The sequence below is a fragment of the Zonotrichia leucophrys genome, chromosome 3, assembly GCF_028769735.1.
Source record: "Zonotrichia leucophrys gambelii isolate GWCS_2022_RI chromosome 3, RI_Zleu_2.0, whole genome shotgun sequence".
NCBI lineage: Eukaryota > Metazoa > Chordata > Aves > Passeriformes > Passerellidae > Zonotrichia > Zonotrichia leucophrys.
Genome location: NC_088172.1, coordinates 2,597,209 through 2,741,387, shown reverse-complemented (window position 1 = coordinate 2,741,387; position 144,179 = coordinate 2,597,209). Strand labels below are relative to the sequence as shown.

General features: G+C 42.4%; 2 protein-coding genes and 1 long non-coding RNA gene across 8 annotated transcripts; 2 read left to right on the top strand and 1 right to left on the bottom strand.

Moving 5' to 3' along the window:
* Window positions 1-16,978: 16,978 nt before the first annotated feature.
* Window positions 16,979-18,842, top strand: POU3F2 (POU class 3 homeobox 2). The gene has a single exon (XM_064707251.1). It carries the CDS (start codon window positions 17,081-17,083, stop codon window positions 18,386-18,388), a length of 1,308 nt encoding a protein of 435 aa, XP_064563321.1. The 5' UTR covers window positions 16,979-17,080; the 3' UTR covers window positions 18,389-18,842.
* Window positions 18,843-34,463: 15,621 nt separating this feature from the next.
* Window positions 34,464-97,795, bottom strand: FBXL4 (F-box and leucine rich repeat protein 4). The gene is made up of 9 exons (XM_064707250.1): window positions 97,715-97,795; window positions 91,682-91,853; window positions 90,499-91,088; window positions 81,613-81,958; window positions 74,152-74,396; window positions 65,803-66,016; window positions 53,279-53,350; window positions 52,184-52,496; window positions 34,464-44,008 (listed from the first exon to the last, which is right to left on the bottom strand). Exons 3-9 carry the CDS (start codon window positions 91,005-91,007, stop codon window positions 43,845-43,847), a joined length of 1,863 nt encoding a protein of 620 aa, XP_064563320.1. The 5' UTR covers window positions 91,008-91,088; window positions 91,682-91,853; window positions 97,715-97,795; the 3' UTR covers window positions 34,464-43,844.
* A 9,348-nt stretch (window positions 97,796-107,143) lies between these two features.
* LOC135446313 (uncharacterized) lies at window positions 107,144-109,485 on the top strand. Of its 6 annotated transcripts, none has more exons than XR_010439726.1 (4): window positions 107,153-107,566; window positions 107,831-107,961; window positions 108,493-108,561; window positions 108,661-109,485. It is a non-coding gene; the product is annotated as an uncharacterized LOC135446313 (long non-coding RNA). The 6 variants fall into 6 exon arrangements; XR_010439727.1 differs by having other exon boundaries at window positions 107,154-107,566; window positions 108,507-108,561; XR_010439730.1 differs by having other exon boundaries at window positions 107,154-107,566; window positions 109,290-109,485.
* The last annotated feature ends 34,694 nt before the right edge of the window (window positions 109,486-144,179 follow it).

The following is a 144,179-nucleotide window of genomic DNA, read 5'->3' as shown; positions in this document are numbered from 1 at the left end:
TCCCACCATCTTTCCACACTTCTGGCAGTTCTCCCCCTCCCAGTACTCCTGCCTCCTCCCATAAGATCAAACACATAAGATCACAAGAGAGCAACCCTTACTGGCTATTCCCCTGCCCAGAAACACAGAAATATAAAGTCATCACAAGCAGGGGTTGCAGGGAAGACCTTCCCCAGCCCACTCACCTTGCTCCATCCAGAGCCTGGTCATGACCAGGGGAGGGACAAGCTGAAGTCTGTTAAAGGTACCTGGAGCCTGCGAGGACTGTGTCTGGCCCAGGATAAGCAGCCAGCTGTAAACTCACATTTTCAGAAATATCAGAGTTTGGTTAAAAGCAAAATTCTTCTCTTCTCTACCAAATATTGGTGTGCTAGACTTTCACAACGAAGTAATAGTGATAATTTTTTAGGATGTTCAAGTGTATCAGTTTTGCCTTAATTTCATTCTCTGAAACCATGGAACCATGAAAGTGTCGGCTTCCAGGACAGTTTGCCTTGAGTCAGAGACTAACCAGAAAAAGCTCTTTAATTTTTATAAGTTTGACAGAGCTATAAACAATACTGCCAGTGTTGTGCATTAAGAAAGTACAAATCAGGCCATGCACAAAAAGCTTTATAGATTAGCTGTAAAAAATGAGTTGTTTGGGGTTTTTTTAAATACCAGTAAAAACAGACACCTGTCATTGAGGTGCTTTAAGCCTTCTCATTGCATTTGCAAGGCTCCCCTTCCAAACTTTGCAACTTTGCAAAGTCAAGAATCTTTTCTTTTGAAATGAAAGATAGGCTGCTTATATTTTCACTTGTCTCCTGGATCTTGATCTGGATGAAAACATCAAGCACTGAAACACTCATATCAAGACAGATGGCACAACTATATAAGCAAGAGGAAGCAGAATTTCATGATGAAAAGCATCAAGGAACATATCTATAGGTGAAAGCACCAGTGTGTCTATCAAGCTCCTCATATCTCTTAGGATAAAACTCCAGCCAATGAATCTCAGCTCTGTGGTTAGTTATGTGCTCCTTTCCAGTGCTTTGGATAAAATTTCACTGCACGACAAAAAAGTGATTTAGGGCTACCAGTACTCTGAAAGCAAGAAGAGAGTTCAGCTTCTTGCCCTGATCTTCTCCTTTCTTTGCATCATGTCTATTTTCCTACCTAAAGCCATGATAAAAAAAAAGAGCTGTAACATTTCTAAACCAGCAACAACCCCAACAAGCCCCAGTGAAGTACAAAGGACCACAGCTGAGGCAGCAGCTTACATGAGCAATGCCTGAGAGGGGTCAGACCCTTTTGGGGCCAGGCTCCACAGAGGAATGTGCATCAGTGAGCACACCTGTGTGCAGCCCCAAGCACTCCAGGGGCTCCCTGGCATCACAGGCTACAGTGGGGAGAAGAAACCCACCCCTGTCTGCTACATTTACAAGAAAGGATGCTGGAGAGCTTGCTGAAAAAGCTGCTTCCAGAGATGCCACATTTGGCCGCCCTGGGAAGCAGGGTGAAACTCTGTGGAAGATGGAAGAAGGGATGTCTCCAGGGTATGCCCCTCTACAGCCCCACTCTCCATCCCACTGGCTGCTGTGGGCACTTCTGCCCCTGCTGACCCTTTTTCCAGAAAGTAAACCCATGCATAGCACTCCATGTGCTGACTTGATACCCCAGGCATTTGTTGAGAGAAAAAACAGATAGGAAAACAGCAAGTGGATGCTTGTTCCTGTACTTCTATATTCCAGTAGCTTCCAGAAAAGTTTCCTCAACATGTACCTAACCCCTTTTTAAATGGCACACTGACTTTGGCCACTGCAATGCAAGGATGATGCTAACATATCCAGAACTTCTCCTGGGACAAGTTTGTGTGGAACTGATAGCACTGTCAGCAAGATATGGGACAACGGTCCAGTAATAAACTGGGCTACATGGGCATAGAGATGGAAAAAAAAGATGCAAAAAGTAGAAGGCAAGAATCCCAAACCTTCTTATTTTTAAAGAGGGGAACATTTCAAAGTGAGTATCAGGCACCTGTTGTTATGTGCTAATGGGGAAATCTTTCCACCAGATCCACAGGGCAGGTCTGAGATAAGCAGCTGGAGAATGATAAGTTATCTCTGTTTCGATTCAGGAAATATAGATGCTTCAGATGCTAATGGTGTGTCAGCAGGGAGCCAGGCACACAGTGGACTGCGGGTAAGCAAGCCCAGGAAGGTGTTTATTCATGTACAACATCTGCAGAGAAGGTGACTCCCTGCCTCCCTGCTGGCTGCCCGAGGAGCTGCTTGTGACCAGAAATGTGCTCGGGGAAGTCAAGCAGAGAGGTCAGGCCGGGCGAGAGGTGAATCCCAGCCGTGACGGCGCTGCCGTGGGCACGGCCCGGCTCTGCTCTCCTCCTGGGCAGGGCGGGGAGTGCCCACCTGCCCCTGCCAGCCCCGGGCCTGGGCACAGCCCTGCCAGTGTCCTGCAGCACTGCCAGTGTCCCATAGCGCTGCCAGTGTCCCACAGCCCTCAGTGTCCCATAGCACTGCCAGTGTCCCTCAGCCCTGCCAGTGTCCCACAGTGTCCCGCAGCCCAGCCAGTGTCCCACAGTGTCCCACAGCCCTGTCAGTGTCCCACAGCCCAGCCAGTGTCCCACAGCCCTCAGTGTCCCACTGCCCAGCCAGCATCCCACAGTGTCCCACAGCCCTCAGTGTCCCACAGCCCAGCCAGTGTCCCACAGTGTCCCACAGCCCTCAGTGTCCCTCAGTGTCCCACAGCCCTGCCAGTGTCCCACAGCCTTCAGTGTCCCTCAGTGTCCCACAGCCCTGCCAATGTCCCACAGCCCAGCCAATGTCCCACTGCCCAGCCAGCATCCCACAGTGTCCCACAGCCCTCAGTGTCCCACTGCCCAGCCAATGTCCCACAGCCCTGCCAGTGCTCAGGGACCGAGCTCAGCCGGGCAGCAGCTTGGCAGAATTAGAGGTCACTTGAGCATCCTTTGGCACTGGGCTGGATCGACTGCAGCTAAACCATTCCCAGCAGACATTCGTCCAATCTATTTTCAAAATCCTCCCACTGTCACTCCAGGCAATCTATTCTTGTGCTGTGCAACTGAAAGTTAGAAAGCTGTTCTTAATGTCTCATCCAAACCATAAGTCAACTTTAAAAATGACAAGTATGGTTAAAAGTTTCGAGAATTTTTTCCTAATAATAAATGTGGTTTTCATTCTATTTCTCTGTTGGTTGCTGCACATTCAGGGTACTTTCAAATCACTTTTTAAAACATCCCTCTAGAATCATGATGTATAGAAACCATATTTATTATTTTTCACAAGAACTGAGATTGTAATTTAATTACATTAATCCAACAGTAGGAGATTTAAGGAGGAAAAAAAATTACAATAAAGTCCTGAGAGAGATGCCAACACTTAATTTAGCTGTAAAAGGTTTTCAGAGGTTTTTCTATCTGTAGACCTCACAGACCCATTGCCCAAAACTGTTCTGAAGTGGCAGCAGTGTCAAGCAGAAAAGACACCTCACCCATAACTAATAGAGAAAAATATCTCAGGTGTGGGAGACAAATATTACTGTGTATATGCATACATATTCCTTCATTTACCACTCATCAAAACCCCTTCTAACTGTCCCAATCATGTGAACACCGTCTTTCTGTGGATACTTTGCAAGAACCCATTCAAACCAGTTAACAGCAAGAGAGGTAGATTCCTCCTGCCTCACTGAAGATGAACCCCTAGAAAACTGCCATTTGCTCTGGTGCTTGAATTCAAAAACATTACTCAAAAAAAAACCTGGACTCACTTTATGATTCAAGCTTTTTGAAAGTGCAGCCTAAGTTTGCTACAAACCCTGATTCAAACACAGAAACACAATAAAAACACAAATAGGAGCTCTGATCCTTTACATCAACAGCACCAGATATGAAGGAAAACTACACTGGCTCAACTTTCTGGATACACATGGCTGGGCACTGATTCATCCCTGGAGACAAACATGCTCAAAATTTACATCCTCAAAGCTTGTTATTTATCACTGGAAATGCCTAGCTTTTTAACTAGGATGTCACATTAATTCTGCTTAACTTTAGCATCCGTGGCATCGTCAGCTGTATCTGAGTGGGTTACCCCAGGCACTGCCCTTGCTCCCAGAGCAGACACAGAGCACAGCAGATGAGCTGTGCCTCCCCTTGGCTGCCCTGCACTGCAGACAGCAGGAGTTAGGGGATATTGCCATCACCCTCCTGCCTGCATCCTTCTCTCCACAGCTACCCAGGGAGGAGCAGAGAGCAATTCCTGGTAAGAGATGAGCAGCTGTCTCTGCTTCCATTTCCTATCAGCAGGCTCAAGCATGCCCTGTTCAAGGTGCCTGCTTATCAGGATTGTAATTGGGAGAACCTGGAGTGCACTTCCAGGCTGAGAATTCCTTTGGAAAACCAGGTATATAAAAATTCGGTATTGCAACCCTGAGTTTCAGTCTCCCTCTAGGTATCTAGTCTGAAGTGCACTGCCAGTCTCGTTTCTGTACCTTCAGCAAACACAAGGGAGGGAAGAGGGCTTGTGGATGTCCTAAGCTGTTTAACTTTTGATTTTACCACATCACACTGGACCTCTATGTAGGATGTGCCTTTTTCTTTATGGATATAATACATTATCTACAAATTAATTCAAATCAAGAAGCAATGTCTATGGTCTTGGCTTTTGCAGACCAACCTAAGATGATAAATACAGTCCAACAAATGGCCCAGGACTGCACACCCCTAGAAAAGAGAAACAACCGTTCACAGTCATTGTGTCAACCATGCACTTAGAATGTCAAGGCGTGTAATTTCCAAATGGCCCCAGTTTCCACCTTCAGCATGCCCACAGGACATACAGCATCAAGCTGGGTGATCTCAGCCGTCTGGAAGAGCTAGCTCTGTTATGCTATTTACATGTATAAATACAAAGGTATGCTATCCACACAGCATAACATCTGAAGCCAGTCCCTTTCAATCCTTTCCCCACTCCCTAGACTTTTTTCTTTTCCCCATTGTAGATTAAAATCTATAAAATGAAAAATTTTTGTCCACATTCCTAAAGTGCTGTGTGGCAATAGAAAATCTGGACCTTGTTGATGATATCTCGCAACATTACAAAACCAAAAATGTTTAACTGGAAGTATCATACAACTATAGCAAGGGGTAAGTCTCCCATTCCCACCTGTAATGACCAAGATGCATTCAGACAGGAGGTGAAGAAAGGGTGAGGTCTTCCTCTCCTACCCTTAAAACCAAAGCAGGCAGCTTTTTTAATTAGTACATTTATTTTTTGTCAACAGCAATGAATATGGACCTCTTTCAAAATAATGCATGAGCAATGGATGTTGACCAAGCTTTTCTGGATAGTTACTGGATAAATATGTTTGTATAGTATAAAAAAGGACTATAAAAAATGAAAAAAAGGAAATAATGGGGGTGGAGTACAAGAAACCCTGCAAGACATTTGGGAGAGCTGGTAGAAGCCACTACACCACTGAACTGCCCTTGAGTAGTGCAGTCTAACCATTTTTCACCATCCCAAAAGGTTTGAACTAGCAATGCCAAAACTCTGGAGCAAAAGGACTAAATCAGAGACCCTTTTGGCTGCGTGAAGATCTTTTATTTTGAGCAGGGAACAAGTTGTTGTGAAGGCATGGCAGGGAAAACACACTGACACGGGGTCCCCCAGGATTACTGGTGCCAAACGCAGAAGCTACTGTCAGCTCACAAAATGCTTTACTGACATGCCAATGATAAAAATTCCATATTGCCAACCACCCTCACCACACATCCCAAAATGTTCCATATGGCCCAAAGTACGACAATGGATTTTGCCATTCCTCGGGTTTGGGTGTGAATTGACAATGAGTCTAACATATAAATTACATCATCTTTTAACTTTTTGTGATATATAGCATCAGACAGCTTTGTCTGGGACAATCCATCATGAACTAGTCTTGTTGACATTCTGGATTCTCTCTTCTGACCTTGTCCTTTCAGCACAGGCATAATTGTGCTTATGATAATTTTATTCCCAGTTAGGCAGTGATTTTGCACACCTTTGAGTTACAGAATAACTAAGAAGCCAGTTCTCAGTACGACTGCTGAAACAAGGCACCTTGAACCAATTTATGCTGAAGTGCAGGCCGGTGGTGTAGCAGTAAATAAAAGTGGATAAACTCACCTCTCTCGGTGAGCATAACTGGGTTAACTCTTTACTCCTGTTCACTGCTGACTCTACCACAGGTGCACTCTCAGCTGGGGGCTCCCCACTGAGGAAACACCAACCATATGTCTGCACAGCAGAAAGTGGAGGGGGGCAGATGTACGACCCTGTCTTCATGGTATGAAGGGTCTAGCAGGCAAAGGGAGGGGATGTAGGCTCATTTCTGCCGCCCAGCTCTTGTGCAGAGACTCCTGTTCCAGCCACAGAGCTGGAACTGAGCTCTAGGCTCAGTTATCACCACTAATTTTTACGTACTTGCATTTTATCATGGGGTTTAAGGATTTTTTTTAGAAATGTAACACTTCAGCAATCATCTGGGGTGATGGGCAAATCTTTTTCGTTGAAGGATCGACTGCTCAGTGTCACTTTAGTGGGAATGTACAATTATTATGGTACATGAATTATTTGAGCTGTTCCCTAGGAAGACTGATTGCCTTTCAGGGGCTGTGTGTGGGAGCAGCAGAGCAATCCCTGCTGCTCCAGCGGGTGTCAGCACCCCCAGACAGCCCAGCAGGGCTGTGCAAGTGCAGCTGTCACGTCACCTGTAGCAGCGCCTGAGCCACGGTCCCTGCCCACCCTGCACTCAGAGCAAGGGAGTGACTGAGCTGGCTTCTAACCACTGGATTCACACAAATGTGAGAAAACAAGTCAGACTGAAAGATACTTAAAATTAAACTTTGAGCTGTCACTCACCACAGCAGAGAGAAAGGGGCATCCCAGCACATCCACATCTCTGTTTTCAGGGAAGAACCTGTTATGTCAGCTGTAGCTTCCTCTCAATAAGAAACTTGTAGACCAGTTATTAGATTTTTATATCAAATAGGCTAGTGCACTCCCACTGTGATATCTTGGTAACCAGAGGAGTGCCAGTGTGTTTTAGCTGAAGACCACTCCACCCAGTCACCTCTGCCCTCTTCAACACCTTTCTCAGCTCTGCCACTGAGGCTGACTGGAGGATATGAAGGAACACACATCAGCTTGACCAGAGGCAGAAAGTAAGTTCCTATAGAGTTAGTGGTTCTAAAGCTGGAAACAGTGGCAAACAGTGGGAGCTCTGCAGGTTGCTACTTTTTTAGCTGATTGCCACAATATTCTTTCATGTGGTTTCTGGATCTGCTTCTGTTAAATGTGTTTTTCAGTTGTTTCTGGTGGAGACTCTCTTTACTGGAGTGTGGATGTGTTACTGAAGATGCTGTTAAAGCTTGCAGACTGCTTGTTGTTCCACAAGCTAACTTTTACTGCCCTCAGTGCCTCTGGTCCCCTGTCTATCCAACTTTGTTTGCCATCAAATTTAAGATAAAAGGTATTTGTTATTTATTGGAAAGATTAACTGCCTGAGGAATAATTACTTGTTTCTAGCATTGGTCTGACTGCATGGCCTAGCTTCAGACATGAAGGAGAGGTGCTTCTGGAGAGCAGGACCAAGGAACAAGACAATTTACCCTTATCTCTTCCACAGCCTCCTCACCTACTCAATTTCTTGAAGCTGTTACTTAACATAGCATTAAACATAAATGGTTATCAATCCAGTCCAGAAAGTGGGCAAGAGACATTAATAGACAAGAAATGGATGTTTTTGACAAATGCTGAAACCCATGGAGGAGCAGTAACACTGCAATAACAGAAACTGAGTTTCAATTGAGTTGGAAAAGCAATTATCTGGTACTATAGAATGAAGTGAGAACAAGGAAACATTTTATAATGTTATGATTCCTGTTACTAACAGTTTTTCGAGGTGGGTAGGGGGTTGCTATGACTTTTGCATTTAACCATGAAGCTACCAAAGGCCACCTCAGCTCTGCTGCACAGTTGCTCTCCCAAAACAGCCTCTGGGTAGTAACGTTTGTCTCAGTCTGGCTTCCTCGGACTTTTCTTCAGGAGCTTTCCGGGAGGCTCAGCACAAAGGCAGACACCAGGAAGGACAGCCAGTATCCCACCACCAGGCCGGGGATGCTGCCAGGAGGACGGAGCCGACAGAGTCGCCTTCCCCCGGCATCCTCCGCCCCGTGGGTGAGCACCCTGCCACACGCTCCCGCCTCTCTCCTTTTCCTCTTCTTTTTTTTCTTTTTTTTTTTTTCCCAATTTATTTTCCCCTGCAGAAGTCGAGGTTAAAGCCCTGAAACCCGAAGCCCTGAAACCGAGCCGCCTGGCCCCGCCGGTGGCCCGGCCCCGCCACGCCCGCCCGTGTCCGCTCCGCTCCCGGTCCGGGAGGAGGAGCGGGGAGGGGACGGGGCCAGCACAGGCTGCGGCTGCTGCTGGTGCTGCTGGGGTGACCGTGACCCGCGGGTGTGCGTGGGTGACCGCGGGGCCGGAGGGGTGAGGGAGCAGGGGAGAGACAGGGGGGTTCTCATGGGCAGGAAAGGCAGGATCCCGTGTGCCTGCGTGGAGGACGGAGGGAGGAAGAACCGCTGAGGTTTTATCCTTGAGAGAAGCAATTAAACTGAAATTAGTTGCACTCATGAGTTGGGAGGATAGCCCCGTCTGTCTGTCCTTACTCCTGGGGCGGCCGGCTGGGGCAGCCCATGGGGCCGTTCCTCAGAGCGTCCCCGGGCGCGGGCGAGGCGCTCCCGCATCCCCCCCGCACCCGCTCCCGCACCCGCATCCCTCAGCTCCAGCGTTCCCTCCGCTCCCGCATCCTCCCCGCACCCGCATCCCTTCAGCTCCAGCGTTCCCTCCGCTCCCGCATCCTCCCCGCACCCGCATCCCTTCAGCTCCAGCATCCCCCCCGCTCCCGCATCCCCTCCTGCATCCTCTCAGCTCCCGCATCCCTCAGCTCCCTCATCCCCTCCGCTCCCGCATCCGCTCCCGCATCCGCTCCCGCATCCCACCCGCTCCCGCATCCCCTCCGCTCCCGCATCCTCCCCGCTCCCGGCGCTGCCCGCCCCGCCCGGCCTCGCCACCACATCCGGGGCGGTGGGTGAGGGAAATTCAAGTTGCAGAAGGGCTGACCCAGAGCTGCTCCCGATGCCAGCCCGCGGGGAGCCCCCGGGGTTCGGGAGGAGCGGGACGGGCCGGGAGCTCGCTGCGAGGCCGCCCGCTGCCGGCCACCGAACAAGTCCGGTGTCCCCAGCCTGCATTTTAATCCTGAAATCTGGAAATGGAAATTGTTTGATGTATGAGGAGACGTTATCTAATTAGGGCGTAAGAAATTTAATCTTTCCAGCAGGCAGGTCATATAATTAATGTTAATTTAACGCTCAAATTCTCAGTCATTAATTTTTATTCTCTTAAATGTAGTTTGGCAGGGCCCCCTGATCCATGGCAATGGATTTTACTGAATGTAAGAGCACACTTGGTCTTCGGAGTGAATTACTGCAGCCCTTCCTATCCCAATAACAAGATCACATCATGTATGCATTATTAAGCCATGTAATTGAATGGTCCATAGTTTGCATATCAGACTATTAAAGTAATGTGTTTTGCTTTTCTTCCAACACGTAATGTTAAAGCCTTTGCGAATATTTGGTGATTCTGATAATTATCACCAAATTACTACAAATGTTCTCTTCATTAACGTGATTTGTCTCAAGCATTTTTTTTTTAAATGTCAATAATGCATTAAGTGGTATCTTGTAAAGTGTTTTTAAATAAAACTTGTCAACTACAATTCGAAAATAATAAGAAGAAAAAAGAAAAGAAAAGAAAAGAAAAGAAAAGAAAAGAAAAGAAAAGAAAAGAAAAGAAAAGAAAAGAAAAGAAAAGAAAAGAAAAGAAAAGAAAAGAAAAGAAAAGAAAAGAAAAGAAAAGAAAAGAAAAAGAAAAGAAAAGAAAAGAAAAAAAAAGAAAAAAAGAAAGAAAAAAAAAAAGAAAGAAAGAAAGAAAGAAAGAAAGAAAGAAAGAAAGAAAGAAAGAAAGAAAGAAAGAAAGAAAGAAAGAAAGAAAGAAAGAAAGAAAGAAAGAAAGAAAGAAAGGAAAGAAAGAAAAGATAGGGAGGGAGAATAAACAGTTGCAAGGAAAGAAAACAATTCTCCTCTGAGATTGAAAAAGACGAGTTCCCTTTTTTCCCTATTTCAGATAAGTGACTATACACCTAAGAAGTTTCACTTCATCGGGAGCAAAAGTGCATGCAATCTAAAGAACTGTCGATTGCAGATGATACAGAACAGATGGAGGAACAAAGTTGGAGCTTTTCCCTTTACAGGGAATAGATGGGGACATAGGCGGACCGACAGAGAGATTGATTTGAAAAGATACTGACCTCTCTCCTTCAGCTGCAATTTAACTTGTCCTGGGAGGAAAAAAAAAAAAAAAAAAAAAAAAAGAGAGAGAGATAAAAACTCCCAAGTGAGAGCTGCCTCCTCCCCTGTCGGCCTCCTGCCACCCCCCGCCCCAAGTTCGCACTGTCATCTGAACAAACTGCTGCGCCGATCTCAGAAGGTGAATAATTCTCAATTAACTAAGTAACTAACTTTCTTTGTGCAATCTTGAGTCACTCACTTAACTAAATCTTAAGCCTTCGAGACCCTTCATTATTGCCTTCCCCCGCCACACTATTTTCAAAGTTCAATAGCAAGGCAACAAAAAACACTGCTGCAAAATAAGAGTCTCTTTTAAAATTAAAGAGCTGCTCATTTGCATCGGAAGAAGTTATTTTTTTCTCCCTGCTTTGAATTATTTAGGCACAAAAAAAAAAAAATAAAATAAAGGACACCCCCACAAAGCCTCCCGCAGTCCGTGTCAGGATCAGTGTCACGGATGCTCTGCGGGGTGCGAAGCACTGTGACCGGGCTGGATCAGGTGTGCTGTGGTGCTGCGCCACTCGGGGCATCCCGCCGCGGCGCTGGGGGTTTCTGAGCTCAGCCCGCAGCGCTCGGAGCCGCCGGGCCGGGCCGGGCCGGGCAGCGCAGGGGGCGCGGGGCGGGAGGGGCGGCTGCGCCCGGGGCCGGGCCGGGGCTGCGGACCCTGCTCGCCCCACCGGGAGCCCGGCTCGGCCCGCGGCCCGCTCTTATTTTGGTTGGGAGCGGGGAGCGCTACCGGCTGGAGCCGGGTGAGCGAAGGGAGGCGAACTGTGCTCCTCTGTTTGGTTTAGGGTCGGGTATTTTTTTTTCTTTCCCTCTCCCTCCTCTCTCTCTCCCCTTCCCTCCTCACTATAGCAACCAACGCCAGCCTGACAAAAATGCACCCTCTGCGGACAATGGGCCAGCCTTCCTGCTCGCCTCGCTCCTCTTCTTCCTCGCCAAGCGAAAGAAAGTTTGCAGCCCCCCCGGCCCGTTCTCGCCTCTCCTCCGGAGGCAGGCTCCCGTGCAAATCCCGCTCAGCCCCGCCGGGACCGTGCCGACCCCCACGTGGGATGCTGAGAGCTGGGGGGACACAGCAGTCGCCCCCAGCCGGGGCCCCGATTCCCAAACCCAAACGTGACAAGGGGCTGGCAGAGTGCCCCTGGGCCGCCGCCAGCCCCGCGTCCGAGTGCGGGGCCGCAGCCGCGCTGCCCGCGGCCCCGGCGGGGCTCAGGGCTCAGCTCCCGCTCCCGGGCTCGCCTGTGCCCTGGCGGGAGCTCCCACCGCCAGCCTGGAGCGCTGCGCACCGGAGGGAGCGCTCCGCACCGCAGCCGAGCGGGGCAGGGCGGCCGGGAGCCCTCAGAGCGAGGAGCGGGAGTCGCGCCCAAAAGTGCCCCGAAAGCTGTAAGAGGGCAGGGAGGATCACGTCGCTCGGTGAAGCAGGCACACCATTTATCTGAGCTCTTCCCGAGGGTGTCTGCTTGTCTCTATCAGGCGCGAGCATTGACAAAACAAACAGGAAAGCGGCCGTTAGATTTGACAGGGAAAGCTGGGCACTTTTTTTTCCTTTTTTTTTTTTTTTCTCCTAAAATCTGTTGCTCTGTTTCGTCCTGCACAGCTCTCCGGACAGAGCAGGCTTTGGAAAGACCTTTGTGAGACCGCTTTCCGAGCCAGAGAGGCTGAATCGCCTCTCCTCTCCTTCCAATTCACCTGCTTTTCACGCCAACAGAAACGCCCTTCCAGCTCCAGCACGGGGCGGTCATTTCCCAGCCAGGCTTTTGAACACTAAATTGCAAACTCCGTTGCACCAATCGCATCTGGGTCTGTCTCCAAGAATTCAATAAACAAGCTGTATTAACTCCAACCAGAATTTATCTCGTAGACTGATGGAATTCGTCTTTTTTTTTTTTTCTTTTGCTTCTTCTGCTTCTTTTTCCCCCAAGGCCTCATATTCACCACTCAAAATTTAGCAGCCTGCCTTTGATAAATTACTCAAAGTAATCCCTGCAACTGCTAAGTCTGACTGGTTGACGTTGCGTTAGAAGTCTTCATAGCGGTATCTGTCTATAAAATATTCACTTGCGGACTACAAAGGGTGGATCATTTTTAATGACAAGATTCAGAACTGGAGGATGAAGGGAAAAGATTAATATCCGTGAATTCAAATAATTTAATTTCAAATACTGAACTTAGAACATTATATCCCACTAGTTTAAACACTGATGCAGATAAAATAGCAGATTCTCAGATGAATGAAGCAGCCGGAAGAATAGAGTTGTGGGGAATGTTGGAAATGAACATTAATACAAACTTTACAGGAACTTTTTTTTTTTATTATTCTACACCTTTCTACGTTCTGTCTTCTGGGATAATCAGTATTCTAGCAGGGCAAAAATGTACGTGATATTACATGTACACGTGTGTATATCTATATACGCAGGGAGGGAGTTTTTTTCTCTAGAGATAGGTGGAGAAATCTATTTAGATAGAGGATTTTAATTTCAATGGGTAATGTGAGCTTTTGGAATCAAAGTTATCAATTTCTGTCCTTTTTGTTTAGATTTCTTAGTTAAATGTGTTTGTTATATCTACCCCGAGGAGAAGCAACTTGAAAGTGTAGCTTTTGAGTCATCTTATAAATACATCCCTGAGGCTGCGGTTCTTGCCGCTTTAAGCAGTTTTCATTAAAGCAGCCAGCTGCCTCTTTGTGTAGATTGGATTTTTTAAAAGCAATCACTTGTGAAGCCCCGGCCTCAGTTTTGTCTCTCCGCAGGCCCTTAAAGTTGAAGTTTCATTCATGTCTTGGGTCTCTCCGCCGAATCAGACTCCTCGGAGCAACACTGGAAAGAGCCACACGAAAGCACAGGCTTGAATACCTCATAGAGAAAGGTTAAAAAGGAAGCAGAGATCAAAACAATCCCATCTCACAAAAGGTGCATTAAATGCGCCCCAGCAATAAGCACAAATCTTCCAAGTTGGCCTTTAAAGCGAGCACCAGGAGTCTCACGTTTATTGCACCCAGCAATTCTCTGAGCGACTCTCCACGTCTTTGCACTCCTGGAGCATTTCCTCCTAAAACAACATCTAATGGGTAGATAATAGAGACGCGGAAAGGAGGCGCGGGGATTTCTCCCCCTCCTCCTTTCCTTTCAGCTGCGTGAGTCTATCTCAAGGTTTGGAGAGCAGAGTTTAAAAAAAAAAAAAAAAAAAAAAAAAAAAAAAAAAGAAGCTTTTCACCTCTAAACACAACAGGCATAGGCAAATACATATTCCCCACCCTGCAGCCGCACGCATGCAAAGGCGCAGAGGAGCGCGCGTTTGGGGAGCGCTCCCCCAGCCCCCCAAGCCGGGCAGGCTGACGAGCGGCGGCTGGAAGCCGAGGCTCGCTAGGAACGAGCCGTGCTCTTGTTTTGCTGCTGGAAATTCAGCTTTCTCTCCGGCACGCACGGAGTTGAAACACCAGGGAGTCCAACATCTCGTCAGCCGGAGCCCGCCGCGGCAGCTGGGGCGGGTGGCGGGCAGGGGACCCCCAGGTGGGGATCGGGGGGGGCCGGCGGGGGGCGGCCACAGGACCCCCGCAAGCCGCCCGCGTCCTTCTGGATGCACCTGATGTGTATGCAGCACCTCGCCTCCCAGCCAGGACTCAGCTCCAGTTAAGTGGCGCTCTATGTATTTTATAGCGAATATTCTCGAGTAGCTGCACTGCAATGAAGGAGATATCAAGGAGGCCTGTCAGTTCAAAGCTTTTGGGGTTGTTTGAAAATCTTCTTCACGTCAAAGTAAGCAGCCCTAGTATTTGAACAGCTGCTTTGAACAGTGAAAAGGGCTGAGCTGAATCAAAACACTGCAGTGTCTGCCCAAGACACCGCATCACCTTCAACCTGCTTTTATGCGAGCAGAGAAAAGGAAAGAAAGGCTGGTGAGACCTCTAATCCCGCGGGGTCAGCTCCGCCAGAAAGGGGCCACATGACTGTCTCTTTTACATCCCTAGCGGCCCGGACCTGAGCGGCGAGCAGAGCCCGAGCCCGCGGCGGGCAGCGGCGAGGCGACAGCACCGGCGGTCGGGCGCTCGCTCCCCGCTCCCCGGCGCTCCTCTCCACGGGGGGAGACGGGAGCGGAGGATGCTTAAGGAGCGGTATTAATGACAGGGCTAACAATGATGGGGAGGACGAGGAGGTGGAGTCTGCGGCGGCTCTGAATGCACCGGCCGCGCTCCTCGCTGCTCCCAGCTGCGCCTCCGTGGGCGTGCGCTCCGCCGGGGAGGGGGCAGCAGGGACGGCGGGGGGCTCTGCCGGGGACAGGGGGGCTTGTCCGCCTCCCACGGCCGCGGTGCTACTCCGGTAGCTCTGATTGCCGCCAGCCCGTGAGATGCGCCGCTGGGGCGGCGGGGGAGCGGCACGCAGGACGGTGCCCGTAGTGGGCAGCACCTGCCCGAGGGCCGGGCGGGACAGACAGGGCCGGGGAGGGAGGACGGGAAATGCACGACTGGGGCAGGCCCGGAGGGGTTTTCCCCATCCCAGAAAAGTGTTGGGTGACTCTCGCTGACCCCGTGTCCCGTCTGCTGGTGGCGGCGAGCCGCGGGGACGTCGGCTCCCCACGGGGAGCAGCTGTCCGTGGGGCGGGCACACGCCGTGGGGCCGGGGCACCAGGGAGCGGCCTCGGGTCAGCTCCGTGCTCGGCGAGCACGGCACGCTGGAGGCGCCCGCGTGAAAACCTCGCTCTGAATAGGACGCGTGGCGTGGTGGCCCCTCGTGTCTCGTCCACACAAGAACTTTTGGCAGCGAAGCTGGAGGCGGGCTGGCTGGAAAGCCGCCCCCGGCGGAGCTTCGGCGGCCCCAGGAGCGGGCGGGAGGGCTGGCCCGGGCGCGGAGAGTGGGGCGGCTCTCCCAGGACGGTCCCCGCGATGCCTTGGCAGAAGCCTGCTGCGGACTTGCCCTGTTGTTTTGTTTCAACTCACTGGTCTACACCTAATTGGGAGGAGAGAGACGAGAAAATGAGCATCAAATTATAAAATTCCTGGGTGCCCAGTTGTTTACACACGGGAAACAAAAGGCACGGCTTCACTTCAGAGACACTGACTTCCCTCTCCGCAACCCTCGCAGAAAAGGCAGTATTGTTCTTTCCTTCGCCTGCACCTCGAAGAAAGGGGGAAAAAAAACCCCAAACCTTAGGAAGAATCTCCACTCTTTCACGGACAAAGTTTGCGCCCCCCTCCTCCTCTCCTCCTCCTCCTCCTTCCTCCCTCCCCTCCCCATCCCCCGGCAGAAGGAGCTCTTGATACGCCGCTAAACTAACGAAACGAGGTAACTCCTGCTGCGCCCCTTGTCTCAGGGCACTGGATATCCTGTTTATGCTGCTGCTGTGTATATGTTTATGTGCAGGAGCCCATCCCCCCTCTCCTCCACACCCCCACGCAGAGGAATATTTCCAGGCAAGGAGCCTTTCCAGCGCTCACGTTAAACACGATGATTTATAAACAACTCGCAGAAGAAAGCTGTTTCTTGTTAGTAGTAATAAATTCCCCGGTCCGCCCTATTGTGTTATTTCGATGAAGATAGTGGGAGCCTGCGACGCGCACCTAGCCCCGTGAGCAGTTTATTTTCGAGACAAAGCTATGGCTTTCAGCTCAAAAATGGGCCGCGAACTCTTTTCGCGTCGGCCAGCCCGGCGCTGCTCATTCCTAAGAAATCCGAATCCAGTTCCAGGGTCTCCTTCCTTCCTGTCCGAGCCGCAACTTCTTTTCTTTTCCCTATCCCCCTCTTTTTTCCCTATTTGTTTTTTCCTTTTCCCACCACCCTCTCATGCCCATCTTCCGCATCCAGGCAGAGTCGCCAGCGCCGCTGAGCCGGTCCCGCAGGCACCCGGTCCTCACGGGACGGGATGAGCGGAACAAAACCACCTCCGCAGCGCCGAGGTGCGAAGCCCCGACATCCCCGGAGGAGCGGCGCGCCCCGGCGACCACCGGGTGCGGGGAGCGGGGCAGGGCCGGCGGACGGGCAGGGGGCCGCCCGCTCCCCGCCCCCGGGGGCGCGGCGCTCCCGGGCCGCTCCGGCGGGGCTGGCGGCGAGGCGGCGCTGAGAAAGTTGGGGGTGGGCAGGCGAGCACCCCCGGCCCGCAGCGCCCGCTCCGGGGCGCAGAGACGCGCGTCGGGGCGCGAGCAACAGGAGCCGGCGGGCGCCCGGGCAGCGGCAGCGGCAGCATCCTCCCGCCGGCCGTGCGGTGCGGTGCGGAGCGGGGCGGGCCGGGGCGGGGCCGGTGACAGCGGCGGAGGCGCGCCCCTGCTCTCCGCCGCGCTCCCCCCGCCCCGCGGCCGCCGCTCCCCGGCGCCCCGTTCCCCCTCGGAGTTGGGTCGGAGCGGGGGCGGGCCGGGGGCGGGGCCGGGGCGGGGCGCGGCCGGCGGGGCGCGCCAATGGCGGGAGGCGGCGGCGGCGGTCGCCGGGAGCGGCGGCGTCCGTCAGGGCGCGGGGAGCCAATGGCGTGCGGCGGCGGGGCGGGGCGGCCGCGCGTGCCTTCGCAGTGGGCCCCGCCGCGCGGGCCGGGGGGGCGCGGGCGCCGCGCGGCGCCCGAGGCGAAAAAGTAGCTGTCAAATGCGCGGCGCCTTTAACCGGCGCGATCAGTGCGGCTCGGCGAGTCATGGCGACCGCAGCCTCCAACCACTACAGCCTGCTCGCCTCCGGCTCCCCCATGGTGCACGCCGAGCCGCCCGGCGGCATGCAGCCCGGCGGCGGCTACCGCGACGCCGGCGCCCTGGTGCAGGCGGACTACGCGCTGCAGAGCAACGGGCACCCGCTGAGCCACGCTCACCAGTGGATCGCGGCGCTGTCCCACGGCGGCCCCGGCGGTGGCGGTGGCGGCGGCGGCGGCGGGGGCGGCGGCGGCGGCGGCGGCGGCGAGGCGCCCTGGTCGGCGGGCGCGCTGGGCCAGCCCGACATCAAGCCGGCGGTGGTGCAGGCGGGCGGGCGCGGCGACGAGCTGCCGCCGCCGCCGCAGCACCCGCCGCCGGGGCGGGCGCCGCACCTGGTGCACCACGGCGGCGGCGGCGGAGGGCACCACGCGGCGGCGGCGGCGGCGGCGGCGGCAGCGGCGTGGCGGGCGGGCGGCGCGGCGCACCTGCCGCCCGGCATGGCCGCGGCCAACGGCGCGCAGGCGGGGCTGCTCTACTCGCAGCCGCCCGGCTTCACCGTCAACGGGATGCTGGGCGCCGGGCAGCCGGGGCTGCACCACCACGGCCTGCGCGACGCCCACGAGGAGCCGCCGCCGGGGCCGCCGCACCACGGCCCCGAGCACCCGCCGCCGCCCCACGGCCCCCACCCCGGGGCGGCCGGGCCGGCACCGTCCGCCGCCGCCGCCGCGCCCCCCGGGCCGCCGCCGCACCACGACCCGCACTCCGACGAGGACACGCCGACCTCGGACGACCTGGAACAGTTCGCCAAGCAGTTCAAGCAGCGGCGCATCAAACTGGGATTTACCCAAGCGGACGTGGGGCTGGCGCTGGGCACCCTCTACGGCAACGTCTTCTCGCAGACCACCATCTGCCGCTTCGAGGCCCTGCAGCTCAGCTTCAAGAACATGTGCAAGCTGAAGCCTTTGTTGAACAAGTGGTTGGAGGAGGCGGACTCCTCCTCGGGCAGCCCCACCAGCATAGACAAGATCGCGGCGCAGGGCCGCAAGCGGAAAAAGCGCACCTCCATCGAGGTGAGCGTCAAGGGCGCGCTGGAGAGCCACTTCCTCAAGTGCCCCAAGCCCTCCGCCCAGGAGATCACCTCGCTCGCGGACAGCCTACAGCTGGAGAAGGAGGTGGTGAGAGTGTGGTTTTGTAACAGGAGACAGAAAGAGAAGCGCATGACTCCCCCGGGAGGGACGCTGCCGGGCGCCGAGGACGTGTACGGGGCCAGCAGGGACACGCCGCCGCACCACGGGGTGCAGACCCCCGTGCAGTGAACTCGCGGCGGGGGCGCCCGGCCCCTCCTCCTCCTCCTCCTCTCCTCCTCCTCCTCCTCTCCTTCCCCCAACTTTTGATTGTCCTTTTTTTTCTTTTTTTTTTTTCTTTTTTTAAATTTTATTTTCTCCTATCTTTAAAAAAAAAGACAAAAAATCAAAAAAAGAAACAAACGCGAAAAAAAAGAGAAAAGAAAAAAAGCGAGCGAGCGAGAGGGCGAGCGCGAATCACAGCGGACAGACAGATAGACAGACAAAGCACCTGCACCACACCGTCCCTTAGACTGTAGGAGGTGTGATGCTGAATTTTGACCTTTCCAGGCGGGTGCCCGTGCACGGGAGTGGAGTGGGTACCGCGCACCGGCAGGCAGGCGGGCACCGGCAGGCAGGCGGGCACCGGCAGGGCAGGCGCAGGGCGAAGCGGTTCGCACAAAACTCCCTCACTCGCTGGCCAAAAGAGACGGCGCTGCCCTGCCGGGGAGGGGGCGGAGGAGAAAGGGGGGCACGGCCACCTCGGGTCCCCTCCGCAGCCCCCTCCCGCCACACAAAGGCAGATCGCATTGTGGAATGTCGCTCGGTGTTGGCACATGCTGCTGTGTTTATTTTCTGTGGATCCCCTGTATGAATATATGTAAAGACAAAAAAAAAAAAAAAAAAAGGAAGAGAACTGAAAAGCTATCCCTTTTGATGTAGACAGTATTTAACCGTACCAATTTGCACTGCAAGAAAATCGAAGTTTACATAAACAAAATGTTTATTTTTTTCTTTTTTCCCCCTTCCTTTCCGACCTTAATTTTGCAAATGACTTGCATTTTCCACAGTGAGCGTTAGTCAACCAGTGACCGGTCTACAATATGTTACTGTGTTTTAGCCTTTGCTTTATGTGTATATGTGAACTTTTGTTATAAACAAGTATTCTTAAATACGTGTAACGCTTATTTTCTCCTTTTACCATAGCAAAAAGAATTAGTATATGTGTGTGTATGTATACATGTGCACGCGTGCACAGGCATACATGTATACACATATATATAATTTCTCTATATACACATATATATGCACCTCCAGCTCCCATTCTCCAGAGATGTGACTCTCGTAATTGTTTAATACACGCCTTCAGTGGCAAGAGTCGAGTTTGGAGAAAGGAGAATAATGCAAATCAACAAAGTAAACTTCATTTTCAGGCAGTGTGTCCGGGGGTCGAGGCGCAGCCAAAGGGGGAGGAAAGGAATACGTGCAACCCTTCCAGACCGTGTCAGTGCGGGCCAGCAAGGCCTGGTGTGGGAAGGCAGAGAGGGAACAACGTGTTTCCAGAGGTTTCCCAGAGAAAGGGGCATTTCCTTGAGGGGGAAAGGGAATTATTTATCTCCCCCACCACCGCCCCCTCAGCGCCCTTTCCTTCCCCTCGTCCCCCCCCTGCGTGCCTTTGGCATCCCCGGTCTCGCCTCCCGGGCCGATATCAGCCTCCAAACTTTCTTTTATTGAGCAGTTTTATGTCCAGGCAGAGCCAGGGAGAGCCCGAGGAGCTGCTGGGCCTGAGGTGGGGGTCGGGTGCTTACACCTGCCTGTAAACACACGCTGCCCCCTCCTCTCCACTGAGACCGTGTGCATTTCTTTTTCACTTTACTTTCCGTATTTATTTTATTTTCTATTTGTATCCAGCCCCTCTCCCTTCCCATCCTCCCCTTGTCCTTTGGTCAGATTGTGGTATAATTTATTGAAGGAAAGGACCAGTTTTAACTTGGGCAGCCTTGTGTCTTTCACTGGGGAATGAAATGAAGTGGGAAAAAATGCCATTTTTCAATCCGTGTTTCTCACCCCCCCTCCCTTCGCTAATAGTTTTAAAGTGCATTTCGTGACATTATCTTGATGAGAAATGGTTAACTTTCCAAAATAAAAAAAAAGAGGAAAAACCCACGGGGACAAAAAGGAAAAAAAATGGAAAAAAAAAAGGAAAACAAAAAGCTCTGAAGGGAAGCAGAGGAGCGGGACCTCGGAGCAGCGCATGTATGTGCGTGTGTCTGCGTGCGTGTTTGTGTACTTATGCACACACACAGCTATGCATATACATTAGAGGGACTTTATGATAGTTATAAATTCATAAAGGGATCATTTAGTCAGCACAAACGGGTGCTATAGAGACAAAGCATTTTTATAATCTAAAAGTTTACTTAGTTGAGTGTTGGACAATTATGGAGAAAAAAACAGTGAAGCATTCTCTCGCAGAACTCTCCTATAAATATTGCATTCAGTAGCTAAGGCTTTAGAATATGTTTCTCATTGTCTTTTAAAATGCCTGTGACACTGGGTTTTCTTTCCTTCTTTCTTTCTCCCTTTCTTTCTTGCTTGCTTGCTTTCTTTCTTCTTGGTAAGACAGATGATGATTTCTAAGAGGCACATGCATTAGCCTTTTTCCTGGTTTTCCAACAATTGTTAAAAAGATACGGGCACCAAGCTTTTCTCTTTTCTTTCTTTTTTTTTTTTTGTTTGGTTTTTTAATTTTTTTGTTTGTTTGTTTATGTGTTGAGCTGCTTGTTATTTAAAGTGTTGAGGACTAGCGCCTAGTGAAGTGAATCAGATCAGGGCAGATCCAGTGGTAAAGGGAGGAAATGAACTTTCAGACACTTATTAATATGTGCGTAAGGTCAGACAACGGAGTTGAGAGGATGTTTGAGAAAGCCTCAAACTCCAAATAGGTTTACTAAAACAAAAGTTACCAAGCAAACCTTACCACTATGTATATATGTTTAATATTTGTCCTTTGAAATGCAGAAATAGTTTCAATGTTTTCTTTGTCTATTTTTCTTTTTTTTTTTTAAATGCTACCCAGGGAAATATTTTCATATCATTTTTAAGTGGCCTGCCTCAATGTATATTTATTTCTTTTAAAGCAAACAGGTTCTGGAAACTGTTTTTCTGTAGCTTTAAATGAGTAGGTGAACAAAATCTATATGGGATGTAATTTTTTTTGTTCAGTCTCTTTAAAAATACTTTGTTTTGGTACATTTGGATGTGCTTGTGGGGAAAAATAAAAACGCAGAGATCCTTATATATTTATGTTAAAGTAATATTTTATTATCTACATAAAACAGAAATGCACAATACCTTCATAGTTTCTTCTAATTATTGAAATATCGTTATTTTATTTTTAAAGATAGCACAGATTTGCATAGTCCTTAAGATCTGGAGGGAGAAGACCCCAGTACTTATACTGAGCTGAGTTCTGTGTAAAAGCACCGCCGTTCCTTTCTATTTCATGGAATTTTTGGAATAAATTTGATGCCTATACCGAGAGGTTCCACGCTTATAACTTTGAGGGTGGTGAAGGAGAGCCTCGGGAGCTGTGTTCATTGTGTCTCTCGGCCGATGAGCCACAGCCGTGTGTGTTTTGGAGCATTGATTTCTGTGCGGGCAGGGCTGTCCTGCCTTTGATGCTGCTGGGGAGATCTCAAGTTTTTTGCATGCTCTGGCGGAAGGCGCGGGAGAGAAGAGGTTCGACTCTTCTCGGTCCCTTTTTATAATTTAACATCTGACTCCTTAAAAAAAAAAAGAGAGAGAGAGAGAAAGAAAAAAAGCAAAACAAAAAGGCGGGGCTTATTGATGGGAGTACCGTTTGGAGGAGGAAGGGAGAGCGCGGTGCCCAGCGGGGCTGCGCTCCCCCGGGCCGGGCCGGGCCGGGCTGGGCCGGGCGGCGGCCCCGGTGTCGCGTTCGGTGTCGGCGGCTCCGTGCGGTGACGGGCGGGTCGGTTCGGCCGCAGGGTCCCGGCCGGGGACCGAGGGTCTGGCGCTGACAGGCGACATCGAGTGCGCGGTGTTCCCACGGGTGTTCGGGTCCTTGGCTGGTTCGGGTTCCTGAGTGCGATACCCTGCTCTGCTCCCCCCTCCCCTCCTTCGCGATAGTTTCCAGGCTTATTAGATTTAATCATCTTTTCTAACTTCTAGTCAATATTACACTCATCCCGAACAGATTCAGCTAAATGATCTTATCAATAGTTTCGAAGAGAAGTGACAGAAAGAAGAAGTGTTTTGTGACCGCAGACGTGCTGACGGGTAAAATGTTGAAGCTGGGTATGGATTTAGAAGTCCTTGGTCAATAGCCCGCGGAACGGGTTGCGGAAAGCGAGCAGCCTCTGCCCTCTGCAGGACACTCGGGTGGGCGCCCAGGGAATATTTCGCCTTTGGCGGGGGGCCCCGCTCTCGGGGAGCGCTCCCGTCTCGGGCGGGCAGGAGGCGATGGCGCGGACGGTGCCGGAGCCGGGGCAGGCCGGACGCGGGGATGGCGGCTCCGCCGGGGGCGGTGGCGCGGCCGCCGCCGCTCGGGGCAGGCCCGGCCGAGGTCCCGGGGCTGCTCCTTCGGGGCTCTTTGCCCGGAGACAGGCTGACCTTACGGAAGCGACTTCGCTCGTCCTTCCGGACTGGTTGTGGGAAGGCCGGCTGGTTCGGGGGTCATTCTTTTTGTCGCTTTCGATCTCTTTTTTAAGAGAAAGGAGAGGGGGAAATGGAGCAGCCATAGGATGCTCCTTCTTCAGATGGATGTCAGGGTGTGCGGCAGCTCCTCGGGCTCCCTCGCTCTCATTTCCAGGCAGGGACACTCTGTCGTAGGTCAGATGTCAACAACAAAAGCCCTGTTTCCTCGGTCAGCTCTCTCTCTGTGGAGGCCAGAACTGGGAGGCGAGAGGAGAGTGAATATCCTCAAGTCTGTCAGTCCTGATTGTCACCCCCAGTGTCCCCAGCCCTGCAGGGGCCAGAGGCAGCAGTCGGTGCTGCCCGGCTCGGGGAGCTCCCGCCGCCGCCCAACTGCTCCGTCTTTCCTGAGAGAGGGCATTGGGGGCCGGGGTTTGGAAAGAGGGAAGAGGAGGAAGGCGAAATCATCCTACAAATCCCCAGGCTGGCCGGGATGGTGTTCGACCCGGCGTCACTCTCGGGCTGGGCAGCTGTGAGAGCCCCGCTGGGGGCAGAGGCCGCGCTGTCTCCGTCGGGCTGTGTTGGCGGCAGTTCGGGGCTCCCCGTGTCCCTTCTCCAGGTCCCCGGCTCCCAAGGACTCCTCTGGCCGTGGCCGGGCCGCGGGGACAGCGAGGGACGGGCCCGGCTCCCGGAGCCCTCCCGGCCCGCGGCCCCGGCCCTGGCCCCCGCCTGGGGCTGCTCCGGCCCTCCGTGATCCGATGGGGGAAAGCCCTGGAAACCCTGGAAACCCCGCAAACCCCGCAAACCCTGCAAACCCTGCAAATCCTGCAAACCCCGCAAACCCTGCAAACCCTGCAAACCCTGCAAATCCTGCAAACCCCGCAAACCCTGCAAACCCTGCAAACCCTGCAAGCCCTGCAAACCCTGCTAACCCTGTCCCTGGGCTGCCTACCCCTGCCTGCCGGGTTGTCCCAGGCCGCGCTGTTGGAGGTTTGGTGGCTCTTTGTTGCTGTGCCGTCGGTGAGCGGGACAGAGAGGTGACCGGCCGGGGAGGCTGGCGATGGCCTCCGGCGGGCGATGAGGCCCGGGGGAGAGCGATCACGGCTGGGCTTGGTCCGGTTTAACTCCGGCCGCAGATACAGCGCTGGGGAAGGTGGCGGGCATGGGGGGACCCCAGGCAGAGCCTGGGCAGCGCCTTGCGGAGCAGGGAGTGGGGGTGAGGAAAGAAGGGAACTGTCCGCGGCTTTTTGGCGGTGGACGGGGCAGCGACGGCTTTTTGTGGCGTCCGGAACGGAGCCCGGGCGCTGGGGTCTGTCCTGGGAATCGTGGCTCTCCCGCCGCCCCTGCTCCTGCGGGCGGGTGTCTGTTTGTTGTGCGTTTCGGAAGGGACGCGACCTGGGCTGCCTCTCTGGCTTTAAATCTCGATGTGGAAAATATAAAAATCCAAATTTTCAGAGTTGCAGAGGCTAAGTTAGCGCTCTGTGCTGGGAGCATGGCCAGGTGCCGTCGGGGATGTAGGAAGGCGCTCTGCAGAAGCGAGTTTGCCCTGGCTCGGGCGAGCGATGCTGGGGGAGCGGGCGCTTCTCCGGGGGAAATTAGTTAGAGCAAAGCCAAAGCGTGCTTCAGCAGAAATGGTAAAACAGAAAGCAAAGGCTTGTCTTCAGACCCGACTTCTCATCAAACTATAAACCAAACAAATGGGCTCTCCGGCAGGCGAGTCCCAGTGCAGTGCGTGTATTCTCACGCCGCAGTCGGCCTCGGCCCGTGGCCTGGTCCCAGCTGTGGGTCTCTTCCTTCGAAGCGTTTATCTCTCCCGGCAAACTCCCTGTAAATACCACAGAAACTGGGCCAAGTGCCCCGGGCATGCCGGGGTTTCACGCAGGGCCCTCGGGCCGGGAAGGCCGCCCGTGCCGGAGCGGAGCCCCTTCCTTCCCCGCACCCCGGCCCGCACGGCCCGGCCAGCCCCGAGCATCCCGCAGGGACCCTGCTCTCCCGTCGGCGGGCAGAGAGAGGGATGGGGCAGGGACAGCGGCAGCAGAGCGCCCGAAGCTGTGCCCCCGTTACCGGGAGCAGCGGCTCGGGGGCTGGGGAGGGGGCGCCGGGACCCCTTGGCCGCAGGGAGGCCGCGGGTCTGGCCCGTGACCGCCCGGCCCCTTCCGTGCGCTGCCGGCCCGGAGCAGGAGCTCTGCCTCCCTCGGCCAGGGGGATGCGGGGCTGCTGGGGCCGCCGGGGAGCCCCATCGCGGCTCCGGCAGGGCCGGGGGGTTCGGGCCGGCCCAGCCCCGAGCTCCGGTCCCGCCCGGCTGCAGCTCCCCCGGCCCGCTCGCCAGGTCCCGCCGGGCCGGGCTGGGCCGTGCCCCTGGGCCGATATCGTTTGTAAGGATTAAAAAGAGAGCAGGCCCGTAGGAAGTTGGTGTTTCTCTCTCCCCCTCCTCCTCGCACGGCGGTAAATCCTGGCAGGCTGAGGCAGCTTGTAAAAGTGATGACGGGACAGCTCTCCCCCTCCTCTTCCCCGTCCCGTCCCGGGAGCTGTGAGAGGCGCTCGTCTAAAAGTTAGGACTTGTTTTTAGCCAGCCTGACTCATTCATTAATTCTCCTTCCCTCCTTGATTCATTCATGTCTACAGTCATTCATTGCCAAGTCCATGGAGGCATCAGCTCCTTGGTCAGTAGGGGAGACGTACAAACAAGGATGGTGCTATTTATTTCCCTCTGCCTGTGGATTTCTAAGACGTTCAAGCAGGCACAATCATTAAACTAATTTGTATTTGATTGTTTGGGCGGACGGGGGTGAATTTTATTGCACTAAGCATTCAAGCACGCACGCATCGCTGATTACCAGTATACATTAAATAAAGTTGTTTGTACACATTGTCTTACCACATATAGGCAGTCTTATTATTCTAATTACTCTAATTAGTGCATTGAAATGTTTTCTACTTGATTTGAGGAGACAGTGATTAGTTCTATTACTTCTTTTAACTCTTATTTCATGGAAAACTGTTGATGCATGTTCCAATTACCTTGTTTTTCTCTTTAATATAGCGTGGGCCAAAATTATTATGAAATTATATTGTTAGCAGGTAGAAACATCCATCTATTTTCCCTTTCTAAAAGAACTTCCATTTTTTTGTATCCACCACCACCAGACAGAACACCCCCAAAGTGTTCACAAGTAATTACTTCTAGCCAAAGCAGCACGTTTCTTCTTTACAATTTCTTCTGCTAGTGCTTTAGTACTTTGTGGTTGTAGCATTAACCTTCATAATTTTTTTTTTCCTAAAAAGAAAAAAAAAAGAGTCTGACATATACTTCGAGCAAAGCTATTTAATAACTTTTAAATTAAGGTTACTATTAATTGATAGGATCAGTTCATCAAACATGTTACTTCGATAGGGAATTGTAATTAAAACCTTAATCCCGTTTGAGACTTAGTTTTATCTCGAACACTTTCTTGAGGGATTTTTCCCCCCTTTTCCTCGGCGGTCGCCGCTTGAAGCACGGTGGGGGTACAGAGTGGAACCCAGACCCCACCAGGGCAGGGAGGTTATTTCGTTATCGAAATATCCATCTTCACTATTGAGCCAATTGAGGTTTTGTGTCGAGTTTTGGGATGTGTGCGTGTTGGCCTTTTGTGTTGATGTGGCGGCCACTTAAACCCAGACGGTGACAAAGCGGGCGGCGGGGATGGAATCTCGCCTTCCTTTCATGTTACAGACAGGGAGACTGGCTATTTCTGGGTCATAAAAATACTGCCTTTTTTTTGTTAGCTTTTCCCCCCTCCTCTTTAGGTTAGTTTGTTAAATAAATAGGAAGGGATGGGGGAAAATAAAGAAGGGGTGGGGGAAGGAAAAAAAGGAAGAAACGCAAACCATCCCTTAAATTCTTGGAAGTCCAGGTCTGGAGGGAAATCTATGGAGTTACATAGGTAAATATTGGGCCTAGGCTGCTTATACTTTTAATATTTAAACTGGGATTATGGTGGATCTAAAGACGCCTTCCTAACCTTTGCCAATTGCCTGCGCGAGGAGAAATCCCGCAAGATGCACAAAGGGGCGAGACGGCTTCCACCGCCTCTGAGGAATGACCCCGCCGCCGGTGTGGCTGGGGAGCGGCTTTTCCCAGGCTCGGGCTGGCGGGGGACGGGCAGCGCTGGGGTTTGGGGGCTCTTTGAAGGCGGGGGTCCCGTTCCTGCTTCCCGCGGAGCAGCGTCTGGCCCCGCTCAGCGGGCCGGGCTCAGCGCCCCGGGCCGGGGGAAGGCGCCACGGGCCGGGACGGGACTGGGGCTGAGAACGGGAGCAGAATTGGGGCTGGGAACGGGAGCGGGATTGGGGCTCGGAACGGGGCCGGGACTGGGGCTGGGAACGGGAGCGGGATTTGGGCTGGGATCGGGGCCGGGAGCGGGATTGGGGCTGGGATCGGGGCCGGGAGCAGGATTGGGGCTGGGAATGGGGCCGGGATTGGGGCTAGGATTGGGACCGGGACTGGGGCTTGGAACGGGGCCGGGACGAGGATTGGGGCCGCGCGTGGAGCGCGGGCGCCCCCCAGCGGCCGCCGCGGCAGCGGGGGCTCCCCCGGGAAGGGCCGAGGCGCATCCCGCATCCCGAATCCCCCATCTCGCACCCCTCATCCTGCATCCCGCACCCCGCACCCCTCATCCCCATGCTGCATCCTGCATCCTGCACCCCGCATCCCCCATCCCGCACCCCGCATCCTGAACCCCCATCCCACATCCCGCATCCTGCATCCCGCATCCACACCCTCATCCCCATGCTGCTTCCTGCATCCTGCACCCCGCATCCCCCATCCCGCATCCTGCATCCCGCATCCCGCACCCCGCACCCCGCACCCCGCATCCTGCATCCCGCATCCACATCCCGCACCCCGCACCCCGCATCCTGCATCCCGCATCCCGTATCCCCCATCTTGCATCCTGCATCCTGCATCCCGCACCCCACATCCCCCATCCTGCATCCCGCACCCCACATCCCCCATCCTGCACCCCGCACCCCGCACCTCGCATCTCGCACACTGCATCCCGCATCCCACACACCCCGCATTCCGTGTCCCACATCCCCCATCCCGCATCCTGCATCCCACATCCCCCATTCCTCATCCCACACCCCGCATCCCCCATCCCGCATCCCGCACTCTGCACCCCGCTCCCAGGCCCTGCGCTCTCCCTGAGAGCAAGGACAGCGGGGCCGGCCTCAGGGACACCCGTCGGAGAGGCGCCTCTGGGAGGGGGATGACAAAGTCGTGAGTACACTTGTTGTCTTTTCTTCCTTTTTTTCTTTTTATTTTTTGGTGACTTGGTTTTTGTTTGTTTGGGTTTTGTTTGGTTTTTTCATTTGTTTTTATGTTTTGGGGGGTTTTTTGTGTGTTGTTTTTTGTTGTTGTTTTTAAAATACACACACAGAAACATCTAAATCCCATGTTAGAAGTGTTGCTTGTCCTGTGGTCTGGAAGGGACTTTAAAATAACCCAACAAAAACCACCACCCAGAAAATCCATGGTTTATTTGTAAGCCCCAAAAACTGGGAGAGATGCCATTTGCCTCCCCTTCTCCTCGCAATGGGGAGCTGTGCAGTCCCTCAGACTGGCAATCCCTCTTCCAGCTCAGGCATGCTGGATGGGACCAGGATGAACGGGACCAAGCTCTGTCATTTCCCCGTGGCACAGCAGCAGACCCATGGCTGGTTCCGTGGAGGGGACACCCGTGAGGCTCGGCTGCTCTGACCACACTGCTGTGTGAGCGCGGGGTCGCTGCTGCTGCTGCCCTCAGGCTCGCAGGGAGGTGCAGCCCAGCGCATCCAGGCATCCCCCAGGAGCTGTTCCCTGCTTGGCACATCCAGGCATCCCGCAGGAGCTGCTCCCACCCCACACATCCAGGCATCCCACAGGAGCTGTTCCTGCCCCGCACATCCAGGCATCCCACAGGAGCTGCTCCCCACCCCGCACATCCAGGCATCCCCCAGGAGCTGCTCCCCACCCCACACATCCAGGCATCCCCCAGGAGCTGTTCCTGCCCCGCACATCCAGGCATCCCACAGGAGCTGTTCCTGCCCCGCACATCCAGGCTTCCCACAAGGAGCTGTTCCCTGACCTGCACATCCAGGCTTCCCACAGGAGCTGCTCCCCACCCCACACATCCAGGCTTCCCACAGGAGCTGCTCCCACCCCACACATCCAGGCTTCCCACAGGAGCTGCTCCCGCCCCGCACATCCAGGCTTCCCACAGGAGCTGCTCCCTGCCCCGCACATCCAGGCATCCCACAGGAGCTGTTCCTGTCCTGCACATCCCCAGCAAGTGAGGGCACAGACGGGGCAGTGGCAGAGCACAGCTCTGCCAGCGCCTTCCCTTCTTCTGGGAAGGGAATGATTCCCACCATTCCCACCATCTCACCAAATGGCTTCTGCTCTTGCAAAAGGCAAACCACCCCACATGCCAGACCGGTGTCATCAAACACCTCCAAAGAAACCACAACCCCAAAAATCCCCCCCATCAGGTGAACCCCCTGTTTCCCAGGAACAGAGATCTTGGGACAGACCTGCAGGGCCCTTCTCATGCTGTCTGGGTGGTCTCTTTTTATAACAGCCTCCCCAGGCCATCTGAGATCTGTCAGGAGCTGGGCTCTGTATGTTGGGCCCACACCTTGTGGCAGCACGGGCTGGTACGACCACACAGGTTTACATCTTGTGTTTATTTCAGTGCTGCTGGTTTGTAACTACCACTTGCCATGCTGTGTATGTAGGTGCTGAAAATGTTAAAATATTGTGAATATCAAGAACCCAAGACGTTCAGACATTCTGCTGCAGCAGACTTCATTGCACTGAAAACTGATAAGTGACATATCACGATCTCAGAGTCTCTTGTTAACTCAACAAGCAAATTGAGCTGAAACAAAACAAAACAAAACACCCAAGACAGATTAAGTTTTAGAAAGAAACAAGCATTCTGCACAGAGCTAATCACACTACAGGCAGCCAATACTGTAGCACTGAGCAGACATGGGAGAAAATAACCTGTTTTCCAGCTGAACATCAATGCTGGACTTGTTCAGCTAACAGGAAGGAGATGCTGTGGGTACAGCAGGAATTGGAAAGGTAAGCTGTGGCTACATCTTCAAGTACAGACCAAGTCTGTGTCTATCCTACCTGTGGAGATAGCTCTGTTCACAGCAGGCAGAAAGCCATAAGGTCCAGCCTCCAAAAGGAACAGCTGGCTTTGTCCCAGGGACCCTTCCTAAACCAGCTGATAAGTAAGGATTGATTTATCTGCTAATAGGTCTGAGGAGCTGGAGAACATTGGCCTTTTGCATACTAATTTTGTATACATGCTCAGTATATATATCATATATCACATATCATATCATATCATATCATATCATATATCATATCATATCATATATCACATATCATATCATATCATATCATATCATATCCCAAACCAGCAGTTTTAAATTTTGGTTGGAATTAGGCCTTTAGCTTAAAGCAGTCCCTCATTTAATCATGCATGTCTGCCTCTTTGGATTGGGCAAGAGAGAGGACACACAGCCCAGCCTGCCCACCTGCCTTGTGCAGCCAGCCAAGAGAGGTGAGTGTTCCAGAGGACTTGCAGAGAGGCTCTCAGTCCATTTGGCTTTGCTCCTGCCTCCCCTCCAGCTGACCATTCAGAAATACAGGCCCAACCCCAGCAGGGGCCAGGCACTTGAGGTTTCATATCCACAGATTGGGTTTCACTCCCCTTCACTTCCCACAGGCTCTGCCCACAAGGCTGAAATCAATCTCGCTCTCCCCTGCCTGGCCCAGCACTGTGACTCCTGCCCTCCTGCCTGCACATCTCCAGTGAGAGGGCAGGAGGGGCTCACCCCGAGCACGCACACACAGCCCAGCAGCTCAGCCTCAGCTGCACCTGCAGTGAATTCCCCTTGGCCTGAATCCAAGGCTTCCCACATTCCAGCACTGCCCTACTGCCAGACTGGGACCTGACTCTCACCAGAGGAATAAGGCTAGCTGCAGGAGGCTCCTGCTGGTCCCAGACACACAGCCCACATGGCCAAGGCAGGGGAAACCCCACCATTTACATGTGTTGAACAACTTCGAGTTAAGGTAAAATTCAGCTGCAAGCAGAGAGTCAGGGTAAGGACACATTGTGGAGTTTGCAGGAGACCTCAGAGGCAGTGGCTGCAGCAGCTGTGAGTGCTGTAAAACACGAATAACAGCCTCATTGAAATGTTACAATTCCAACCTGTTACCCAATACAGAAGAGCATCCCAAGGGAACATGGACCATTTTCTCGTATCTGTTTTGAGACAAGATACAGCATTGCTATTTCTCGGCCAGAGGGAACAGCCTCTGCCTTCCCTGGGTAGATCCTGCTGTTGTGTGTGAACAGAGCCACAACAGACATGAATCATTCAGCAGCAGACAGAAAGATGCAAAAAGCTGGAATTCCCTCATTCTTCCAAATTTAAGCTCATTATTTTAGGAGGCTTCTGGGGAAAAGTGTTTTTTGTAAGGAGACTGTGCTGTTCTGAGGAAAAAGATATGCTAGGGAGCAAGGCAGAACATGTACTTCCTTGCAAAGAGACAGGAGGCTGTATTGTTCACTTAGTCTCCTACAATATTTAAGGGAACTGAAAGATGTAAAAACTGCCTAAGGACTGTATATTCAGGAAAAGGCAAAAAGAGGGGTTGTAACCTCACCCCCTCACAAAGGACTTTTTCCTATCAGGGCACAGACAGCACTGAATCATTAGCTGGACATCCTTAATCTGTGCCTCTTTAAGAATATCTGCCACTTTGAGCAGAGGAGACACAGATGTGAAAGCCTCTGCACCTTTTGGAGAGCAGCAGAACACCCATCGATCAATAGTTTAACTTGAAAGCTGCCATAATTCTCTGAAAATACTGAATTATTTAAAAGTATAGATATAAAAAAAAATCAGAGCAGCATTGTAGATCTCTCAGTTTGATCAGTGCCCACAATATTTTGATCTTAAAAATTCTTTCTCTTAGCCAATTCAAAGATAGTGTTTTACTCTTGCATTACCTTTTTCTCCATGAGTGCCATTAGTAACAGATACACTAAACACTACCTGGTGACACACAAATGGAAAATGAATCAGAACTGCTTCAAAACTTCTCCCCAGGTCCAGCAGCAGCCACAGCATGGATAAAAACAGCCCAGGGTGCCTGAGGGCTATGTCCCACCATTTTTCTTCCCTTCCACAATCATTTTAAAAAGAGAAGCATCTTATATTCAGTACTAGGTAGGGGCTCTAGAAAAGATATCTGCTGGGGGAATGAAAGTTCCCCATACTTGATACAAGGCACTGTATCAAGTCTAACAATGAATGTTATGGGGGAAAAAAATAGACATATGTTGAAAATAGCATGTCATCACCTTCAATGAACCCTCCCTGTGACAGATAATTTTGCAGACAAACCCTTTGCAATTACTAAGCAGAAGCAATGGCAAAAACACAATGAAGATTTCTCTAAACAGAGATACCACACAGTAAGTTCTCTGAAGTTTATCCTAAACACAGTAATTTTCTTTTAGGTTCTTCTATGGTAGGCCTTCTGTGCTACAGTAATGTTAACATTTATTATTAGACATAGGTACTGGAAAAGAAAACCCTGGTAGATTGCCAGTCACATCTTTCACATTCAGTGCAGTTTTTAAATACAGACAATTTAATGTTTATTATATATATATTTTAAAATATTTTGCCTGTGGTGCACTTTGAGCCCTGAGCTTGTAGCCAGTTAACAAGGCTAAATCTAAGGATGATTCATCCTTTTCACAAAGAAATTTAGGAGACTGCATCACTGGCCTCCAGCTGCATTTAGAGACATACTGGCCTGAAGTTTGAACTAAAATTGTTAGTGCATTTGCATCCAGAGGGGTGGGCATGACCTTGCTACAAAAATGCTGCTGCATTTATTTTACCTTCTGAAGATACCTGTCAGTTCAAAACTGCCTGGTCACAGCATCAGGGCATTTTGATTTCTAGCTCTAAAAAACATGGGAGGGAGGGAAAGCATTATGTTAAAATCTGTTTGTGATAATAAATGCCTACATTGTATATGATAGCATTTGATTTTACCAGTGAATAAACAATTGCAGCATGCATGGTATCAGATCTGCAGTGTTCTGTTTAAATTTCAGGCAAGATTGCCAATTGCATTGCAAAGTAACAGAGATAAGTTTGCATTTTTAATGTTTTCACAGAACACTAAACTTTCCTCACTCTGTCTAGACATAAAGCAGGTAAAAGTATGGGCATGGAGAACACATAACTCCTTAAGCTGCCCAAATAATAATGCACATCTGCCAAACAATAATGCAAAGAAGTGTATTACCGGCTCTCAGGCATCAAAGTCTGCAAATCCTGACAGATCTTGAAATCTGGCTTTATCTGTGTAGGTTTTTTAACTGTTTGCATTACCAGAAGTGCCCCACAGAGGAAAGAAAAGACACCTGGCACAGTTCAGATTTTTGTGTGGATTTTCAATGCTGTGAAAGAGATATAATGAGAAACAGGGCCACCAGAAATGATTCCTGGAACTGTACTTTAGCAGGCATCAAAAGTCAGCTTTGTTTTATCCAAATGCACAGAAGCCAGGTCCAGCCTTGTTCATACACTTCTGGATAAGTGTAAGCACCAGCAGCTCTAAGTTGATGCTAGAAGACAGTTTTAGCACATTTGAAATTAAACTGGCCTGAGGCAAAGTTGTGATACAAAAGCAGAACCCTTCAGGAGGTGCTGGAGATTAAAAGTCTTATTAAGAGTTTCTTTAGAGATGTTAGAAAACTCAAAGCTCTGTATCTGGTTAAGCTAATTGCCTTGAACAATTAACACTATCAGGAGAACCTAACACTCAAAAAATTTGTCTAGAAGAAAATGGGCCCCGATTAAACCAACATCAACTTTGGAACCTATAAAACCACTTTAGATAACTCATCAAAAGGAGGAAAAACTCCTAGCAAAGCAGTTGCTCATTTTCAATTCAACATTTGGACAAGTAGAGCCCAGCTGATCACCTGTCCTCCCCTGGTGCCCATATTCAAAGCTGCAGAGGCCTTAACATTTTTGTTAAATTCAGAATTTATCATGTTACTTAAGCTCCACATTTAAAAGCAACTGTACCAGTGCGAACATAATTAAAGGGATTAAGAAATACCTTATGGTAACATAATTTGCACTAGACTAGGAAATTGTTCTTGAAAGAAAGTCAACAATTATATTTTTCTTGGAGGTCTCTCTTGGTACATTGTAATCTCCATATTCTGCTTTATATCCCATCTGTCTACATACATCTGTTGTCTCTTGCTCTGTACCACAAACTGTTTCAGGCAGTGAAGCATCTATTTTGCGTAACACACCTAGTTCCATGTGCTTCCATTGGACTAGAGGAAGCCAACCATTAAACAATAATACACTTTTCTAATAATAATTTTTTTACAAAGCTAGGTTACAAATTAATATCAGAAAAACCAACCTATTTCAAAATGAACAGTGATAAAAATATAAACAAACTGTTCCTCAGAATGCATCATATTGTGTTGTATTTTATTGGTTTTTAAAAGGAATGCACGAAAGGTCAATGAATGTAGACAAATAATTTATTTTTTATTTATTCATTATTTTATGTACACTTGGCATTTTGCAACACAGTCAAAGGGAAACAAATTAAGTGCAAAGCAAGACAAATATATAGTTTGAATATATTTTAAACACATTTCTGTCATCTCTGAATTAGCAGACACTGACAACTCAGGGAGAATATTAATTTCAAATTTCTTTATACTGGCAGTAACAAAGTAAACTGCACAACACAGTATTATGATATTTTAAATGATCCAACACAGCAGAAGAAAATAGGCTTAATTTCCTACATAGAAATCATTGGTTAACTTTTAAAGATAAGAAGATTTTATCTTTGAAGTAGCAATATAAGGCATTAGATGATTTCTCCATAATAAATTAAATCCTTCATGAATACAGGGCTAACATCTCTATTTTGTGTTTATGTGTGTATACAAGTCAACCCATACTTCATACCCCAAAAGCATCAGTCAAATGAGGAGGAGCCAGGGATCCATGCCAGAGCTGTGGCTGCAAATGCAGACACATATAAAACCTTTGGCTCTACACACAGAAAGAAAGAAGATACAGTAGCCAGATCTGAAAAGAAGGAATACACCAATAGCACTATCCTCCACTGACTCTCAGTCAAGCAGAACCCAGATCAGAAGAAAAACCTTGTTTTGAAATGTAATCAACTACTTGACTAAGTATAAAAGAAAAGCATGAGTCTCAGAGAGGAATATTAAAAATAAATGTAGATGTTAAGATAAACACCTCTAGTATACAAAGAGGACAAAACTAAAAGTGGATCAGCCAATTACCGAATAGGAACACAGAAAACAGATTTGGGGTCTAAGACTGCACATCCAGAAAGAGCTCCTGGAATACTGACTGTATTTAGGACTGCAAAGGGGTGCATGTTAGCTTCATGGGCCAATGCAGCTTAAGATCAGGAAAACAGTCCTGAAAAAAACACATCAGAGAACTGCTGCCCCTCCCTCCAGCTTAGATTTGCTAACCACTGCCTTCACCATATTTCAGACATGGTCTTATAAGCCTTTCTAATGTAAAAGTTCCAACGTCTGTTTGTAAGGAAGGATCTTTTTTGGGGGATTTATTGAAGCCATTTAGGACCTGAACGTTCTCATATGTTCACAGTAGCATTTTATACTTTAGGGCTTGAGTCACCACCATGAGGTGCAAATAAACAACCTCACTTTGGACATTTTTGTGGCACAGCACTGAGATGAACTATGTAAAAATTTAGAAGCTTTGGATCACAATCAAAAGTGGCCATCCTCATTTATGCTAATTTGAATTAAAGCATTTGCACAACCAACATGCTCCCACCTGCTGCTTGTTATTCTTTTAATTGAAGCTAAATGCCCCCTTCCTTCTGCTTGCTTTAATAGCCAAATTGAGAGGATAAAAAAAACAACCAAACAACCAAAAGGACAACTACTAGAAAACAAGCAGTTTTCTAGTTTTAACCAAGACATTTTGTAGGGAGCAATCAAACCTGGTTCAACTAACAGAGCAATGCAAGTGGTGGCCTTTGGTGGAAGCAAGTCAAGCTAGGGGACTAATAGAGAGCACCAAGGGGTAAGCAACCTCTTACTCTGAATCCACTGATGCTAGCTTCCAACAGGAATTGTATTGGGTCTACACAGACCTCTGCTTCTCCAAAGGTCAACTGAAGACCTCAGTTGAAGACTAATCTGATCTGAATTACCCTACAGAAGAACCCATCTACTCAGTGACAGGACCCTAGGAGAATAGTGTCCTAACTTTAGTATCTACTCTAGATATTTAAAATTCAATGATATAAATATCCTCCAGCTACAGAAAATGTGCTTAGAGGCAATTATCCCTTTTGTCCTTCTCAACTTGTTATTACAAAAAGGCATAACTTGCTTCTGGTGCTTACAGGCATAGCATGCACAGCACAGGTATTTACAGATAGTGTCTGGAACTATTCCCTCTATTGCTGCTCTTCCACCTTTACAGAAATTAGTTTCTTTAAAAGGTAATGCCATAGGAGTTTCTCGTTACATTACTCAAACCCCTATTGCAGCAGAGAATGGAGTGTACTATTAAATCATAAATACAATGCAAGTATTTTGTTGCTGGTTATGTGATGGGGGGCAGGGAGAGAGACCTATTATGCTTAAATGAATCCAGGTGCTGGATTTAGGTATTTAAATGTGAAAGTCTGGAGATGCCCTTCCTTCTCATCTGCACATATAAATAAATGCGAGCAGGAAATTTCCCCAGGCAATTCACACACCTCACTTCCAGAGCTAGGCCAACCTCCACAACCCTCAACTCCACCATCTGCCTGGCAAGGACATGAATGCAAAATGCCACAAGATGCTGAAGAGCTGCAGTGGCTTTGTGTTCATTAACAAAATCCAGAAAGATCACCATCACACAGATTTCACCATGACAGCTCAAGGGCACCTGTAATTGTCTGTATGCCAAAGTTAAATCAGAAAGTGCAAGGTCTCCCTGTGAACACATCAATCCCTGGTTATTTTAATTTACTTTTAGTAATTATTCCAAAATAACTTCAAGCATAGACTAGCCATTAGATTCCAAATCCTAACCAGGCCAGCTATTTTCTTTGTTCGTTTCAGAACACTGGGTATGTGCAAAAATCTGTGGCACTGCCCTAAAGAAAAATCTAGAGAGACCAAGATGTGATAAAAGGGAACCCACCTCTGATGGTGAGCAGAGACAACTCCTGACAATGGTAAAATAGTAAACATTCAAAAGATGGGAATTCACCACAATTATACACAGTACCTCCCTAAAACACTCAAACATCTCACTGTTTTGTAAACTTGGTCCTCTTTTTCACCTGAATTTGAACATATGTTCAAATGTGTCATGTTTGACACTATGAACAGGTAACTGCTATCCTCAGTTTCCAACAGAGTAAGCAGGAATAACTGTCACCTAAACCATGGCAATCCCAATTCAGTGCAAGGTCTACATAACCAAATTTTAAAGATATACAAACTAAACCATTCCTAGTGTATTATAGACAACTCAGTTTCTACCCAGAAACTACTGCCAGTGCCCAAGAATAGGGTTATTTTTCTTAGTCCTTGGTGTAACTTTCAGGCTTTGGAGTGACAACCACACTCCCATAAAACAGTTGTGTGTTTTGTACGTTACAGATCTGCATGTTGAAAACGTTATCACAATTTTATTCCAGTTAAGTTGTATCTAGATTTTCCTGCTAACTTAAACAGAGAGATACATTACTTCTCCCAAAATAACAAAAAAAGGAAATGCAGAAGATTCTTGGGTTTGTTCTCAACATGCCAAATTCCTTATGACAGGTATTCTTTCTTTTCCCCTCTTGCTACCTTCTTCAGCAATCAGTACAATGAAGCAAAGAAACCAACCACAGGCGTATTTCAGATGATAGAACAAAGAAGGGATGAGGCTGGAAAGGGACCTCTGGAGATCATCTAGTCCAGCCTCCACCAGCTCAAGCAGTCAATGCCCAGGATGATGAGTATCTCCAAGGATGGAGACTCCACAAGCTCTCTAGGCAACCTGTGCCACAGAATGTGTCATCTTGTGTTTCAGTTTGTGCTCATTGCCTCTTGTCCTGCTCAGGGGCATCACTGAGAACAATCTGGCTCCCTCTTCTTCATTCTTTCCTTCCATCAGGTATTCCAATACATTGATCAGATTTCCCTCGAACCTTCTCCAGAGACTTTACCATTTTTAGCCCCAAACTGCAGTTTGTCCTCAGAAAAGGACCCATTGCAAAAAATCTGAGCAATTGTCTTACATGTATCTGTGTGTACATGTGTGAAATAGTTTTAATAAAAAACAAAAAACATGAATTCACAGTGGTAGGCAAAGAAAAAAAAATTTTTATGTAGTTGATAAAAACAAAACAGAGACATTCTGACTTACTGCACAAACATGTACATGAAAGGTCAATATTAAGAGCATCTAAATGGTAAATCTTGATTTAGAAGTATGAGCATGTGATACTATGTGGAAAGCTGTGTTTCTGGGAAAGGTAGAGCTGAAGAGCTGATCTAGAACAAGGCACTTATTTTCCTCACATCTATAAATAGCTCTGGCTACCCTTCCATGAGTTTCCCAATAAATCTGAATAAGTTCCCTTTTTTCTTTCCTCAACCTTCTTGACATTTACATTTCTTCAGAATCTAGGGAAAATGAGTTTTCAAATAGTTGAGGGTATTTTTATTCTTTTATTATTAGAAAAGGTGAACAAAACATGCAACAGAAAAACTTCATTCCTCACAATGGATGCCCTTCAGTTTAGGACATCCGTCCTAACTCTGTGCCATTTACCAACCTTAAGTGAAAACAAGACGAGGAAAAACCAGAGCTATGTAACTCAAACAAAAGTATTTAGTCCATTAGTTGTAAAGGAAAATCTCACCACTGCCTCCCATTACAGAGGCTGAATCTTCTTATTGAGACTCTTCCCACTGATGCATTTCTCTGAAGTTCCTGAGGATCTCTAACATGCAGCACCCATTTCTCAGCCCTTCCAAATGTCACTTATCACAACTTGTCCTGTGCTAGTAACTTTTATTAAAGAGCACCTTCTTGCACTTCATTGTCAAGGCAGATATCTAAAAATCACAGAAATCATCATCTCAGTGAAGGACTAATGCCTTCATTTGGGGAAAAACACTGGCTGCATCTGACACAGCAAGTGCAGGTGCATTAAACCAGGGATTTCTAGTCCAGTAATTTCCAAAGCTACAACTTACAGAATCATTGTTTAAGAGCAATGAACATGTAAATAATCTATATAAAGTCGTTCCTATAGTCCTCATAATAAAATGCTACATTTTATTTAGTTTTTGTAAATTTAGCAGTCCTGCTGATGTGACATGGGAAATATATCCCAAAAGATGCAATAAGTACACACAGTAAGAACCAGGACTCAGCACACAATTTTTGCAAATGCACAGTGGGTGACATTTCTGATGACAGTAGAGCAGTTAAACTACTCAGTCTTAATTATAGCAATATGAAAGATTATCAAAATAGTGGCAATACATTAATTATGTTTGCCTGTTCAAGCATTTACAGAACTATACATACAGCCAGTTAGGTATATGAGATTTTGGAAAAGGAAAAGAGGATGCATTTCCAAAAAAACCCAAGCCCAAAAGCCAAATAAACTGATAACATAAAACAAATTATATACCACAGGTATTAGCAAGGGGCAGAAGCAGATCCTGGCATTAAGAATACCCCTCAAGGGTTCCTCCTCAGAATTTCTGGGGATTTTTGGTTCTCTCTGGATGGAATTTGGAGGGTTTGAAGGCTTAAGGATGGATGTTGTTTCAGTCTTGTTTTTCAAGACAGATAGTACAGCACTGGATGGAATTAATCTCAGTTTAGTATCTAACCTGAGCTAAATCACAGCTTCCACAGTCTCCAGAGAGGCTCTCTAGAACATGATTCATTCTACTTTCCTGAAATGTCTGCCTTAGGAGATTAATAACTCTCCAAAGGTGCCCAGATTCCTCCCTTGAAGTAGATGTCTAACTTTCAGAGAATTACATTCAGGGAGATGAATTCTACTCACTGTGTACCATGATTCCTGGACATATATCTGGGGAACTTAGCATAAGAGCTCTAAGGAAACACAAAGGTTTTGGGAGGTTTTGTTGTTTGTTCACTTGTGGTTTTTTGTCTGAAACTTGGGCCTCCAAGTACATGGGGGATTATAAGGCCCAAACTCCCATGCAAAATTGTTCTATACAAGTCATGCTCACTAATGGACTTAATCAGGTGTATAACTTAAAGAACAGAAACCCCATCCATTTCATAGAGCTATGCAGCCAGACAGCTCAAAACTATGAACACAAGTACACTACTGAATTAAAGACTTGAAGAGTTAAGAAGATGGTTTAAACGGTAAAGTTATCATACTAGTTTTTGTGTTTTATTATTTATTTTATTGTTAAATTACCCAAGGAATTACATCTTTACCAACAGCCATCCCACATCAATTTCATACAGGGGGTATGGAAGACCCCTTTAGCTTAAAAACAGGAGCAGTTCAGAGTACACCCCTTTTTTTGGACATGCTAGCCATTTTTTTTTAACATTTGTTGCCCAAGCATATCTTTTACAAAGCTTCACAAAGACAGATAACCAAACAACAGGATTAAAAAAAGGAATATCCTTAACAGCAGAATTTAGATAACATGACTGAGGTACAGACTAGTGATGGAGATGAGACCCAATTCAAGAGTAATTAAATTCCTCCAGTGAAGGAATTGACATCATTCATTTTGGATTAAATGAAAGCAGAACATAAGTTTCCCTCTATGTGACTGCTTTGCAAGGAGACAGTCCACAGTAGTTATCAGACTTTGCATTCACTCTTCATACCCTGTAACCCCTTTCACGAGCAGACAAACCAAAAGGCACTTTGGCAAAGCAACACTGGAAATTCAGCACATCTGTCCAGGCTTTTCCTGCTGCATGGTAGAGATGAACTCAGTCTCCAGGTAGAGTAAAGCAATAGTTGAAAGCAGAACTGCTATGAAACACCCTTTTTCTATTACACTCACTTTACAAAAGTAATTCCTACATGAAAAACTCTGAGATTTATACATATATGTTTATGTATGTACACATATCCAAAAGAATTCATATAAACACACGAACGTGTGTATATATATAATTTATGCATACATATACATAAATAAATAGACACACTTAAGTATAAGATAGCAGAACTAAAGAGACAGTGGCCTATTCTTGCTTCTCTGAGACATACAGGGAAGGTCTAAGAGCAAGCTGTTTTCTTTATCCTACAAGTATTACAAATGTCAAGTCTGGTCTAACTTTGTTTTGCTGGAAGACTTCTTGGACTTATAAGGCCATAGCTAAAAGAGCTTCTCACTCTCTGATTGAAGGCTGAAGACTACAACTATAGATGGAAGTCATTCCCAATCACTTCTCTGCTCTTTGAATTAATTATATGTCAGTAATAGCCAAATTTTAAACAATCCAAATAAAAAGTCAACTTCAATTTATCTTCCAAGTGACAATAGAGAATTCCTGAAAAAAATATTTTCCAACAGAACATGCAACATAAGAAAGAAAAAATCTTCCAGTGTGAACAAAATTTCAATTTAAACCTTCTTTACCTAAAAAGCAACAGAGAATGAAATTCTTTACACGTATGTGATTACAAAAACACTTATTTGATTCAGTGATGAGAAAAACTCTACAATCTACCAAGTTTACCAGTTTGAAGGCACAATGGCTATCACTTCATCCACATCCCACTCTGTTTACAGTGAAAAACAAAACAGATCTCTATAGAAGAAAAAGGATATAAACACAGAATAACCCCTGAGAAGTGAAATTTTACAACAAATATATTTGTTTTGAACTCTGTTCTTTGTAAACTCCCATTATCTGTACCTGTGTTCTTATGTAACTAGAATAATAATGTTTAATAATTACAATGAAAAATATAGACTAAAAAAAGTTACAAGTTCACAGAAAACAAATTAACCCAAACATGATTGAGAGAAATGAGGTCTCACAGAGAACCATACAAAAGCTTCATCTTTCAGTACGGAAAAAAAAGCAAATCAATTTAAAGTTCTCTGACAATGCTCAGATTTCTAAAGAAGAAAAAAAATGGAATGGCATAAACTAGTTGGAAATCCCATAGTGCCATCTGTGTGGAGGGAAAAAAATCAAAAAGCCAACTGTGCATGCCCTTCTTTGGATCTGGAATTCCCGAGAGATTCAGCAAAATTTAAAAATCTGAAGAACTAGGTCTTTCAATAAAATCAGATAAATGTTCTGTAGCTGTTTCACGACATGGTTTATAAAGTATTGGCACCAGCACAAAGAGTTCAAAGCAGTCATTCAGGAGTCACAGAGATTTTTAGAGATTGTCAGATTTTTAACGATTTGCAGCAGTCCTCTAGTAGCAGTTGGTTATTTACTGCATGAACTGAAGTGTTCTTTGTCACTGATCTTCAGTACAATACTGTACTTCTCTCAGACAAAGTATTTTTCCTCTTATTCCAGTAGGTAGCAAGTGCCATCAATACAAGAATAACAGAATCAGTATCAAAAGACAGCCTATATTTTATGGTCCATATGCATCAACAATGGCTAAAAAGGTAAAATTCTAAACCAAAGCTGTACAGAGCAACATACTCTAGCAGTGGTATTCAAAGAAAAAAAAGAGAAAAGCTTCATCCAAGAAAGTGCAAAAGGAAGAAACTTACAGAAATTGTCCATCAACACATTTTTCCTTCTCCAGAGGTTAAGCAGTCTTAAAGAGAGTGCAATAGTATTTTGAGATACTCTCCTCTTGGAAAAACAAAACAAAACAAAAACCCAAACAAAAAAAATCCAGTAATAAAGTTTGGTAATTATAAAATCATCAAATTGTATTGCCCTTGTTTCAAACCCATTATATTTTCATTGCTGTTTTACTGAACACAGATGCTTGTTTTTACACCTGACAGTAGATTTGATGCCAGTGAAAGGACAGTTGCTAACACATTACCCTAAGTTCTACTTCTAAGTTCTATTGTACTCTGCACAATAACCAGACGTATCACAAATAAAGTCTTGACCATGACAGAAATTTGAAAAGAAAACTACCCAGAGTTTTCTACACATCACCAGTTACAACATTAAGTACTTGGCTTAAACTTTGTATCTCAATACCAAGAAGCAGCTGTCAATTTTATCTTTCATTTCTGCTCTAAATTCAGGTGGTCCAGGTTCTTTCTTGCATTTATCTGTTGTGCTGCTTAGGCTGGACTGTGAAACATCCCTACATCTATTTCAGGTGAAGAAAGGGAGAAAACTCTATCAGATACAATTCACTGCCAAAACTCAAAGAAGACAAAGTGCTTTTTCTATCTGTTCTTATACACACTTAAACTGGTTTTCAAATAACTAATTACAGGCCAGATGATAAAATCTTATGCTGCAGGTCAAACTAGAATGCTACAATATCTGTGTATGTATATACAAATACATATGGATACATTTATATATACACACACACACACATGAAAAGGAAGCACCCATATTTTCCTTACTGATAAATATTGAACTTCTGCTTTCACCTGGATATTAACACAGTGTATTGTGTATAACACCCTGTGAAGGGACATTGAAGAAGACATTCATTTGCTTCTCATTAAAGCCAGACATATGGCTAGTATTTAAAAACATGCAGCGCCACCAATTAACAGAACAAAATAATTCTTAGGTACAATAGCAACTTAAAGAAACATAATACATTTAAATGTATTTTACTCATCTGTGTAGATAATTAATAGTTTCCACTATTTTATAGCAGATTTATATTCTCCTTAAAAAAAAATCAGCGCAAATTTACAGGAAAACAACTCTGTCAAACGAGTTCCACAGCAGCATATGTAGGGAGTCACTGGGTGAAACTCTTTTTTATGAACACATTAGGAAAGTTGGCATTCAGTTCTAGCACAACTCTATTATCGATCTGTGAACAGAAGGACACGTCGAGTAAAGAAAGATCTTTACAAGACTCCAGCAATTTTCTTAAAGATGCAGGGCTCACCATCCTCGTTCCTGTGCAAAAACAAAACAAAACAGAATTGTAAAGTTACCAAGAAAAGTGCAGGATTTTAAGTTGTTACTATCATGCCATGAAAAAATGCTACTACAACACAACTTTTATCCAGATTATTTAAATGAGTTTTCAAATTAAAAGCTTCTTAGAGAGCACACAGACCTTTTACCTTCAAAAAGCCTAATGTATTTTCTTTAACTGTTTAAGTCACTGTCATTTTATCCTTACAATTCAGGGGCCTGGGCACACACAACTCCCGGTTTACCTGGAAACACTTCACACAAAGGACGAGAAATTCAGTTATTCTTCGCTTAGAGAAAAGTTTCTTTCCAAGGTCTACAGCCACTGAGACACTGTTACTCGACAGCACCTTCTTTATACCAGGTTATGTACAATATTTTCATTTATATGTCGGTGCTTAGAAGCAATGTCACACACAGGAATGGCCCCTTATCTACTTCTAAGACAGAAACCTAATGTTCTCCTCTTTAACTAGTTTTTAAAGGGAGGTCAAGTCCACCACCAGACACTTCTGACACAGACTGAGTCAAGGTGGTCTCGATGGCTCGGCACCTCAGCCAGTAGTCCCACACCAGGGACCAATGCTGGGCTTAGGCAGCAGCACGGAAGGCTACAGCCATGCTCTCCTGTTGAGCACACAGACCATCAGCACAGCAGATGAGTGATTCCAATTCCAAAGGCATCAGCAAGGCTCCCAGGGCTCAGAGCAAGAGTGGGTATTACACACATGCAGGGGCAGTTATTCAAGAGACTGCTGATCATACATAAATGTATGTATAAAACACAGATAAACCCTGCCAAAAACAAGACCACAGTGACTGAACTCCCAAGTGTCACACAGGGTCAGAGCAAGCATAGGAGTCAGTCAGAAATAAATAAATAAATCTACATTTATAAGCACAAATCCACACATCCATTACAGCTGATGGACATGCAGACAGCCCAGCCCATGGTGCTTAGCACCTGGCCCATCTGACTGGGCTCTGGGCTGTGAGTCAGCTGTCTGAGGTGCTCAGTGCCCCCTGGGGACCTTACACCGTGCAGGACATGCACACACAGCTGGCACACAGGACACTGGACCCAGAGGAGGAGACTCATGGCTTACAGGAAAGGCTGGAAGCCTGGCTGGGTACTCTGGGCAAGTGAACAGAGCCTGGGTGTCTACAGTGAGCTAAACTGCTCATCAAGCTTTCCCTCTAGAGAGTTTATATATCCAACACTACTGCAGAAAACTGCAGGCAGACTTGAACTCACACAGCTCCATCTTCATCTAACTAGCACCCCAAAAAGCCATCTAGTTCAGGATCTTGTCTAGTGCCAGGGCCAATTATGTTCCCTACACTCCTTACCTCCCCTGCAAAAAAAGCAGATTTTTTTACAGTAGATTTTCACTGGTGAATCTTGTCAATTGCCAAAAATTATAATTTTAGGGTTACTAAAGCTATCTTTCATGAATTCTACTACTTTTTTGAATTTCTTCATATTTACAGCCCCTTCACAAGTTCCACAGTTTAACTACATAATGTCAAAAAAAAAAAAAGGAGAAAAAACAAACAAAAAAACTCCAGCCTATTAGCTGCAATAATTAAGGTGCAATTAAAGAAGCATGAGATCATTCCCAATTCACTATTTCTAAATCATGCATACTCCCATGCACATCTCTTCTGTTCCCTCAAGGCCATCTGTTTTCTAGACTCTCTTGCATCTCAAAATGACCCCTGTTGTGCTGTTTCTGCACTAATTTTGTACTTTTGAAACTGGATGACCACAATAATACAGTGCACTGAGCACACAGTCAGTAATTGTATAGTAAGTCTTATGGTGTTTTTTCCATCTCATGTCTAAATAACCCAAATTTTCTCTATTCCCATTAGAATGATGCTGGGCAATGAGCTGATGTTTTCCAAAAATTGTCCACAGGATCTCTTTCCTACAAAATAGAAGCTAATATAAATCCAGTCCCCTATATATGTAGTTGATGTTATTTTGCCTTATGTGACTACTTTGTACTTGATTCAATGTTTTCTTCCTGCTTTATCACCTGTTTAATAAGTATCACAAGATCATTCTGCCATTCTTCAGTGTTAAATTCCTCAGTTTAGGATTTTAAGATTTTTCCATCCTGAATACCTGTGTGTTACCCTCTGGTATTATTCACCCCTCTGCCTGGATTACTTATAAGCAGATCAGAACAGACCCTTGGTGACATAACTTCACTGTGAAAAGAGATGATACATTCTTGTCCTCTGAAACACTCATAAACCAGGAAAAGACAGCTGAGTTACAAAAGCAGCACAACCTTGGCTGAAGTGTGTGAAAATCCAATCTTCTATGGATTGCAGTAGAGCTCACATTCACCAAGAACTTCAAGGAAGTTTAAAGGATGAGAGGCAAAGCCAATACTACCCTTGCTGGGAAGCAGCTCTTCATCTAAATATGGTAATGTCCTCGGTATGCCCACTGACTGACCTTCTCATGGCTGCCACTGGTTTACACAGAGAAAAAGATGATTTTACTGTTTTGTAGCTCCTAATCCAAGCCCTTTACAGAAGGCTGTGCCATGTTTGTAACCCTGCATTACTCTAGCACTGAGGCTGATTTAAGAGACAGATCACACACCAGAAATAAGATTTCCAGAGCCCTGTATTTGAGCTCATTTAGAATCACTGCATAAATACCATTTAGTCCTAACAATTTATTATTGTTCAATGTATTGATTTGTTCAAAAGCTTTCTGTATTGGCATTCCAATTTAAGGCAGCTTTCCAGGCTAATCTCCTGGAAAGAATGGCTCTGATGTAGCAGCCTGCTTGATCCCCTCTGCCATGGACCCCAAGGGACACAACAGCTCTCCTGCGATAGCCTTGTACTGGGGGGAGCCTTCACACCTGGACTGTCTGCTGAGCCCAGCCACTCCTGTGAGCTTGTAACACAGCTGAAATACAGTATCTTTCACCTCTAGCCAGGGGTTCCTTAGTACTTCATCCTGCCTTACTGTGATTTTGTTTCACTTTCTAGATTCATCTTCCTATTTTCATTCTCTGAATGGGATTCAATTTCAGAAAGACTCTGGATGGTTTCATTAGTCTCCAGTACTGTTCTGCATAAGCAAGGAGGCATCTGAATGTGGTCTCCAATTATCCTATGTCAGGCTCTCAGATTAGCTGCTTTGAGGCATTATTGAACATCACCCAAGGACGGTCTTTGCTATCATGCCCCCAGATTTTATCTCCTCTACAGACTCTAAGCTTGTCATTATCACTGTGATTTTAAACTCCCTTACATTATATAATCACCATCATCAGAACTGCCTGGTGGTTCATGCAACAGTCCCTGAAGCTTTCCACAGAAATTCTGTACCATGCTTTATTTCTTCACTTCATTTGACCACACACTTTACCACAGTATCACTGTTCTACCATAAGGACCTGCTCTACCATTCCAAATGCAACTCTAGGAGCAACACATTATGCTACTTATCTTTTTTTCCACCAAGCCTTAAAATTGCTACTACATCAGCACCTTCATCTAAACCCAGCCTCATTTATGCATCACAGCTTTTATGCTTCAAGATCCAAACGTGTATTTCTACAAAAATTCTAGATTTAGATGCCTAGCCACAGATTTTTTGTGTAGGATGTTCTTCATTCCTTCCTACCTGAACTTTGATAGTTCTCCTATCATTTCATCCAAGACTTTTAATAGATTTGCAACTAAGTAGGTCATCCTAAATTGCACGTTTTATTGCACCTGGGTTTATTCCCTCCTCAGAATTAAAATTTTATGTTAGGAAATACCTTTTTCTACAAGTAATCCAGTTGGAGTTTGGTTATTCACACCACAGGATAAATGCACATCATTTGTAGTCTTACTTTTATTTATACAATGTACAGTTAGTTATGTATGTATCCTAAAAGCCTATTCAAAAGCATTTCAGAATTTTAATACAGCACATTTTCCTTTGCTTTTGAAAGACTGGCAATGTAGCCTGCTAGTTAATTACTTACATAGAGCATTTTTCTGCTAGAGTTTGGAGGCTTTTGGACCTTTATTATTTACTATAACTTCTCCTCCATAGACTAATCAGCCATTTTTCAGAATACATACATAACCAAAGCATTAAAATCTGCTATTTAATTTTGTTGCTCAGTCAATTCTCTGTTACCACACTTGTAAAAGGCACCTCTGAGTAATGATCTCTTTGCTCGAACAATTATGCTTATTAGCTGTAAATAATTTAATTGATATCCATCATATATCAAAGCTTTCAAACTCTATAGCTGTTTAGGAGACCTGTGCAGGACAGCTATAAAAACTGCAGAACCCAAATTTTTAGAGCAAGAGACATTACTACACACCAAATAATATTTCAGAGTACCAACTCTTGAAAATAACTAGCACTCTTCCCTCAAATATTCCTACTTTTCTTACCTTTGTTTCCCTGGACCAGCCAAACTAGCCTTTTATTCTTTACATTTTATCCAGTCTACTGCACACAACTCAAATTCAAAATTTTAATGTGCTACACATTTTCATGTTTGAATTGACTAACTACGTGTTGATGTTCTCAAGATAAAGCTGAAAACTTTGACAGCTGGCAAGGGGGCAGTTGGGTTTTCTGTTGCTCAGGAAGGTGTGGGAGGTGTTGGAATGTAGCTAGGAATACATGAATTTTGTGGTAACGAGGGTGTCTACTTTTCACTACTCTTTTTGTGCAGGACAGAGCAGTTGGACCTTTTGGGGAGCGAGGTTAATACCATTTACTCTCCACCCCTGACAGCAGCTGAGAACCGCATAGGAAGAGGACTCAGCAGCTGATGTGATGTGCAAGAAATGCTTTTGACACTGTCAATTCAGGTTGCCATCTGACTTGTCACATTGCTCAATGCTGATCACAGTTTGAAGACTGGGTTTTTAACTACTGGTCTAGAGGTGTCCACTTAACTTTTGATAGCACTGGCTGATGTACTGCGTCACTGCAGAACCGTCAGATGATCAGAGCTGGATCATTCTGACAGAGGGTGGAAACATGCCATGTCACTCAGCAAAAAAGATGTGGGCTGAGAAGGAAATGATACTTGTAAGCAGGCAGTTCAGGATGTAGTGGGTAAAAGAAAGCTCAGAACTGAAAGTTCAAGAGAAGCACATCCTCATGCATTCAGTGACACACACCACGCTTCCTCTTCCAAATTTATGATACAGCAGATACGGACGAGCGCATGACTTTTTTTTAAACAGAAATTTACTTTCTATGTTTTACACAGCACAAACACAGCCTGACATCCAACAATGCTTTAGATGGGTCAGTAAGTATATAAAGTCCTTGAAAACCAGCAGTTTTCATCTTTCACAGAGTCCTCTGACTCTGTAACAAGGAAATTACCAAACAATTATGGTAAAAGACAGATGGGCAGCAAGCCTCAGGACCTATCACCTTCAAACAGCATCCAGGCTATATATAATGCACATTTTTCATCCCTTACAGTTCAACAAGATTTCTTTCAGAGGCTTAGACTACTCCACCCCTGAAGCTATTGTGATGATAAATAACCTATAACTGAAACAAGAAGTTTTCTCTGTCAAGTTTATAAGTTCTAACAACTAAAGAGAGACACCAATATAGTATCTTGAATACTGGTGATTGCAGTGAAGGGAAGACATTCTGACCCTTACTTAGCTAAGTGCTTGTATGCAGGAAAAAACCTCGCTTTTACACAGCTTTGTTGAAGCAAAAGAAGTTCCTTTACAGCACACTGTGCTAACCCAGCAGCAATACCTCTACACCCTTCACAATGCACACACAAGCCAGACGTTTCTTTACCTGGGAGATGACAAAGGATATAATGAGAGCACCTCTCATTCCTTCACATCACAGAGAAGACCCACTGTTCAAGGTTACTCTTGCAAAGCTGAGCTCTGACCTCTTACAGCTTCAGCCCTGTTGTCACACTTCTACTGAAGGACAAAAACATACTACACATTCATGCAGCTTAAAGTAACAGGGTGGCCCTGTATCACATGCCCAAAGCAAGAGCACATTCAGAGATTTGTGACTTCCTTGGTACTCCTGCACAGCGAGAGACTCACTCCTTAGTTCAGACAACAGAGACTTCTGCACTGACACGGCAACACCTGGCAACTCTACCTCCAGATGACACAGTGTGGTTCTACTTGACAGCTCTTTCTTGTAACCACAGACTGCAGTGGTTACTACATTCAGACAAAAAAAAATTAACACAGTTTCCTCGCTGTTGCCAAAAAAGCAGGGTAAGTCCTACCTGTACATAATGAATATCACCTTGTACCGACTTGTTTACAGCAAAGGACAACCTTTTTTTCACCCTACCAAGTATTTCTCTGAAGGAAGAAAGAAATAATTTTTTGCAGATTATTAATTTTGCAGGAAATTCAACTGGATATCCCCTAGAGGAGATTTATGTGAACACACCATGCAATCTCACAGGAAATGTTTGACTACAAATCCATCTGACTCAGAAATATTGGTAAGCACCAGGGAACAGAACAAACTCCTCTTCACTTTCACGTTACTTTAAAAAAAAATCATTAGGATGTCCAACTGAATTAAAACCTGAATTCAAACACTAAAGAAATGTGGCAGCAAGCCTTCCCTGCTGTCAGACAGGCAACAACAGACTATCCATGAGTTCAACACAGCCATACTATTCTCTGGGGAGCCCCTGGTGCAGAAAGGAGGTCTGAGCACTTTGTGGGCAGACATGAGGCCATGGCAACAGAAGCACATGGAAGTGGGTGGTCAGGGGCAGCCAAGTGCTTCTTAGAGGCTTAATTCCCTACACCATTTGGAAACTTCTTGTGTCTGAGCAGGGCAGTGTGCCGCTGATAATTTAGCTGCAGAGCAGATTCTCTTAAAGATACACAAAACACAGTTACCCCTGGGGGGCATAAACATAACATATCTACAGCTTGAACTAGGTGGAGTTCAGGTTTTTTCTGTTCATATGTCTTTCCCACATTGGTCCAAAGGCAACTCTCTCAGTCAGAAGTGAGTAAAACTCTTCATCATTACTGAAGAGTGTACTGGAATGTCAATCTGAAGCCATATGGTAAATACTTTGAAATTATAAATGCTGATAAGAATAAATCCTTAAACTTGCTTGGAAAATTATCCATGTTGATGCTTTCAGTTCTGTGCAGTATCCCTCTCAACCTAAATGTAATATTTTCGTTACAATTATTAAACATTAGAAGTATACAGAGCAACTACTTTATTCCCTTTCATTTAAATATTCCTTTTTCCGCTATCCTGTGAAACTAAGTTGGTAAAAGCATGAAGAGTTTTCTCCCACACTGATGTCACAAACATCTCTGCTGTCCTACATTATTATAAAAAGAAAACCTCATATGCCACCATAAAAGAATAAATTCAGCATCACACAAAACTACACTTCTCAAAGTCCTTACTCAAGAGTTCAAAGTATATTTACTTTAGATCTCTAAAAATATTTTCAACTATGGAAACTGCAGAGGATTAGAAATTTCAGATTTGCTATGCTTTTTGACCCCCCATCACTTCCTTCCCACCTTACTAGAAAATCTATTTAGGTTTTGTTTTTAATTACCCTTTCATCTTTAATAACTCAAATTCACTTACCAATAAAAGTGATGAAGAAATTCAGTATTGCATAGTATATAATATATATGATATAATATATAACAAATATTTATTGCACAAAAGCAAAATGTTTATTGATCACAGACTCATGCTATAAATACACTTTGTCACACTTCAAAGAAATAAAAATACAAACAAAAGTGGAAAGAATTATAAGAAATTTCATCTTCTGATAATCAAAAGAGAAAGGCTTCAGTTAAAAAAGCTGATGGTCATGAAAATAAAAGTTAGTGGAAAAAAATGTTGCACCTAAATTCCAGTTTAAGGAATTTATACTCAGCAGTCAAATTACACAGCTGGTATAAATCTACTGGCTTCTGAGTTAGAAATCATGCAGTGAGCTAAACGTCTCTCCTTTTTTTCACATGCTAAACCATAATTTTAAGAAATAATTATTTAACAAATATGTCTGGAAGACAGTTTGGTACTAAGGACTCCATTTTAGCTGAATGGCTTTTAAGACACCATACAATAAAACCAATACTTCCCCCTTCTCTTACCCAGTATATCCAGCTGCCGTAGGTGCGTGCAGTTGGCAGCGAGCTCCTCGATGTCAGTGTCACACACAGACCTGTTGGCCGTAAGGAAGAGCTTCTGCAGGTTGGGCAGTTTGCGTGCAAGGTTTGTGAAGCAGCCTGTGCTGCTCTGGAGCGTAGGACACCAACCAAGGTCAAGCTCTTCCAAAAGCTGGCAGCCCGAAGCCAACTCGGCGATCCCGCTTTCTGTTATGTTTTTACATCTCCACAAATCCAGACTGCGAAGCTTTTTGCATTTTGCTCCCATCATGCTTGCTATAAGGTCATAGTCTTCAATCTGCAAGGAAAGCAGACGCTCTGTCATGTGCAGCATCGTTCCAGACATACAGAGGTGTTTCAAGGTTTGCTTCCTAACACACATAACGCATCTGGCTCAAGCATTTGTCATTTCTAAAAATCGTTCATTGCGTGGTACAGTGAGATCTACTTTTATAAACGACAAAAATAAAATTAAATTCTTATAAACCCCAGACTCAGCTGTTTTTAAATTCACTTAATACTGAGGATCAAACCGCAGCAAAAGTTGTTTCTTTGAAGAAACTTTTTTTTGCGCAGTTGTTTTCCCCTTTAAAGATGATTATAACAGCTTTTATGACCACAGGAAGTGCAACTACTGAAGAATGATTGAAGTACTAATTTCCATTTTAAGTTGATCAGTTGCTGCATCTCCTTACGAAAGTCTTATTAATTACTTGTTAAGTGATTACACATATAGAGAATGTCCAAAAACTTAGAAAAAGGCTGAAGAACTCTGAGAAAGCCTAGAAGCCATTTTAGGCCTACTTAGCTTTACTTTAGTACATAACCCTTACATATATGACCAAGAGGCATCATCTTGGACCTTCCAAAAGAGTAGAGTCTTGTATAAACCTCACATTTAACACAGCTTTGTGAAACAAACCCAGATTGGTTCCAAAGCGAGTGCACAGACACACACAGACAGACACACACACACAGACAGACACACACACACAGACACACACACACACACACAGACACACACACACAGACACACACACAGACACACACAATCCCCCCACACTCTGAATGGTCACTCACCATGACACAGCTGCCCAGGCTGAGGTGCTGCAGCTCCGAGCAGAAGTTCAAGATACTGAGCAGGGCTGTTTGCTGCCACGGGGGAACACATCAGAAGGAAATACAGAAAGTGAAACAAAGAGAAGAGGTCAATTAGACATTAAAGGCTGTCACCACATTTCTTGAAATACAGCTCAAAACTCTTTCACAGGTACCTCAAATGCCACTTAATGAGTCTCTGGGTACTTCACCCATTGATTGGCTTACAGAAATGGTAATCGTTACAAACCTTTATGCAAGTCCTCTGGATGGGCTTGTGTGCTGCCCTGAAGACACCCACACCCCACTGACCTATCTGCTCATGTCCCCCAGGAGAGCTGGTGAAGAGTGCAGCAAGATCAAATAACAGGCAAGGCCAGCCTGCAAACAGAGGGCTGGCCACACACCAGGAGAAGAGGGCAGGCTCTGACATTCTCCCATCAGCTGCAGCCTGATGGAGCTGCCAATAGAGCGGCACAGCACCAGGGCTGGGCTGGCGACTTCAATGTCAAAGGCGGCTCCGTGCTGACAAGGATGCTGACAGCCACTGAGCACTTGTCACTACTGTCACGCTGACTGAAACAGATACAATGGGTATTTTACACTCCTGTTCCTGCCATTTAAGGCTGCCATTCTTTGCAGAAAGTACTGCACATTGCTCAACCTGAAACTGACTGCAACATCAAATGCACCTTACAAAAGTGCACAGCTGGTCTGTTCCACAGAGGAAACTTTTACAGATTTTTTTACCTGTGTTTCTAAGATACAAAAAAGATCCTTCTGCATTGTCTGTAGACATATTTTGTTTTGTACTTGAAAATGCTCACAGTGTGAAAAAAAAAAGAATATAATCTGGGATTCACATCACAAATACTTGCGCATCATAATTAAAACATCACTTCATTAGGACTTAGTGATCTACATGGGCTTTAAAACAGGACTAGACCTCACAGCCTAGTTAACAACAAGAATATGTGCATTTCTACAGGATATACAACAGTTTCTAATAGGAAAAAATCCAAGCAATATACAAGTGACAAAGTAATCTACTGCTATTAACTGTAATTACAACAAGAACACTAATCAACAATGTTCGTATGCAGGGGTAGTATAATTTATAGTTTCTTTAAATATAAATTTTCTTGTTTTCAGAAAGTTTATTGTAAAATGCTTTAGTTAATTTCCTCCATTACATTCCAATGGAACTTGGCAGAAAGATGATCCTTTGCCATATCACCAAGAAGAAACATCTGATTCCTGGAAAGACTGGCAGACACAGAAGAGGGACATAGCATGGGGCATTCACAGAGACATTTCAGACATTTAATTTAGGTGTCTCCAAGGAGCAATTATAAATACCCAACACTTGACATGCTGAATCTTGATTCCAGCTTGGCCCTCTAAGATTTGATTTCCCAAAGGCAGCCTAAAAGTAGATGTTAAGAGTAAGCCTTCCTCACATATATCTTGGTAGAAGTCCTACAAAGTCACTGTCCCTTGCTTGCTTGACTTTCATTCACTTTTTAAAGGAAAAGGTAGCTAGAGAATGGAATGCAAGCATTAAAAAGTCATTATTCAAGAGGTTATTAATAATATTTTAAGGTTGGTAAATGTGTAAATATCGAATTCATTTTAAATTGAACAGTTAAAAAGCAAATGGCTGATCTGGATCATGAAAGAGGAATAAACAAATAACTCAAAGAGAATGAGACACAGTCTTTCCTATTCAACTCAGTGAAAGCTATGAGCTTCAGAACCTACTCAGATGCACAAATTAAAAGCAAAATCCCCAAACCCCTGTCTCCAAAAATATTGGAGCTAAACAAATCAGCCTCTATCTGCACACAGAGCTCCAAACAAGGTTTCTGCAGGTATTCAGATGTCTCCACAGGAAAGCTGAATATATTGCTGCATTCTACCAAGTCTTTCAGTAATGGTTTCCAGATTGGAATTTAAACACTGGCCTTAAAGGATGGGAAACAGCAATCTCTTTCCTTACTTGACACAAACAGTACAAAAGTGAACAGTGACTCTGAACAGCTGGTAGGATGTGAGATCAATTCCATGCCTCTTCTGAGAGGGGTGAAATAGAGAGGAGGACTACCATTCATAGTTATCTTGATAGATAATTGAGCTCCATGTGTTAGCTTCAACAGGAATGTCATGGATCTCCCAGAGTACCTTTTTAGTCCCTCTCTTTTTCAAGACAGTCCTTCCTGTACTGCCATGCACTGAGGCTACATTTTCAAAGGTCTTTTCACAATCTATTACTTTAAACTATTATTTAAAAAACAAAAACAACTTTGGAAAAAAAGCACTAGAAATCTGAGTAATAGAAGGGAGCTTGGTAGAACACCATGTCATACCATCACAAATCATGCCAAGTCAAGCCCAAGAGTAAACAACCACATACTCAACATTCATTTCACTGGCTATATTAATTCCTCTTCTAGGGCTCACACATGCCCACACACAGCAAACCAGATTTCCTTCAGACACAGTGTCTGTTCTTCTGTAACTGAGGTGGGCTTTGCATATGTCATGCAAGAAGAAAAAACCCTTTGTGCATGCCTAGCTGTGTCTCAGTCAGTTGAGAATCCAGGTGGCAAAAGACATGAAAATAGCAGGAGAGAATGGCAGCTCACAGAATCCATATGCACCCCACATAGGAGGATGATCATTGTAATAACCTGTCTGTGTCAAGCCATCTGTCAGTACCACAACATGAGCGACACCACTCCTACAGCAGCGAAGGAGAACAGCCAGGCAGTCACCCCATCCTGGAGCTCCAACAGGCCAACTTCCCAACGTCAGAGTGCTTCACAAGAGGAGCCTGAACCCGGAGTCTAACTTCACTTTCTTGGCCAAGCAGAGACATTCAAATCAAAGACTATCCATCTAACAACATTCTTCAGCCTGGCAGCCAAGACATTTATAGTTTGGAGATTTCTTGAGTTTTCCCTGAAACAAAGGCAAAGTTTAGCTTTGTACCTGCTCCCTTCTAAAGGGATTGAGAGAGAGTGGATGATTATAAAAACCCACAAAAAAACCACTCTAGAAACAAACTTTAGATAAGATTTACTTTTGTTAAATGGAATCATGGCATCAGTGGTCTAAATTTCTTTTGCCATCCAAGCAAAACAAAATCTACCAAAATAATCAATTTTTATAAAATGCCACAGACAACAGAAAAAGTTCAAAGTGAGTGAATAAAATGGTCTGCTCTATCCTCCATTCCCAGGAAAGAGGTTTTTAGATGAGGAAAACAGAGTGAAGAAGTTGTTTTCAGAGAGAAGACTGTGATGTCAAACTGATCGGAAAGATATGACAGTGCTGCTAAACACAACCTTACAGAGCATATTTCAGAAATATTTTAAGGCATAATAGTTAGTCATAAACCTCAGAAAAGGGGAAGATGGCCTGAAGCTTCTCTGAAATCTTTATATACAGGTACAACAAATGTCTCTCAGAAAGGACATCAACACAGCTGATCCTGGCTTGAACAGGAGATGAGATTACCATTTGAAATCCTACTTTTCTCCACACAGGACAGGTGACAGGTCTGTCCAAACATCAAAGTCCTTCCTCCACCCTGTAATACACACCTGGATACACACAATAATACTTACTGTGTTCTGTGCTGTGTGCATACTTTCATATAAACAGGTGGTATTGGACTGAATTGCCTCCTACCTGTCTTTGTAAAGGCCTTGGCCATCACAAAAGGTTTGACTTCGATGTTGTAAAAGTACTGCTGGTTTGAACAGATACCCCCCAGCACAAAAACCAAACACTGGTGCCAGAGCAATACACATGGCAAGACTGACTCTTGCTTGGCTTTTTCAGTTTGGTTTTTTTTTCATTCATGATCCAGCAGAAAGCACAAATCATTTCTGATGTTCGTATGATAAAGAAAGCATCCAACAAATAGCCTGAGCTCAATGTCTGTTCAAACAGAAAACCCTTCTGTCTGTGACTCACCTGTGAAAGATGCACTTAGAACATTTAACTATTTACTCATTTACTTTGCAGTTTCATTGTCAAGTAGTTAGAGATTAAAAATATAAAAAGGATTAAAAAATACAAATGATGCACTATAATATGGCTATCACATAACAACTCCACTACCATGCTACAAGGCATAAGTGCACCACAGTGTGACTCTGGAAGATTAAAGGAAGAGCTTAAGAAAAACAACATTTTGCTTTGGGTTAGAGAAGAAATAGTCTGCAGCTTTTAATTAACTTTCTATAGACAAATCTTGCAAGATGCTTTTAAATTTGTAACTGTTTTACTGGAGACAAACAACAGGTTGTTTCTTCTCCTTCTCAGAAGAACCATGTCTGACATAAATTAGGAATTCTTCCAGTCCCTCAATAAAACAAGAGTCTAAGTCTTTTAAAATACTTTCATTCTTCTGCAATTGTTTCTTCAAATTTTTCAGTGACGTTATTGCTAAGACAAAGGAATCTAAAAATTATCTTTAGATAATTAAAGACTGCTTCCTCCCTTCCCTTGCTTGCTATGTTTTTAATCAGAGTTACTAATTCTCCAGTTGACCTTTTTCTTGAAGAAAAAGTTGGATTATATAGGATTTAATTTTGTATTTTTAACATTAAAAATCCAAGTTTCTAGTAGAAAATACTTCCCTCAATAGCCAGCTCCACAATCCTACCTCAATGAGGAGGGGTAAATGTGGTAAAGAGGAGGTAACTCTGCAGGGTGCTCTAAGTACTCTGTCCTCCTAAAACTATCAAAGTCAATGACTTTTCAATGAATTTCTTGAAATTCTTGGAACCCGAGATACTGAAAAAAAGAAGAACTGGAGAACTGTGAAGGCCAAGCCAATGAAATCTGTGTCTCTCTCAAGCCCACCAATCACATCCATAATTCTCAGAAGCTGATTCCTTAGTAGAAAAATCAAAATATTCTTAGAACTGCACAGAAAGGCTCCTCTGTTCATGATCTGAGCAGAAGCTTCCCAAGCAGCAGCTTTTGTTCCCAAAAGGTTTAAATTTACAGCAAGGGATGCTGGAATTGGCATTGATTGAACTCACCCAGACAAACATACAACTGTGGGAACAGATTAGCCCAAAACATCTCTAACTTCAGCACACACACCATGAGTGCTACTTACTGTAGTTAAATTAAATTGTATTTTCAAGTATTTCACATATCAGTCCACCTTAAGCCAGTGAAATAGCATTCCATAGCTACCACACCAATAAAAATTTTGTCATACTAGAACTACCTGTATTAAAAACCCCAACCAACCAAACAAGGAAGTCCTCAAAAGAAACCAATTCTATTTCAATCTGAGTGCCAGTGCTGCTATAGAAATTTGTAATCACAAACACTCCCCATAAAAATGTAAAATACAATCTTGTTAAGAATGTCAAAAGCAATTAAAAATCTACAAAAATTCACAATTCTTATTTTTTCCTCCCTTTGGCATTATACAGCACTAAAAGAAAGCCAAAAATCAACTGTTTGGGTGAGGGGATTTTCTTGGCACAGACTTTGAAAGAACTAAGTCAGAAATTACTTGGCATCTGCTATTCTACCACAATGATTAAAAACCTCATTGGATGCAAAGCCAGAATTCTGTAAATTTCTACTGAGCCATGCCTTTTGGAAGGTACAACAGGGCAAACCAATATTGCCTGTAAGGAAAAAAACAGTCTACTTCAGGAATTTCCAAGTATTGTACCTCTGCATCTAAAAATCTACAATCATGCTGCACAGTCTCCAAAAGCAATTTTTTTTTAACAGAAAGGAGAATGTAATACATTAATAATGTAGAAAAACAAATGTAGGATAATGCTGAAATACAATTTTCATCTAAATCTGCTCCAACAAAGAAATTGTACAATATGATTTTCCCTCCCATTTTCCCCCACACGCACAGTATTTCAAAGCATCAAGATAATTTAAGTTCCAGACTTCTTGGTCTATGATATTTCAAAACAATTATGCTACAGATATGAGGTACTGTGAGTGGTTTATAGAGAGGAAATGCATGCTAATAAACATGTGAGAGTCAGTGGTTTAAACAGATGAAAAAAACCACAAAATTAATTTTAGATAATTACAAAGTACTAGCCTTAGTTTTCAGAAAAAGTTTTCATATCTATTGGTTGCCCAGAAAGCACTCATTTCCAAATTACTTCTAAGGTTTTGAGTTCTGAGGATAAACACCTATTCTCAGTAGCTTATTTTTTACAGAAAAAACCCACATGTGGGGATAGTAAAGAAACATTCAATAATGCACGAAATACATAATACACTATTTCTTGAAACTGTACTTGCATCTAGAGGTCTACAGAGCTATTCAAGTTGATCACTGTCTATTGGTCTATTTGTCACTATATGTTAATTTTCAGCTAAATAAAATGTTACAGAAAATGTCGGGGAATCATATGTTACATTAGAACTAAATGGTGGCCAAATTTGTTTGAAGGCTTAAGTCCTTCAGTTCCCTGAGCTATTTCATGAGGAAACAAATAGAAGAGGTCACCTCACCCTTTACAGTGGTGTTTGTGTGGCCTTTTGGAAGAACGAGATGATGCCCACGTAGTCCCAGAGAGAGAGAGATATCCCCTGCAAGTATCCAATCACTTTGTGGCCAGAAATTATTATACCTCTTAAACAACATTAAACAATCCTTTCCTCAAATTTTCCAGATAAAAAAAGGTTGAGCTTTGTTACAAACTGAACTTCCTGCAACCTAGAAAAGCATATTAAGTTATGTACAGTATTTCATGTCCTTACACACACCCCTATGTAGAGTATCCTATACAGTATCACACATCAGAGAATCTCAGTCTTCTTTGTATCTATCCTCATGCCACAGCTACAGAATTAATAAGTTGCTTCTACACGAATTGTATTGACAGAAGAAATGTAGCATACAGACTCCTTCCAACTGGCCACAGTCAGAGATCAGGAACACAAAGCTCCCGGGTTAAATTCCCAGTTAGTGTCATCAGCACTATGAGAATCACAGAAGAGCTAGGTGTGGGAAGAACTCCTGGAAACTGTTTAGCTCAGAGCACCTGGACCCAGCTCAGCTAGCATCTCCAAACTGACTGAAAAATGCTGGCAAGAGATGTAGGACCCAGTCCCTTTCCAGGATGAGCCCCCACCCTGTCCTTAAACACCACAATCACAAGGGTTATGCCCTCTGCCATTAATGCAGACAATTTTCTTTTATAGATTCCAAATAAACATGGCAGCAAATCATTTTCCTCCATACTAGAAGCTGGCATTAGAACAGGAATTCTATTCTCCCCAAGCATCCATCAGCTATCACCTTGGAAGATAAAACATGGAAAGAAACATCATGAAAAGGGAGACAATTGAAATGGATTCATTAAAAATCTGCTGTCCATATCTCCCTAATGCACATGGATTATAGGACCATTTCTGAGATATCATTTTTGAGACAGTGATAAAACTTCCGTCTCCAAAACTTTATGACACATTTAAAAACACTGATGCAACATGGACACTTGTAAGTGTGAGATAAGAGAAGAACAAGGTGGAATGAGCCTTATTAATGAGTGCAGGTGTTGCCTCTCAAAAGTCACAACAACCTGGCTCTTCAGAAACAGACCCAGTGTCATTTGCAAGCTGGGTTCAGAATATTCAGGGACACCTTTTTGTTCTCTACAGCTACCTGGCAGTGCCAGGGGCACAGCAGGGACTGGGACACAGCAACACAGCAATTACTGAATTAATTCAATGAAACTAATAGTCTCTGCAGTTAATTAAATTACTGTATTTTGATTTTGCTGTATTTGGTCAAATTATGTCCTCCCTTATGTCTGCAAATCTGTTTTACACCTTCATTCTTCCCCCTCACTTCACATTACAGGCTCAAACAACCAAATTCCACACTGTGAGCCTGACATGAAATCAAAAAGCACCATCAAGGCCCTGTATCCCACAATTGTCAGACTCAACTTGATTCCAAGAATCCACATTCCAGCTAGAGTCTTTCACCTTTTTTTTCCCCCCACTATTTGCTTGCAGCTCTTCATCCTAAAGATTCATACCCAAGCCAATGGAACTTTGCCCAAACTGAAAACCCTTTAAACAATAGCTCTCAAAAGTATGATGCGACTCAGGGTATTTCTGAAAACACTGTAGGACATTTTTATGGCAACATTAACTGTTATGTTGCTCACAGTATAAGAAAATAAGAGTTATTACATTTACTGCTATGATTCTTCTGCTTCTTTTTGGTATCCAAGATTTCCAGTGTCCTTTCTTGCAGCTGCCCAAGTTCCAAATTTGCTTTTGGTCAAAATTATCAGAGGTAAAAATCTATAAATACAACACTTTCTTTAAAATGTATGAAAAACAAAGTCCTTTGTCCATTGTAATTAGATTTGAATTTAGTTCATTTTGTATCTCAAATATAATTGCAATACCAACTTTACATTTTTTTTCTTTACACATTAGAAAGATTTCAGAATATCATGCAATATGAAATATATAATCTTACATTAAAATTTACACCCATCAGTAAGAAGACTGACAAGTTCTTCTACTGTAATTTTAGCTTTGGTTTCCTTAAAATACTTCTTTGGCTGCATGATTTATATGGACTAAATACTTCACAATAAGCATTCAATTAAGAAAATATTCCTGCTCAAGGATAAAGATGTGCATTGCCAAGTACTGTATACAATAATACATTGTTCATTGTATTCTTCAAAAGTATAAAGGCCAACAAGTGCTTTAGTCATGCTGTGAATACACTCTGAACACTAAGGAATTATGTATCAGTAAATACTAATTCCACCAGCACAAAAATCCCACAGGTATAACAGTGGTGTTGAGCACAAAGAAATTACATTTATAAAAAGTTGAGATCAGTTTCTCAAAGCAAAATACAAATTACTCAAGCATATACATAATCAAACAACCTTTAAGAACCTTTATTAATTAATTTAAAGCACTGGAAAAATGAGCCACATTTGGTGGGAAGGAGGATAGCCATGCAGGATACTTTTTTCACTAATTGAAAAGTTACTGAAAGTCACTGGACTTTCCTTCTTCTAACAGAAATGTTGAAATCATTCAAAGGTATTGGAAGCTTCAATTCAGAGGTTAGAAAAAAATTCTATACACAAAACCTCACACTCAATATGTCAAGGAAATAACATCACAGATGGCCTTAAGAATCAGCAGGGTTAAGACCAAAGACTACAACATTCTCCAGTGTTGCAGACAGCAACGTTCCAAAGCAGCAGTACACTGAGTAGCAAAACACCAGCCTTGCCCATTTCACTAAAAACATACACTTAAAAACTCCAGCTTTGATTGCAAAAACAATGACAAAAATTTTAAATACAAAACCTATTCAAAGAAAACAGCTAAAGAAGAAACTGTAATTACAATTGCTCAGACAACATAACTTTATTAATTTCATTAACTTTCCATTGTCCTCAAAATCTCTGCACCTAAAAAAAAAAATCATTAATAGTAGTCAGTGTTTCAGCAGAGTGTTTCCTTAGAATTTATCTATAAGTGTCACTGTAATCATATACATGGGAAAAGTACAACAAATACTTTAAATTTAGATGTTGAAAGAACTTTTTTCCTCTTTTTTAGTATTAAAAGTCAAAAAAGTAAAGGAAAAGGCTACAGCAGGACTTAGACTGCAAGAAAATCCTGGATCTGGGCAGGTACTTGGGAGTGTGTATGGGAGAAATACCATTTATTTTATTAAAATGTTAATTCTGTATTTTTTATCAAGCATAATAATGCAAAACCAGAAACAGCATTATTACATACTGACAAATAGCATCCTATGTTATTTAATCACGTCCAAATCCACAACCAAAAGAAAAAACTGTACTGTTTACCCAGATGTGCTCTAACACATGAAATTTTTGTAGTTTACTTTGGTCATTGCTTGGTTTAGGAAAAAAGCAAGCCCCTGAATTATTTAGGAAAACAGTCTAAATGAAATGAACAGATTTTTCTTTTGGTTTCTTCTTCTTGCATTTTGAAACAGAACTTTAACAGAGCACTGTATCAGCTCTGTTCTTATCACCTTCTTATTTTCTCATAATAAACACATACTTGTTATCAGTTTGAATTTTTTTCTTAGTGGATTCACAGCCTCATATTCTTTTCACTGAGCAGATCCAGTTGGCAACAATACAATGCCAAGTTCTTGGTTAATCATTAGCATTGTTCCTCTGTTTGCTCCTCAGAAGCTCCAACAATGAAGACAGCAGTAGAAATTTCACAAAAATCAAGAATACTAACAGCTCTTTGACAAGTTTTAGAGAAGTCTCAATCACTTGACAGCATGCTTGATCAATCTATCCTTTTTTGCATATAGCCATCACTTACTAACAAGATTTCTGTACCAGCTGAAAAGTACAGAAGGAATGGCAGCCTATTTTGTACAGATAACCAAAGGTTTGCACTAAGAGAAGCTCATATTGAGAAAGATAATGTTATTTCTACAAATCTGTAACTTTTGTAGTTCGAATGCTCTAATTCAAATCCTATGCCACATCTTCATTCTTTCCCTTTTATTTTTTGACCTGTGATCTACAATGTATATTGTTAAGTGGCTTCATATTAACAAGTGACACCCAAACATCATCTCAAATTTACCTATTTAAATTTCCAGATATTTCTCTTCCACTGTTTATTAGGAACAGTGCCTTTTGTTCAAATATGCATATAAAACAGAAGCACAATCTTGTATAAACTTGATTATGAATGAATGTTCTTGTCGGCTACAAGCTGCATGTCCATACACACGAAAGGGAGAAGTGAATCTTCACAATTAAGGGCTTCAAAGTCAGGAAACATTTACCCACACTCAGTTTAATTTCAAGCTCTGCTCAGCAAAGCAACAGCAGAGGAATGAGTTACCATTCACCTCAGAGTACATTTCATCTGCTGCACTAATACAAGCATGAAGCCTCAAACTTCAGAAGTTACCTGAGAATAATCAAGAAGATTCTGATCAACCAACAGTAAAAAATAAAAAAATTATACAATCACTACCTCTGATACAGTGATCTTTCCTGGATCTTAAAAAGCTTTGTGAATTAGAACGAATAATCAAAATGAAATAAAAAGATTTATCCAAGATTAACAAAGACTAGTATTGTAGAAACAAAACAGATACACCCAAGGCACCAATACAGCTTTATTCAAAAAAATGCAGGGCTCACCAGTTTTCTTTGTGAAAATAATAATTGTTTGAAGAAAATAATAATTTTTTGAAGAAAATAAAACTGCTTCAATACAGTGAGCAGCCACCACAAAGTCATGGTGACTGCACACCCCACAGTGAGCACCACTCACAGCAGGTAGATCACCCTTCAATCTAACTACCTTGTGTTACCCACTCCATTGCAGACACCTGGCTGGAACTTGGGCACAAACAAACTTAGGAGTCACCAAATAAAGATCAACAAGACCCAACTAACTCTAACACACATGTCAGGTGTGAACTGCTTATGAATGCAATATTGTAGTCTTAACTCCAGATGTCCCTTGCAATCTAGCTGACAGAACCTACTGCTCCAGCTTCATTCCCTTCATCACACCACAGATTAACTCCCCACACAATCCAGAGCCACAGCCTGACTTCTGTGCACCAAAAGCACAAACACAAGTAACACACACAACTAAACCCTTCTTAAAATGTTTAATCTAGAATTAGAAGCCAGGAAAAAAGCCTGCAGAGATATGGGATTGCCCCCATTCTGGCACAGCTTTTGCAACATAAAAGTAGAACAGCTTCCCGGTAAACCATGGTGGCAAGGTTGTAACACCTGAGTAATATAGCTACTGAGAGAGAATGGAATTTTTCTGATCCAAACTGCTAAGTTTGTAAGGATACAATATTTGTAAAATGTAGCAAACCACAACAGACTTCTCAGCTACTTGCGGCACACAAACCCATTCTATCTTAGAGAGGAAATGTGTCGCAGCAAGCAGTAACAACTCTGATTTGGGTAAGTAACTGTATAAAGAGGTAATTTTTAGACTGTAAATGAGAAGTTTCATAAAAAACTTGTGTTCCGTGCCTCAATTACTGCTAATATCCAAAGACTGTAGGAATCTAGAAATTAGCAAATCATTTGAAAAGGGAGAATGGTGAAAATTAAAGGAAGTTACTAAACATGATAATTTTACAATTGTATTTGCCAATACAGTTTGTCTAGAGTACATTTCAAAACACAAGAAAAGCTTTAAATTTGTAATTTTACCACATTGCTTAAAACAGGAGGTGAAAAGTTACCAACCTACCATGAAAGCTAAAACACACACGCCAAAAGCTTTTCTGAAAATAAAAAACCATCCTCAGGTTTTTGAAACTACCTTTGGATTTTCTGAGTTCAGCTCTGAATTGACACTCAAAATACGAATTTACTTCTTCATTATTGGAAAAAACCAAACCCCAAACCAGCTTTATGAGGATTGAAATGCTTATTGCAAAGGCTGAAAATAGCTGTTCCTACCTCCACCTTCGTTCTGTAGAGAATGAGACGCTTTAGGCTGCCCACTTTGGCTATGTGGTTGAAAGCCTGAGGTGGTATTTTATCACATGATGAGAGATTTAATTCCTGAAGATTTGGACACATTTCAGTGATGACCTCCAAGCATGTTTCATTGAGGAAATGGCCACAAGACAACTCAAGACGTACTAGTTCAGAGCCACAGACTTTCAGGAACCTGTAAAAGAAGCCCATGTTTTAAGGGAAAAATTAACATACTTTCAGGTGAGAGTCTGAGTGCTGTCAAAATCTTAACCATGTAAACCAGGAAATAATTCCTTTCAACAAAGAAAAGACAATGGTCTCGATAATTCTGTTTTGGTTTAGGAAGTGAGAACATGCTTTGTTATTAACTCTGAGATAATGGAGCAAAGTAAAACACTGATCATGTTTGAAATGTTTTAAAACAGTTGAAGCCAATTTTGACAATGGCCTACAAGTTTACACCAATAATTTCATATTTATCTCAGGAAGATCTGCAAATATAAAAATTGGTTATAAATGGATGATCTATTCAGAATTGTTTTAAGACTTCCAGGAAAAAAAAAATCTCATTCTTTTCATTAACAAGTCAGAATCAACACTTGCTAGCTGTTCTAGAACACAAATTCCTGAGGAATATATGGAATATATGACTTTCACTGGAATTATAAAAAATTAATATATCATATGAGAAAAGACCCAAAATGTAGAAACTTTGATGGTCTCTATACTTTGCTTTCCTGTCAGAGATCTCGTGTCAGAATCTCAAGCTCTTTTATCTCTAATCCGAGCTTTAACCAAAATGACATAAACTTAGTCCCTTTTCATTTCAAAGATAACCTTCAAACTATAAATTAACCACTAAGCTTGTAAGCTTGATATTTAAGAAGATTAAAAAGCCCACACAATTGCCATGCTTATATTTTGATAGTTCCTCCAGTGGAAAAACTAGTGTCTTAAACTACAGCTTGTAATGAGTTTCCCATGTTATTTTGTAGAATAATGGACCTACTTGTGAAAGAGCATGAATTAGTTTCTCTTAATAAATATTCTGATCTGCTCTCTTACCAGTTCTATCCTACAAAAACATTCAGGCAGACAAAGCAGCTTCAGGTTGTGACACTTGCACCATGAAGTCAGTATTACTTCTTGGGTTTAACTAATGGAATAAACATGCCAGACAGACACAAGGCTCCTGCTTGCATAAAAATCTATTGCTGCAAGGAAAGAGTTATTAGCCTTCCCAAGCATTTGTTCAAGCTGAAGCTTAGTAAAGAAATTGCTGCTGGTCTCAGAAGAAGACACATTCAGGGAGGCATTCCTTAATGACACCCAAGACCAAGACTTGAAGTCCATCTTTCAAGATCCAAGTTTTCAAGCTGCCTCCTTTCCTTGTTTTTTCATTACTTACTCAAGTCATACTTGCTGTTCATTATCATCTTTCTTTATTCCTTTCACCTTGCATATTACATGGCCTTAGTGTGACCATGTAGATCCTATGTAATACAGAGGGAAAAGGAGATTCCAGGGTGGCATCTCCATCCCTGGATGTTTCCAAGAGTCACCTGAAACCTTGACTGACCTGATCTAGCGTTGGGGACACTGGCACTTCAAGTGGGAGCTTGGAGTAGACGACCTTCAGAGGTCCCTAACATCCAACATTTCTATGAGCCTAAGCAAACAGAAACAAAGAGAGGGTCTGAGACACTCAGAAAGGGGAGACATAAGCCCCAGAGCCACAGGAGTTCTGCCATGGATGGTCTGCAAGTCTGCTCCTCCACTGTTTTTTTCTAACTCTGCAGTCTCTCTTTAGGCTCTATTTTAGCTTTTAAAGTCAGAGTTTAATAAAACACCAAGCAGTTTCCATACTGGACACAGTGAATTCACAGAGACTGGTAAGCCTTCCTGTGGGAATGTCAGAGCTGAAATGACATGACAATTCACAACAATTAACATCAGGTATTTAAACATTAAAGTGCTATTTTAGACTAGCAATAGAGTTCGACACTATTATGGAGAAATGCAGGATGGAAATCCCCTGGAAATCAGAGCCGAGATATATGGATACATTGCTGATTACCAATTAGCCAATTCCTCTATTTAATGAGTGCTTTAACAATACATTCACACAGCTTCTCTCATCAACAAATTATCAGGTTTGTTTGAATGATGGTATTTTCCATAAAACTTTGTCAGTCACCACTTATTATACCTCTAGCTTTTAATTTGTTAACAAATAAATATTTTATGAATGACTCCATTACAATAATGGATGTTAGTTTAACTGCCATATAATTTAACAGGGCTTGGCTGTTATAAATGTTAGTAGAGATCAATTCTTTTCTCCTTCTAGGACTATTAAAAGTTAACATTACCAGGTCAGGGAAACACTCAGTTATGCCCCCAGACATGGAGAAGAACTCCAGGCTCACCAGCTGGAGAAATTATTATCCTCATAACATTTTATTTAAACTCATTACACTTGAAACACACAGGCAGAGACCAAACACAGTGACAGCAACAAGCACTGCCCTTCATGGCTTTGCTGCCTTGTTGGAAAAGGTTATTTAGGAGACATGAAACAGAAACAAAAGGGGGATAAGGTACATGCAGCAGCAGGGTACAAGAATGAGTGGGCATGCATGTAGGAAAGAGAGGAACAGAAGGAGGAATCTGAGGAAGTCAACAAGCAGCACAGGGCAGAGAACACTGGGCAGAAGTGCACAGTTCTGTGGGGACACCTGATCTTTGTTTGAATTAAACAGACTGCTCAGGTTAGAGGTTTTTGCTGCTGTCTTTCCACATGGATCTCCACGCAGAGCCATATGGCAAGGTTCTCATACTTTCAAAACAAACGTGGCATGGTCTTCATACTTCTGAGACTTAACAGCCTCTGAGTGACTGGAATGATTTAGCTAATCTGAAAACAAACAACATCCAAAAAAGCATCTTCCACCCAAATCAAAATTTCTTCACATTTCTTCACATACCTCTCCTTTAATCACTGAGGATTGACTGGTTCCTGTTCTCAGTGTTTCCTCTGTTCTGCAGTCATCCATCCCTTTAGTTTTGTTTTTATTATTGATATTTTATACACACTATTTCTGAAGTGATTTCTCTTAATCCCTTCATGTTTGCTATAAAATATGACTGAACAACCTAGGATAATGTTCACATTTCTTTTGCTAGACAGTGCATTGGGCCTTTCCCTTGAAGTTGATCCTCATGTTAGACAGCAGCATTTCAGGCCTTGTGGTTGTTCAGTTTTGCTTCTTTCTGGTTTTTGGAGGGTGGAGAGGGGCCCTCTTGTTGTTTGTTTGAGGTTTTTTTTTCCCAGAGGGGAGGGGATTGTTTTTTCATTAAAAAAGGAATCCCACTTTCCATCACCTTCTGCCTACTCTCAAGAACTGATGCTTATTTTCAATCCCTCAAGCTTTTGGGAAGTAAGCTCTAGTGAGGTTTTCCTGAAACATCAGATATATCTATTAGCAGGCAGGATGATATTTGCTCAGGTTTAAACCAATCACAATGATCACAGGGTCACTTAGCCCACTAACAATTTCCAGTTATGTAATTCATGTGTACATCATAAACATATCTCATGATCCAAAATTAAAATCCAAGAGACAGTACTCTTCATGACAGAATGAAAGACCTCCCAAACAAAATTCTCAAAATACCTTTAGACACGTGCTTATGCAGGTACTGAACACATCACATTTCCTCCAATGCTTTCTGGTGGATCTAGAACCTATAATTAACTCTTAGTTTAATGATCCTCACTTACTCTATATTCCCCAGTTCAAAATAACTGAAAATTCTACAAGAAGTAGGGATCACAGTCCTGTTCTCTTTCATTTACTCATCCTTCCTAAATGCAATTAGCTACATAGTTTTACATTCCTTTAGTGCAATTAACACAACAGTTTTCTATTATGCTGATTTTACCAAATCTTTATTCAATTAAAATCTTCACTACTGATTTTATACTCATTGGCATATATTTGAATTTGGTATTCAAGAAAGAGGGTGGAAAAGGGAAGCAACATCTATTCTTTCCCTTTAGCTCTTTCCCTTGTAATGTTACCTTACATTAGCATCCATATTAGGGATGTTACCTCTGTTACTTGACAGATACAATACTGCCCCATTTGCCAGGTCTTCCTTCTAGAATCAGTATTTCATAAAACAGTCATTTCTGTCTACTTCAAGCCAACCACATGCTCCCTCCAGCTACTCAGGTCTCCTGTTTCCAGAGCCTGTCACCAGACAAGCAAAATGTCAAAACCCATCTGGATTTTATTCTTCCTCATTTCACTTCCAAGATCTTGAGAACCCCTCTTTCTTACATAGTTCTATCTGTATGATTACTTCCACAAGCTCACAGAGCATTATTTCTGCCTTACAATTACAGTTTTACATTTAATAAAATGGTTTGTAGAATTCTATTTTAATATCATTCTTAAAGATCTGTTCATATATTTTTAAATTCACAGTGATGCTTTTCCTTTCAAGACTGCCATGTTACATGACAGCAGCAGCATTTAGCACAGATAACTGTAACCAAAGTGTTAAGGTTGGTATGAGTGGAGAACAACTGGGTACACAGAGGTGTAGGAGAAGGCAAAAGAACAAATGGCATCACAAGGGCTGGAACAGAGTTGTGTGCTGGTGGAAGTCAGATTAGCAGGTCAGTGATATCCCTGAACACTTGTGCAGGCAGTTTCTCAGGGCACACAGACCAGGAGATGAAGGATAGGAGCAGCACAGGATGGTGAGAGCACATGCCAGACAAATTGATTTGGACACACATCTTGGTTCTCTTGGCATATGCAAGTATTCATGCTTAAGAGTGAGACTTTGTAAGGTAATTTGGTTTTAAAATTAAGTCACTTTCCCTTCCTCTAGCTATTCTAATTGGTACAATGTTATTTTCTACTCTAGCATGTATTATACTTCCTTTTTGGTAAGTAAATCCTAAAACATGGCATGTAAGTAAGTAGAATATCAAGTGTCCGACCTTGTGCTTTTCTCAATACAGATAAACTATACCAACAAAAACATGCAAAAAAATGTTGTAACTTACTCTCAGCCAACCCAAGTTTTACTAAAAACCTCGGGAAATTAAAGCAAGTGACATATCTGATTGTTAAATTGAGAATTCCTGTAAAGTCACACATTACTCCCATTTTCTGTGACTGTTTGGTGCATATTTCAGTAATTTCTCTGACCCTCCCACTAGTCTGACTTCTATCAAAGCCTCACCAAATTAAATATTGTCAGAACACACTTCTACTAAAGGCAATGAAAGCCTTCAATTGTCAACAACAACAAAACTGTTAAAGAAATATTCCTGGATGTGCTTGTCATGCAAACACTGCATCACTAACCTGAAAATAAAATACTATTAATTAATTTTCACAGTGTAAAATGTCAGATGTAAATAAAAATCCTAATTCCTCAGATATTTAAAGCAAAAGAGTTTAAACAAGTTAATGACATTATCTGTGAGCCAAGGAAATCTGCATGCAGAACTCACTTTTTAAACTGTCATTGTCCTTGAGCTGTTTAAACCCCAGAGCATTTATTCAGCATCTCAATATTTACTACTCCTCCAATCAACTCCCCTCACTTTTCTTATATAGGTCCTACCCTCCCACACTGATATTTCCCCCTGGCAGGAAGAGATGCACCAGACCTCTAAAGCCAAGAGAAATGCAGACCTGCTTATGCAATGCTTGCTGTGAAATCTTTGCTTATTCCCTGTCATTTTACATTTCAAGCTCCTAGGACTGCTCAGATACTCCTTTCACTTTTTTGTACACTTTTAGTTCAATCTAATATAAAGTTTAGTTAATTTATATTATATGCTGAAATGAAAAATTTATGATAGTAATTTTTAGCCCTAAGGAGTAGATGTTATCAATAAGTTAAAACACCTTCAGCTTTGCCTCAGGATGTTCATATGCCTGAAGCATTCTGTCTTCTCATGATAATACAGTATTTGCTCCAGTCATATTTCCTAAAATTGCTTTTAACTTCTTTTTACTCTAATACATTTCTGAAGAAAATACATATTTTCAATCATTTCTTAGTATTTTCAATCATTTCATGCATATATGAACATTTTAAAATGACAAATTTGTACAAGCTACTACTTTTAAGACTGTCGTAAGAAACAACAGATAAAAACATTTTTGAAAGATATTTTCCAAAATAAGATTTAAGCAAGAGTAGCATTTAAACATACACTGACTTGTAGAAATCATAACTTAAACTGTACAACTGTAAGAATTAAACCAACTCTACCAGTTTTGAATTCAACACTGACAAATGTAACTCCAAATGCTGAGAAAAATGCAAAAATATACATATCCTGGTTTTGGACAAAAGGAAAAATGATTAAAAGCAAATCTTGTTCTAATGAGTCTCCTCTATTAGTAGATACTTTCATAGCAAATAAGCAGCAAATTTTCGTCTCCTGGAGGCCAGCAAATTTGACAAACGTGCTGATGAAGACCATCAAAAGAAAAACTTAGGCTGGGGATTTTAGTAGAAAAGGCTTTTACAGAAGAAAAGGTTGAAAAATCATTTCTATAACAGAAAAAAGTTTAAAACCAGACCGAGTTACAGTGGAGAAATTTTGTTCCACAAGGAAAATGATAAGCACAGTTTAGACATGCAAATTATTTAACTTATAATTGTGCTTCTAAAATTTATGATTGAATTGCACCTCCCATTCCCAGACTGCATCCATCTCTTCCAAGAAACACTTTTTCCAAAAGCTAATTTCAGAATTGCAACAATGTCAAATTTTTATTCCCATTTGTTACAAATAAATATAATTCCTTATAAGAAATAGAAACTTACAGATTTAATTTACTTACAGATTATTAACATACAAATAATGAATATTTATTATCTAAAAACACTGTATGCATATACATGTTACTAGTAATTCAGCACTGAAGAAGAAAAATTAGTAATAGTAATTTTCAACTAAGTAGAAGTCAGAAATGCCAGTTTCTGACTGGTAAAGTTTATAAGTCTCTGAATCTGGCAATAATTTCTTACAATACTACAAAGACTTTTCACAGTACTGTATACTAAAAAAACAATAAATCATGGAAATGAAAAAAGTTGCCACAAAGATTCACATATGTTAAGTTTTCAAAAGCCAGACTTAATAGCTAAGCATCAGAAAGCAGGCACTTCATGATTTCAGAGTTGAATTCTCAATTAAAGCTTGCACATTTATCCTCTGCATAAAGTATCTAACACAAAATCCAAATTTAGGAGAAATTTTTGTACCCAATTCAACTAGCTGATGTATATTTTCTTTCCCTACCAATAAGCACAAAAGAGGCACAGGATTCTTGGATTATACTGGAGGGTCTGGAAAAACAGAAGAAACATTCCCATTTTGTCATCTTGACAAAATATTTCTTCAAAATATTTTACTTCCTCAGGTAAGGAACTTAGGCACGAAAGGAAAGAAAATGTCTGCATACTTGAGTTAACCTTTTTATTCAGAAAACAAATGAGAGTTAAGACAACGTTTTCAGATATATTAAACATTTTTGTTTCTTATCAGTCAATTTCTGCTTTCACCTGCCATTGCTGATTATCCCTTAGTTGAAGCAAGAACTTTTGCTTAAATGAAATGCATTGATAGAAGCTGTTTAACTAATGCAAATGAGCAAAGAAGCAAGAAATATCTTAAGAAAGCAGAGAACATGGCTGTTACAGAGAGAAGAATCCCTGCAAATTTGCTATTTTAATGACCTACACCACAGTCATATTTTCAGCTCATTGGAATATGCACATGCAACCCCCCTGTTTTCCAACAGGGCTAATGTTTTAAATCACTTTTATGAAAATATTTGCATTTACATTGGACTCCAGTGATTACTTGGCTCATACCATGTGAGCATGCAATCAGTTTATTACTGTCCTACTGATGACTCATCTGTACACAGAACAGCCACAAACATTTTCCTTGCGAGAGGGATTTTTGATAGCTCAGTTCTAGCAGAGTGGTTCAGAAGCCCAGAAGAAAGCAAAACACTGCTCCCCCTGGAAGAAGCCTTTCAGTCACAAGCAGCTTGGAACATGCAGATTCTTCAGACTGCTATGGACTTCTGCTGCTATATTTAGTATCTCCTACTGTTTCAGCTGTTCCTTTTTTCTACATCATAACATTCACACCCTTTACAGTAAATCCAATACATTTTTTGCCTTTTAATAAAGTTTCAAATACTTAGTGAAGCTACCGTGCAGCAGCTCTGCAAACAGAGCTTGTCAAAACATTTCTGTACATTTGACACTGACCTGCTAAATCCAGAAACAGAGATGGCTCCCCTGTTTCCAGTCCAAGATAAATTCAGCCACTGGATGAGTGTGCAGCGAGACTGTAGGTGCTCCAGGGATGTGTCATTAATCCTTGCCCAGTAAGGTTGTAAACTGAGATGAATGTACTGCAGAGGGTCACAGCAATGTTGATACAGTAGCTTACAAGTTTGTGCTAGTCTACACAGGTCTGGTACTGTAAGGTGACTCAAAATCAACTGGATGAGCTATATTAAAAAACAGGGAAGAAAAAGTCACAGATGGTCATATAGCACTTAAAACATTAAGGGAAAACTGCAAAGGAGTAAGAAAATGTGTTCTAACTTCAAGGAAAGTAAAACCTTTTACTTAAAAGTAACTTCTCAAATAAATCGATTAACTATTAAATAGAACTGCACTGCCATCTCAATTTGACAACATGCTAAACAAGAAAGGAAAAAGCAGATCAGCATATGAAAGTGACAGGAAGCTTTCAAATCAAAAATTTCTTTACCTATGCTAATTTAAACAGTGATATATACGTAAACACTATGTTTATATATTTCCTTTCACTAAGTCTGCTCTTTCATTGAGCAGAACACAGAACTGGCATCCTCCTTCTTCTCTGTGTTTGGTTTTTAAGATGGGAGATATTTGCAAAGTACATGGAAAAACTATATCATGTCCCAGTTTCCCCACACCCTAAACCAATTTCAGATTTAAAAATCAGTGTTTTGTCTTCTATCTTATATCCTCTCCTCTGGACTATGCAACCAGGTAAAAAATTCAACATAATCAGATCTCCTTTTACGATCTCTCCCTTGCTGTAATACTTTGAGAGCATTTTTGTTCTACACCAGAGTAAAATCTGAACAGCAAAACCCCTTTTTAACTGCATCAGTTGAATCATCTCAGCTTCAGAATAATCACCAGCCTTTCTGACTAGCATCCCTGTTACAGTTTTTGTAATAACTTATGTCACACTCAGGAACTAAGAAATATCCCTCCTCTCTGTTTTCCTTTCCAAGGAATGATCAACACAGACACAAATACTCTCTTTAGGAAATAAAAACGCCCGACAAAATAAAGAAATCCCCTTTAGCTTAGGAACTGAGAGAAAATGCACTTGAAAAGTGAAATCTAAAAATTAATGTTTACTTTACCAGAGCTGTCTCTAGCAGATGTAAGTACCTGCACTCAAGTTATATAACTTAAACTGACTGTTATCAAGCAGAGTGGGAAAGAGTAACTCACCAAAATGAATCAGAGTAAATGAAAAAACTACAACTCACAAATCAACTCTAAAGGAAGAGAATCCTGTCCCTTCAAAATACCAACGTTTCATTTTAATGTCTTAGAAGGATTCATAAGACAAATCCGCCAAAAATCAGAATAAAATCTGTGACGTAAAACGAAAATGGAGCTTTTTGTGAGATCCAAACAGATTGTACTTCCAATGCATCACTTTATTATGCAGCTGCTCTCCACCTCCCCTCCTCCCCCCTTCATTTTTGGAACAACAAAACAATTCAACTTCCTGCAAAATGGAAAATGTTACTTCCTACTCAGCTCCAGATTTAGTATTTAGATTTCCAACAAGATCTATGTATCTTAAAACATTTTAGCTTAACTCCAATGCAAAAATACAGTGTTTGATATACTCCAGTTTCTTTCATACTTGGTTTCAAGTCTTTCATCTTCTCTTCTCCTTGCATGTCCCTTTCCCTAAAAACAGCCCAGACTTTTGTCTCTGCAGGTCTCTGGAACTCAGATTGATGCAGAGGACCAGCACAGATATTTCAATGCATCAGCATATGTAAAAATATATTTATGCACATATAATAACTGCAGTTACATTAAAATCAGCAAAGTTTGCACCCAACTGACATTTAGGAATCTGTTGACATTTTGAAACCTAAAATATCCAAAATAACTAGGATCTAACAAAGATATAATCCCAAATTAATATCTTGATTTTTGCAAACTTTCAGCTAATCCACACTATGTAAGTCAGCTAAATATCTGTTTTATTAATGCCTTTTCCCTCAGATTTTTCTCCCCTAGTTTCTAGAGCTGAAAGGTCAGCAGAGGCTGCACAATTAGCAGAATTTATGTCTACAATTAATGTGACATAGTATCTGATAAAAGCAAAGTAATACAAACTTCATTCAGTGAGAAAAAAGCTATTTTGTAACTTCTGAGCAATACAGAGGATGGTAAATGTAACTATAAATGACTGAACAATGTCCATTTACACTAACTGATTACTTCAATGAGTATTTTGTAACACACAGGATGTCTTTCCACACCTGAGATGAAATTGCCCCCATTTCAATCAAAAAAATCTATCTTTATTTTTTACTGAATTTGTGCTACTTCATAATATATGGAATGAAAACACACCATGAAATGTCACTCCTAGGTTATTATGTTACAGAGTGTTTTTTCCTGGCTTTTGATTAAACAAAAATAACAGGTTCAAAACGTACAGGCTAATAACCATTAATCACCATTAGCCTGGAGTCTGGTGTCTGTCAGGAACACACTTTTTGTGTCTGTGTACCCTAGCATAAAGTACAATTTGGTATCATAATGAGTTTGTGACATGATGTGCTGTACTGTGCTACGCTGTGTTCGTGGTGATTCCAAGAATCCTACAGAAATGAGTATCTGCTTTGAAAACTAATATCATAATGTAGTTTCTCACAAACAATTTTTACTGTGATTTTTTTCACGGTTTTTACTGTGAAAAATTATGACAATCATTATTATTTCACACTTTCTTATAAATCAATCAGTAAAAACAAAGTTTATTGGAAAAAGAACAGAAAGAAAACAAAATATAATTTATATAACACTGATTGCCTTTTTAGGCTATGATGGACTAAGAATACAAGAGTACCTCCTCTCCCATTTCCAGGGGAAAAAAAGGCACATGCTAGCTTTAAAACAGGTGTATTTTTTTAACTACCAAATAAAAAATATCTTTAAAAAAATTAGCTTCTTACCTTCTACAAAGTTTGCCTATAAGCCCACACAGAATTTCCACTACCCAGTACAAACGGCAAAACTTTGCTTACTGAACCAGAAGTTTCTCTGACTTTTTAAGCTTTTTCATTGAAAAACAGCAAGCAACAACCATTTGTACTTATAAAATACTTTCCCTTGCTAGAGCACAGTAACACCCGACTTGATTTTGTCAGAAAAGAATGTCTGGATGCTGGTCAAACCTACAGTACTCATACTTTCCACAAATTTCCTTTTTCAGTTTTTCCACATGAAGATGAAATGGTTTTCCAATAAAAAAAAAAATACACTGGCCTATGCAAACCACTCATTCAGAAACAGACAAATGAACAACCTGCAATTTTTTAATTCTTGCAGCTAGAGCTGCTACAGCTTAGAATCCATTTAATTAGAACTGATATTAAAACATGCTCAGGTAAATGACAAAGTATATGTGCACAAAGAGACAAAAAGAGAAGACATGAAGAAGATGGTATTTTAGAGCTTTTGACATTTCTCAGCACAGTTTAAGAAAACACACATCCCAGGTTCCACACAGTACGACTTGCACCAGCAAACACACACACATTTATTAGTGCATGTGAACACCAGCAGACATGAACAGCTCATAAAGCTTGTTGGCAGCTTTTGGGAAACTCAGCTTCAAGGAATGACAAAGATGTAATTTATATCTTTGTATACCAAAATTTTTATCCAAAAATATTTTGGACTGGAGCATGCAGAGTCTTCTGACTCTCCTCTCTGGAGAAAAATAAACTGAGTTTTTAGTAGCCAGCACATCTTGGTGAGTCTGAAATGCACAACATGGATGCTATGCAGGCATTCCTTAGCTTTCCCAAAAGCTTTGAATTTGGTCAGGCCTTCAGACTTCAAGTATTCCTGCAAAGCCAACTCAGACTAAGTCCTTATTCCTTCCACTTTACAAGCAGCACAAGATGGTCAATGATCTGGGAAGGGAGACCAGGGCATGAAGTCTCTCCTCTAAAATCCTTCCTCAATTTTAGGATGGTTCTGGAGAAGAGATCACAGACAGTACAAGTACCTCACAGCTAATTAACAGCTGCTTAACACCATCCAAGGTTAGGGAAGGGAAATTCTCTCACTAGGTCATCTAAAAATTTACAGTTTCTTCTACAGAAGTCTGTGCCCCAGGAAGCTGAGCATTTTTCTCTTTTTTAGACAGGAGCAATCCTAAAATGCCTTTGGAGTTTATACTGCAGCAAACCATTCCTAATGCCATTTTGAGGAACAACATATCCTATGAATGATAGTCTATGGAAGTTTCAGAAATACAAAGGCAAAAAAACAATAAAAGGCTGGAGGAACTGCTGCCTACTTAGCAAAACCCACTCAGCTTTTATATTTTGTGAATTACAGAGGATGGTATGAAAAAGCTTCAAACAGTTCAGATAAGGAACAGGCACATTTATGAAAACTTAGGGCAGTTGCACATTGACAATCAATACAGACCTACAGAAAAGGTGCAATTTTTCATGCAATGCCTCAATCAAAACCAGAAGGAGTCAGCAATTGCCTTACTTCACCCACAGTTTGAACACTTCCCCTAAAAAGCTGACATTTGTCAGTCTTAAATAGAGCATGCAGAGTACTGCTTCCATATCCAAGGTGATAAAAATTGTCAGACCACCAAGTACAACATTTTTGTTGCTCCAATGCCCAACCCTTCCAGCTGGACTAGAAAGTAGGAGACTGGGATTTTTGCTGTCACAAAACCAGCACAGAAATAGTTTTTTATAGTTTTCTGACAAATATTCCACCCATATTTTCAGTTTCTTTAAACCAAGGCAGAAGAAAAAAGACGTTCTTGGTATCGACAGACCATATAAATTTATTCATGAAACCAAACATGCTAAAAAATGGATAAAAGAGCAAGCTGGTAGACAAAAAGAAGAGCAGAAAAACAAAATAAAGTATACGGAGACAGAAGTTCACAGGTGCAACAAGACTACACAAATACTTCCTAAATTAAAATTTTAATATGTGTAATCAACCAGTTATGGTTTGATTCAATGATCTTGGAGGTCTTTTGCAACCTTCATGATCCTATGATCATGTGGGAAAGAAAAGAGATTGATCAATCTCTCTGATATTTTAGTATATTACAAATCAATTTAGCCAGCCTTCTCAAACAAGAAAAATTCCTACATTTAAATGAAGTTTTATCTGCAGTTAATTTCCTTGAATTACTAAAACCAACATGTTTTCAAACTTTCAAACAATTATGCAAAGTACTTTCTTTACTTCAGTACTGCCACGCAAGCATCAACAGCAAAATATATTAAACACCATGTGTACTCTGGGGAGAAAACAAACAACCAAACACTACAAGAGCTAACTCATGATAAAATTAGTTTCCTTATTTATTATTCCACTGCATCAACAAAAAAAAGAACCTCAAACCAAACTCAAGAGGTTTGGTTTCAAGAGAAGTTTCAAAAGAAGACAGAGTTGTTACATTCTCTTACTCTCTCCTTCCTCTTTACAAGCACAAAAAACTTCTGCAGGCTACTAGGGTGGATGGTCACCCAAGCACGGCCTTCATTTGTTAAATTGGGGTACTTAGAGGCAAAAGATGTTGTAAGACTGAAATACTACTTGATTAGATGAGGCATTTCTGCAAGCACCCTCCAATCCACGGCAGCACACCTCAGCCTCCCTTTCAAAAGCGAGTCTGGTTCAAGGCACAAGCACTCCGAGCATTTGCTGAGCTACCACTGAATGAATGAACACTTGCTGCCTCTGCCAGTGTTCATTCATTCACTGCAGAGAATGTTCCTGCTACAGTCTCTCTGCTGCAGTCTCTGCCAGACTGCAGCAGGAACAATCCTGCCTCTGCCCAAGTCTGACCAGCAAGTAAAGGCTCCTTTCCACTGTTGTAGTGTGCTGTTAAGTTTCTTGTGTTATTCCCCCAATTTATGTATTGTTCTCCCCTATTATGTGTAAAATGGTTTTGTTCCCCCAGTTTTTCCCGCCACTGCCACCCTGTCAGCTAAGTTGCTATAGTAACCGCTATTCATAGTTGCCGATGTGTAATTGCCCCTCCCCTGGTTTCCCTTATAAGTGAAAGTTGTCTCCTCCCTGGGCCCAGTCAATCACTCCCTTCTCCTCCCAAGTTTCGAGAACCTTCTCCTCTCTGGAGGTGGTGGTTGGCTGGGGTCCCAGGACACCTCCTTTACCTTTTGATTATTGGTCTCCATGGAGTGTCAGTTCTGTGAAGTTCATCCCCTCACCTTTCCCGATTGGTTCCGCCTGTACCCACCCCCCTCCTTTATAATCCTATTTCACCCCCTATTGAAAAAAACTTTTTCCCAGTTAGTTTTCCTGCGTTTGCATCCTGCTACACCTTCAATAAACCGATGTTTAACCCCCGGGAAATGGTCAGCTCCGTTCCTCCCCAATACCAGCGGTGTGAGCCAGTCCGCAGCCAGCACAGCCCGAGGCCCTCAGACGCCGAAGGGCGCTGGCCAGGAATTGCAGAGGGGCGTCGGCCTTTCACCCTCAGCTAGTCGGACTCTAAACTTCGGGCCACGTACGCCCCCCTCGGCATTCCACGATGTGCCAACAGTTTATTTCAGGAGAGGTGAAGATAATTGTTTCATCTCTCAATTCTTACTCCAATCAGGGTACCAGCCTTCATAAACAGCTGTAACCCCCTGAGAATTGCCTGGCCTGCACATGGTATTCAGCAATCATACTCCACAATTTCATTATACTGGAAATTAGAGGAAAGAAAATACTCATCTACACACTCTGAGCAACCATTGTGCTGCCAGGGGAGCTAAAAGGAGTTTTTCACAAATGTTTTCTGTGTTAAAGACAGAATAAAAAGTAGCAAGCATAAAAAGAAGACAGTGTGCTGAAGTCCAGCTATAACATATTTTACCTGCACCACAATTCAAAACTTAGCTGGATGGGAAAAGCTCATTTAATAATAATATAAAAATATTATGGCACTTTCAAGAACAAAGCTCTGTAAGTTTTGTAAGCGAGAAAATAGGAAAACGAACTTTTAGCCTATTGCAAACTCTTTCCACTTCCAGATGTTGACTGAATCTTTTCATATCTCTTCTGTGTATTTTCTTTGTCAAGCATGAGGACTAAAAACCTACTGGAAAACTGCTAAAAGCTTTTAAGTTCAAGAGCTGGAAATTCAAGGCTACAGTATCTGGTGTAAAAACTGTGTGAGTGCGAAGATCCTTGAGAAGTAAGAGTGCAGTAACTATGAAAATACTTAACATCCACCCATGGAAGCAGACAGACTTACAGAACTCAGGCATACCTATACAGTAAATGCATGAGATTCACAAGGAATGCAAGGAACTGGGAATAAACAACAATCCTGACCAATACTCTGTAAAGCACCTTTGCACCCTTAACGATCAAGACAATGATTGAGGGTAAACATGCTTTCCTTACCTCATAAGGCAGTTTATCAAAATATCCATTAGTTGGCCATTCCCTGAGGGTAACAATGCTGAACTGTTTATTAAGGGCATCCATTCCACAGGCAAATTTTTCTTCATCCTCATCTTCATCTATATCATTCATATCAATCATGGAAGTCTTAAGTGAAAGCACGGGCCTCTCTTTCACACCATGTAGTACCACTGCATCCAGTTCAGTGTAATAGTCCAGAAGGGAGCTGTTCACCTCCAGTCGGATCAAGTTTGTGGGGAAGTTTATCTGCTTGATACAAGGTGTGAACTGCCGAGCCTGAGGACCATTCACCTTTGTAGGTGCCTCAGACCAAAGTATTTCCCATCTGGGAAAAAAAACAAACACACATACAGTACAGGAATTAAAATCAAAGTTACTAAAGCGATTCCTGAGCACAGTAAGAGGGCAACATCATCTGTCAGAAGTATTTAACAAGCAAGAAAAGGCTGAAAAATGATTTATGATACTTACATTTTCCCAAGATTTGATAAATACCCTATGGATGAATTTAATTCCTGGTAAACTTACACTAATTCATGACCTTAGCATATTTTCTCCACTGAATAACAAAACAAGCCGTAGAGTCACAGTCACTTGTGTTAGTGTTATCTGTGACCAAGTTTACCTAGCAGCTCACAGGTAAGGTAATGAAACAAATGGATTGCTGATGTCTTCACAATGATGGCATGTCAGTGTAAGTACACAAGCAACACTCTTGCCTCTAACCCAAAGAGAGTCATCTGACCTCTTATTTCCTACAAAATAAAAGAAAAAGATCCCCACCACTTAGACTATTTAATATCAAACCTGTCCAAATTACTGTGTTACAAATTAGTAAAAAAAATGTAAATTTTACAGTGTTTATCTGCCTAGGCAAGCAAAATGTTCCTTTTACGAGTAATTCAGCGACATACTAGCAAAGAAAGTAGAAACTTCAAGTCATTTTTGAAAGAGTCCTTTGCAAAAGATGCCAGAACTTCCAAACTGCTGCACTGGAAAGCCTTTCTCCTCTTTGGTCCAGTGAGAGACAAAAGAAGTTCAAGGCATATACAGAGCTACCATACATAGCATGGTACATACCTTACTTCAATACACAGACCCCAGAACTCCTCCACCAAGTGGCAGGAAAAACTGAGTAACCTGGAGGAAACAAGTCTTACATTCCTTGGATCTTCAGCACTCCCAAGCCCCAACTTCAAGGAATTCTCTCAGACTTCTTGTCCTATTACATGAATCTCAGAAGCACTCTAGATAGAGCTCTTACTTCAGTACTGGCTCCCCAGTACCTCAGCATCTTGGCTTCCCCTACCAGACACCACTACTTTGAACTTACAACAGAAACAAATGTTTTAACTTTTTCCATCATAACAGAAAGTGAAAAAAATGCAGAGATTTTCATTAAAACACTGCACACAGCATAAGTAAGGTTAAGAAGTTTGATATTTGGAAAAAAAAAAAAGGAAAAAAGGGAAAATCAAGAAAATTAATCCACATTGCCCATAACTTCCATTTCACAATGAACATTTTCAGGTATGCACAGATAATTTTCCTATCCTACATCATGCTGCTCTCCAAGTACCTTATAATAGAATGGGAGACTTGCAGAACTCTTACGTCCAAGGGAAAAAAAACCCAAAAATAAAATGAACTAAAACCAAACATAAAGAGTAGTGAGCATATGGTACATCAAAGTACTAACACAGGAGAGTGGACAGCTCTACCCTAAAATTTACAGTTTTTATAAGAGAGACATAGTATTAAGAAAAGATTTAATTAATTTACAAAACGAATGTCTACCCATGGCAAAGGAACAGGGGTAGTCCCACTGTCACATCCTCTCACACAGGTCGATTCTCTAAGCAAATACTCAGTGCTGGCAAGGCACAAGACCTTCCTTGAACACATCCACATCACCACCTGACATTTTGCTTAGACACTTCCATGTACCCACTCAAAGTATCCTTGGGGGAAACTCAAAGGCTATTTTTTCACTAATCTAACACACACTGGACCATCAACTTCTAGCAGAATGTGTCTGTTATTGACTCCTCCTTTTGGACCCTGGAGAGAGGATTATCTAGCAGCAGCAGAGCTCTTAAAAAAAATAATGTATCTGAAGATCTGGGCTCATCAAATGGCAGTGCAATAACCAGCTCCAGCAGGCAGTAGCTAGTTTCCAGTCTTTGTAATAAACTAGAGAAAATGGAAGACACGTAGCATGATTTCACAATCTTGTGAAGCTCCACATTGCATACCAAATGCTGATGAACAACAAAACCAGTGACAATTTTTCACTGTCCTTGTCATGCTGTTTACTTCTCATCAACACCCCACCAATCTAACTTCAAAGAAGTTAGCTCTTGGTCTATCTGGAAAAACTCAAGTTTATCAGGTTGATTTGATGATGCTCTCTGCCTTGCTGGCACCACAAACAAGAACAGGCAACAGCAGCTGCTCTGAGTCAGGGCTGGCAAATCTTTCTCACATGTAGGCATGGTAAATCCTTCCCATGCTCTTAGCCCATTACTACAAGTGGAAGTGATCTCTTCCTCTGGGATCACCACTGTGACACTTAAAGAGGCCGCAGGTAATCAGAATGGGAGTGAGGAATTCACATTGGGATCAAAAAAGTCTGAATTTACAAGAGGCTTCAGAAAGAATTTCATTCTTCTGTTCTGGAACATTCTTTTCTTAGGATAATCCACCTAAAAATCTTTCATAAGAAAGGCATTTTGACAGTCAGTCCTGGTTTGAGGATATGTATCACAATCAGTTCCCCTAGGAAGGTCACCTGCATCTGTTTCAAGCTTACAATGTTCAATAAGCTATTTAACCCAAAACAAAGAGAAACTGAATCCCAATAAATACCTTTAAAGAAGTCAAAGAATTTCTGCCTGCCCCACACCCTGAGTTAATTAAGCAGTTCTCAAAAATCAAGTAGAATCAAATGAATTGAGATAGTACATTGTCCTCCAGTCTTGCAGATACTCAGTAACAGCTGATCAAAGAAGTCACACTGAGAATGCTTTGATTAGGTTTCATCAGCAATGTGCTAGAAAGCCTCAGTGTTTCCAGCAAGGAGTGCCAGGCAACGCCTGTACAAGAGTCAGCAACATCTGTATTTTCTCTAGTAATTGAAGAAAAGGAGGACATTTAGTGAGTTTCTTCATTCAGCCATAGACTCAGTTTTCCCATTATATTTTTCTCTGTCCCATGGAGACAGACAGGAACTCAATTTTCTCTGATACTAAAGACTCCACACACACCTATGTGGTAAAGAAAAAAAACAAATTCCATCCTTCTTCCCTTACCATGAAGAAAAATACTGTCTAGTGATTTCTAGGCTGAGAATCATACTTGGAAGGTCTGCCTCAAACGATAGCATAGATTTAAAGCTTGACTAATTTTTTGTTGATCTAATGTTGTTGGGAAGGTTTTTAATGGTTAAGATGATGCCCGAGCAGACCTGGTTACTTCTGAAGAAATATATGTAATAAGAGAGAGTCTTTGAAAAGGGGTCTTCTAGGAAAAGTAATCAGATTTCTCTCCTGCAGTACAAGATTAAACTTTGCTTGCAATTGCTGAGGTTTCTTGTATTGTCAAATCGAGATAGGTGCAGAAAGTTAAGAAAGCACTACAAGCAATCCAATAAATGCCTCAAGAAACTAATAGCTGAGTTAAAGTTAAAAACTAATAGCTGAGTTAAAAGCCAATAGAAGGGAGAGTTCCAGACAGACCAACAAGGAGAACATAAGGATTCTCAGAGAATATAACCACCCCTTTGATGAAAATGCAACTTGTGTAACAATTATAACATGCTGCTCTTAGCCAAGCAACTGCAGAGCAGAAACCTGTAGATTACCTAGGAGAAAACATCTCCTGTCTGCAAACATACCAGGGATGCTTCAGCACACTAGTTCAAACCAGCCTGGAAAGTGTACCCCTGACCTCAGCTGTGAGCTCATAAACACAAAAGGCAGGGAAGACTGGGAAGATCATGAGCACGATTTAAGAATCATTCAGATTAGGCTGATAAGCAGAGTTCAAAGCAGTTTAATTATTATGAGAAAATACAAAGTAAATTTTCATTTCTACCAAGAGTTCAATTCTGAAATAGCAGAGACAGCAGACAAGACTCCAAGAATGCTCAGGACATTTAAAACAGCAAAAGGTACTTCAAGTAACTGCTCTGTCTACATAAGCTTTTTAGGAGCTTCTCAAAAATGACTGTATTCCATGAACTCAGAATTCATTTTTCTATGACAGGCATCGAAACAAGGAAAAGCTGTTTGCCTGAAGATGTCAAAACAAGTTTGAAGTAAGGATGCAAATGTCCAGAAGTTGTGTGTTACACATAGGTGAGATACAGGCCCGAAGGTTCCTTATCACACCCGAATGTGTTGATGGTATCAGCAGAGTTTTGGGTGTTTTCATCTGAGATTCTGAGGGAATAAAAGGTGGAGTGAAAGAACCATCTGAATGCCACTCTCTACATGATATTTTACATTCAGTACACTGCCTTTCTGGTTTCACTCCCTTTTTTTAAGAGGGAGGGAGGGGGAGAGAGAGGTTCCATAAAACATTTTGATCCCTGTCCAGGCTGCTTAAATACAATAAATTTCCCATTGGAAGCAGAGGGAGCCTTTTGTTTTGTCCATCTTCATTAGCGTGCTGCTCTGGTTTGTAGCAGCTTCTGTCTCTACAGGCTTCAAGACTTTCAGAAACAAACTTTGCATACAGCAAACACAGTTAAGCTTGGAAATACTGAGCCATGCTCAATTTTCTAGTAAAATTCGAAATTACATGAAATTAAACAAATTAAATAGAAATAAACAACAGGAATACACAAGGCAGAATGGAAGTGGTCCCAGACAAATGATTATGGTATCTGATCCATGAGAAAAAACCTAATAAGTGTGACACCTTATCTGTAGCAAACAAGAAAAAAATAATCACAAGATAATCTCTAATTATTGAAGAAGCAATCACTGCATTGCAGGAAGAAAAAATGCTATGAAATATTACCCCAAGTACAGCCATAGATTCCAGATTTGTTAGGAATCTCTGATTTTGAGCTTTTATTAAAGCAAAGTACAGTATCACTATAACACACATATGACAGAAAAACAACAGTCAAATCAAATTTTAGGAGACCACAACAGGAGAATTGGGACCTTTTTTTTGTTTCATATTACAAACTTAAAAACTTAAGTTCTTTTTATAAAAGAAAAACGTTGAAAAAGTTCTGAAACAATTATTTTTGACTTTCCCATTTACACAAAGACTGACAACAACTAACTATTAAGAATATCAAAATGTATCAAAAGGGCTAACACTGAAGATGCCACTAGGGAATCATCAACAGTAAGTCTTCTGGGTAAAAAAGGAGGAAAAAAAACAGGAAAAAACCCCATTTTTTTCATCACAGAGACTAGCTATAACTTACCCATCAATCTAATACACTATGAAAAACAAAGAAAACACTCTTGGTTGGGCTCAGCTTATGCTGCATTTGTCCCCACCACATGTGTGTAGAGCTCTGCCTCTTCCACTGTGCAAGGTCCCAGGGCCACACTAGTAAAATAATCATAACACAATACAATCAAAAATAGGGATTGATTTCTTCACCACATAAAAACTGAGGCTTTATGTTACAACATGTCCCTAATCTCAGACTATTATTTTTTTCTTGGGTTTTCTGCGCTTGGTTAATTCATATAACAAATCTGTACATGGAATGTTAGTATAGCTTAAGGAATTGCCTACACTTCTCACCAATCAAGAGGCACAAATAAAAAGCACAAAAGGTCTCTATGTGTTAGAACAGCAGTCCCTCTGACACTGATGATTTTTAAAAATTGTTTTATGTAGAGAAAAGGGATGTAATGCCTTTTGTGTTTGAAGCAGTGAAAGATATGAGAGGACAGAGAATCCTCCAGCTGCTGGATGCCAGTTGAACCATAATGAAAAAAATGTCAAACTAACTGTCATGTTCTAAGCATGAGGATTACTTGGAAACAATTGCAAACCCTCTGAGAAGTAAATGCTTATTCCCATTCCATGAAGATGTGACCCCCACGTCCAAAGACACTGAATAAAGCTCACCTGAGACAGCATCATACAAAGCTGCAATAGCAGTGCCCAGTGCACCAGCAAGAAAGGAACATGACCAAAGAGCATGTTCTGAACATCTGCAAGAGCTGTTCTTTCATGCAACTGAAGCATAAAGTCAGTAATACATTGACCAAGTATGCAGGTATTAGCCATTTTTAACAAAAATATGTAAAATTCTCTTGAGCAAGAGCTGTGATACACTAGCTCCTCATAAAGAGACTTGCAGCCTAGAAGCTTTTGTACTCAGCAAAGTTTTGACTTCACTGACAGTTTGGCCTTCTTTGTATATCAAGTAGGAGCTGGTGAAAGAGAACTTTCCTAATGACCTGCCCTTTCCACACTGGTGTTCAGAAACATGTACAGTGTCAGCTGATAAAACAAAGCAGCACCGAAAGTTTCATTGGTAATAACCCAAGTATCAAAAAACAAAGTATCAAAATAGTCAGAAGAGGAAAACAAGGTTCTAAGTGCCTTTTGATTAAGTAGGTCATGGCCTTTTTTAACAGAAGAAAATAGTATGGCAATGCTTCAAACCAAAACATCAGTCAAACAAGGAATCACCTGAGATTACAGCAGCATTCCATCTTCAAAAAAAAAGAATTCTTAGTTGATATCTCAGAGAATTTTTGGAGGTAAAAACAAGAGATCAAGAACAGAAGCAGAAAAGAGACTGCGCTCTTGCAACTCTTCAGATTCCTCTCATAAAGGTGAGCAAATGAACAGAGAAAAAATATTGTGTCCCTGATGCGGAGAAAGGGTTCCTTTATCTTCCCTTCCTGACACCATACATAAGACATTGCCTTCTTTAGAAAAAAAAGAGACAAACCAAATGCTCAGCTCCAAACACACAAATCCTGCAGAGCAAAGGTAAGCAAACAGAAAAAAGCATCCCTCTAACACTTCTCTAGCATCAAGACTAACAATTATTGAAGAGGCAGCACAGACTACTCCTTCCAAGGATGCCTGAGACAATCTTTTTCCAACCAGCAATGTTAACCTATGCATCCAGGACAGGGGGCATTCTTGCCTACAAATTAAAAAGCAAAATCCTACAGAAACTTTATCTTTTATTATGAAGAAGAGCATTTGAGCTCTCACTCTGACCACACCTCAAGAGAAGCCATAAAGCCCATACTCCAAAGTTTTATATTAGTATTTTCACTTCCATCTCCCTTTAGCTCTCTGTACAATTTTCTATTTCTCTTTTTTTGTGTACCTAATTAAACAGGTCCTTCAGTTAACTATTTGCGAACTTTCCTCCAACCTGTGCTTCACCATAAAGAAATAAGATCTACATCACAAAATAAAAAAGTGAAATGGAAGTTCACAGAATAATTGCCCAGAAGTCATTTCACATTAGGTTCTGAATTTGAAAGTCTAAAGCTGCCTTCACCACATACCATTCTGGAAATAAGTTCTGTATTACAGTGCCAAAAGCACTCATACTGCTAAAGTTAGGTGGCCTATTATTATTACTTTGACCTATCACTGTTCCTTGAATTCAGATGTTTACTTTAGAGCTATACAACATATCATATTCTCATTAGATCTGTAAAACAAGCAACTGCACTTAGCCACAGCAGATGACAGAAGCATACAAAATATATTAACTGGGAATTTTGAATATAAACCATGACACCTGATTTTCCAAGGGTTTTTGAATGATCGTCAATGGCCCAGTATTAGAAAGCAAGGGATAATAAGTTAGACCTAAAAATATACTTTTTAGTGGCATCTGTAAAAGGTAAGTCAGTAAAAAAATCACCCAACATCCACGCTAGCACTGCTTATACCACCAAAGTGTGTGTTTCATAACAATATCATATTTGTTGACATACTAATCTTTACAGGACACATTTTGTTAAGTATTTCTTCTATAAGCTCTCCCTTCCTTTATATCTTTGGTATCATTTAAGCTCTTTTTGATATGGAATACTTCAACTGCATATACTGACAGCTTTTGCCAATGTTTTTCCCCACTACATGGTTTGACCTGTTCACTTGCTCCTTCCATTTGTATTTCCTCACCTCCTCACTAAGAGCTTCTCACCTCACACACAGTGTTTTTCTTTACTATCTTACCATTCCCCAGGTTACCACACTCCTAATCCTGCAATTGGAATTTCATCAAGACTTCCTAATATAAGGAAAACCAACAGGATCAAATCAGCTTCTTTTAGATGAAGTGAGTATAAAAACAAGTTGAGCTCACCACCCTTTGACCAGACCAAAAATAAAGATCAGACAAATGGTATCACCTTTTGTCTGACTGTTCTGTGCTTCTGGTTTCAGCTTCATTTCCATATGAATAGTTACAGTGCCTAATTATACTATACATTCAATCTAAAGCATGCAGAGAAGAAAGAGTCCATGGCTACTTGAAGCAGGATGTTACAGCAGCCATGAATCCTCAACCTCTTTTACACAATTTCCTCTTCCTGCTGAAGGAAGAGCTCAGAACTACCACTACAGAAGTAGTGTTTCATACAGATGTAGTAATTATCGCCCATAAAAATTCCAACATCAAAACTATCATTACACAAATTAAAGTTGATATTAGGACATATATTAATTCCAAAAAAGTCTACATCTCTGAAGCTGCTATCAAAACAAGACACCACAGTTTTAAGAACATGAAGAAATAAAGAAAATTTTTAAAAGCTGATAAATATTAGGAAGCCAAGTTCACTAAACAGTCCTATTTGTAGCACTTAACATCTTACAGGAAAGCATAAAGAAGAAAAAAATTACCTTACTTCAGCTGGTGGATTTTGTGAGTAAGGATTTGCAGAGCACGCCAAAATCCTGACTACAGCTCCAGGATGATAGGTTTCCAGAATGTGCACTGCAGTGGGATAAACTGGTTCTTCAAAAGCAAGTTCCACATAGTCCTGGCTACAGAAGGTGGATGGAGTCCTCTTGAAAGGCAGCCGAGCGCTCGGGCAGCGATCCCACCAAGTGCCGTAAGTTCGAAAGACAGCAGTCTGGGTAAAGTCACCAGAACTAGGGTACACGTTGGGAATCCCTGCTAAATTCCACATGGTATAGGACATGCTGTTCTCACTGCCATAGTGAGAGCTGAAATCCAGCACTTCTTTGGCATACTGAACTATCTCGACGTTGATGGGCAAGGCGCGGGTGTTGGATTCAATGGCCCTCCGACTGTTCATCTCTCCTCTCGTCGCTGTCCTCGCCCGGCGCCGAAGGCACATGTAGTAAAACATGCTCAGGACTGTTAACATGGGAAACACTGGTGGCATCTAGATAGGTCTTGGGAAGATGCAAAAAGTCAGGAGTCCTTTGTAAGTTGCACTAACTGCCTGTGGTGTTTTGGAAAAGAGCTGATAAAACAGAATGAATAAACACAGTGAGCAGATACAGGATTCTTAGAAAGCAAATTGTGTTGTTTTGAATATCGTCTTAAACAAAGTACTGCTACTAAAATATTAATAAATTATTGTATTTTATTGTAAGACAATTGTTTAGTTGGAAGCTACTAAGTGTGGCTTCCCATTTACTTTTTACCTTATTTGACATTCATTTTTTGTTTAAAAAAAAAAGAGACGATATGAAGAAATATCAGCCAAAACCAGCCCTCAAGCAACAAAAAAACTAATGATCAAAATAAGCATTATCTTTAGGGATTTATTACAAGAAAAGAAAATTGCAGTGACTCAGGGAAATGAATTCAAGTAAGAAATGAAATTTGGCCCATGCTGTAAACAACTGTGAAAGCATTTCTGAAGATACACCTTCCCATTGTGAAGACACAGCTTCTTAAAACCACTGTGAATGGTTTTACTTTCTTAAAAGAAGAGTAAATGGTCTTAAGAGTGAAAAGAAGGAGCTTTTGGGATGTTAATCTAAACTTAACCCACTGCTTCCTCTATCAGAGCACTAATCTGAAACAGAGCCACAAAAATACTGCTTTTACCATTTGAAGCTGTCCATGACAGCACACAGCAACAACTGAAGGGTCATCAGCCTCCCGAAGGATGCTCAGAATTCACTAACAACATCATCTTCCTTTAAACCATGCAACAAATGAGGTCTTCAAAAGAGTCCTGGCATCAGAAGCAGAAGTCCCCATAGAAAGCATTTTAATTCTGACAAGAGAAAATATTTTCATTAAAGTAGCAATTCAGTTAAACACAAAATGTACTAGATCTGCATACTTTAAAAACCCAACACAGAATATACTCTTAATTAAGAATATCGATGTGTTTTACACAGATGACACCAACACAAGTAAAACAATCAAATAAGCAGGTTTAGCAATTGGAAAAAGCTAAATTACAGGTAAGCTACTTTAACTACTTTACTAAAGTTTTCTATTTACAACAGTGAAGAAGCATTTATAGCTGAATGTTCTCTACAGGACACAGGAGGGCTGTATCATATTCCCTACTAATAAAGATCCTCTTACATATGCTTGTCCCATATTGAGCAGCTGCTCCATACCTGCGTGATGTAAACTGTGAATTTTACCAACACACAACAAAATGTGCCGTGTATTCTCCAACTTCCACTGGCACTACCCAACACACTCAGGCTATGAGTCCACAAACTTTCTCACAAACTGGCCTTCTCATTAACTTGTCCATCAGCTTTACTGAGAGAGAATAAGGAGCAATGCTCGTAACCCGTTAGAGGCCAAGCAGGGATGACTAAGCATGTCTCAAAATAGAATAAATGTTTTCTTCAACAGCCCCTGCGGGAGTTGCCGCTCAGTTTATCACAGGATACACACTGTGGTAATCTCTGAACCAAGAAATGTGACCCCTCTACTGCAGAAGACACCTCAAGTAACAACAAACATGATGCCTCACACTGCCAGGCAGACAAACCATGTATTTAATGTTTGCAGTGGGTACAAGTGAGACCCTAATATAGCATTTTTGGGAGCATACATTTAAAGTATGGTAAATTACTAAACAAATGGAAGCTTTTTAAAGTCTGTACACAGATCTACAGTGTGTTTTTTAGGTCAGCTGCTCATTCCCATACTCACAAACACACAGAGATGTACAAAACAGCTCTCTTTGGCATGAACATTTCCAGCAGGAAGGCACTTGTGGTAACAGATAAGGAGAAGCTGCACTATTTGCCCATTTGACTCATGACAGAAAGAAAGTTTACTAATGAAGTGCTCAATTCTCACTTTCTTGCTTCTACTATTTTGGCCTTTAGTTTAGTTTCACATGTTGATGTAGCTGTCAAGGACATGAATTACTCCTGATACTCAGTGCAGAAGGAAATGCATAAAACAATATGCAAGATTTACTTCAGGCTGCCCTGAAACACCAAGAACCAATAATGTCACATTTCCCACAAACAACCTAAGCCACCCTTCAGAAAAGACACTGGGAAAAAAAGTAGCACAACCCTGAACCTTTCCTCCTTAAAAGAAAGAAAAAGAAAAAAGAAACAACTCCAAACTGAAAACAGTTATTATTTTATTTTTTCAAAGCAGAGATGCTTTGATGTAAGATGTAAGTAAAGATTACAAATACATTCTCCTTCTGGATTTTCCCCCTCTTAAAAAGAAAGACATATTTAAAGAATATGCCAACAGACATTAAACTTCAACAAATGTTCTGCTACCAAGCCCTGAAGTCATGGCTAGATCAGCATATACACCACCTTCAAACTCAAAATTTTACTGATTAAGAAAAATATGGCATTACAGATCTCAATTTTAAGAATCATTCAGCTGTGGTACTTGAAGATCAGTGGGAATCACTTATCTCACATATGCAACCTACACAACCTGACATCTGCACTGCAAACTCCAGCCTTCCTCTGGCCACAGCCTGCAGTTCTTGTGGCACTGTAAAACCCAGCTGTGCTCCTTATCTTAGCTTGTCCAAGAGCAGCAAAACCATCCAGCAGTTCAGGGCTGCATGTCAGCCAGCTGGCCAGTTTAAGCCAGGCCTACAAGAAGAAATAACTGAAATCATGCTGCAGATTTTCCATTAGCAGTAATGTTAATTTGGGTCATTCTCCCTCTAGCAACTTAACAATTTCATAAAACCTGTAAATATTTGAAATCCTTGACACTGACACAACTTTATCAATTTTGGCTGGCATTAGTCAACAGGTCAAAAGTAAGTAAGTAAGAACAGAAAGCTTTCATGTAAACTTACTAGTCTAAACAACAGAAGTGGAGGCAAATTAAAGAGTTAAAAACAGTATCAGATATAGCAGCTTATAACAAGAAAGACAAAACCACTGTAAAAGAAGGATTAAATAACCACTAGGACTACAATACAAATAGGAATTCTTCTTCTGGCACTTTAAAAGAAGCATTAAGAATTGTGCGGCAATTAAAAAGACAAATGAAAAATTGCTTCAGAGGTTAAAGGATAATAAGCCAGTGAAAGAATTACATTAAATACAGATCAGTAGGGCCAGATGATACAAAGAGATTTTTTTCAGGAACTACCAGAAGTCAAGCTGATTTCTAATTAACAGGATTTAACTTTGCAAAAAAAAAAAAAAATGCAGACTCGGGTCTATGCAAAGCATCACGATAAACAGCTCTGGAGCTCATGTACATGCAAAGTTTATGTCAAAAGCTCCCCCTTCCCTCAAATTGCTTGATTATTTTAAAGAGATCCACTTAGGCCCATGCAACTATGCCTTCTGATCTCTGGCTGGGTTTTTAGCCTGTTGTATATGATTTTCTTTTTTTTTTTTTTTTTGTACAGGTATAATTATGCTAAACTAAAGTCTAATAAAGGTTTCTTGTGTGTCTTTTTATCCTCCTCCCAAGCAGCAGCCTTCTACATCTTTTGTTTCTTTTATATTTTTAATTTCCTGTCAGTACCATTAAATGGACTGAAATAGTGCTATGAAACACCAGAACCAGTTTTCAGTCTGATGTCCCCAAACCATCTTGGTGAGTGCTGGCTTGAGGGGGGAGCAAGATTGCACAGGCCCCAAGCCAGACCAGCTCAAAGGACTCCCAAAATGTTATCTCTACTTTTACAGACAGGACTCCAGAAAACCACTTTGGACTAGACCAGGAATAAAACTTTTTTAAGCAATATTTTCTTTCAAAATACATTGGAGTCCATCACATTATTTACAATATCTCCTACCCAGACTATTATTTCATTTATAACTGTTTCAATTACATGGGCAAACTCCCTTCTTCTAACCCTTTTCTTCATGCTTTACATACAGAAAGGCTTCTAAGACTGTAATTCACTGTTTCCTTCTTCCAAGCACAGAAAACCTTGACAAAGTAAAACATCTTACAGATTCTGTACAGATCTCATGGGAAAAGGCACTAATTAAGCTAAAGCATTCAAAAGCACTAGATCTCTTCAGTCTATTTTGCCTCTTTTTACAGAGAGTTTTTGTATACAAATCCATTTTCAAGCTTTGAAGCAACCCATCCAGTTAATGACTCCTGTACTTGAAAAAACAGCATGAAGCTGAGTCAGGGCAGGTTTAGGTGGGTATGAGGAGAAGGTTTTTCACTCAGAGGATGGCTGGGCACTGGAGCAGGCTCTCCAGAGAAGCAGTGACAGCACCAGTCCTGTCTGAGTTCAAGAAGCATTTGGACAATGCTGTCATGTCATTGTTGGACTCTCCTGTGCAGGGCCAGAAGTTGGACTCGATGATCCTGATGGGTCCCTTCCAACTCAGAATATTCTATGATTCTACCTGCTCATTTTTGTTAGCTTGGCAAATGCAACTCCTCAATATCCATAATTTTATCCCATACAAGCAGAAACAGTACAGAGCTATTCACCAACCAGACTGCTGAGAAAAGGTGGGATGTACACACTTGAGATTTCAAAGGGCTGTGAAATGAAGGATTTCTGTGAAAACATAACAAGTAACAGATACTAGATTTAGGAAAAAAAAATGGCACATTTTATCCCTGAGCCATCCCTGGAAAAGCACATGATAGGAGAGTTTGTACTATTTCAAGGGAAGCAAATGTTGTACATGCTAGTCATGCATACACCAGGTTTGATTTTTAAAGCCAGTGAAGTAATAATTCCTGTTTACACCAGCTTTGCTAATCTCACATTTGGGAGCAGTGAGCAATTCTCCTTCATCTGACTATAAAAGAAACAGCAACATTGACAAATTTCAAAGAATGTATAAATGACAAAAACAAGGGCTCATATGATCTCTGAAGAAAGATTAACGCAATTTAATATGTGTGTCTTAGATAAAAGACAGTAAATGGGAAATCTCTTAATTATCTTTGTACACTAATGCACAGAGGGAATACTGGATCCTTACATTACAGTCTAAAACAGAGTACATTTACCACAGGTTAGCATCTCTTGCTGTTAATTACCAAGATTATACCAACATCTACACTCAACTTGTAGAAACTAGAAGCTATTCTTAATTAAAAATTAATAAGCTATTATAGTAGACTTTAAACTCAAGCCCCATTTGCTGCATTTCTTCCCATAATACATTCTGGCACTAAAATAAGCCACTTCACACACACTTCTAACTAATAATTCTACTGTTTGAAAAAAATTGCAATATACTGCAATTTTATCTATCTAAAATCTTACATTGTCTTCATGAGCACCAAAACAGGCAAAATCCAAGAATTTCTGGTTACTTCAGTGACCGCATTCCTGCTAGGTCCAGACTCATTATGTGGTTCAGCACAGAGATACAATGGAGACAGAACTTCCTTTGGCACCTTTTACACATACAAAGTGTCTTATGGAGGCGGCTTTCTCAGACAACAGAAACTGTTTCTCAACATGACTAAATCATCATGTAGCCCTTTCTATTGACAGTTTAAAGTTACCAGCATTATGCCACTTCATTCTCACCAACAACCCTTCCAGTGGTGAAACTCTTCCCTTCATGTAAAAAAAAGAAAAAAAATTAAATTCCCCACACTACTTTTAAAAATAAATTTGTGTGCACTTGTCTTATTTGCCTTTTCACTTTTCTCTTGAGATATCATACGGCCTCTCCATGCAGGCGCACTCTGTACAGCATTTACTTGTTGGTCAGCTGCCTCCTCACTGCACGGATTGCAGGTATTAGGCCATGCAGTTGGTACCTCCCACTGTCACAGAATTAATGAATCAATTGGGTTGGAAAAGGCCTCTGAGATCAACAAGTTCAACCTGTGACCTAAAAGCACCGTGCCACCCAGACCATTGCATTAAGTGCCATGTTTCCTTAAACAGCTCCAAGGACAGTGACTCCACCACCTCCCTGGGCAGCCCATTCCAGTGTCTAGCCACCTCTTTGGTGGACAAATTCCTCCTCATGGCAAACTTAAATCTCTCCTGGCACAGCTTAAGTCTCTCGTCCTAATCATGTCCGTTCACATCCAACTGATGTCCATTTGTCAGCCTGCACTGGTAGCAAATAACAATCCACAAGAAGTGAAGCACCCCAAAGTACACACCTAAAAAATGAAATCAAATAGTATCGCTCCTATCCTAAAGTTCAGCTCCTATCCTGCTTTCTGTCGTGTTGTGAAGCCGTGTAAGTGTGGAACACCGCAGGGACCGAGCAGCGGCGGCGGACCCGCAGGGGAGAGGAGCACAGCCCGTGCCAGCCCTGCCCGCTTTGTCTGATCCCGGCACTGCTCCTCCCGTCCTCCCAGCTCCATCCCATCCCTACCCCTTCCCACTCCTGGGGTGCCCGCGCTCCCTTCCCCGGGGGAACAGCTCCTTTCCCCGGGGCGCAGCTCCCGCCGAGGCCTAGGGACAGCGCCGGGCAGGTGCGGGCGGGACTGCCCGGTGCCGCCTCTGCCTTCCGCGTCCCCTCCCCGACAGCAGCACCGGCCCGGCCCGGTCCCGGCAGCCGGCCCTGGGCGGGAGGACGGGGAGCGCACACCCGCGGCCGCCCGCCCCCGCCGCGCAGGGCCGGCCCCGCACCGGGGCTGCTGCAGGGCCCGGCGCTGCGGCCCCCCCGCGCCCGCCCGGCAGCAGCACCGCCGCCACCGCCGCCACCCTACCCCGTCCGGAGGGCGGAGCTGCCCGGGCCGCCGGAGCCGCCGCCGCGCCGGGCGCCGCCGGAAGCAGCGCGCACGGAGGGCGGCGGGGGCGGGAACCGGGGGAAGCGGCGCGGCGGGGGCGGGGCCGGCGGCTGCGCTTGCCCGAGCCCCGGCGTGGGGCGGGCCCGTGCGGGCAGCGGCGGGTAGGGTTTGCTGTGGGATAGGGGAGTGCTGGAATTGCAAGGGTTGGAAGGGCCGTTAAAGATCATCTAGCCCCAGCCCCACTGCCATGCGCAGGGACCCCAAGCACTAGAACAGGTTGCTCAAAGCTCCATCCAGCCTGGCCTTGAGCAGTGCCAGGGATGGGGCATCCACGGCTTTTCTGAACAACCTGTTCCAGTGTCTCACCGTTCTCACAGTTAAGAATTTGTTCTTGTTGTCTAACATAAATTTCCCCTCTTTCAGTTTGTACCCATTACTCCTTCTCCTACCACAACAAGGACAGGTGCAGAATCCCAGCAGCTTCCCTGTCAGCCCCTTCAGACACTGGAAGGTTGCCATGAGGTCTCCACAAAACCATCTCTTCTCCAGACTGAACAGCCCCAACTTGCTCAGCAATTATAGGGGAGATGCTCTAGTCTGGACTTGCTTCAAAACTTTCCTGTCGTCCTTACGCTGGGCACACCATAATTGTACACAGTACTACAGGTGGGATCTCACCAGAGCAGAGTAGAGGCGGAAAATCACCTCCCTGACCCTGCTGGCCACACTGCTTTTGATGCAGCCCAGGACTCATTGGTTTTCTGGACTATGAGTGCACACTGCTGACTTGTGTTGAGTTTTTCATCAGCCATCACACCTAAGTCTTTCTCCACACTGTGGCTCTCAGTCACTTCTCCACCCAACATGTAGGTGTGTCAGGGATTGCCACAATCCTGGTGCAGGACTTCACACTTTGCTTTGTTGAACTTCATGAGATTCACACCAGCCCACCTCTCAAGTGTGTCAGGGTCCTTCTGGAGGGCATCCCTTCCCTCCAGGCTGTTGAATTATTGGATGTTGTGCTTTGTGACTCAGGCCCACTCTGCTTTGTGCCTTGTTACCTCTGCAGACATGAAGGCCATGGTGAGGTGGGTGCTGTGAGCCACCCTCTCAGGATGAGCCCCGGCTTGGTTTCTCACAGAAAACCAGGCAGTGTGTCTTGCCCTAGCCCCAGTCCAGTTGGGTTGTGCTTTCAATGTCGTGTTTGAGTTCCTAGCATGCCATAAGGGCAGCCCTGTTTTTAATTGATCTTAGCAAGTACTTACTCCAGAACACTGTGGTGCCTCTTGGGTTGCTACCTGGTGTATTGCAAAGGAAATGTCATATAATTTAATTTGGTGCACGAGTGCTTTCTCTCCCAACCACCCCTTCCAGTCAGAGCTTCTGCAATAATCACTAAAATTGCTGTTACCCCATCTGGTCTCCTCAAGTTTCCATCAAGGCTCCATGTTAGATGGTACCTGGGATTGTTCAGATGCAGTAGAAAATAGAGTTGCTGACTTTTACTAGGTGGTCGAACATAATTCTAAAAATCCAGAAAATATGCAAATAGTTGCTGTGTAAGGTGCTTTTTGTATAATGCTTTAATATAAATTCTATGCATTTATAATAAATTTCAAATATAGAAATCTATAAGTTTAGTATAGAATGCATTTTGGTTGCTAACTGCAGTGGCAGACAAGCCACCACACAACCCTGATTTCCACAAGGGACATGCCAGGATGACCAGCTTCCAGGTGATTTGTAGACCTGCAGACATGTGTGTGCACACATACAGAAATGCACATATACACACTTGTTTTATGTGCCTCAGACACCACTGTACTGTTTCAAAATAATAATTCAAGCCCCAAATTTTAAGGCACTGCTTCCATGGAAGAGGAAGCTAGACCCTTCAGGTTTCAGTGACAACAATGTAGAGTGCCTTTTGGCATCATTTATCCTCACCTCCATCCTACAGTCAGATGCAAGCTACAAGAGTATTTATAAAGGTGCTTTCAATAAACACCTTCCCAGGGAGTGTCCAACTCAAAGTTTGAAAAAATAAAGTTGGAAACAAGAATTTGAATAAGTTTGGTGAGTCAGAAAGTAGGTTAGGCATGAAAATAAATTTTTGTAGTTTATTTTATTTATATTATTGCTTTCATTTTAGGTTTTGTACCTCTCATGCTATCCTTCCTTTTCAAATTAAGTGAAGAGGAAATACTTGGAACACACCATTTATCTAACCCATTTAATTGGTTAATTTAACAAATTATCTAACCCCTTCTATTAGCATTCAGTCGCCTAAGAAGAGGAACGTAAAAGTTTCTATTTCTGTCTATTGTCAGCTGTAAAGAGAAAGCAGGCAAGAGACATCTGTACAGAGGTCTGTGTTTGGCCAAATTGTTCCTATCCTTTGTTTTTATGTTGTGTGGAGGTTGAATTCTGTATCAGTGCAAAACCTAGATGGATATGAAAAATTTTTCTCTCAGTCCACTCATCTGCCAGCTCACAGAGGCTGGAACAGATTGCTCTTAAATTTAACATTGTCAAAGTTCTGTGTTTGGTCTGGTCTGCTGGGCTTATTTTATAAATCACAGGGAGACATGGATACCTCCAGGTGATCCAACATATCCCCTTCTCTCCTGTGAAAGGTGCCTAAGGGACGTGGAAGTTGTCACTGTTTGGAGGTACATTTCTCTCCACTTCACATAGACCATCCTCAAGCTTTCAGACAGAAAATGTGTGAACACATCCTTAACAAGCTAGAGAAATTACAACACCAACTCCATCATTATTCACAGAGGCTGCCCAATGGCATGTAGCATTTTAAAACTGCAGAAAGACTAGTATGTATTGAAAGGGATAGAGGACATTGGGTGACAGTGTCCTTTTTGTCTAGGCTGCTGTCTCAAAGTCATGCCATGTGCATTCAAGATGTGCTCCAAATTACTGTCAAATTGTCATTCCACAGCCTTTGCAAAAATCAATTGATGATCTGTTTTTATTCAACAGTTGTCCACATCTGGAGCTGACAGATAATTTCCAGTGAGCTATGGCACATGAAAACTTTATATATATTTCTATATCCACATCAGCAGTAAAACTAGGCATAGAATACATCCCAGAAATAGTCCACTGTTGAATGGGAATACACTGGTAAAGCAGTACAGGAAACCTTCTGTTTGTAACATAAGAGTGAGACTTGGCTTCTCTGTGTTAATCAAACATTGTAATCACCAAATTCATGTTTTAACAGCATCCTGTTTCTTCTTCAGGATTTTCTCATTATTATAACCAGTGGTATGTCTTGCTCATGAGGGGAAATCTTAACTGAAGTCAGTAGGAATACTGTTATTTCAAAAATAGCCATAGAGCATAGAAAGGCCATGTAAGTGGCATGGATAAAAAGTTATGTCTGTATGTGTACCAAAGGTACATAAAGGAGTGATATGACTGGTGACATTTTATGACTTTTGGCTCCCAAGACAAGTGACTAGGCCTTGATTCCACTTCAACTCATCCCAAGGCACCATTGTGATAACTGATTAAAATGTCCAGAGAGAAACTTTCCACAGGAGGAGGTAAAGATACCACACACCAGCTATTGGTCTTTGGAGGTCAAAGACTCATTTACATTCTACACTCACAAAAGGTGTCCAGATCCACTTTTCCAGGAAAAGCAGTTGTTGGAAAAGCACATGTAGCAGAGGGATTTATAGTGAGAACAAAGAATCTGCTGATGGAGCAGTGAAGCTTACCTGAGCCTTGTGCAAACACTTAGAAGACAACTCCCAGTGGATACAGGGTAACACTTTAGTTAAGTTTGCAAACAAGGGAGGTCTGTTTTGCTGCTTCTAACATATTTATTGAGAAAACGTTTTGTAAGTAAACAATTCATGCAGGAAACTAGCTGACTTTGAAGTCAGCAGGTCCTGCTCCCAGCAGGGAACTGATCTGAATTTTGTTATCACTTTGCAAAGCTTTGTATATTAAAGTGTTAAACTGAACCCTAAAAATAATGAAATCATTTTAATCAGTGAGTTATTTTTAATACAACAGACTTAGCCAAGTGCTAACTGCAAAGCAGCACTGAATGCGTATGCATAACACCATTGCCACTGGTGTGAATTGTTCTTTCTGGCTTCCTCTGCATCCCAGGATATTAACCCAGCATGGGAAACATCTCACTGCCTTTTGGACCAGCATTACTGCTTTTTGATATGTGAAATTACATATATTCTTTGAAATGGAAGAGAAAGTATACTAAGTCAATGAGACTGAGTAAGTTCGTAGGTGTTCCCATGAGCCAGGCCTAACAATTCTTTGGCTGATATGGTAGCTGGAACTCTTTTTTCAAAAGGAAATTTTTTATTCCCTGTGGGGTTTTTTCCCATGTAACAATATTTTGTGTAGCATTCTCTCTTTCTCTGCTATATTCTATGAAAATGCTGTATTGTGTAGTTGATCATATTTACTGCATTTTATCTTTATTTTCTTGTATTTTATCAAAAGATAAAAGAGAATATGCCACAGTACAAGAATGTGCTTAAATTTTACATGCTATTAAACAACTGCTGTGTTTGATTTGTGTCTCTGCTGCTTGTTACTAGTTCTTGGTAGATCACATTGAATTTAGGTTATAGATTTATTGAGCAAGGGTGATGTCTTGCTTTGTCTCCCATAAAGTCCCAGTATACATGATTTTATATATTTATATATTATATGACAGTAACAGATTCAGCATTTGAATGGTTAACCACTGCCCTTGCTGTGTAAATACTCTGCATGATATGTAATTAAGCTTTAAGAAAAAAGCATAAAGATTGAGAAAATGCTGATTTATCAAAATACAGTATTACCTGGACATATCATGGTTAAACATCTTTCTTCTTTCCTTTTTGTCTTCCTGCAGAAATATGAGCAGTATTCCTAAAGCCTGGAAAGGATGTGCTGACTGAAGTCTTTATGAGATTTTTAATGAGGATTTGGAAATCTGAGATAGCAAAATCTACTGTATACAAGGAGGTTGTTGTGCAAGAATCTTCAGACAAGTTTTAGACCAGAATCCTTTGTCAGCAACAGTAGGATCCAGTAAGGATAATATGCTAATTTTAACCAGCAATAGGCTTCATATAGGGATCTAAAGAGACAGAGATAGATACAATCTTATTAAGCTTTTGTGTTGACACTGCACAGCTTGTTCCTGCATTCAATTGAAATTTAAGAGCAGGGCTGTAAAACCTATACAGCATTTTAGGAAGATATACAGTAACGTTGAAACCTGAATAACAATTGAAAGAATGAGTAGGAAATTCCCTTAGCCCTTGGGCTACCACCATTTTTCTCTTCCAGCAGACAAGTAAATGCTCTAGGTGTCTATGCCATAAAAAATTTTCCCAGAGGCAATTCTGGCAAAGCACCTACTTTCTTCAAACCAGACTTGCTGCTTTAACCTTCTGAATGTCAAATTTCTAAAAGTAAGTGCTCCTGGTGCACTGCTGGCTGTTTCTACTCTAGGCTTTCCTTGCAGCCTGCTAGCAGTGCAGAGAGGTATCACAGGCAGGTACACTCAAGGAGCAGGGACAATTGATTCCTTCCTTATAACAAGAGAGCTGGAAGGTACATTTAAACAATGTCTCATTGTAATTTCACGATGGAAAGAAAGTTCTAACAAGTAGAAGGACAGTTAGTGTTTTATCAGACATGATATTGACTGTTAGTAATTGTTAATCAGATCAAGTATCATTTATCATGCCAGTAATTTTTCTTTAGAAAGTTATCAGTGATTTAATATTTTAATGTATAATGGCTGTATGAACTGTCTGGAAGCAAGGAGCAGATGATGGGTAGTTTTGAGATAGATGTGTAAAATGTCCACACTGCATTTTTCAGCACAAAAACCAGGGGAATAGATAGAGCTGCAGTGCAGTACTTCAATGTTTGCACATCTGAGTCACATTGATCTCAACAGAGATATGTCATTAAGCCTCACAAAAAGACATTGTCATCCTCTCATCAAGGATCACATCCCTTCACATCACATAAGTATTTTAAACTCTCTACAATGCATTCATATGACCAGAGATATTTTTATAGGTCAGCTGTGTTCCTTGGCTACAAAACAGTGGTTCGTCCACTGCTGCCACATTTCACAATAGCATGATCAGTCAAATCAGAACTTAGCAAAGCTGAAGAGTTACAGATGCTAGACAGTTAGGTGATTCCACCAAGAAATCTTGAAAAGCATTGAAAAGAAACCTGGAAAGCATTGAAAAGTACTGTAAAGTACTTCCTATTGCTGCTCAGATTGGATCAATGTTAGCATTGTTATCAGCAGCACTGAGTGCAGAAGCTGGAGGTGGTTCTTTGCAATGTCTTAAGCTTCTGATATGATACATCAGATGGGCAAAAGTTTTCTTTCAGAAAGAGCATGTGCATCCACAGATGCAGAAAAGCTGCTTTCAGCCATGTAAATATGCCAACAGTAAAACCATATGCTTATTTAGTATCTTTCTCCATTGCTAGGGATACCACATGTATGAAAAGTAAAATTGATGGATGAAAAGGCAATATAAGAAAAGGTGTCTATAAAAGTTAAGGTTATGGTGCTTGATGTGTTTTATTAAAAAAAGAGAGACAAGGAAATGTACAAAGTATTTTGAAAAGCTTATTTTGTGATGGAACAGTTTGGAAAATATATTAGAATTCAGCATCCTATTTTGTTGTCTTCTTTTAAAACAAAATTACTCCTGAATTTTACTGAAGGAAGGTTTGGAAGGTCCAAATATTTGCAAGATTTAAAAAGTCATGGGAAATCTACCACAGCTTGGGCAGTTAATGACCTAATGACCTCTTGGTTAACCTAATGAGTCCTCTTCAACAAGCAAGGGCACAAAAAAGGAAGCTAACTTCTCAAAGAGATAAGGTCAATTTGCCAGCAGAAATTGTCCTCCTCTCAGAGCTGAGGATAAATGGTTTCCGGTTGTCCATCTGAGCTTGTCATTCAAGCACTTTTCCAAACTGTAGAGAAAATTTGGGAAATGGATTGAGAAAGAGGGCTCATCTTGCTAAGGCAGGTGTGTAAAGCTGGCAAGGAGTCTCTAGTTCTGATCTTTGTCCTTTTTGTCTTGAGCAGATAATGTGTAAGTAAAGAAAGTGACACTTCCCTAAATACATAAGCTTTTAGCAGCCAATTTCAGGAAAGACTTAACGAGCTTCAGCTTTTAACTAGAAGCTTGTATCCACCTTCTTTCCCTGCTATACCAACAGCTAAAACATATGCTGTGTATGTGTGCTTGTAAATTCCATATGTGCAGACACACACACTCAGGAAACACTCCTGATCTCTTTAATTTGTGCAAGTCCCTTAAGTGTGGATATGGTACAAATACAAAATAGCACAGTGCACAGCCAAATGTCTGACCCAAGCCTTCTCTGCTTAATAATGAACTTGCTACAGCAATAGAAACCACTGGACTAAGTTGCTTCTGAAGTATGCATGGGCACCATGTTGGCATTCAAATGACCAGAATATAAAAACTGTGGGTGGGTCTGCGGTTTTTCCATTCTTGGCTAATAATTACACTGGAATTTTCCTTAGCAGGCTGGATACTCTATTTCCATCTTACAGCTGGTTAGAAACAAGCAAGCTGTTAGTTACAAGTAAATTGGGTCAGTTTATTTAGCTATCTCCTTCTGTTTTGCAACCTTCTAGCTTTTGAAATTGTCATATTTTCTTGCAAGAATTTGGCTGGTTTCCCTAATTGATAAAGTATGTTTATGATCTAAGTCATATTTATAAATAGAGGGTTAATGGGAGGTAATATCAAGCAACATAATGTCATATTGGTACACAGGGGAATTGTAATGGGCAGAACACCTACATGTAAGTTCTCCATTAAACACAGCCAGGAAGAAATACAGGAAAATGGGAGTAAATTCTAGCTGATCCTAAACAAGAAGAACTAGGCATTATTTTAAAATAATTCCTTTTCTGCATCCACACATCATGATTGCTTTGGAGAGGTCTTACAGCATAATGGGAGGTGCTGGTTCCTAGCTATAAAATTACCAGCACTGAGAAACTTCAAGACCACAGGTATGTTCAGGCTGAGTCAAACACAACAGGGTCACACACTGTTAAACCTGCATGGTCTCTGATTTTATCAGCTGTGGGTTGATTCCTGGTGTGTTAATGAAGACCTAGGCACAGTTTTCTTGATCAGCGTAAGGCTCATAACTTATTACTTAAGCAGTAAAGAAAAGTTTCATTTTTTTGAGCTGTTGCATCTGATACCTCAATTATTCATCCTGGGAATTAATGTACAATTAACATGAATTCGTGCTGTCATGGAAATCGGTGGTTACATTGATTTCGATGCAATTGTTGAAAGAATTCTGAATAATGAAAAGGCTGATAAAAATATCTTTGTATTGGACACAGCTCAGACTGTGTAAGGAACAATTTTTTAAATGTAGAAATATCTTCATAGTTTATTTGTTCCATTGTCCCTTCAGTTTCAGGCTACTAGGCACTGTGTGCCAATGACTTCCCCTAATTATGATCATTCAATAGTTTTTGACTACAAGTATATATAAAAGAATTGGCCTGCTTCTGTATTGATTTTTACACTTTGAAGTGACTGGAATTAACCCATTATAAAGTAGCATAAGGAAGATCTTAGGTAGGTCCGTTCTTCCTGAAGGTTTTTCTTCCAGCATATCATGAGATTTGTCAGTGAGTTACTGGTAATGCAATTAATTAGTTTATCCAGAAACAAGGTAACGGTGTGCACACTGGAATAAGTTTTTCAGGGCACAGTGATTTTATTCCTAGTTTTTTAATGGAGAAGTTTCCCAAGAAAACTGGTGTTTGTTTTGAATCTGTTAATTTCTCTGTTCCTGCATGAAAAGCTTTCCTTATGTTTGGAGGACATAGCTAGGGATCACTAGTCCAAGCATGAAGCTGCAATGACATCTGCAGCTCCTGCATGAGTTTGGAATGTACAGAAAACTGCATATGTGTGAGCAGCCCACTACCTCCACACAGGGGACACCAAGTTACTTGGAATAACCAGCAAAATTAAACAGGGTTGGGGTTTTTTGCTGCCTGCTGTTAGCTTCCAGCACTCATTAATGAAATATATTTATCATTGTTAATTATTTTTCCCCTATTCTATTATTATAACCCTTTAGACTGAGTGTTGTCCTGTCTCTGGCTTCCTGATGATCACTTATTCTGGGCACATAGTTCTGAAGGTGGCATTGTTATTGACTGAACCTACTAACTGCTTGAGAAAATGTTGATTACTTCACATTCCTGAAAATTAATCCTGAAACCTTCCTGAACTATATTAATCAACTCCTTTAACTTTTTCTCCAGTGGAGAAGGTGGAGGCCAGCAGTGTCATCGAAGAGCAGGTGCTCCTCCCTGCCTCATTAGCACCTTGCCTTCTTCAGCTGCAAAATCCTCAAACTCAAGAGGGCTATTTATAGCTTTTACAAAGCTCCCTTGGCCTGTCCTGTGCCTCAGCTAACCATTTGTCTGCCTCTTCCATGGTGTTAAATCAGCCCCTCGTGACAGCACCCTCAAGACGCACAGAAGCAACGACTCTGAGATGTCATGGCAGGTGTGAAGGAGATGGATGGCAGCTGGAATGGGGGACCAATGGGAGCATTTAAACACACCAGCTTCTGAGAGACCGAGTCAGAAATCAGGAGAATGAGAATGATCAAAGGGGAACAGGAAGGCATAGGAGGGGGGAGGAGCAGGGACTCCCATGAAGAAGAACTGGATGTATCCCAAGACAGGAGGATAATGTCATAATGCCTACAAAGCAGATGCTGGTAACAAATTACTTTTAATTTTTTAATATGTGTGTCCAGAATGTATTATGTTCAGAGTAAGAGAGGGCACTTAGCCCTAATAATAGAAGCCATGCTAGGAAAAAAAAGGGAATATTTTCTTCCCTGCATTTGCAATAATTACTTTCTGACAGTTATCCTTGCACAATGTCTCAAAATCGAGTACTACTGTTGCATTGTGATGAGCAAGAATCTTTGTAGTTCTGTCTGCAAGGTGTGTCTCAACAGCTGTCCTTGTGGTTTCAGGGTATCTATGGATGACTTTTCTTTTCATAAGCAAGGCAGCACAGCCTGACTAGCCAGGGTGTTACTCTCAAGCACCAGGCCAACCTACCTCCATGCACATGGGATACTGGGAATAAGAAACAGTGTTTCAGGTTGGAATGAAAAATGCTGTGTTTCTAATGACAGTAGGGGTAACCACAATGACAAGTGCTTTTTTATGACATTAAAAAGTAGGAACCTTTAAATGTTGATAGCAGAGGTGTGCAGTGCAAGTTAATTTTCAGCACATCGGAAATGTGTCTGTACATCCTCCTGCTTACAGTAATAACTATGCACACACGTGGAAATCAAATGCTCTAGGTAATAACACCCAGGTTGGCTGCAGCCAGCTGAGTGACCTTACATATCTATCACTTATCTATGTATGCAGATGCTCCCCCATCACAAAGGAGGATTAATGATGTTACTTCAGAGAGCTAATGAGAGAATGAACCACTTAATGTTCGATTCACAAGAGCTGTAAAGCATTATATAGACAGTGTTTGTTTTTAATTCCTCCCTCTATCATTCTGGCTAATAGGTAGTATTTTTCATATTCATGCCATTATTAAAATCATATTCTATTTCCTAGATAATCCAAAGCATCTTTCTGATACTCTTTTTCTTCCTTCTTTTCCACTGAGCATTTTTCCTTCAGGCTACCTGGGTTGCAGAATCTCAGTTCAACAATATGCATTGGTTAGAAGATACAGGTGGGTAGGATCATGTGTGTGTCCCCTTCCCCCAAGAGTCACAACCAAAGGACTTTATTCTCCTCTTACAATAGCTAATGATCTCTGATTTTTCTTCAGTTTCAGGATCTCATTATTGAGATCCAGTTTACTCTTCTGGATGGAAAGTGTTTAAAGGATCTGACTCGGAATTTTTTCTCCCAATTCTATAAAGCTGAAAGAGGTTGTTCTCAAACAGTGTATGTCCACATCTGGATAGAGCATACAGGCTTTTCCATCTGGTTCTTGTACCAGCTAACAAACATGAAAAGACATCATCTGCAAATGATATGAAGCATCATGTGTCATTTCTTTCTTATTTAATACCAGGGGACTTGGGATTTTGCAAATATTTTTAGAGGGTCTTAGAACCACCTGTATAAAAATTGGTTCATATTCAAAAATGACAGATCACCTGTGCTTGTTAAAATAAAAGGTAGCAGCAATTGCACGCTTGTGATACAAATAAGAATCCTGATCTATGTTCTTCTGCTTCTTTTTTGTTTTCATTTTTTCCAGTAAAATTTCTCAATGTCAAACCCATACATTCATTGAACAAATCAGGCTATGTCCTGTCCTATTACAAGCATAAGTGTTCCAGGAACATAGTTTAAGGATGAGGCAGGTCCCATTTAGAACTCCCGGATGGCTCTTGTATTTCCTTTAAGACAAAAAACAATAAATCACTCTTTTATTTCCTTCTGTTACAGGCTATTAGCCTTGCCAGTGCGAGATGCTTTCTTAAAGCAACGGAGACAGCAGTTCATTTGGAGCCTGCATTAAAAATATGTTTCCACACTACTCTCTTTCCAGTCCACCCAGTTAGAGAGTTTCTTTTTACATCTGACTTTCCATCTGGATTCAGAGCATTCTGAAAAATCAGTCCTCCCTCTTCCAGGGGTTAAATTTCTGCTAACAAATATGGACTATTTGATATGAAAACCATTATTGTTTGATATGTCAAATAAAACATTTGTCAATCAAAAGTCTTTAAGCACTGGGCTGTGTGACATTTACTCTTTTATAAACCGACAAAGTCCCTGGTGGCATGCCTTTCTTCCTCTCATTTAAATAGTGGTAGAAGAACAAATCACACTTCAGGGCAAGTTGATAACTGCCAGTCACGATTTCTGCCTTGTTTACTATAATGAGCAGGGTAATAAATGCATCTGACCATTTCAGCTGGCATTTGCATAGATGAATGATTTGTCCAGTCAGTCGCTCTCCAGTGATTTGGGCCTTTTTGTCAGCACAAAGAGCATTCAGTCTCCCTGGAATTTACAGCAGCCAAGCTCTCATTAGCAAACATCCTTTACCATGAATGATTCAAATAATTACCACTGAAATAATAAACTGTTTCACAAAAACATTTTATTTGATGGCTCCAAACATCAACTTTTCTGAATTGTTGACATTCAAATAAGCCAGAGAGCTTTATTGTTGAGCAACAATGATTCCCTTGTAAAAGGGTGGGCATTGTTTTACCTCCAGCAGACCTTTAAACTTGGCCAGATATCAAATGTGTCCCTCAAACAGCCAGCCAACGTGCTGGGTAATTGGAGGGCACGTACCAGATGGAGCCATAGTAAAACTGTATGTTCAGGCTCCCAACTAATTTTCACTAGATTTACTAAGGATATTGTGAGTGTAAAATTCCAGACTAATTAGCAGCAAGTTATCTCTTTGCTTCTACAGGAGTTTTGTAGTTATTAAATGGGTCTGCTTGCACTGAGTGCTCAGTTCTGTGTTCTCTTCTGTAATGGCATTCTAGTGCATAATTAAGTGTTATTTGATATAGTTTTGGAGTTCAATCAAATCAGCAAGCAACAATTATATCCCATTATGATCTCCTCTAGTGCCTGACAGTGGGAATGATGTCACTGTATTTCCAAACCCATAGCATGAGGCAAAAGGAATTTCCTGCTATCATTCTCCTTTACCCTTTTAGTATGCATAATTAGGAAAGTTTTATTAGTTAATTTAGAGTAAGGCCATTTACTACAGCTTTTCATAGGCTGCAGGAATGTATTCAGTTTTCATTGCAGCACTGTTTGTATGGGTATGTGCATGAAATTATTATCTTAATATCAAGAGGACGAGATTCAATTGCACATTTTATGCTTCTCTTAACTGTAAGAAAACAAAATAGAACAACAGAAGGGGGAAATATTTTACTCATTTTAGCACATTCTTCATTGCGTGATTTCACTTTCACATTATGGTCAGGTAGGTAACAGTAATCTCAAACAGCCTAATACCTGAGACCTTGATATTCAGAAATAGAATAACTGAGCCCTGATTTTCATTTACAGGCCCTTTATATTCCTCTGGCAAGATAAATTTCTTCTGCTGCCAAGGAGAGGTAGAGAGCTCTTAAAATATGTGAAAGTCAGGCCAGTAAAATTAAATACATTAGAACACATGACTGTTATTTGCAAGCCATAAAGCACACTCCCTGAGATATAATGTCTAATAATTGTCCTGAGTCAGGAAGGCAAATATTTAGAACTCAACTTTTCACACTTAGGTATTTGCAATAGGATGAACAAAATCTGCCTCATTTTTATTCACCCAAAGGTAATTGCCCATTACTACATCCACATTTGGGACTGTATATTCTATTTAAGCATCAAGCTTTGTGAGCTGAACCCAAGTGAGCAAAGTTACTTAGATAAATTGAACACCATCTTTGAGCTTTCCAAATTTGTCCATGGGCATTTCTTCTTCATCCGGCCAAGACCATTCAAGTTCAGTCTTGTTCAGTTATTTTTTATTTCCTCCTGCTGCTTCTCTAATCTATAGCTAGTACCTAGTTTAAATAGACTATTTCTCATCCACCTTTTTGACTTTTCAGGTGCAACATTAGAAGGAAATCAAGAAATCCCTTAATAATTCATTTTTGACTGATATATAGGATTTTTTTCTTAAATTTCTGTTCCATTTTGGTGTCGATGGAGCTAAGGAACAGACAGAATTGGCTGGGGCCATTTACAGATGACCAAATGTGAAGAATATTTTCTATACCTTCTGATAGTTTCATGTTCTTTTAGACTGAGAGGAGCTTGCTCTCTTGCAATGAAGAAGAGTAAACAGTTGAAACCACTGCTGCTTTCTAGAACAGTCCAATGAACATGTCAGCAGGAGGAGAACCTGCATGTTTATATTTAACTCACAGTTTGCTCGCTGTAGTTCTTCTGTAGTAAATTGTTCATGCTGTTACCATCCTGCCAGTGAGGCGCAGTGAATGTTCTGCTTCTGTCACCACCAAACTAGACTGTAAAGTTGAGTTAATTAATGACCTATTCAATCTCAAACTGCAGACATCTCGGACATCACCACAATTTAAACAGCAGTAAAAAAGCATCCTGTTTCGATGAGAGCAAAAAACTCCAGAATTTAAAGTGGGATTCAGCTCTAGATATAGTTGTGTAGGAGGCAGGTGTGTAAGCTCTCATCTGAGTGAGCTGAGACCTTGTTAATACTGTCAGAGGATATGGAGAACAAAATCAAGTCTCTGTTGACTGTAAAGAGTAGAAATCCACAAGTTACAAAGGAAGATGAGGTGTCTTTTTCACTGCTAGAGATCTCCATTACTTAAATATAGGCACTTTGTGTTATTTTAAATACTCTGTGGAATCTAAGTCATCTGCACAGGGCTATGAGCAATTTCCACACCTCTGGAACAGCAGCTGGAGGCTTAGTGTGAGCAAAATACCACTAAAACTCATGTCTGCCACTCTAAAAAAAGTATTTTAATTCTTCCTCAGGCCTACAAATCCATAAACACTGAAAATTCTAGCTTTGACAAAACTGGAGCACCCTAAGTAGAGTTGTTTTTAGACAGAGTAGCAGAATAGGTGCCTGTCTAATGCTGCACACTGCTGCTGGCAGGAAATAGCATGCAAAGGACCATTTATATAATACTCAGCTTCTTGGGAGCATGGTGTTTTCCTCACATCTCCCCAGTCAACCTCCACTGCTGCTCCCATTTCTGCCTGGTAGGGGAGTAAAAGGTATGGTCCCTGTATAGAAACTACTTTACAGGAAGAGGTTGTATCTTATTTTTCCAGTTCAATTTGTTGTGCTTATGTAGGGGGATAGAATATAAGAAAATAAAGATAGTGTAGAAAGTAATCTTACCCCTAAGGAGCTGCAGCTGGGCCAATTATCAAAGATTAGCAACAGGCCTGACTTTAACAGGCCACAGCTGTAACAATGAGAAGAAGATGCTCTAAAAGAGTGGGTGGCTGGTTGGGAAGGGAACTGGAGTCAGTGGCTGCTTTGTGAAGGAAAAAGAGTCAGTGCTCTGAGGAGCTGCCCATGAGAAACACCAAGAGGGTATGGAACTTTTGTGGTAAGGAGACAACAGCATGGAACCCCTGAAATAAGATGGCAACATGATTTAATCATCAAGGCATTGCAACTCTTTTTAATTGTAAAATGCAGCTGCAGGTTATTAGGAAAATATTTTTTAAATTTCTCATGTGTTTTCCTTTCTAATTAGGAGACTTCCTACACTATGTCTGACTGTTGTTCACTTTTACAACAGACAAACATAATAATATTAAGCAAGCCTGAAAAATACCCCCTTTTTTTAGTCCACTGCTGCAGCAAGGTTTTAACTGGTAAATTTAAAACTTTAAACACAGAAAACTTTCTGTAAATGTGTTTTGTTTGCAGCTATATTATCTGTAGTAAAATTGGCAAATTAAAAATGGACTTGTAAACTACCCAAAAGCTGTCAATCTGGAAGTGCTGGGTTTTTTTTAGTTTAATTCAGACCATTTCAAGTCATATTTTAGTGAAGCAGACCCTAAATTTATCATGAGTAGATATCAAATAATTTTCTGTCCCATGTAAAAGCTTGTTCTGAATATGGAAATATTACATAACAAAATGCCTACTAAAATTTTTATATGACTTCTCAAATGGAAATAAATATCAATTTATTTTAAGCCATTTCTTATCCTTTTAATTTACTGGTGAAGTTCTTCTTGAGAAGAACCAGTTACACAACAAAAGTAAACTTTTCATTAGAGCTATCACATATTATAATATTCCTAATTTCAGACAGGCAAACAAACTTAATTAACAAAATTAGTTTTCAGTGATATCCAGGGTAAGTTAGGAGCTTAATGTGACATATATGGTTCATACTGCAGTCAATGCTAGAATGACTTAAGGTATAAAGTATTGCACAGAATGTGAAGGATTTCAAGGTGATGCAACTTTAGAGTTATACTCTAGTTAGCCCATTGCATTACACCTTGGTCTGTGTCTGGCTGTTTGTACTGGATGTTCATACTTTTATCATTGTGGTCTTTTCCTGAACACCCTGGCCCTTCTTTGGCAGTATATTTAGGAACTGTCAGAGTTAGAAGTACACTAAAGTACATTGGGTGACTCAGTTTTGTGAGACTGTTCTCTACTTGAACTCTTTGGCAAAGCTTCAATGAGACCTGAGGTGGGGGGAAAAGACATTTCTCATAGGAAGCAAACTTCCATCTTCCAGGATGGATGCCTTCACAAATGATGTGTTCATAACCAGAGGCAAATGCTCAGCTTGCTATTGTCACATAAACAAGCACCAGGGTCTGTTGATCTGGGCAACAATAAGATGCTAAAAACCTGATTTCTCTTCTTTTGTGGGTAAGTCACAACAAGTGACCATTTATGAAGTCTGTCCTCAAATCTCATGACTCTGAAGTCTGTGTTCTTTGTGTATGCAGATTTACTGTTTAAGAGCTAAAAAAAGCTCAACAGGCTCTGAACAATAAATAAATCCCATTACTGAATTTTCTTCTAAGTCATGTCCTCTGCAAAACTGTCTGACTCCTCCAGAGGTGAGTCATTTGGCCTGAAATCTCCTTGTCAGTGAGCCAGATCCTGCCTTCTTTTCTGTCCCTCCTGCAATGATCCCTGGCAATTCCCCAGTGCAGAAAGTGTAAATCAGCCCATGGCTGTGCCTTTGCCACAGGGCAAGTGTTCTCAGAGGTCCTGCTAAAGAGCATTTCAGCTTCCTTGCTTCTATGCAGTCCAGGCCTTGCTAGGATGCTAAGCCAGTTTGCTCATGCTGCAGAATCTACATTTCCTACATTTGTACTGCTCTTATGTCTCTGCCATATAGATGAACAAATGTAGTGAAGAGAAGGAGATGGTGGCTCACGAGTGGGAGAAATTGTATTTAATGTGCAAACTGTGCATAGTGGCACAGACCATAGCCAGTACACCAGGTTGTCAAAGCAGAACAGCTACAGATGGCAGGGAGTAGAAGAGCCCCTGTGGCACCCAGATTTACCAAAATTAAGAAAGTAACAAAATCACAATATTGTTTATTTTCATTCCTGTCCAAATACCTAAAACTTCCACATAATCTCCTACAGCCATTAACCTGACTCTGGAGCTATGCAAAAATCTTAACACAGAGATATTATGCCTTATCCTTTAGATCTGTAACAACTGAAAATGCAGCCTGTTAAGCCTGCAGAGCCCTCCATCCTCAGAAACCCAAGTGTTTCCAGGGAATCCTCCCTATCCAGCACCAAAGTTATAGCTGCTGTACAGCTGTTTTGCAGTGGTAAGAGTGATGCTCTGCCTTTCTGAGACACAGCACTGTGAGCACAAATAGAGCTTCTTCCCTTTCCCTGTTATCTGCCCTCTTTCCAGGAGAGCAGCAACTGCTGGACTTTGCCTTGAAACCTTCCCCCTGCACTGAGCATCTGCACTGCACATTCCCTAAGCTTGATTTAACTTTGCTGGAGACAGCAAGGAGTTAAACTCCCACTGTACTGAATGAAACTGTACAAAAAGGATGTGACTCCCACATATCCCAAACTTTCAGATGCCAAGCATATTTTCTTGAATGAAAGCTCTTTTGGTATTTTTCATTGGGGGAGGGATAATGCATTTCAGAAGAATCAAAACCAACAAAGAGATTACAGATAGCCAATATAACACTGGACATATTATGATGAATGAGTACAGTAAACATGGATGGCTAATTAAGGGAATTCTTGAGAATGTCTTGAAACAGGATTGCTGTATACATTTCTGATGAGCCATCCTTTAAAGGCATCACATTCAGGAAGTATAATGGAAAGTCTTGTTCTTCCTACCAGAACTACTTTATCAAAAAACTAAACTCATTTTATTTACTGAGCTCACAGTAGTGCTCAGAGTTTCCAGGTGTTAATCTAGCTGCTTAACAAGTCTTGCTAAAGACAGCTGCTGACTCAGATTTCTCAGGGAGAAAAGCAGAAGGAGATACTCCTCTCATCTCTTTCTGGATAGTCCACCTGGGTTTCTTTGGGGCCAAGTAGCATCTCTGCAGATCTTAGATATAGTCATTACTTCCTCCATGTATTTCTTCAGTTTGAACTATTGGATTAACATGAAACTTGTGCTGCATCTCACTAGAGCAGAGGTTTTACAAAACTGAGTGCAAAATCTTCCATCCTGCCTTTCAGGGACAGACCTGAAGGTGAATCCAACCAGTAAGTGCCTTGTCTGTGAACATTTGCCTGCAGTGACCCCAAGCAAAGCCAGCAGTGGGAAGGCAATTTGGAGGGTGCATAACTGGGGCCCTTCTTTGCTCTTCATTCCTTCAGTAGTGCAGTTTGACTCCTACAGAACTGAGAGAATTTGCTGAGACAGAGCAGAAACTGAAGCTGCGTGTCCTGAATCTCAGCCCTGTTAATGCATTCACTGGAAAATCTCTTCTTCACTTCATCTAAAAACCCACCATCCATTATATATATTAAAAACCCAAACAAACCACAAAAACACAACACAACAGTTCCAGTTTCTTATTTAGTGCTCTCAAAGGAATAAAACTCTTTCCCCCTTGCTGCTGTCACCACTCTCAGCTCCCCACTCTTGTCTTCCAGAGTTACAGCAGAAAATCTGTGCACAGAATGGATTCACTAAAGGTAAATTATGCTTGGCCAGCCTGGTCATTAGAAAAGAGCAAAATGTCTCTAGCAGAATCTAAAGCATTCTGAGAATCATCATTCCTACTGTAAGTAGGAAACATTCCTACTTACAGAATAACTTCTAGAATTTTGTCTGGCCTGCTTCTAGCTTCTTTGACTCTAATGAATATAAGGGCCATCTAGCCCAAGTTGCTTTTTTCAGCAGATTGAAGGGCAGATGGTTACAAAAAAGTATGAGAATATAGAAAACACATAGTGATATTTCCCAAAAATACTCTCCTAGCAACCACAAATTGTCATCTCAGAGGCTTTCTGAACCAGAGAGAGTGTTTGGTTTTTCACAGCCATTAGTGGATTTCTCTTCCATGAATGGCTCTGAAATAGAAGCAAGAACAAGCCAGAGACACCACTACATTTACTTATCTAAATGTAGAGGTTAATGGAATAAAAATATCATGAAACAAAGTCCAGCTTTTTTGTCTTAATGCAGAAGGCACTGTTTTTCATGCTGATGGTACCACAGTACATAGTCAGCTGAAAATTTAAGTATGTTTTAATAATCTCCATAACATGGATACACCAGAGGAGTCATGCTCTAGCAGTATAAATTACAAGAGTCTTCATGAAGTCAGTGATTTTCCCTGCATAAACCACAGGAAAATTTGGCTCACCATAGTTTCCCCTGCTTGAGATTCTCTTGATAAACAAGGCTGTTAAGAAATATTGCATGTATTCTCATGTTGCAGATAAAAATTACGGAGGTTTGTGAAGAGAAATTGCTCAAAAAATGTCAAATAAAAAGAACTACATGCTCTATGTTGTAATTAAAGGAGTTAAAGTGTATCTTGGATAGCCTTGTGTGATGTAAGATAGTACAATTTTATTCTGTTTAGGAAAGTTTACTATCCAACTTTATCAGGCTCCACAAAATTTTAGTATGATATTTTAAAATCTATGTAAAACAGCAAGAAGACAGATATGTGCAACACCATGAATATAAATGCAAGCCATTTAAAATATATCTAAGCGAGCAATCCAGTAACAATCTGATCATGCAGGAGAAAAACAGATAATCTGAATTTGTCTACATCCATGTCTCTCTCTGTAAATATCTATCTATGCATACTCATAAATATTTCATCTGGATCTAGCTTGAATTTGGATTCAGCTCCTAACCTAGATGGGCAGAGTTCACAAATTGCCTGTTGAGTGATCCTGCTTTGTTTTGTAAGTGTGTAAGGATGTAATTCTCACAGCTGATAGTGACTCAAAAATCCTCAAAGAAAAACTCCTGAAGGACAATATCTTTGGTTCTGATTAGCCAAACACCTTAGATTCTTGCTGCAAGGTGCATTATGGAAGGTAGTGAATTCACTGCTCAATTTCATATTAGAGGGACAGAAGTGAGGACTTGGTTTCTAAATAGCTTTTTTTATTGACCTTTGCAGCTGACCACCCAGGGCTCTCAGTTGTAACATTGTTGAGCACCTATGGAATGTTTGTTCTGTGCTTGGGAAGATTTTTCTTAAATCAGGAGCAGTATGAATAAGATATTTTTATCCCCAGAGGTTTGGGGTGGTTTTGTAATACCTGAAAATTAAGCACACCTGTGACATTTTTTATTTGCTTATATAAAATTAGTTTTCATTGGTATGAAATACAGAACAAAGAATCATATATCTTTAGCTCATCTTTTCTATAAAGTTTTTCTTTTAAAAATTATCTGCTGCACCATGCATGTTTGTATATCTGGATTCAGGAAAGACAATGGCTTTGCCCATGAAAAGAATTTTAGGGTGAAGATCACTGGTTTTCTATATTCTGTCCATTCTAAACTGGCTTTGGCTGAGAAGAAACACTTGAATCTCTTTCTAAAAGGTATATTTTCAGGTAGATGTTAGATCTTGAATGCGAGAGCTTGGCAATAACTCTCTGCTCAAACATAGTCATAGCGTTGCTACTGTGAGGTCAAAGAAAACCTTTCAGCCCTACCTGACCAGCCTGACTTGAGCTGTCAGCACCTGCAGTGCTGCCCCCAACACATTGCCTTGGCTGAGCCAACAATTTTTTTCTGCAGATTTCCACCAGATCTGTTTTTATACATCATCTAGATGTGTAGCACTAAGCAAAAGTGTAAATATCTGGAAAAAATTGCACAAATCTCAATTGTGTCCTCATAAAGCTTCACAGAGTAAAGCACTTGAAAAATAAAATTGCCCAGTTGTCTTTTTATAGACCAATTTTTAATGAACTTTTTTCTCTTCTTACACTTTAAATCAGTTGAAAACAGACTGTGTGAAATGTACCTCCTGTTACATAGTACTACCAAGCTCTGGAGTAGCTGAAATGACAGCATGCATGGGTAGCTGCAGCACAGAGAACTCCAGGCAAATCCTCACACAACACAAATTTCACAAATTCGGGTCCCGATTCAGCAAAGTCCCTAAAACATGAGCATAACATTAAGGGTACAAATAGTCCCAGTGAAGCCAGTGGAATGATGCTCCCTCTAGTTGAGGGCTGTGTGCTGAGGCACATGTGCACAAACAAAGCCACAGAAAGCCCATCTATCTCTCAAACAGCCCTGCTGACAGCTGCTGGATGCGGACGAGCGTGCCCGGTGCCACTGCGGCTCCTGCCACCGTGATTGCCTGTGTCACCCCGCGTGGGGCCGGGGGAGCCCTGGCAGCTGCTCTCCAGGGCCAAGGGACACTGTAATGAACAGGAGGGAAGCAGGCAGAAGGGCCACATGGAGCTGTAAGGAGCAAGGGAGAGAGATGTGTTGGCTGCAATAAATCCCCTCGCTGGAGCCATAAAACTTGGATTTCTCTGTTAATAGGGCTCTGAGTTCCTCTGTAATGTCATGAGGAAAAAATTACAGCATTTGAGATGAGGACAAGGAAGCATCTTGAAGGTTTAGGCTGATTCAAACTAATTTGATCAGTCTGTTTATTCATTAAGACAATATATTCTTAAATACATCAGACGACACTGAACTGAAATCAGTTCAGAGTATACAATCAGAGTATATTGTGTATATTCTGTTCCCTTAAAAGCATAGGATCTCTTCCTAAGCTCACCTACATACACTAAGAGAGGAGGACTGGAACAAAGATCTATCATAGTAATCTCTGAAGAGACACCTGATGTAGGGTTGTAATTCACCACAGCATGGAGCAGTTAGCCATGTGCCTCTAGCATCCCTGTCCCCTTAGAGAAAAATTAGATGAGGCTGGCAGGGCCTCTGCAGTCTGACTCAATCTAATCTGAAGATTGTAGATATTTGTCTTGAATGTATACTGTGAAGAAACTCTACCCATGCTGCATTACCCTTGTTTTCAAAGGAAATGAGGTCAATGTTGTCATGTTTTGTGATTGCATGTGCAGCCACACCCTCTCTTCACACCAAGGCACCATCAGAACGTAAGAAACATCAGAACTTTGGCTGGTTCTGACCAAATTTGGCAGAGGGGCAATAGGCCCAAAGACACGAGCTCCTGCGGTTCTGTGAAGGAAGGCAGCTGCCCAAGGGAGGGAGACCCACCTGAAAGAAAGGCAGGAGTGTGTGTTCAGCCCTTCTTCAACATGGAGAACCATGGAAACCTCGGCTGTGGCAGAGGCTTGCTCAGGGCAAGTCCCTCAGTACCAGAGACACCCACCAGTCAGCAGGAAGCCAAGCTCCTGCAGTCCTACTGACCAGGAATCTTCCAAAGAGGAGAGCAAGGCACTGGCTGGAAGATAACCACACTTATTAACTGATTTAATATATTTCTACTGGTAAAATCTTAGCACTTGTCACAGTTTTGAGTTTCTAAGGTGGGTCCTGGGCTGCACCTGACAGTGCTGCTCAGCCTGCCCACTGTACAGCTGGGGGAAGATAAAAGCAAGCATATTCTGCACATCAAGCTGGTTCAGTTCCAGTGCAGAGCGTGGACCTGCCTGAGTGCAAGTGGAGCTGTCAGCTCATACAGGCTTCACTGTCAAGGGCTGTGTCATCTGTCAGTGTCGGTTCCAGCTCACTGTACCACATAGAGGCGATGCACTGGTGCCTCCCAATTGATAACACGCTGCCAGAAGCATGTTACTTTCTCATCTGTCTTCTTGTAGCTGTCAAAACTGGAATCCATTAATTAGTTTGTTGTTGTGAATTTTATTTGTTCTGAGGACATGTAAATTTCAAAGTAAGACACGGGAAAAAAAGGGGAAAAAAAAGCAACCAACAAACCAGGAGGAAGGTGCCAATGGGGGGTTCACAAACCCTAAGTGGCAGCTATTAGGAAGGGTAAGTGCTGGCTACAAGAGCCCCATCTAAGTGGGTATAATGATGTGGCTAGTTTCACCACATTGCTTTTAATGAGACTGAGCTGCTTACAGGGAGCGAGATGTAGTGACAGCTAAGGAGGGGCAAGAAAGCAAGGCACAAACTAGGAAAGTCAGCTGGGTTGAGAAGACTCTGCTTATTGTTTGTGTGAGGGGTTTTTTCATAATTTACACTGTTACTTAGTGGAGGGAAGGTTTGACTGAGCTTCATTTCCCTATATTTTACATCTCATGAAAGACATACTGTGATTTCAGAATGAGATTTTGCCAGCTCTGTGTGTTAAAAATGAGATGCTAGCACTTGAGTGCACAATGCCATCTCTAAGCAGAGCAGCAGTTTCAATTTCAAATATTGTTTATTTTTATTTTACACAGATGTTTTTGTCCACTCTCACCTTTTCATGGTGTCAGCAAAGAGATTTAAGGTAAAAGTTTCAGAAGCTCCCCAAGTGAGCCTTCAAAAGTGAGTCTGCATAACTGGAGAATCAATGGGACCTTAGTGCAGCTAAGTGTGGTGCAGCAATGAAATGGCAGCACATGAGCACAGCCTTGGAAGCAGCCTCACCACAGGCATCAGGAGAGCTCGGGAGCTCCCTCACAGGCACACAGACACACCAGGCAGAGGCAGACTCAGGCAGATGCTCAGGCAGCCGGAGCTGAAGCAGCCACCAGGATTTTCCAAGCCATTGCTGCCACATGATCTCTTGTTTCTAAGCTCAGTCAAATTTGTAATCAAGCTCATGCACTGCTTAGTATTCCTGAAGTTCCCATCACAAGGAATACCACACACTAGCTAACTTCAACTTGGCTGTCTCTCTTTCTACAAAACTCTACAAGGTAAACTACCTATAGGAAACCATGTGTTAGATGTTTTGGTACTCTAATTCCCTCTACTGGAAGGGCAATTTGCTAATGCTGTGACTAGACATGATTTGTTTTAACATTTTTTTTAAAGAAATGACAAAATACTTTCCTAGATTCTGTCCTCAAAATAGCTGCTTCTCTCTGAAAAATCAAGATATCTCCTTCTTTTTGTCCCAAATTATGCCAGCCAAGGGCATATAAATATATTGGCCCACCATAAAAGGTGGGACTATATATTAACAGATAAGACAAACCTGCTTCCAGGAAATCAGATCCTTTCTTTGCTTTTGCAGTGGTTACAGAAAAGGAAATGAAGTCCAAATTTGCAATTCAACAAGGTTACTTGGGTGTCAATAAAATACCTTTCATCAACGCTTTATGGCCATTGTACTTGGATATCTTCATTTGCATGCATTTGCCTCGTGTGGCAATGCTCACTTTCCTAGGTATGTGTTCATCTTTTTTAATATCCATTGAAAATTTGGCTCAGAATCAGGTCTTTAGTGGTTTAAGTTCATCCGCTCACACAGGTAATCCATGAAAGAACAGGTATTTTAAATGCTCCTCAGAGAAATAAATTGCTGCTTTATGTGTGGTTTGGGTGTTTTAGGTACTCCCATAAAGAAAAATAAATACTGTTTATGATCACTGGTTATATACTTGTATATCTGAAATCCTGAAATCTCACAGCCTGGATGATGATCTCAATGTTATATGCAGGAATGGAGTTTTTGAACTTTGTCAGAGCTGTTGCTGTTGCCTCTGCCTTCAAAGCCACCCCCAAACCTGGCCAGAGCAGCAGATTGCACACAGTCAGGCTCGAGGCTGGAAGAAAAAAGCTAAAAACTAAATATTTGCACTGTGCCAGGAGGAAAGGGACAGCCAAATGCAGCCTCCTTGGCTCTGCTCTTTGCTCCTGCACTCAGGGGTATCAGTGCTCCCCTTCTCCTCACCTGCACACTTGGAGGACAAGGAAAGTGCCCACCTGCCCATGTGTACCAGCTGAGCTCCAGCAGGCTGGCAGGCAGGGTCCTTCCCAGGCTATTCATCTGCTTGGAAAATAGGAAAAGCAGGAAACTCTATCCTCCTGGCTGGGGGACAAGAGTTACCCCTCTGGGTGGGGAGAAAGCACCAAGGAGCTATGAGGAAGTGAGCACCAAAATGCCTCCCTCGAGGGCTGCCTGGACTTGGCCTGTTATGAGCAGCTACATTTTTATGCACTGCAGTGATGGTGTGGGGCCCCCGTACTGCAGGTGCTCGTAAAAATAAGCAACAGCTACTGTGGATATTTATTGCCTTATTTTGGGAATCTTATCTCTCAAGTAGCAGCAAACAGAGTCATTTGAATACAGTTGCTGGCTGAGATGCACATGAAATCAGAAGTATTTGTTGGACAGAGTCTTTTTAATGTTCATGGCACTACAGGATTTTCTGGAGAGGGATGGGACAGAGATGCACTTGAGGAGTGGCTGGTGAGCAGGACCCACCTGCAGGGTGCTTTGATGGGAGCTCTCAGTGCTGGCAGACAAGACCCAGAGCTGTGAGGGTGCTTCTTCATCCCTCATGCCCTTCAGGCACAAGGGCAGGACACCTTACCTGTGGGTCTTGTAGGGCTCCTGGAGTCCGTGAGCATCTTTGTCCAGAGTCAGTGTCAAGCTTTGCCTCTGTGTGAAATGGAAGGATTTTAAGAGAGTCCTCTTCAGTGGGGTTTGTCCTGAGAGATTTTGCAAGATGGAAATGATGGCATTTACAGCTAGATTAGAGATAATCCCTTCATGGTCAAGTTGTATGGCATAGGTCAGCTATCAATGATACAACCAATTGTTCTGTTGTAGAAGGTGCAAACTAGATTGCCCTAAAACTGCCTCACCTCACTTCTCCCAGGAATAGAGAGGCATATACCCCCAGCTGGTAGTTTATAATAAAGTCCTCCAGGAGTACATTTGCCTATGAATACTTAAAGAAAGCTTCTGCTTTCTGCGGTGGATAGAAATTCATACTTTTATTCACACTTTTTTCTTAATGACCTTCTGCCATAAGAGCAATTTGCTTAGTCCACTCCAGGTGATTTTGCATGATTTGCAAATCTAATTTTTATCTCCACGTCTCACATTTGAAAATTTTTTGCCACCATATTAATTTAACATTTTTATCTTTTACCTACCCAGACAGCTCATCGTGACCTTTAAATTCACTTACAAAGGATAACCCATTGGTTAATCTGGACCAATTGGCCTCAGTTACAGGCTTGGTGACAAATCATTATTTCTACTCCAGCTCTTTAATTGGCCAGAATGCTCTTTTTTATCAGATATATTAGCTGTCAGAAGTGTCTGCTAGCCTTTGCGTACTTCCTGGATGGTGTCCAGGTCATTAAAGCAACATCTTCTGTTCAAGTCTGGAATATTTATCCTGTGCCAAAATCCTAACTTTCTCCCTGCTTTTAATTAATTAAAGCCTGAAGAATGCTAGATGGGTCATTCTACAGGCAAGCCTTTTGAAATGGGAAAACTGATACAAAATGTTTCATGCTCCTTTTTCTTTTACTCGTTCAGCAGTTTTGCTTCACAAATCACAATTTTATACTATTTAAATTTCATCTGGTTGAAGTATTTTACTTTTATTTCTGCTGAATTATTTTGCATGACAATAAGGCAGGCACAGTTTCATGGGCAAAGAGGGAACAGCAGGAGCCAAAGGGGCTGTAACCCCCAGCACAGGATGGGAGAGCAGCATCCCTCTCCATAGTCATTCCCCCCTGCATAAAGGGATGAAGTCTCACCAGGAATGAATCCTCTGAGGATCAGAACCAGCTTTTGAGGGAAGAGAACACCCCCCAACTCTGGCCAGTTCTCACAAACCTCTGCCTGCAGGGAGCAGCCAGACAGCTGAATCTCACCTCCCCTGTGCTGCTGGGCCTGACACAGCTCTGCAAGGTGCTCGGGCACTACCTGCACAGCTGGAATACATGACCCACCACCTTTCTGTATTTAATGTCTAACAGAGAGGCTGGTAACATAATAGTCCTTCATGCCTTGCACTCCAGAGCAGTAACATCAAGATTTTGATTGCCTTGGTACCATAAATATTGTATTCACCAGCCAAGGAGAGCTGGTTAAAATAAACCTTTACAATGAACATTTATTTATTATTTTATACCACTGTGTTTACTGCCATTCATAGTCTGTATTCTCTGTCAGTGACTCACAACAGAACAAAAGATTTCTTGAAAGGAGATGTGGTTAAGTGTGGTGATTTCTTCATTTCTATGTAGTAAAATATTGTTCCTTGAAGATACATCTTGTAATATCTCTTGAAATTTCCTTTATGCTAGTCTTCAACATAAAAATCTGAAGTCATCCCTATGATAAAAATGGATTGAGAGTCTTCAAAATGTCAAAAGTTTATTCCAGTTTTGTCACTGTTATGTGAATCTGAAAATAGACCTACCTCGGTGAAGATCTGTTTTGTTACAAATATTTCTTGCAGCTTCATGTTCCTCCAGCTGTAATATTAACACTGTGAAGTGTAAGGCTGGTGTCTAAAGGTGTGCCAAATGGAGATGTTATTTGAATGGCAAATGATGGAAAATTGATGTAAGGTTTCTATTTTTGATTCATGTTTTTGGCTTATAGAGCAAAAGCAATGTATTTTAAAAGGGGTTTTTGGTGTTTTTTTTTTTTTTAGGTTTTTTGGGTTTTGTTGGGGTTTTTTTTGTTTGTTTGTTTTGTTTTGGGGGTTTTTTGTTTTCTTTTTGCTGGTTCTCTGCTTTCTGTGTATGTTCTTTTTCATATTTCTTATTTGGATAATCTTTGAATAGTTGAAGAACGTTTCTGGGAGAGCAATGTTCCTGCTTTGCTGATCCCTTTGCAGGGATCAGACTTCACTATTGTTCCGATTTTTTCCACAAAAAAAAGCAATGTTTTTCAGGCAGAACAACAGCCCTTAAGTAAAGTCATGGGGGCCACATGACCTGAATGAGGCAAAAGGGCTCCACTAGACGCGCTCCCTATTGAAACCTGCAGTGTCACCTATCAGCGCGCTCCTCAATCCCCAGCACACAGTATGTTTAAATGCTGTGTAAATACAGCTTCTGCCCCTCCATTTATCTTTGTCTGGGCTCTGCCGTGGCGCTGCCAGACGATGCAGGAGCACGGGGAGGGGGAGCCGGGAGCGCGTCGGCCCAGGCTGATGGAAGGAAGCGCTCCGGTTATCTCGGCTGTTTGAGGGGCCTGGAAAGGCCCGAGGTGGCCTTGGGGCAGCCCGCGTATCGAAGGACGAGAAGAGGCTTCAGTTCTTCTTTCGGTTTTTATGTTTATTAATTGTTTATCTAAAAGATGTTCTTTCAGCCGAACAGAGATCTGCTCAGCAGTCAGCCATGAGCACACTCTCTCGTCCTCCCGGGCAGCCACGTATCTTTATACCCATTGTTACGTGTACAATATTTATCATTTTTCCCCAATACCATTTATTCTTATAACTCGGTGCACTCTCAGTAATAACCAATCCAAAAGTGCCACCATCACCAAAGAAGATGGAGGAGAAGAGGAAGAAGAAGAAGGACAGGACACACCCCAATTCCTCCATCTTACTCCTCTAAACCCCCCTGTACATAAATCCTAAACCCTGTGTCTCACCCTCTAATTAACTAATCCCTTCACCATTCACCCCAGTGAAGCCCTCATCCTTGTCGTCTCCTGTGTAGGACCAAAGTCCAGCCACCAGACACTTCTGGCAACATTCCAGGACTCCCGAGCCCCCCAAGGTGGTCTCGGTGGCTCAGCACCTCAGGACTGAGATCCTGAGATCCGACAGGGCCGCGCTGGTGGGAGCGGGTCCTGCGGTCACCGAGCCGGCTCGCACCACCCGCCGCGGGCTGCGAGGGTTTCAAACCTGCCGTGGGGTTTTGTAAAGGGAGGGTGAGGGTTTGCAAAGGTCACAGGATGCGGGTGCATGGATCCCATTCGGAGGAGGCCCTTGACGGGCGTTTGTTCTCAAGGAAGGATTTTGCTGTAGCTCAAAATGAGCCCTGTCTCAGCCATGCCTTGGATTTTTCTCCCCTACATTACAGTAAATGTGAGTCTCTCAGAATTGCCTTTCCTTTTGGCATCTAAACCTGACGCAGAGGCTCTTCCTAAATTCTATGAATTCTATGATTTTTAAAAACTATGTCTGTTCTGTTTTCTTCTTATTTTTCTTTAAATCAATAAACAGTTTACTTAATGAGACTATTTCAAAGGTGGCAAGATCAGACTTTAAAAATTAGTATTGCAAAAATGAACCTTGTGTTTGAAATGTGAACATGCACTCCTGAGGAGAGTCTTATAAGCTAGGAAAAAATCCAAAAATTTGCTTTTGGATAAAAATACCATTGTGAATAACATTTAGAAAATACAACAATAAAATAAAGATGCCAGACCAAGGAAAAAAATTAAAACACACATAGTTGCTGAGTTACTTGTTTTGCTTCGCACTTTTCCTTATGTACATTGGGTGGGCAAGGAGAAATTAAACTTGGGCTGTTGTTTAATTTTGAATTCATAGCTTAATAGTCCTTCATGTATTCTCTTTGGAAGTAAAATAGGTATAACATGAATACTCTAGCTCAGTGGTACCCAAAATCCAAATAGAGAATGAATAAAAAAGAAAATTAAGAAGTCTCAAGGAAATCCCCATGTCAACATATTTAACAATTCCGTTTCATAAAACCAGCCTTGTGTATTAGAGGGTATGTATTAATTACACTTTTAAAAGGCTTTGCATGAGAATATTCGGAATAACTGCAAAAAGCAAATCTTGTGCAGAAAAGTCACTCATCCTGCCAAATATGAAGGCACCACTCCAGAGCATTTGCATTAGAAAGTTCCTCAAATAAATTATTTTTTTTAACATTGGAAGACAGTCATTCTACTAACCTGTCCTCAGAATCAGCTGAGTCATTTTTAATTGAATTCTTTCAGATCAGCCATCCTGAAATAAGCCACTGAATGAAAAAATCTCCACTCACATGGTTGGAGCTTGTCAGCTGAAAGCAGAACGCCCATAGAGAGGATCAGTGTACCCTAAGCATAGCAGGAGCTTATCCTGTTATGAGCATGTGGGGCACAGCACCATTCAGGCATCATCTCCAAAAGGGCTTTCTTCCAGTAGCTGGGGAACAGTGCTTGCAATGGCAGCACCTTTGCTTTCCAAGGAGCTGAACACAGTGCTGTATCTCTGAAACACGTGGAGGACTATGACTCAAAATGCCCATTTTAGCACCAAATCTGGAACTCACGTTTTGGCTCAAACTGAGTTATTATTTTCACTACACAAGCTAATCAGAAATTGAATTGAGGAGACTCTCATAGGTAATTACGAACTATCTTCTAACTTATCTTCTTGCAGAGAAGGGGAATAAACCCTCAGTGAAAGCAAGATTAAGCTCGGTTTAATTTTAAGCCGAGTCCACAATAGTTTACTCTTCAGCTTGTCAGCTTAACTGCTAAGTTCTATGTAATGTATTAGTACTGCAACCTCTCAGGATATGTAGATGCACTGTGCAGGGTATTCCAGCATTTGGTATATAACAGTCTCTGGATAAAACCAGCACTAAAAGCAGGAATGGCAGCAGCGTTTGTCAGTGCCAAGTTCAGTGTCTACAGCCTCCTCAACATTGTTAGCTGTTGAGCTCTTGGCTTGTTTGGCTGCTTTTTAAACATGTTCAGCCTATGAACTCCTCTGGATGTCAAACTGCAGCCGATGATCTGCTGCTTGGAGTTGGAAACATTTGGTGGGATTTTACAGGGACCTGATGTAAGTACCATGGAAATCAGGTGCAAGCCACTGCCTTTGCCAAGAAAACTGCTTTAAAGCTTATTGTAAGGCAGAAGCGGGGGATGTAATCCAGGGGCAATCTTTGTCCATTTCTCTGTTTGTCATGTCTGATCTGTATTAATATTCATCCTAACCCGACCCCAGTGGGAAATTACTATGCATTTGTTCTAAATCGGTCAAAACTCCTGAACCAGCCATATGGTGTGAATCCCTGTTTGTCTGGTAGCGCCGAGCCCATCTTTCACAGTCCTGATGCACATACAAAACTGTCTGCTTTCACTGCTTCATAGCAGTGTTGTAAATATAGCTGAACTTGTGAAAGAAACAAGGTGTTAATTGATGGTGTACATATTCGTCCTCTTAAACGTCTGCTCCTAAACTACTTTTCACGGTTTCTAAGGAAACCCTTTTTCCTTAAAATGGCCAAGGTTCTTGCTCATAATACAGTTTCAAATCTTAATTATCTAAAGCACTTTTTGTGAGGGGAAAGGTGTAGATATGGCCCATCTGTATATTCAACAGTTACTTTGAACTTGGAGGAAGGGAAGATTTTTGTCAGCACTGACTGTAGGAAACCATCAATTCTCACATTATGGGAAATGTGATACTGTATTTTCAACTCCAGCTCCTGACTTTCTCAATTAAGACAGTGTGAGACATGCCAGAAGAAAGGGACTGTGTGTCTGATCATGTGCAGGCAGTTGAAAACAGTTGTCTGTGGTTGCTTCATCGTTGTACCTGTTCATTTTATCTGGCTGTGCCAAGATGGGTTGGCATCCCATGAAGGAAAGGTCACTGCCAGTAACCACAATGCCTTACTTTCCTTACCTTCTCATTGCTTTTCTTCCCCACTGCATCCCACCAGCCAGACTGCAGCACAGATATCAAACTCAAGTGACCAAAGCTGGAGACCAGCTCTCTGTTGATGCATCCCTGGGCAATGGATCCTCATGGATGTTTTCCCCAGCCTACAGCACACTAACTTAATAAATTCCCTGGGATCGTGTTCTTTTTCTGCAACAGAAACTGCTGTGTTGGTCCAAACAAGATTAAGGTTTCTACATCAGAGCACGTATCTATTATGTTATGTTTGATTTACATTTCAAATGTATACAGCTACCTCTGTAACTCACAGAATGTAACCACTGTAGCAAAAGCCACATTAAAAAATCCCCAGATCTGAACAATATGTGATTTTGTATTGCCAAATCATTACTGAACAGACCTGGTAGGATACCTGAGCACCAGGTATGAATCATTTGTCTGCTGTCTTACACTCTGCAGTGCAGCTATCTGCCCCCCTTGAAACACTGCATATCCTCCAGCTGCTTGGACATGTGCTGATCCCTTCCCTTAGCAGAGGCAAAGAAGGGATGTGCAGGAAAGCTCAGAAGTGACCATTCCTGTCTTATCAATCCTTCTCACAAAGCTACATGACATAACCTAAGAATCATCTATTTATTTGCTTTTAAGCAAGCAAAGCTTCAGGAAAAAAAAAAAAAAAGATGATATGTGATTTTGTATTTCCAAATCATTACTGAAAAAAACAAACTTCTAGGTCTGCCAAATCCTTGGCTCTGTTAATACCCTGAAGTTTCCCAGGGCTGTATGAGGATGAGCAATGTTCTCTGGCCCTCAAAATCTTCGCAGTTCCAAGGCATAAAATGAAGTCTCCGTATTTCTGAGGCACAGAATCCAACTGGCATTGTTTTATTACCCCCATGCACTGCTAGTCCTTCCCAATTCATTTTTAGATGGGATTGCATTTTCTCCCAGAAAGAAAAGGGAATTGCCCGGACTGTATTGTAACATCTGAGTCACTGCCAAAGAAGATTACTGAACCATGTGGATAAAGCTGCCCAATTGCAGGTGGACAACTTGTTGTTGTTATCAAATAACTCTCCATCAGTCCTGTCTTTCAGCCACTCAACAACTGCCTTGGTAGAAATTACTGAACACATTTTCACTGCCATAAAAATTGGCCAGGGCTATATTTCTGGATTCCAAGAAAGCTTCTGACAGCCAACCATGATACTTTATGTAATAAGTTGTCAGCACACTGTGTATCACCTAACGCTGTCACTTGGCTTAGGTCAAAGCTGTCAAATTGCCAACAAAATATTGTTACTAGAAGCACTAAATCTTCTTTTCAGCCTAGTCCTGTTGGGGTCCATCAGGCATAGTCCTTGGCCTGTTATTGTTTATGCTGTGTTTAAATGACCTACCACATGAATATGCATGAAAAACAAAGCTTACATATATGTAGACAACATTGCCAGCAGATGCTGCAGTCACATTTCAAAAAGATCTGTGAACCACCAGGGAAGGACCACTCATGATCTGCTTATGGTTTTACAAGCACACGTATAAAATGTTCCACATCACCATCATGATCAAAGCTTAGACGTAGAGCTTCTCTGTAATGTGTGCACTTTACATTTTTGTTGTACATTAAATTGACATCTGAGTTATAGGTGACCCTTTGACTATAAAACAAGATGAATTTTGGAAAACTCATGCAACCCTGGGGTGAGAGGCCAAGACACAAGAGAAACACCTAAGAGGGGGATTTGGGAGCTGTCCTGGCTGGGATGCAGATGTGAGCTGCCCCAATGTAGCTGATCTCTGGAGGCTTCTTCTTTCCTGTCTTCTGGGTTGTGGTGTAACAACTGCTCAGCTGATCCTAGAGGTGGAGAAAGGATGGAATGAGAAGAAAGAGCCTATAGTCAGGACAAGATCTCTGTTGAGAGTGTGGGACCATAAGGACTGAATTGTGGGTGTGATGCTCACACTGCAAGCATGGCTTTGGAGAACGGAAACAATTTTTTCTCCATTATATAAAAAGAAGACTTGAAGGGACAAAAGCAGGGAATTGTCTTCTGTTTCCTCAAATATCTTTAGTCAGCCTTGTAAAAACACAGCCTTCCTAAAGCACTGCACACAAACAAATAGTTTCAAAAGCACAGAGGTGTTTTAAGTATGTGCACATGTCCATCACAGGCAATACATGCTGCAGAGTGCAAAACAATATTGGGCTCTCTTGTCTGTGTGGCAGCAAGTAGAGGGAGGTCAGCACCAGTGTCGGTGTGATTTCTTCTTGACCCCTGAAACTTCTGTGAAACTTTACACTGAGGAAGCCCCTTTACCATTAGTGGGAATAATTCTCCTTATATCGGAATGAGCAAGAACTGAGCCAGGCCCTTGGAGAAAGTACAGCAGTGAGACATTGTTACATATCATAATGAGGTATCATATGATACCTCATTAGATAGAGATAGAGAAGACTGAGGGGACCTCAGCGAGGCATTACAGTACTTAAAGGGAGCTTATAAAAAAAGAGAGAGCCACTTTTTACATGGGCAGATAGTGATAGGACAACAGGGGCCAGTTAAACCAAAAGAGCAGAGATTTGTATTAAATGATGTAAAGAAATTCTTCCAGCGAAGCACTTGGAAAGGTTGTCCAGACAAGTTGTAAATGCCCCGTCCCTGGAAGGGTTCAAGGCCAGGCTGAATGGGGTTTTGCACAACCTGGTCTAGTGGGTGGCAGGGGTTGGAAACTTTAGGGTCTCTTCAAACCCAAACCATTCTGTGATTTGGTGAACCAGAGATTCAGACCATGAATTTCAAAAGTAGCCTATGGGTTGAGGCTCCTCAGTTCCTAGATCCTGGTGTAAGTCTTAGATTCCCTAATGCTGAGAATTAACAAGGTCTAAATCTTAAGACATGAACATTCCATGCAGAAAGGCTGCTCTAGCCTAAAAAAACACTTTTGCAAATGGGATGAGAGGGCTCAGTGCATCACCTTACACCAGCCTTTGCAGAAATGTCCCCACCTGCGATGTTTGCATTTCTTGTCACAGCAGCTGTATCTGTTCTGCTGAATTAAATGGAGGACCTGTTCTCTGGCTCAGACAGGCACAGCCTTTCCAGCTGCATATCACCCGGCCCTGGCTCTCCCATGGGCTCTGCAGGATGCTCCCACAGGCCTGGGATATAAATGTGACATTCTGGCTTTGTCATTGCTGAATTTGGCTCTGAATCGCAAGGGTTGCAGACCATGACAGTGGTGTTTCCCTAGCAGGAACCCCAGGCACTCTGCTGCAACTGCATGGGATGAGGCATTGAACAGAGCATCCTGGATGCCTGCAGGACAGCAGCAGCAGAACCTGGTGTGCCCTCACAGACTGTGCCAGCTGCATCCTGCTTTTCCCTGAGGAAGGGCAGTCAGCACATCTCAAGACCACAGCGAGGTGTGAGCTCACAGCTGATGGTGAAGCAGCCCGGACAGCCTGCAGTGAGGCTTCCTCCCAGCCCTGTGTGATCTAGCAGCACAGGCACAGCCTGTTACAACTTGATTCTTGCTTTGAGAGCAAGTGCCAGGCTCATCCGTGGGGTGTGATGTGTGACTGTGGCTCCTGGATCACTCTGTCACTGCAATCCAGGCGTGACACAGCCTGCAGTCTCCTACACTGCTGCCCTTCACTTTCTGAGAGCCCAGCCTGACACTTGTGGTAATTTGTGCCTAGTCCTGTGTTGCTTGAGAGATGAACAAAAGGATGAAATCATTTTATTTGGCAGCTTTATGTAGGACTGGGAGGAAAAAAAACCCTAAACTTGAGTCCCTTGTTTCCCTTTAATATAAAGCAACTGTTGGGAGCATTTACAGATCTATACATTTAGGTTCTCATTGCTTTGGTTAATGATTTGATTTAAATGGCAGCAAAGGTTCTACCAACTCTGCACTATTGATTATGTGGTCAATAACTGGATACAATTGTTATGCCAAAATGCATTCTTATATTAATGCTGATGTGGAGACATTTCAAAATATAAAGCAGCAGTGGATATGTTGTGACTCAGAGCAGAGAATCAAAGTCACAGCATGGGATGGCAATAAAGAAAAAACACAGTAATGAGGAGAAAAGTCTAAGAGAGAAAAAAAGGCAGCACTTGACAGACTCTTTGCAAGTTAGAAAACAAGCAGCTCTGAGAGCTGCATTGTTAATGAAGCCTAGTTTACTATGAAACCGTGTCCTATATTCCTGTTCCACCCCTCCCCACCAACCATCCCAAATCCTCACCACGTTCCCTATGGCTTGGATGGCCTCCCCCTGCATCCTCCCCCATGCCCTTGTCCTCTCCCAGCACTGTCACCTCTCTGCCATCCCCCACGTGCCACTGTCCCAAGGGACGATGGTGCCACTTGTCTGGGCAGTGATGGCCCCGTGCTTGGCCAGCTGGCAGCCAAACCCCGCAGATCACTGCTGGGCTCAGGCTCCTGCCACTGAGCTCCTCCCGCAGGAAATCTCCAGCACAGCATTGCCTTGGATCCCTCTTCCTTTTGCAGATGCTGCTTTTCACAGTTTCTGATAAAATTGCATATCTGAGAGCTACAGTCTGTAAAACTTGTTTGCATCAATCATCAATGGATTAAAGAAGTTATGAGGAATGGGATTGGATAAAATGAGGGATTGAGTCTTAGGAAGTAAAGGTTTAAGTCTTTTTTTTCCCTTGCAAAACAGGGAAACTTTGTCAGAATTCCTCTCCTGTATCTGCTTTTCCAAATGAGAGCTACAACAAACAGCTCTGATCAAAAGTCACAGTTACAGCCTCTTTCAAAAGCTCATTTTTCCTTTTACGAGACAGGTTAGCTACTTTTTGGCATTACATAAAGTCCACGTAAATAAGACCAACAACTAAAACAGCCTCCGTTTCCTCAGCCATTGGTATGCCACGGAAAAAGTAATGCTGACCACTGAAAAAACTGCAGCTGCATGTTCAGCTCAGCCTGAGCTTTGGCTCATGGCCAGATTCCTCATTTTAACTGGGACTTGTGGAGTCATGAGGCTCCCACTCTTTCATCCCGGGGTGTCTGGGGATAGCTGAGGCAGAAATTGCACAAGAAGTAATCAAGAGGTTTCAGTGTTCACAGCGACCCAGGATTCTGCACAGGACTGCTTGATGCCATAATTAAAGGTCTAATTCAGAAACCAGAATTAAAGTTCATCTGCTGCTTTTAAGCTTTTTCCCTGCTTTTGGACCTTTATTTTTTCTTCGTTAGTAATATTCTAAGAGAACACCTATGGATATTTTTTATTTCTTTAAAATTACTGGAATAGATTTAGTCTGCTACATTCATAGATCTGTTAGTGCCAGGAGGTACAATCTGGGATGAAACTTTCTGTCTCATTTAATGTAAAATTTCCTGAGTTATATGGATAAATTTCCTGAGTTGTATGGATAAAACTTGGACACTAGCAGTGACAAGCATCTCTCTGGCAGCTTATTGGAAACATTTCCATACAACTCCAATAGACACTGAGAAAAGCAAAGTGTGATTTATATACTCCTACACTAGGCATTCCCACAGAACCACTAGGCTGTGATCACAACACATTATTAAATGCAGAGAACATGACAAAACCAGGACATTTTATAAAAACCCTTACCATTTTTTCAAATCACAGCTAATTTCCACCAGCTGACAGGAAGCCCATTTTGCTCTTCTACACATCCTCTTTCTCAAAAATGTCCAGTTTATGTTTGTTTTGACAAGTTTGGTCTCATTTTTAAAAAGTGTTAGGTTTTTTAAAGTTTAAAATATGCCAAAGCCAACCACCTTTCCAAATAAATGGATAAATAAGTAATTACAGAACTGAGAAAATGCTGACAGTTGCAAAGGAAGAGGTAAAGAGTAAAAAATCAGAAGCAGGTGAGAAGGTGAAGTGGTTATATGGTCCTAACTGCAGGCCTTGAACAGAGTTGTGTTTATGAACAAGTTCAGCACACACACATGTCACACATTGAGGGTAATTGTGGCCATATGGCAGAGTGTGGAACTGCCAGGAGTGACAGTGTGACTGAATCATGCCTGTGTATGTGACCACCTCATTGACTCCCTGACCATCCATCCATCTCTGCTGAAGCTCTTGAGATGTTCCAAACCTCCAAATGGATAAAAGCTTTTCTTCTAAACTAATTTGCTAGGACATTTTCTTTTGTATTTCCTGCTCAAGCATCAGGACAGATGCTTTATATCACTGGGAAGGAAACCTCTCCTTCCCAAAGATGTAGAGGTTACCAGAGTCACAGAGGAGCTTGAGGCTCCCTTTGAGCCTGGGAAGAATGTGAGAGAATGGACTTTCAATGCAGTACAATTCTATGGGTTAAAATCTATTGTAGGCTATTTCAAGAAGCTTTTATGGCTTCTTCTGGGTTGTGGGTCCATATTTACTTCCTTCCTAGCAAGAATATGGTTCAAGGTTATGGATCCACATTGAAATTTAATAGTTACTTCAACATCAGAAATATTTGTTTCACTTGTATCTCCCAATGTCATAGAAGTTCAAATACTGCTGCAGCAATATTTTAAGGGAGAAAACTGAGTTAAAAATTTGAGGCCAATAGGTCAAATATTCTATCATTTAAAAAAAAAAGAGGAAGGAAGCTGAGCATCTATCTCTTAAAAGATATTCAGAAGACCACCAGATCTTATGCAGAAATTTTCTTTTTAGAAGATGTGTGTTTTAAAAATGCAATAGAAGAATCTTAATCAAAGAAAGTTCACTTCATTCCCTTCCCCCACTTTTGAAAGAAAATAAAATATGAAAATTCAAATTGAAGAGTGTATCTGTGAGACACTGGAAGATGCTACCCAAGGGTGTTCACTGCAGAGAGGAGGATAGCTGTATTAAAATGAATAATTTTGTGGGGAAAGGATAGAGAGTTGTTGCTGTAAGAAAAAAATCTTTTTGATTGACATGAGAAATTGCTGCCACATGAAACAGTTCATCTTCTTTGAAGGGCTCTTTTGTCAGTGAGGTCAGGTCAAAGAGGTTTGAAAGGTCCTCATCAAAGGAAGTTGCCCTTCTAGGCCCAGTGCATTCCCTTGCTGGAGCAGCCTTGGCTTCAGGAGCTGTATGGAGATGTGGGAAGCCGGGGGAAGGCAGCTGCATAGCTAAGCAACCAGGGCTGGTTGAGCCACGAATCAACACTGTCACCTGCTGTGGGCAAGAGGATCTCCTCGTCCTCCAGGCTGGAGGAGAGCTGCTGCGCAGGGGCGAGTGCTCCCTGGTCTGACCACTGTCCTGCTCAGCTTGTGTGTGCAAATACAGAGCAGGAGGGTCCCTGTGCTCACCACCCTGTGCCCCAGAGCCAGGGTTTGGGTTTGCAGCTGAAACAGCAATGTGAGCCCCTTCCCACCTTTCCTGCGTCAGTGCTAGTCCTTGGATACCCTCCCTTATCTGGGAGCAAGAGTCCAGGTTTTTCCACTCGGTGAAGGAGCACTGTCCCTGGGGAGGGCACAACACCTCTTTGCAATTAGAAGGAGGAACAAACATTAAATTCTAGCCCTAACCCTCTAGTCCAACATGCCCATGTCACCTCTCTGCCCTGATGTCACTTAGCCACTAGTCTCTAGTTTTGTAGGTGTCCCCCACCACCCCACTCGATGACAGAGATGTTGAATAACCAAACCCAGGACCAGGGTGTGGGGTCTCAGACCCAACCTAGCCAGTCACTGTCCTGTGCTGGGCTCAGCCAAACCAAGCCTGAGAGTCCCATCCCTCACTTCCACCCTGCTCCCACAGCTCCAGTGGGACCTGGTGTCTCCCTGCAGAAAGAGAGTGCAGGAATTAGCATCTCATTGAGATGAGAGATGCAGCTCCCACCTCTGCCAGCAATGTGCAGAGCCCAGACCTGGTAAAGGTCAGTTCATTTTTTAAAATTTTTTTTCAGAGTAATTTTTAGGAAAGCTCAAAAATTTGGGAGTTTCTGTTTGTTCTCTGAAAGGAAGTTGCCCTTCTGCTATAATCGTGTGACTCCAGGCTCTGCTTCCTTAAGTAGGAATTTCAGATGCTCAGTGCCTTAAAGCCTCACTCAGCTGATTGCAGGCAGTTTTCCCTGCTGCTTGCTCAGCTCACATCTCGAGCTACGTGAAAAATCACCTCTGTTGATTAGGACAGGGCTTTCCTTCCTGATTGCATTGCCCTGTTTACTGTCATTGAATTCTTGAATCAGGAGGATGTTTTGTTTGTTTCTCAAATTTTAATTGCTGTATGACTTTCCTCTTCTTCGCTAACCTGCTCTTATGTTTTAGCAAACAGTTCCAGAGGTAATTGCTGAATTTATATATTCATGGAAATCCAGCAGATATGTACGATAATAGCACAATTTGATATTTATGAAGTGCCACTTTTCTATAAAGGTAGAATTTCAGTTAATTATCACCGGCCTGTTTATTAACACCTGGAAATGGAAAAATAATGAATGGGCACATCGTTTATTCATTAAAATGCTGCTGATGAGTTGCCCCATTCATAAATTAGTCTTGCATTTCACTCCAGCATAGCACTGCCTGTGCTGGTGGGTTTTGAAGGTCAATTGTACTTTAACCCATGGCTTCCTGCAAAGGGGGAATCTGTCACCTTGGACTGTGATCACAGTGTCTCTTGTCAACCAAACAGAGTCATTCTGTGAGCAGTTTGGCTGGCAGAGTGTGGAGGCAAGGGGGGAGAGCTGCAGCTAGCTGCACTGCTCAGGACATAATTCTCTTCCACTTGGAAGCAGTGCATCTGTCTCCATCAGACAGCGAGGATTGATACACTGGGCTGGGAAGGCACTGCTGTGGACATTCTGATTTGTCTTCTGGAATCAGTGCCCTTCCCTCCCACAGACAAAATCCAAGCTGTTCTTGGGGAAAGTGACACTTTGCTGTTGTCCCTCTGACAAGAAATCCCACCCCTCTGACTGGCAGAGCTTTGTGGGCAGTGAATTTTAATATAAGAGCAGGTGAAATTCAGAGCAAGTATCTGAATATTTTGGGACAACTCTTATCCTTTTTATTTGGGACCCCTCTTCCATCCCTGGGAGGAATGTGTGAGGGTATGCAGAGCCCTGTGGGAGAGGAAGGACAGCAGCAGCAGAGCTGAGACAGAGGGGCTGGGCAGAGGACACCTCCTCAATGCTGTTTGCTATTCAGGGCAGCATTGAGAAGATGCTACACTAGAATGAGATCTAGTAGAGAGACTTTTTCCTGAACTGCTACAGTCATTAAAATTATCAAAGACTTCTTTCCAGTATAACTTTAGCCCTGGGTCAGTATAAAATTGTGTATTTCATTCTGCCCATCCTCAGGCCTGATGTTGCCTGGTGCAGTTGAGGAACCATGGATAACTGCTGCCCTGGGGGCAGCTGGACTTTTCTGCAAAGTTTGCTGGATGTCTTTGTGCAGGAGTGCCACTGAAATGTCAGCTGTTACGAGTACAACCACTCTGCCAGATGTGCTAAACATGACAAAGATGAGAAAGTAGGTGCCGAAATATTCTATGATGGTTAAGTGGAGAAAATGTCTTTGAAGCCATCTCGAGCTGATGCCCATTTCCAATAGGTTTGGAGTAATCCACAACACAGCTGGAGCTTGAGAGAGACCTGAGGTGTGAAATGACACAATGAATAACTAATAGTGGCTGCTTCCTGGACAAAATACCTGCCAATATCAAAAGCAAAGTGAGCACTTCTGTCTGTGGGCTCTGTTACTGGCAGAAAGCAGCTCTGTCTTCTGAGAAAAAACCCTGCATTGCTAAGGGAAGCAAAGCCAATGCAGTACAGTAGCTCCAGGTCTGGAGATCAGCCTCCCTCCCACGTGTCTGGATCAAGCTCTGTAGCAGGCCCAGGATGTGCAGTGGTGTTGGCTGGGTGCTCCTGTGCCACTAAGGTGTTTTTACAGGATTCTATTCCGTTCCAATAGCATGATCCCTGCTTGCTCAGGTAAGGAGGGTTAAAAGATTTGTTTTAGGAACAAGAGCAAGGCAAAATAATGATCCCAAAGGGCCACAGAAGGACAAATGTGGTCATCTAAACATGAAGCCACCTATCAGCAAGGTGGGTTTTCTGAAAAACAGGCCCACAGTGACCTTGAGTGGGACCAAGATCTCCTGAGTGTTCATGCTGCACAGATCTGTCCAGAGAAGAGTCCAGGCTGCTAACACTGGTTGGTAACACTATATATTGGCTTGTTTTTCCAGTGGCATGTTTGAAAACAAGAATGCAAGAATCAAGTTGAGGATGGGTTTTTTTTAGCTGTCTTTAAAAATGCATAAAGTTTTGCTTCAAGTGTCACTGTTGGAGTTTTACTATTATGCTAACAATCCAGGCTACCTGCTGAATGCAACGGGCTACAGGCTTCATTTGGGGATTTTGCCTACTGTGAGCATTTTTTAGTTTCTTTTAAAATAAAATACCATTCTCAAGCGCCCACCTTTCAGAGTTTCTTTCATATTATTTTTTAAATAAAAGGAAGTTTAGAGAAATTATCTCTGCATTCATACATGTTGCTTATGAAGTCAAAGAAAAGTATTTCTCCATTGTTTTTTCCCTCATCAGCTGCAATTAAAATGCAAAACCCAGCCAAACTTTTGCCCAGTTCAAGGTACACTGCATTCTTTTAAGCACTGTGTTTCTTCATGAAATAGCCAACTTAATTTTAAAATACATGTCAAATAAAATGACTAGCAAGGACAAACTAAAGTTAACATTTGACTTTCTTTTGAAGTACAACTAATTTTCTTGCAAAAGTACAGCATCAGTTCCTGCAAAGCAGTTCTTTTGTTATTGATTGGAGAGATATAATATATAAAGCTGCTGCCTGTAACACTCTACAATAATTAAAAGTACTTAATCATGCAGCTTGGAGATTTATTTTAAAAGCACAAAATACGTTCCTTATTGTGATTCACAGGAATTTACTGGTCTAATTTCTTTAGAGACCAGCAGGAATATATATTGACTCTGGTTTATTTATAAACCAGCTATTTAAATTACCGAGTTATTTACATTGTTATTGTCTCCGTCATTTAGTCACCATTTGCAAAGATTTCACATTGCTCTTAATTTGGCACTCCCTAGTGCTGGTAGTACTTATGGGAGAGGGTTATTTAGGAGGTAGTCAAGCAAACCATCTTGTTATGGGTGATCTCCTTCTTGCCCCAGACAGGTTTGTTCTCTTGGTGACCTTCTTTGAAAGGAGACAACATGCAGAACTGCACCCTGGAGGGTGTTGCAGCTACTTATCATCACAGTACCAGAAGGAAATAAGGCAAATTGCGAGGACACGTAGATCCAGGAGGCTGGGTTGCCCTCAAGGTCTGTATTAAAAAACCTCTGGCCAGATGTTTATAACATTACCCAGCTGTAAATTGTTCTGTTGGGGAGGACAGAGAGCACCAGGGGAGGGGCATGGCGACTGAAGTCCCCTGAGATCCTGATTTGATTCCGGGATTATGTGAAGGAAAGAACAGACTTAGTCCACCAAAAATATATGTAAAACATCTAGACCACAAGGCTCTGAAGTTACTGTAAGACTGTCTGAGGAAAACAGTTATTAAAGGAATATTTCATTCCTGATGCTGAGGACATTACCTACTCTTTATTTTCATTCCTAGCAGCATTTTTTTGTCAAAGCCTAAAGCACACAGAAACACCACTTATTTTCACAGCACTCACTCTCCCTTTCTTCTTTCCTTTTCTCCCTTAAAGTCTGTGTGTAGAGGGTTGAGAACAACAGCTATTATTTAACGCGTGGCTTTTACCCCGTGGCTGAAGGACCTCCCTGGATGTCTCCATCGAGACACAACTGTGGAGCAGACCGTGTTGGAGAGCAGCCCCAGTGGCCCCGTGGGGAGGAGGGCAGCAGGAGCCCCCACTTGGACAGGCTGTGGGGAGACGTGAGGTGCCCTGGGGAGGCAGGCAGGCCCTGCTCGGCGGCAGAGCTGCCAGGCACGGCACGGCCGGGAGGTGCCATCGCGCCAAAGCCCTTCAGAGCGCATGAAAGCGACTGCAACTCGAGTGCTTGCGCTGGGCTCTGCTTTCAGTCCGCTTCAGGATGATGGTCTCCAGGGTGAGCCTGGAGAGGCAACTCATGTTGTAGCTCGGGTTGACCTCAGCACTGCAGGGACTGGGAGCTGGGTGCAATTATACAGCTCAGTTTTCACTTCCAACAGAGGAAAAATGAATGGATTAAAAACACCCAAGTAGAAAAAAAAAAAAAAAAAACACAGATGTTTGCAAGCAGTGAGGTTTATTTCCTTCTAGATGATCCAAGAAGGAGTCTCAGAAAGAAGGAAAAGCACCATGAACACCTCACCACCCACATGCAAGAGCTGTTTCAGGGCAAAATTTTCCAAATGTCACCTTGGAAAAAAAAACATGGTTTGGTGCGGTGCCCAACCAAGGTGTTCACCAGTCATAGTGACTGCACTCCCATGTTTTGTTGTGGCTGCTGCTGTGGTGAAAAAGCCAACAACAACAAATAAACTCTCTGAGATAATGGGTCTCTTCCACAAGGAGATGATTGCTTCTTTCTTAAAACACAAATTGCTGAAGTGCACGCTGCTTTGTTGCCTTGCATTTCTAAACATTCCACATAAGGGATGAATCTCTCCCCTTACACAATGCAGGCAGATTCAGAGCACATTTTGGAATAAGTAGAATTTTAATTTTTTTTTTCAGAGGTCTTTGGATCATAGTATTGGATTTTTTATATTCAGAAGAGTTTTAAGGGAGCTGAAAGAGTTTCAGAGGTATGGGTCTTTTCTCAAGCCAAGAGATGCTGATCCAGAAATTTTACAACACTGTACTTTCTCTCAAGATATCCAAAATGCCATGAATTATGTATCCAACCTTGAAATGTTGTTAAAAATATAATAGAAATTCACACATTGTGCATATTTAAGTTTTTACAATACTTACACTTCATAGTTTTGAGCCAGATTTCTTCCCCTCTGTGACATTTGTCCACACTGAGAACTGAGTCCAAAATATGCTTAAGGGCAATTGAAAGTTGTTTGGAATTTTTCTGATTCAAAGCCTTTACTTACTGTGCAAGCTGCCAAAAATCCAAACAGTTCAAAAACACTGGGCACCTCATTTTCAGTTTTTCTCAGCAGTCATCCCATTTATTTCTTTGGAGCTTTAATATTCTTGCAGGTTTTATTTAATTTTCACATCGTGCATTTTGAGTTCATTTCTGTGGAGTGCCTTTAATAGATATTGTTTTAATTCCCAGCATGCAGATCTTCATCGTTATTTATTGTTAATGTTTCCTCTTGGACTAAACCCAAGAAACTGAAGAACTTGGCTCCAGAATATGGCAGACACATAGAGGGAATGCTCTGACAAGTGAATTTGGGATTTAATTGGCTTGTACCACTAGATGCTGGATTTGAAATGTATTGACAGAAAAGGACTGAAAGAGAAGCCTTGAACAGTACAAGCATTATTACCCTGATAAAATGGAGAGCAAAATGAGTAGCGACATTTCTTTTTCTGGTTGTTATTGGCCCCCCAGCCTCCCCCAAGCCAGCAGGGAAGCTGCTCTTCAGTAAATCTTCAGCTGGTGTAAAGCAATTTCCTTTTCAAGTCAGGGCAGGTATGTCCTTTTATACCACCCGTGCTTGTTTGCTGCTGCATTTGCAAGGGAAAGACAGATAGTAAGATGAATATTAGAACTGCATCTGGCAACAAAATAAAGTCTCCAGGCCAGAATCTGACTGATCTGAAAAAGAAGTACATAACAGGTTTCTTTCAACCCACATGGACAGTAGATGCAGCCATTCACTTACAGATAGGACAGAGGATAATATCTCCCCATTCTATGAACTCCATCAACTGAACTCTATGGAGAGATTAAAAAAAGGTTAAAAAAACCCCCAAAACCCAAACCAAAAAAAGAGCCCAGACACATTAGGGGAAATTCCAGAAGAATCTACTCAGAGCACCAGTTGCTGTCAAGGATTCTGGTATTCATCCATCTTCCCTCTTAAAACCTTTCATTATCAATAATAAAGATAATTCAGCTACGGGTAGATCCTATTTTACACTGAGAAGGGCTAACTATAGTCAAGGGCAAGTCATGAAAAAAATCTATTCTGAATTTTCAAATTGTGAGAAAAGGAGACCTTGTGTCACACTAAAAAGAAAAACCTTCATTCGCATAGGTATTGAAATCCTGACCTTCCCTGCTCTGAGCCACATTACTCAGAAGGGAGGATGGAGGGAGAGAGAGAGGGGCAGAAAATGAGAGGCACAGATTGCCTTATGTCATCAATTTGTGCATTGTAAATGAAATTAGAATACATACTTTTATGACACTAAGTGCTAATTCTTCAGATCTTAATTGATGCAGGGGGTGAATTTACTTGATTAAAGACAGTAAAACCCAAACCAGCAGAGATTTCTGCTTAAAAGGAGCTTGCATGTTATGATCTGTAAAGGAACCTGAAAACTGCAAAATTAAATACACTACTATATTTCTTAGAAGAGATAAGTTTATTCCTACATGGAATGTATTTAATTATTACCAAATCCATTTTCTCTGAAACTCTTAGTTTCAATAACCTTTCACAGTGAAACAATACCTACATTAAGGAGTCCTAATCCAATGTGTGTTCTGGTGCAACAAAAGGAAGTGCTACAAACATCTCTCAGATTTAGCAAATTACTTATTTGTTCTCCCCCTTCTAAGTCGAATTATGTGCAGCATTTCTGAGAAAGGTATTTCTTGTCACTTGGATTAGTATAGGTGTACACAGCGGATTGCCTTTGTCAAATATCAGCTAGCTTAAAAAGCAGCTTTTACTTCTACAGGGAGTATTTGTCAGTCTGCTTTGCA

Excerpts from the sequence above, each read along its gene's own strand:
- POU3F2 (XM_064707251.1), top strand. The coding sequence starts at position 17,081 with ATGGCGACCGCAGCCTCCAACCACTACAGCCTGCTCGCCTCCGGCTCC.
- FBXL4 (XM_064707250.1), bottom strand. The coding sequence starts at position 91,007 with ATGCCACCAGTGTTTCCCATGTTAACAGTCCTGAGCATGTTTTACTAC. Across the intron at positions 74,397-81,612 it reads TTGATAAACTGCCTTATGAG|CTCATCCAGTTGATTTTGAG; the intron begins GTAAGGAAAGCA and ends TTTTTAATATAG. Across the intron at positions 52,497-53,278 it reads GCCTGGGCAGCTGTGTCATG|ATTGAAGACTATGACCTTAT; the intron begins GTGAGTGACCAT and ends CTTTCCTTGCAG.